The sequence below is a fragment of the Palaemon carinicauda genome, chromosome 13 (assembly GCF_036898095.1).
Source record: "Palaemon carinicauda isolate YSFRI2023 chromosome 13, ASM3689809v2, whole genome shotgun sequence".
Classification (NCBI taxonomy): Eukaryota; Metazoa; Arthropoda; class Malacostraca; order Decapoda; family Palaemonidae; genus Palaemon; species Palaemon carinicauda.
Window position 1 is genome coordinate 27,002,887 of NC_090737.1, and position 144,179 is coordinate 27,147,065.

General features: G+C 44.6%; 2 protein-coding genes across 5 annotated transcripts in view; both read right to left on the minus strand.

Annotated features, from left to right (window-relative positions):
* Positions 1 to 3,745: 3,745 nt before the first annotated feature.
* Positions 3,746 to 114,323, minus strand: LOC137652242 (eukaryotic translation initiation factor 4 gamma 3-like). Of its 3 annotated transcripts, none has more exons than XM_068385485.1 (7): positions 114,171 to 114,323; positions 69,772 to 69,884; positions 64,538 to 64,675; positions 45,520 to 45,672; positions 35,133 to 35,200; positions 23,794 to 23,947; positions 3,746 to 4,583 (listed from the first exon to the last, which is right to left on the minus strand). In XM_068385485.1, exons 2-7 carry the CDS (start codon positions 69,877 to 69,879, stop codon positions 4,404 to 4,406), a joined length of 801 nt encoding a protein of 266 aa, XP_068241586.1. In that variant the 5' UTR covers positions 69,880 to 69,884; positions 114,171 to 114,323; the 3' UTR covers positions 3,746 to 4,403. The 3 variants fall into 3 exon arrangements, with proteins under 3 accessions (XP_068241586.1, XP_068241585.1, XP_068241583.1); XM_068385484.1 differs by having other exon boundaries at positions 114,152 to 114,172; XM_068385482.1 differs by lacking the exon at positions 114,171 to 114,323 and adding an exon at positions 113,906 to 114,038.
* An 8,993-nt stretch (positions 114,324 to 123,316) lies between these two features.
* Positions 123,317 to 144,179, minus strand: part of LOC137652237 (lysosome membrane protein 2-like) — a 137,181-nt gene continuing 116,318 nt past the window's right edge. For both annotated transcript variants that reach the window (XM_068385479.1, XM_068385478.1), the window contains exon 2: positions 123,317 to 127,761. In XM_068385479.1, coding sequence (XP_068241580.1) covers positions 126,642 to 127,761 — 1,120 coding nt within the window. In that variant the 3' untranslated portion in view covers positions 123,317 to 126,641. The remainder of the gene's footprint in view (positions 127,762 to 144,179) is intronic.

Sequence of the window (144,179 nt, forward strand, 5' to 3'; positions counted from 1 at the left end):
GAAGGTGACTGCGCTCGATGGAGCGTAGGCGAGGGTTGATGAGAGGGCGAGTTCCGAGGACGCGCAGGTGAACGCTGGCGAGAAGGCGAAGGATGAGGCTTCCTTCCTACGCCCAGATCCGAAGATCGTGGGCGCGTGGGCGAGTGATGGCACGTAGTTACACGCTGGCACGTAGTTACGCGTTGCCACGCTGGGGAAGTTCGCTGGTGAGCTGGAGATCGTGGGCGCGCGTGGCACGTATCAGGATCAGGCCGCGCAGATGTGCGCTGGCGAGGAGGAGATCGCTGGCGTACCGCTGACGCGCAGGAGAGCGCTTGCGAGCAGGAGAGCGCTGGTGAGCAGGAGATCGATGGCGAGCAGGAGAGCGCTGACATGTTGACTCTGCCATAGGAGATCGCTGGCGCGTTATTTCCGGCACAGGATGACTCTCAGCAACAGCAGGAACAGGAGAGGGCTTGCGCGTAACTGCGCGCGAGCACGTAAGAGATCGTGGGCGAACAGGTAAAATCTGGCACTTAAGGGACTTGCTCACATTGTGAGACAAGCCCTTTTGCCCCGAAGGGACCGGTGCCCGTTGGAAAACGGGGTGCGAGGGCGCCCACTGCGCATCAACTGCCACGGACGGTGAAGGAGGATCAGCAGGTCTGACAGGCGTAGGAGATCGCGAACAATCTGTAGACAGGTGCAAGTGATGCGGCTGCAACGGTCGACTCACGACGAGGAGGATCCTCTACGGGGGACGGCGAGGGCGAGGAGCTGAAGAGGCGCCTCCTAACTCCCTTATGGGGAGAAGGAAGACCTCTACGGCGAAGAGGAGGGCGAGCCTTGCGACAAATACGTCCTCTGGGAGCAGGAACACCATCGTCGGTCCTCCGAAGAGTAGTCTCTGTCAGTAAACCCCCCCCGAGGGGGAGAATCACCTGCAGGAGAGACCATTGGACTCAGCTCCTCCCTCGAAGGATGTTCGGAGGGGGGAACCGAGCCTTCAGCAACATCAGCACCCAAGGCAGGGGTTTGACCCAACCCGTCGGAAGCCTCTGCCACAACAACGTCGATGATAGACAGAGGGTCAACCTCCGCTATCACCGGCGACTGTTTGACAGCTGCGCCCAACTGGATCAAGTCAAACAGGGCTTCCCTGGAGGGCGAACCCTTAAGCCCCAAGGAAGCCCAAAGCTGCAATAAATCATCATTATACACAGAAACAGATAAATCCTCCCCCGGAGAAGGAGGAGGAGCTGCCTTGCTATGGTAGGCAACTCCCTCTCCCGAACCCTGAGGTCGGTCAACAAAAGAACGGCCTACGCTACCACTCGACGGCCTCTCACGAGAGACCGATCGAGCGGGAGCTTCAGAGGAGGTTCGGGCAACGGAAGAAGAGTCCTTGGAATTTTCCTTCTTCAAGGAAACCCTTAAAGGAGAAAAATCCCGCTTAGACGACTTCTTCCGTCGCCGGAAAAACCTGTCCCACTGGGAAGTAGACCACTCCCTGCACTCACTGCACACTTTATATTTATCACACCGTTGACCTCTGCAGAACGGACACAAGGTGTGAGGGTCCTTTCTCGACCGCCGACATTTAAGTCCCACAATTGCAGTCGGGTATACCAGGGCATTTCCGCATGATAAAGAGAGGGGCCAACTTCCAAACACACAAACTGAAAGAGAAAGCAAAAATGATTAAGGCTGTCAATATGAGGGTGAGAGCAGACATATCTGATCATCACCCGAGCCAAAAGTGAAGTGAATCAGTTCACCGGTGCGTGAGGGGGGAGGGATAGCTAGCTACCCCTCCCCTACTCCCTCGCTAACTAGCGAGGTGGTAGTTAACCCTCATTAGAAATCTAATGGCTCGTCATTCAGCTACACCAAAAGTAATACCCTATTTAAATAGCGTGGTTTGTATTTCGGTTACGGAACAAATACCAATACATTTAGGTAACAAAATGTAGCTGACACTTGGAAAACATTACTGTATTCAAGTTGTTTGGTATCGGGGAAAGCTATCCAAAACCGGAGAAAAACAAAACAAGAATATTAGCTGATGGTGTATTCGGTTTATGAAAAGGTAAATCAAATTGCACAAAAACTACCTAGAGAATAGGAAGAAAAGCCAATAATTTTATAAGGTTGGTAACTAAGCACCGCAAATCTAAACACTATAAATTTATCATGCATCGGCAACAGGGATGAAACAAAACTTAAACTTCAATATGCCTGGATTCAGTAGTTTACCGCATTTGAAAGTATATCAGGTAGTCTCTATCATCTTACACACATAAACAATGGAAAAGATGTAGGTTTGCTATTTTGTTTCATAATACAATAGTATATGTGAATATTATTGTTATTGGATACAGATAAGTAAAACATCAGTTTTTCTAAATCCTGCTTCAGAGCCAGAGTATGGAGAGAGTACATCAATTTTTCTCCTTTCTTTAACTGCTTTAAGCAAATGTTTTCCATTTAACATTTGTCAAATGTCTTAAAAGAAAGGTATTAAAATTAGAAAATAAAGTGACATTCTTACAATAAGAACTTTTTTTTATCTAATAATTCAATTTTTTATATTTTTTCAAAATCATAAAATTATGTGGACATACAATAAGAACTTTTCTCATTTTTTGGTTTTGTTATTTTTCATCATTTCCTAATTCTGTAATTTTTTTTTCAACAACAGCTGATGCAATCCCAGATGTCAGATGATCAGCTGCTGTTTCGTTTGCAAACTCAAACAGTAATCGTATATTAGTTTGTTTCGAGGGACCTGCTTTCTCCTAAAGGAAATTATTCTACATAATATAAACTGTCATAAATTTGGAAACGTTATATTTACTACTGTATTTTGAACCAGGGACACAACTTGATAAAACGTAAATATTAACAGCGCACGCCAATGAATTTCAAACCAGCAATTGCTGACAAATTCTAAATAATATATCATAAATAAACATTGGCCATTGGGTGCTGGTTAATCAGGTTTGCAAATGTATTGGATGCCAGTTAAAAGGACTTTTACTGTAATTTTCTATCATGTCTAGATAAAATATTTGATAATTATTATAAAAATAAAACACAAGCATATCTACTCTACAAATTTCTATGATGCTCCTGGAGTAAGAAAAAAGCATGCCTTCCTTTACTCAGGGAATCTCTAAACTACAGTACATGAGTTTAAGACCATGTAACAAAAGTTTGCCTATGAATTTAAAAAACATGAATTATTCAATAAAATTAATATTTTGTACTAAAAAATAGTTTATCAAAATATCACAGAGTTGGTAACCTTTTGAAATAAATGTAACTGCTACTTAAAGAGAACTCATTTACAGTACTTGAGTGATTCTTCAACTACAGAAATTACTTTTATTTGTGAAAATTTACTAAGGACAGATGGCAACAATTGAATGCTTACCTTTAATCATATGAAAATGAATCTCTTTGCCATCTTTGCATCATAAAGACAAAGTTTATAACAGATCTTTTGTTTGATAAGAAGAATCCTGTAGGCATAATGATTATGAAACAGCAATTGATATCAAGGCTGCATTGGACGGGACATGCACTGGACATCTAGACTGAGGTGATGTAATAGCAACCAAGGTAGAAGGTTCTGCTGTGCACGGCAATGTGTCAAAAAGAGAGATGATTAAAATTAAGGATGTGCAGTAACAGTTTTCATAAAATGAAACACTAAACTTTGGACATCACACTTTACATTCTTTGGAGGGAAATGAAAGACTGATTACTTGGAAGGAAAAGGCAACTCAACATTTTTTTTAATATATTTTAAGTGCAAGATATCACATACATTAGCTTTTTTCTAATCTAAAATGAACCCGACAGCTAACACTACATACAGAAAGATCAAGTACTTTGGAAGAAGAGGTGGAAAAGGAATTCCAATGCCTTGAAATTGAAGATAGTTGAGGTTACCATGTAAATAAAGTACTTCTTTATATCTATATTTGACTGATTCCTAGAAATGTGATATGCTGACATGACCGAATAACTACACTGCACAATTACGATCATAACATAAATCTTCTGTCTCTTATAGTAACTTATGTTAAGTTTCTGAGATGATCAACAAGTTTCTGTAGGAATTTAAATGAGATAACTTTGAAAATACCCTAAACCAAAATAGCAGCATTCATACTGCACATGCACACTATTTTTGTTGAAAAAAACCTTTGCAATTAAAATAAGGAATTATTTAATAAGCAAGTTATTATACCTAATCAAAGAAACAGTCATTACACAGATTTGGCTATGTAAGAATCAACAATTTAAAGGCAAAACAGACTTCTGTACAAACCTATGTTGAGGTAATTATTGCAAGATAAAAATATGACAAAATATCTACAAAAACTGTATTCATGACCAAAAGAAACACTACACAGCTATCCGCGCACATCCCTTGTGACACGCGAAGAGTTCCGCTCCACTGCCAATGGTCGCAATGGTCTCCAGCCATTTGCATGTAAGGCAAGTGTGTCTTGGGTTAACCAACGCAGACGATGAGACAGGGAGCCACTCTCAAGGCAACTCTCCAAATGATTACAGCTTTGTTCAATCAAGTCCTGTGCAAAGAAAATGTAGCCCATTACTATTGATAGAATTCTAATAATAAATTTGCTATTTCTATATTCACTTGATATTCATATTGCTCTCAAGGCTTGACTTATATTGACATTTACCCCAAAACTAAAAATTTCCCGTTTTCTTTCCTTTCAATAAGTTTAAGTCTCTCAGCAAAGTTTTGGGAAAATCTAGCAGTTAATGGCAATAGCCTGGTCATGTATACACAGTACATGCTTAGTCTTTCATTCTCAAAGTCGTAACTAATTTCCTATCCTCTTGATATCACTAGACAGTGGAGGGTGGCCATATATATGAATATCATCAAAATTCTGTTTTTTTCTAAGAACTTTCCCAGGTGTTCATATTGGTGACTCCCACACTCTCATGAAGGAGGGGCGGTGAAGGAAAGAGATATGATTAGTTCTAAAATAAAAAAACTTATTTAACACCTTAGATTCACTTCCTAGTCTAGTACAGTACCTTGTTAAAAACCATCGTCAAATATGTTATTTTTATTACTAAAATAAATTTTTGAATATACTTACCCGATGATCATGTAGCTGTCAACTCCGTTGCCCGACAGAAATCTACGGTCGGGATACGCCAGCGATCGCTTATACAGGTGGGGGTGTACTCACCAGCGCCATCTGTGATCAGGTACTCCAGTACTTCTTGTCAACAAGACCTCAATTTTCTCCTCGGTCCACTGGTTCTCTATGGGGAGGAAGGGCGGGTCATTTAAATCATGATCATCGGGTAAGTATATTCAAAAATTTATTTTAGTAATAAAAATAACATTTTTCAATATTAATCTTACCCGATGATCATGTAGCTGATTCACACCCAGGGTGGTGGGTGGAGACCAGTATACATGTTAACAAAGAAGCTAAGTATCCCGTATTTCATTTTTATTAGTTATTCAAAATAACAATAAAAAATAAATAAGTACCTGGTAAGGAAGTCGACTTGAACCATTACTCTGCCTTTAATAAGTACGTCTTCCTTACTGAGCGTAGCGGTCCTCTTAGGATGCTGAACGACTCTTAGGTGGCTAAAGTATAAAGGGCTGCAACCCATACTAAAGGACCTCATCATAACCTCTAACCTAGGCGCTTCTCAAGAAAGAATTGACCACCCGCCAAATCAACCAGGATGCGGAAGGCTTCTTAGCCGACCGTACAACCCAAAAACAACAATAAAAGCAATCAAGAGAAAGGTTAAAAAAAAAAAAGGTTATGGGATTATGGGAATGTAGTGGCTGAGCCCTCACCTACTACTGCACTCGCTGCTACGAATGGTCCCAGGGTGTAGCAGTTCTCGTAAAGAGACTGGACATCTTTGAGATAGAATGATGCGAACACTGACTTGCTTCTCCAATAGGTTGCATCCATAACACTCTGCAGAAAACGGTTCTGTTTGAAGGCCACTGAAGTAGCCACAGCTCTCACTTCATGTGTCCTTACCTTCAGTAAAGCAAGGTCTTCTTCCTTCATATGAGAATGAGCTTCTCTAATCAGAAGCCTGATGTAGTAAGAAACTGCGTTCTTAGACATTGGTAGCGAAGGCTTCTTAACAGCACACCATAAGGCTTCTGATTGTCCTCGTAAAGGTTTTGACCTTTTCAGATAGTACCTAAGAGCTCTGACTGGGCAAAGTACTCTCTCCAGCTCGTTACCCACCAGGTTAGATAGGCTAGGGATCTCGAACGATTTAGGCCAAGGACGTGAAGGAAGCTCGTTTTTAGCCAAAAAACCGAGCTGCAAGGAACATGTAGCCGTTTCCGATGTGAAACCTATGTTCCTGCTGAAGGCGTGGATCTCACTTACTCTCTTAGCTGTTGCTAGGCATACTAGGAAAAGAGTTTTTAATGTGAGGTCCTTGAAAGAGGCTGATTGGAGCGGTTCAAATCTAGATGACATCAGGAACCTTAGGACCACGTCTAGATTCCAGCCTGGAGTGGACAACCGACGTTCCTTAGAGGTCTCAAAAGACCTAAGGATGTCCTGCAGATCTTTGTTGGAGGAAAGATCCAAGCCTCTGTGGCGGAAAACCGCTGCCAACATACTTCTATAACCCTTGATCGTAGGAGCTGATAGGGATCTAACGTTCCTTAGATGTAACAGGAAGTCAGCAATCTGGGTTACAGTGGTATTGGTTGAGGAAACTGCATTGGCCTTGCACCAGTTTCTGAAGACTTCCCATTTAGATTGATAGACTCTGAGAGTGGATGTCCTCCTAGCTCTAGCAATCGCTCTGGCTGCCTCCTTCGAAAAGCCTCTAGCTCTTGAGAGTCTTTCGATAGTCTGAAGGCAGTCAGACGAAGAGCGTGGAGGCTTGGGTGTACCTTCTTTACGTGAGGTTGACGTAGAAGGTCCACTCTTAGAGGAAGAGTCCTGGGAACGTCGACCAGCCATTGCAGTACCTCTGTGAACCATTCTCTCGCGGGCCAGAGGGGAGCAACCAACGTCAGCTGTGTCCCTTTGTGAGAGGCGAATTTCTGAAGTACCCTGTTGACAATCTTGAACGGCGGGAATGCATACAGGTCGAGATGGGACCAATCCAGCAGAAAAGCATCCACGTGAACTGCTGCTGGGTCTGGAATCGGCGAACAATACAATGGGAGCCTCTTGGTCATCGAGGTAGCGAACAGATCTATGGTTGGCTGACCCCACAGGGACCAAAGTCTGCTGCAAACATTCTTGTGAAGGGTCCACTCTGTGGGGATGACCTGACCCTTCCGGCTGAGGCGATCTGCCATGACATTCATATCGCCCTGAATGAACCTCGTTACCAGCGTGAGCCTTCGATCTTTTGACCAAATGAGGAGGTCCCTTGCGATCTCGAACAACTTCCTCGAATGAGTCCCCCCCTGCTTGGAGATGTAAGCCAAGGCTGTGGTGTTGTCGGAGTTCACCTCCACCACCTTGTTTAGCTGGAGGGACTTGAAGTTCATTAAGGCCAGATGAACCGCCAACAACTCCTTGCAATTGATGTGGAGTGTTCTTTGTTCCTGATTCCATGTTCCCGAGCATTCCTGTCCGTCCAATGTCGCACCCCAGCCCGAGTCTGATGCGTCCGAGAAGAGATGGTGGTCGAGGGTCTGAACAGCTAACGAAAGACCTTCCTTGAGAAGAATGCTGTTCTTCCACCACGTTAGAGTAGACCTCATCTCTTCGGAAACAGGAATTGAGACCGTCTCTAGCGTCATGTCCTTGATCCAGTGAGCAGCCAGATGATACTGAAGGGGGCGGAGGTGGAGTCTCCCTAACTCGATGAACAGGGCCAGCGATGAAAGTGTCCCTGTTAGACTCATCCACTGCCTTACTGAGCATCGGCTCCTTCTCAGCATGCTCAGGATGCACTCTAGGGCTTGGTTGATTCTTGGGGCCGACGGAAAAGCCCGAAAAGCTCGACTCTGAATCTCCATACCCAGGTAAACAATGGTCTGGGATGGGACGAGCTGGGACTTCTCTAAATTGACCAGGAGGCCCAGTTCCTTGGTCAGATCCATAGTCCATCTGAGATTCTCCAGACAGCGACGACTTGTGGGAGCTCTTAAAAGCCAGTCGTCTAAATAGAGGGAGGCTCTGATGTCTGCCAAGTGAAGGAATTTCGCAATATTCCTCATCAGTCGCGTAAACACAAGAGGTGCCGTGCTTAGGCCAAAACACAGGGCTTGGAACTGGTACACAACCTTTCCATAGACGAATCTCAGGAAAGGTTGGGAGTCTGGATGGATGGGGACGTGAAAGTATGTGTCTTTCAGGTCTAACGAGACCATCCAGTCCTCCTGCCTGACCGCTGCTAGGACCGACTTCGTCGTCTCCATAGTGAACGTCTGCTTGGTGACATAAGCATTGAGCGCACTGACGTCCAGCACCGGCCTCCAACCTCCTGTCTTCTTGGCTACCAGGAAGAGACGGTTGTAAAAGCCCGGGGATTGATGGTCCCGGACTATGACCACTGCCTCCTTGTGTAGCAAGAGCGACACCTCTTGTTGCAACGCTAGCCTCTTGTCCTTCTCCTTGTAGTTGGGAGAGAGGTTGATGGGAGATGTAGCTAGAGGGGGATTGCGGCAGAACGGAATTCTGTATCCCTCCCTCAGCCACTTCACAGACTGAGCGTCTGCACCTCTGCTCTCCCAAGCTTCCCAGAAGGTCTTGAGTCTGGCTCCTACAGCTGTCTGGAGAGGAGGAAAGTCAAAACTTGCCTCTTGTGGACTTGGAACCCTTCTTGGGCTTGCCACGGTTACTGTCTGCACGGGTACCTCCTCTGCTGGAGGTTCTGCCACGAAAGGGTGGGATGAACCTGGAAGCAGGAGTATCAACTGCTAGAGGGCGGTAAGGTTTAGACACGGAAGGTAAAGTCTTAGCCTTACGTGCGGAAGAAGCCATGAGGTCATGCGTATCCTTCTGGAGAAGAGAGGCAGTCATCCCCTTAATTAATTCCTCCGGAAATAGACACTTGGACAGAGGAGCAAAAAGTAACTCTGACCTCTGGCAAGGGGTGATACCAGCAGATAAGAAGGAGCACAGATGTTCCCTTTTCTTGAGGACCCCTGATACATAAGAAGCCGCAAGCTCGCCAGACCCATCCCGTATTGCCTTGTCCATGCTGGACATGATCAGCATGGCTGAGTCCTTGTCAGAAGGGGCAGTCTTCCTGCTTAAGGCTCCCAGGCACCAATCGAGGAAGTTGAATATCTCGAAGGCACGAAAGACTCCCCTTAACAAGTGATCAAGATCTGTAGGGGACCAGCAGATCTTCGAACGTCTCATAGCCAACCTGCGGGGAGTCAACCAGACTTGAGAAGTCGGCCTGGGCAGAGGCAGGAACCCCCAAGCCAGGTTCCTCTCCCGTGGCATACCAGACGCCCGACTTAGAAGCCAGCTTGGGAGGAGGAAACACAAAAGAGGTCCTTCCCAGTTGCTTCTTGGACTACAACCAATCCCCCATAACCCTCAAAGCTCTCCTTGAAGATCTGGCAAGAACAAGCTTGGTGAAGGCAGGCGCAGTAGGCTGCATGCCCAGAGCAAACTCGGAGGGAGGAGAACGAGGGGTTGCAGACACAAAGTGTTCAGGGTACAACTCTCTGAACAAAGCAAGGACTTTGCGGAAGTCTAAGGAGGGTGGCGAAGACTTGTGTCCTTCAACATCAGAATGAGGATCATCAAGATGAGCAGCTTCATCCTCAGAAGCCTCCTCACCCGACAGTTGAGTTGTAAGAGGCAAAGGCAGAGCAGCAAGCTGAACGGCTGAATCCTGCAGAACGGGTGCATGTGTACCTGCGGATCCATCATCATGCCTCTGCTGGACAGACTGTGAGCTGGCAACAACAAAAGCAGAGGGCCGGTGTGAGGGAGGGTCTGCGGTGGGCTGAGGAGCATGCGGTGTGGTATGCAGAGCATGCTGTGAGGCATGCGGCTCATGCTGTGAGGCATGCGGCTCATGCTGCATGGCATGCGGCTCATGCTGCATGGGATGCGGCTCATGCTGCATGGTATGCGGCTCATGCTGCATGGCATGCGGCTCATGCTGCATGGGATGAGGCTCATGCTGCATGGTATGAGGCTCATGCTGCATGGGATGAGGCTCATGCTGCATGGTATGAGGCTCATGCTGCATGGAATGCGGCTCATGTTGTAAGGTCTGCAGAGCATGCTGCATGGGCTGAGGACTGAGCCACTGTGGAGGAGCTCTCACAGGAGGAGGGATGTTAACCTTCTCTGCCTGATAATCCTGCATAAAAGCCGCAAGCTGAGACTGCATAGTCTGCAGCATGGACCACTTAGGGTCTACTGTGGTTGGAGCAGAGGCCTGTTGAGGAACCACTCTACCTCTCTTGGGAGGTGTGCAGTCATCCGATGACTGCGGCGAGTCCGAACTGACCCAGTGGCTACACCTGGGCCGTTGGACTAGCTCTGAAGGGACTTTACGCTTAAGCGGTCGTGAGACCTTAGTCCACCGTTTCCTCCTGGAAACCTCTTCCACAGACGAGGAATGTAAGGGCTCATTCGTCTGGGAGTGGAAGGGACGATCCTTAGCAGATACGTCCGCAACCACTGAGGATACATCTGTGCGCCGATCAAGGCCCGCCGAACCCTTTGGTCCTTCGACATTGCTTCTCCCCTGGGCTTGGGAGCTTGCAAGAGGTCCCGGACTGGGAGGACGACTGGCACGCACAGATGTATCCTCATGCACAACACTGACACTGACACTATGCACAGCACTAGCACTAACACTTCCCACTGCACTCTTCGCTTTCAGCTCTCTGACATCCGCCAAGAGCTGATTGCGGTCACTAACCAACGACTCCACCTTATCACCGAGAGCCTGAATGGCACGCAACATATCAGCCATTGCAGGCTGAGCACTCGTAGCAGGTTCGGGGGTCACCACCACAGGGGAAGGAAAAGGTTGAGGGGCATGGGGAGAGGAAATAACCAAAGAGCGAGAAGAACTCCTCCTATCTCTCTCCTTCTCTAACCTACGAGTATATCTGAGGAATTCATTAAAATCGAATTCCGAAAGCCCAGCACATTCCCCACATCGATCTTCCAATTGACAGGATTTTCCCCTACAATTGGAACATACGGTGTGAGGATCAACAGAGGCCTTCGGAAGACGCCTATTACAAGCACTAACACTACATCGCCTATATTTAGGAACTTGGGAAGTGTCAGACATCTTGAATTCTAGAAGTAGTCAAAGGGGGAATTCCAAAGTAAAGCAAAGATCGTTAACCAATGAATCAAATTAATACCAAAAGCTTGCTAAGCTAAGGCTAAAGCTTCCTGTACAGCGAAGGCTAAATTTCAGAGCAAATACTTCACCAAATCGTGAGCAAAAGACTCCAAAATCAACAGCGTATCCATGTAGGTCTTGCCGGTGGCACGACAGAGGAAAAATTGAGGTCTTGTTGACAAGAAGTACTGGAGTACCTGACCACAGATGGCGCTGGTGAGTACACCCCCACCTGTATAAGCGATCGCTGGCGTATCCCGACCGTAGATTTCTGTCGGGCAACGGAGTTGACAGCTACATGATCATCGGGTAAGATTAATATTGAAAAAAAAATTTTTATAACTTAGTTCTCCTGACTGTGTTCCAAAATACTGCTCCACTACTAAATCACTTATTTATATATATTACCCAACACCAAGTATTCTAAATGAAAAATAATCCTAAACTTTATTATATCTACACAATTAACAAAATGAAAAATATTACTACTGTATTAAGACCACATCACTAGTAGTTACTGCAGCCTAAGTCCAGAAAACTTGATAAGCAAACCAGGATTCCTTAAGGCCCTCCAAAGAAATATCCCTATAAAATTTAAAAGAAGTAGCTACACTTCTAATACCATGCACTCCAACCCTCAAGCCCTTTGTCTCATTTGGATCCAATTCCATGTGAACTTCTGTGAACAAACTTTCAACAAGAAAGAACTTAGCATTTTTGGCTAGAGGACGATTTGAAATCTTAACCTCACAAAACAAATTAGGAATATTACTTCTAATGTCTGCAGTCTTGTCAAAATATTTAATAGCTCTCAGAACACAAAGATGCCTATGCTCTGAATTAACACAAACTTCCTTTTCTAAAGAAGGAATATGAATGAATTAAGATAAATCTTTTGTCTTAAAATCGATCTTAGATCGGAACATAAGCAAGAGAAAAGGTTAATGTTATTTTTTCCAAAACTTATATTATATAAAAGAACTTGTAGTTCACTAATGCGTTTAGCTGACGCTAATGGCAATGTAAGTCTTACCTGTGAGATCCTTAACCAAAAGGTCTTACAAAAGTTCAAAACACAAACCTTAGTATTTATATGATATGTGGGAACAAAACAGTTTTCATACAGTTTACTAGAAGCTACTAGTATCATTAGTTATTACTTGTGTAAATGTATTTTTGGGTTCAAGCCATGTCGTGCTGATGGAAGCTTCCTATAGACAGCTTTCTAAGGGATATTTGGCTACAGTGATACTCCCAGAGAATTGACCATAGGTCTCCAGAATTCTAACTCCTGGCGTGAGTATCCTTAAAATTTTTCTTAAGGATATCGCATAGTATCAGGGGACGTATATCTTGATACGACACATGGCAATCTTCACCCCGAATAGCATTTTTGCTCTGAGGGGGAAGAGTGGCAAAATTGAAGGGGAGCCGTTATCAAGGTTAACCTTCCTCCCCTGCTATTACAGGGCCCAAATTGGCGGCTCATTCCTTGTTCAGTAGCGCTTTCGCACGGTGTATCTCCCTGCTTATCTAGTGTTCTAGAACACTATTTTTGAGGATTTAACATGCATTCTCCAGCATCTTCTGCCTCTTGAAAGTTGAGTATTAAATCTTTCCTGTGTATAATTTTTAGCTCCCGTCTCACAGTGAAATTAGCATAATTTTAAAGTGTTTATAGGAGCATAGCCAGTAACCAGAGGCGCCATTTTGGATGCTGTCGTTCATCATGCATGCTTTATTTAGTCAGCAGAACAACATTCCCAGTATTTAGCTTTAATGAATAATAGCTATTTAGGTAAAATTATACTAGTGAAGATAAGATCATGCATGTATTTTTCCTCTTCCTTAAATGTGTCGATCGTATACGTTAGTCTCTCGGTGATATGGCGTAGCCGAGATCTCGCCCTGCGCTAGGCTAACCTAGCCTACGCGCTTTAGTATACTTTAATACATTATCCCCGTTTACCCTCGCATATCATTTTATCAATTCAACAGGAGATAGTATATCTCCTAGAATTAATTATATAATTCGATACTCATCTCCATCAGAGATTTAAGGGTAAACCCTTCCTTCCCTCTTAGTCCCGCCATTAGGCGACAACCATATCTTGGTCTTGCCATAGAGTAGTACACTCCGGCTTGACTAGATTAGTGTTTTTCTGTCTTCCCCCTTGCCGGCGAGTATCCCGGCTTGGTTTTACGACAGTAACTCAGCGTATTCAGTCTTTATGCCGACAACTTAGCTGCCGGGTGAGTAGTCACTCCACTGCCGGCTTACAGTTGTAGACAAAGGAAGCTAGCTTCCCTAGCCCGCATCCGAAGTGGTAGTACGATGCCGCCACCTTCTCCCTTGCAGTCTAGAAGACAAGTCTTGTTTCGGCAGACCCTGGGCTGAAGAATCGACATTCTTCTCCCGCCTAGGACGGCGCCGATATTGAAACAAGGCTCCAAATGGTGTTTGGAAATGGCCGGCAATCCTGCCGCCTTCTTCTGACACAACATACAAGACCCTTTCCCTGCCCCTCTCTGTCCTTTAGCGATAGCCTGCCCATCGCATGTCTGTGGCCGGTGTCCCAGAATCTCCCCGCTTGCTGGGTAGAACGTGACGCCGGCCGGGCTCCTACACAGGCAGCTTGATAGCCGCTCTGACTTTCCCCTACGGACGCAAGGTTCAGGGAAAGGTTGTGCCGGCCATGACGGCTGCCAGTGGGAGACCCTTTGTCTTTGAGTGTTCTTCAGTCCTCCATTAGACTGCCATCCACATCCCTGAAACCGGCAGTAGCCGGCAGCAGATCTTGTGGCTGGATGGAAGCTAGAATGATTCATTCCCCCCTTCCATTTGAACCCTCATTCTGGAGGAAGGCAGTAAGAATAATAACACCTATACCCTTATTTATTATACTAAACTACATTAATAAGGTAGCCCTTTGCTCCATGCTTTCTCTCTCTCTATCGGCTAGTGCCTTCAGGTACTAACCTAGCCGGCATGCTGCTGGCTGGACCGGTGCCACCAGGTACTAGCCTAGCCGGCAACATGCCGGCTGAACTACAGTATATGCTTATACAGTGGTACCTCTACATACGAATTTAATCCGTTCCAGAACCAACTTCGGATGTAGAAAATGTTCGGATGTAGAAACGAATTTTCCCATAATACATTGAAATAGGATTAATCCGTGGTTGAGCCCAAAAAACTATGATAACTTCTTAATAAACTACTACACATAATTTCCCATGAGAATAATGCAAACTAAATTAGATAATAGACATGTAAATAAGAAGAATTAGCAAAAAATGATAAATAAGAAACGGGTTTTTAGCGTCACTTTACAAAAAAATGATAAATAAGAAATGGGTTTTTAGCGTCACTTTACCTTAGAAACTCCAGCGCAGGTGTTGTTGGTCTTGCTACGCAGAGAGGAGACAGACGGGCGGAGAGGAGGTAGAGAGGTTAACTACGATAAACATACACTACCGTAACTTATTCTAACTTACACTAAGTGAACTTTAACATAACTTAGCTTATTTTTTTTTTTTTATATTTTATATTTTTTTTTACATTTTCTTTTTTTCTTTTTGATGATTAATTTTAATCACTTTCACTCTCTACACTTAAAATTGACTGAATTTCTTTCGCTTCACTCTTTGCCATTTTCTTTGTTTCACTTTCTTCCGCTTCACTCTTTGCCGTTTTCTTCGAATCACTTACATCCTCTTCATCACGAGTTCGCTTCGTAGTTTTTTTAAAAGAAATTATCGATAGATAGTTGCTTGGTATGGCTTTTCAGAATGTTTCGAAAGTGAGTTAGGCAAACATCATCGAACTGCGAAACTACACGACAAACCTACAATTTTTTGGGGTGGTATTTGTCGATGAAGTCGACCACATCTTGATATTTTCCTAACACCTCTTTTATATGCGCCGAACCTAACACATGTTCTACCTTCTCACTCCCTTCCTCGTCATCACCCATGTGCTCAGACATAGCATGGAGTTCCTTGAGCTCATCTGTGCTAAGTTCGTCGTGATGTTCGGCGACGAGTTCCGTAACGTCATCTGCGTCGACCTCCAGACCCATGGACTTGCCAAGGGAGACGATTTCCTCTACGGCTTCCGCTGTACCCACCACGGGATCAGGTTCGGAGTTAAAACCTTCGAAATCTAGGGAAGAAACTGCATCAGGCCACAGCTTCTTCCAGGCAGAATTGAGGGTCCGTCGAGTTATTCCCACCCAAGCCTGATCTATGATCTTCAAGCAGTGCACGATGTTGAAGTAGCTCCTCCAAAATTCACGCAAAGTTAAGTTGGTGCTTTGCGTGACATTAAAGCACTGCTTAAATAAGTGCTTGGTGTACAGCTTCTTAAAATTAGAGATGACTTGCTGGTCCATGGGCTGGAGGATAGAGGTGGTATTCGGTGGAAGATACAGCACCTTTATGAACTTAAATTCATCGAAGATATCATCTTCAAGTCCGGGGGGGGGTGAGCGGGTGCATTGTCAAGGCATAGCAAGCACTTTAAAGGCAATTTCTGTTCATGAAAATACTTCTTCACAGAAGGGCCGAAAACTTGGTTAACCCATTGCACAAAGAACTGCCTAGTGACCCAGGCCTTTGAGTTGGATCGCCAGAAAACATGAAGCTGGTCCTTATCGACGTTGTGTGCCTTAAAGGCCCTAGGGTTCTCGGAATGGTAAACCAGTAAGGGCTTGACTTTAAAGTCCCCGCTAGTGTTGGCACATAGGGCAAGAGTCAACCGATCCTTCATTGGCTTATGTCTAGGCAATTTCTTCTCTTCGGCGGTGATGTAGGTTTGTCTGGGCATCTTCTTCCAAAACAGCCCGGTTTCATCGCAATTAAACACTTGCTGCTCTACGTAACCTTCTTCCAGCACGATCCTTTCGAACTTCTTGACAAAGTCAGCTGCAGCCTTTGTGTCCGTAATAGCAGCCTCTCCGTGGCGAACAACTGAATGAATCCCAGACCGTTTCTTAAATTTCTCAAACCAGCCACGAGATGCATTGAAAGCATCTGAGGAAGGCTCGGTTGAACTCTCCCCAGCATCACCCCCAGAGCTCTCCTCCTTCAAGTCCGTAAAGATGGCGTGCGCCTTCTCGCAGATGACGGTCTCGGTGATGGTGTCGCCAACGCTCTCTCTGTCCTTGATCCACACTAGCAGAAGTCGTTCCATCTCTTCTATGATAGGGCTACGGCGTTTTGAAATTATGGTGATCCCCTTAGAAGGTTTCACTGATTTAATAGCTTCCTTCTGTTTAAGGATTGTCGAGATCGTCGACATATTACGGCCATACTGTTTAGAAAGTTCACTCATGTGGACGCCACGCTCATGTTTTTCAATAATTTCCTGCTTTACGTCTAAAGAAAGCATTTCCTTCTTCCTTTTCTCACCACTACCATTTGCAAAACTAAGCCTTTTAGGACCCATACTTTACGCAAATTACCGTTAAAGGATGCACGTAAAAAGTCACGATTAAAACACAGTTAATAGCAGAACGCACAGGGCACAACCGCAAGAAGCCGACGAGAACAGAGGACTGACCCGAGCCGCGCTAATTGAGGGTCCCTCCGAAGTCGAAGTGCTGCCTTCTATCGGAGGAAATAAAAAACGCTTCAGGCGCTATGAGCACCGACTACGCGTACGAGTATTGTTTACTTCGGGTGTCGAAAAAAACATTCGGGTGTAGAGTAGGAAAGTGTTTGAATTGTACTTCGCGTGTCGAAAAATTCGGATACTACCAGTACAACGAAAATTGCTAACTTCGTGTGTCAAAATAAAATTCGGGTGTAGAGTCAAAAATTTGCTCAAAATTTGCTCGAATTTTACTTCGGATGTTGGAAAATTCGGATATAGATACATTCGTGTGTAGAGGTTCCACTGTACAGTAGCCAGTATTTCTGCAGTATAGTACATACTGCAGGCAGAAAACTATAGTATATATTATACAGTAGTTTATATTTTCCAACATACCCTGTGTATCCTTTCACAATCTATTGTTGAGACCAATCTTATATTGAAATGAAGTATTCCTTCAATACACTGATGAAAGTCATCAGATCATAACTTCCCCCACAATATTAATACTTTTATGAAAGGGTCAGTGCTAGTATACACTAATTCTAACACTAGAGGTTAGAACCCTTCTCCTTTGATTTTCCTTTAATAAGGAAATTCTAATATTAATATTGGGGGAGGTCATAGCAATTGGCTGGACAGGAGACACAAGTTTGTATCTTTCCTATTTCCTTTCTAGCTTACTATCCTATGTATCTTTCCTATTTCCTTTCTAGCTTACTATCCTAAGCTATAATGGTTAAGATACCAGAACATTTATAGCATGAAATTTATTTATCAAGTGTGATATATTACCGCATACTCATTTCAATTTCCTTTCTTTACAGGGGGAGCAGAAAGTGAAGTGTGAGGTGATGTACTGTAACCACAAAAGTAGGAACTTTTGTGGTCACAATATGTGCAGGTCTCATACCACCTGCGTTGTTACTACCGAAACCTTGTGGTATTGGGACCCTAAGAACTGCAACGTCTGCTCGGCCTTGGTGGCCGAGGGTTTAGGCGACCACAAGTCAGCGAGTCGAGGGACGCAGCACACGAGAAGCTTCGCAAATGGGTACGAGGGTTCCAGAAGAACTCTCCAGGACCGTACCTTCCAAATGACAGGATGCGTAGCTTGCTGTTCCCAAAAGCTACTACTGATGCCGTCGTGCCCCAGACACAACCCGGGCCTCTCTGCATCCAGATCGCAGTTGAGGCAGAAGTCAGTGAAGGGATGCAAGGCATGGACATCCACCAGGAGGAAAGGATGTCTGAAGTGTCCAGTGACACAGAGAAGGATCTCCTTCGGGACGATCCTGAGGAAGGGTCTACTCTACCTCCTGGAGGAGATGAAGACGACGATTCGTCAGAAGCGGAGGAGCCCCTTCCGCCTGTGCCGGCAACAGAGCTGACACCGTCTATGTCTTCGGCTCCTACCCCTCCATTGGATGCCATGGATCAGGCAGTTTTGGCCCATATTACTGCCCTAATGGAGAATCTACGCAAGGAGATCGCAGAAAGGGAAGCGAAGATCACAAGACAGCTCCATGAAGCGACTCGGACTGCCGCCTCCCGAGGGTCTTACAAGCGACCCAGAGTTCAGGACCTGCCATCCTGCTCCGAGACCAATCCCTGGAGGTATGCAGAGTTCATGCCTATTACCAACGGCAAGCTCTACATATCGGAGAAGATGGGAGCCGTCCCCCAGGATGACATTCAGTTCTGGCCGAACTTTAATACCTACCCGGAGTGCTTCATCCAACCAAAGCATGAACCAGCGTCAAAAGAGGAGACGGAACCGAAGGAGGTCATGGCAAAGCACAGGCTCTCTTGACGAGTAGCCTGAAGAAAGCAGGTTATACCAACTCGCGAGTTTCTGCACTGAGCAAGAAACACCCTACCTTTCTTGCTCCTGCTTCAGAGCCTTCCCCTTTACGTTGCAGGTGTTCCAGACAGTTGTCAAGGCAGTTGAGGCAAGCAAGCTATGCCCTACACTAGAGGAGAGTAGGCCTCTGTCTTTAGCCCTGCCCACAGATGAGAAGGGCCACCTAACCTTCTCAGTAGGAAAACTGGATGCAGATATTGCGGGACAGCAGTTCAGCGAGAGCCTCCCTAAGCTGTCGGACTTTCTCTTGCAAAGGGAGCAAGAGACAAAAAAGAGGCTAGCTGCCTTCCTGTCCCTCCAGAACTGCATAGAGATGTCTGCAGGCCACAACAGCACCCCAGATATGCTCACAGTCCTGGCCAAGATGCATATGGCCACCCTCGTAAAGGACCTGTACGCCTTCACGAAGGCTAGGAGAGCCTGTAAGGAGTTCGTGTTTGCTGCTGCGACGGTGAAACACGAACCCAGGAAGCTGATTTCTTCCAGTATCTGGGGTAAGGACCTCTTCCCAAAAGAAACAGTCCAAGAGGTAGTTGAGAACGCCGCCACGGAGAATAGGAACCTTCTCCAAAAGTGGAGCATCTCCTCAAAAAGGAAGTCTTCCCCAGATAGGGGTCCCCAAACAAAACGGAAGACAAAGAAGCCAAGACTACCTTCTCGGCCTCCTCAGCAACATCCCACGGTCACCATGACCGCGATGCCCCAAGTGGTCGCTCATCCACAGACCACCTTCCAAGTGGTGCCTCATCAGCTGGTTGCTCAGTCACCAGCTTTCAACCCAGGGTTTGAGAGGCAAACTACTACCTTTCGTCCGAAAGTAAGAGGTTCTCGACGGGGCTCCTCAAGACACCCCTCACGAGGCAGGGGAGGACGTGGTCAGGGTGGCAAGCCCTCCGGACCGCCTAAGCAATGAGATGCTACAGGTAGGAGGGAGACTCCAACACTTTCGGGATCGTTGGACCTTCGATCCCTGGGCCCATAGCCTAATAAAAAATGGACTAGGATGGAAATGGAACAGGTCTCCACCTTCATTTCCTCAATTCTTCCAACACTCCACCCCTTACTGGAAGAATATACCTTAGAACTCTTGAGAAAAAAGGTTATAAGGAAAGCAAAGTCCATCAAATTCCAGGGAAGGCTGTTTTGTGTTCCCAAGAAGGACTCGGACAAACTCAGAGTCATTCTGGACTTGTTGCCACTCAACAAATTCATCAAGAACAAGTTCAGGATGTTAACCCTTCAACACATAAGGACCCTGTTACCGAAAGGGGTGTACACAGTCTCAATAGACCTGGCAGATGCTTACTGGCACCTCCCAGTCAGCCGTCCCCCCTCCTCCTACCTAGGATTCAAGTTACAGAAGACAAAGTATGTCTTAAGAGCCATGCCCTTCGGACAAAACATAGCCCCAAGGATCTTCACGAAACTTGCAGACGCAGTCGTACAACAACTACGCCTAGAAGGCGTTCAGGTGGCAGCGTACCTAGACGACTGGCTGGTGTGGGCAGCATCCAAGACTGCTTGTCTGCAAGCATCCAAGAAAGTGATCCAGTTCCTGGAACATCTGGGATTCAAGATCAATTTCAAGAAGTCTTGCCTCTCTCCAGCTCAGGAGTTTCAATGGCTGGGAATCCATTGGAACTTGAAGGCACACTGCATCTCCATTCCACCAAAGAAGAGGAGAGAGATCACGGGTTCCGTCAAGAGACTACTGAAATCCGACAGGATCTCAAGACGCCAAGAGGAAAGAGTACTAGGCTCTCTCCAGTTTGCAGCAGTAACACCCAGTGCTAAGAACACAGCTGAAAGATGCGTCAGGAGTCTGGAGAAGATACGCATCAAACGCTCGAAGAGATCTACAAAGACCGGTACCGACCTTACTACGATCACTTCTCAAGCCATAGTCGAAAGTCAAGAGCCTAACGAGGACCGTTCCCTTACAACCACCTCCCCCATCGGTGACCATCCACACGGATGCCTCGACGGAAGGATGGGGAGGTCATTCCCATCAAAGGAAAGCCCAAGGGACCTGGTCATCCCTGTTCAAGACCTTTCACATCAATATTCTGGAGGCCATGGCAGTCCTCTTGAAGCTGAAGAAACTATCCCCTCACAGATCAGCCAACATCAGGCTGGTTTTGGACAGCGAAGTGATAGTGGGATGTCTGAACCGACAAGGCTCGAGATCGCCCCACATCAACCATGTGATGTTAGCCATCTTTCGTTTAGCAAAAAAGAAGAGATGGCACTTATTGGCAGTTCACCTACAAGGGTTCCGCAATGTGACAGCGGACGCTCTATCCAGGCCAAAGCCGATAGAATCAGAATGGTCCCTAGACGCAGACTCATGACGCCATGTCCATCGTTTGGAACAGATGGACCCAGATCTACCTGTTCCCTCCAACGAATCTCCTGCTGAAAGTCCTCAACAAGCTGCAATCCTTCAAGGGAACTGCAGTAGTAGTGGCCCCCAAGTGGCCCAAGAGCAATTGGTTCCCTCTGGTGATGGAACTGAAACTGAGGCTGGTCCCTCTACCGAACCCAGATCTATCCCAGAAGTCGACTGTTTTCGCTTCATCACAGAGAAACCAAAACCTTCATCTCATGATTTTCTCGCCTTAGCAGTAAAGAAAATATTTGGGATCTCGAAAGGCAGTATAGACTTCCTAGAAGAATACAAGTCAAAGTCAACCAGAAGACAATATGAATCGTCTTGGAAAAAGTGGTGGGTTGCATTTGTTAAAGCAAAAAGACTGAAAGAAATCTCAACAGACTTCTGCCTGTCCTTCTTCATCCAACTTCACAAGCAAGGCTTGGCTGCCACCACGATAACTACGTGTAAGTCAGCTTTGACTAGACCTCTTCTATACGCCTTCCAGGTGGACCTGGCGAACGAAATCTTCAACAAGATTCTGGAGGCATACGCTAGACTTAGACCAGCAGCCCCTCCAAAGCCCATTTCATGGTTTCTGGATGAAGTCTCACACTATGTTTCAACCTTCAACAATGAAGATTGTTCCCTCAGGACCTAACACAAAAAGTGATATTCCTGTTCGCTATAGCTTACAGGGCTAGAGTTAGTGAAATAGTAGCCCTATCAAGAGACGAGGGCCATATTCAGTTCACAGAAGTGGGAGAACTGAATCTCTTTCCTGATCCTACTTTTCTCGGCAAAAACGAGATACCCACCAAAAGGTGGGGTCCCTGGAGAATCTGCCCTCTGAAAGAAGATGTCTCTCTATGTCCAGTAGAGTGTCTAAAGGTCTATCTTCGTAGAACTTCAGACTTCAAGGAAGGACAGGTCTTCAAAGGTGAAACCTCAGGATCAAACTTATCCCTAAAACAACTGAGGGCGAAGTTCACCTGTTTCATTCGCAGAGCGGATCCTGATAGTACACCCGCAGGTCATGATCTGAGAAAAATTGCTTCCTCACAGAACTTTTTTCAGTATATGGACTTTGAGCGTTTTCGCTCATACACTGGATGGAAGTCCTCCAGAGTGTTTTACAAACATTATGCGAAGCAAGTGCACGAGTTGAAACATTATGTGGTGGCGGCAGGAAGTGTGGTGAAACCTGTCGTCTAGTGCTGCGATGAACAATGAATTGATTGGGACTTTTCAATTCGGGTGAAAAGGTGTTGACACCTTCCAGTGCAATACCATTTTATTGAGTGTCACCCCAGTGACACTAGGACTGTTCTTTTTCAGGTGTAGAATTATACCAATGACACTAGTGCCATGTGTATGCTTGTACACAATATTGATAGTTATCCAACAATTACTGTACAGTAAAATTATCTTAATTTTTCAACTGATTCCGAGTGGCCACTAATCTTTTCTTCCCTTTCAGGTAGAAAACATTTTTATCTGCATATGTTGAATGTATAATTCTATTGAATATATAATTCTATTATAATTCTATTGCACCTTCTTTGTCATTTGATTATCGATTTAATAAATGATGAATTTGTAATTGTGTCTTATTTCGCCCCTGAGTCCTTTTACTTATTTTCCTAAGTAAAATTCATACTTAAGGTACTTGATCATATAAACAAAATAATCTGAATAATAATTATATTTGTTCCTATATGAATACAAACCTTGTGCTTCTTTCGTCAAGTATGACATTTCCCTGCAGGGGACAGGAAGCCCTAACATTGTTCCATGCTTAGCGGTAATGACGTATAACGGTATCGTCATATATTTCAGAGGTCTGGATGACCACATAGAAGCTGACCCAAAGTTGAGGCACTTATACAAATCCACATATACAGTACTTTCAAGTAATTGTAATTGTCTGGTAAGCTTCCATCAGGACGACATGGCTTGAGCCCAAAAAACGGATTTTGAAGCAAAGCGAAAAATCTATTTTTGGGTGAGATGGCCATGTCGTCCTGATGGACCCACCCTCCTTTTCTAAGAAAAGGCTTAGGTAATAATCCCTCCCGATACTACTATATCTGTAGCACCATGCTCGATGCTACAAGGAATGAGCCGCCATTTTGGGCACTGTAATAGTAGGGGAGGAAGGGTAACCTTGATAAAAGCTCCCCTTCAATTTCGCCACTCTTCCCCCTCAGAGCGAAAACGCTATTCAGGGTGAAGATAGCCAAGTGTCGTATCAAGATATACGTCCCATGATATTATGCGACATCCTTAAGAAAAATTTTAAGGATACTCGTGCCAGGAGTTTGAATTCTGGAGACCTATGGTCAATTCTTTGGGAGTATCACTGTAGCCAAATATCCCTTATAAAGCTGTCTATAGGAAGCTTCCATCAAGACGACATGAACATCTCACCCAAAAATAGATTTTTCACTTTGCTTCAAAATCTGTTTTGTTTGTTTGTTGTGATTGGAGATAGAACATAAAAGAAAATGGTTTCCCAGAAGGAAATTTTTACTTTTGAGTAGTCGTCAAAATTTAAAGAGCTTCGAGACAGAAGCAATATGAACATCAGGGGTTTCAGAAAAATAATATTGATACAGTAATACTAAACCTTACCTCATGAGTTTGACTGAGTTCTTGGCCAGTAAAATGAAGGAGTCGACACAAACACTCTAAAGATGGCTCATCACTATGCTGCAATAACATTTCAACCATGGCTGCCACATGGTTACCACTCATCAGCCCGTTCTTGTGCAGCTCCCCTACAAACCTAAGCATATTATAAAATATTTAACTTTAAAACATATTCAAACTGCTCTTCAAGGCACCAATATACATTAGGAAAATCTGAATATAATGGAATACACTTGGAATACTCTTCCTACTAACACAGGATTATAATTAACAAGTTGCAAAGTTATCATGCATCAGTGTTCCCCATCTTTTATATTCACCAATTATTGAGGAACTTTAATTGTCGTTACCATTAATGATGAACTACTATTGGATTAGATAGATTAAATGATCAGCCATTCACCAATAAAAAAAATTTTAAAAATCAAATTATGTTTTTATAATTTCAAAATTACAAATATCAAAAGTAATCAGAATTTTTCCTAGCTATACAAAGTTGAGTCCTTTACAATAAAGATATGTCTTCAGAAACTCTGAATGGCCACTGAACTGTTAGAAAAGTAATTGGCAATAACAGGTAGCAGTAAGGGGAAACCATTGGCCACTTGCCTGTCACAGAATAGCCATTTTTGTCCTTAGGCCTAATACCATTTGTTTTCCTTAGGCCTAATACTGAGATGGTGGTTGACGTGAGAAATTTAATTAAAAGATCTCAGGTTTACATAGCATGGAAAAAATAAGAATCACTTTTGAATTTCTTATTTGTTTCTACACGCATGCAAACCTTTCATCCTTATTGGTGGGAGGATATGCCCAACAAAACTGGAAGGTTCTTTTCTTTCCTGGACATGTACTCTTCCCTAGTTGCATACAGTAGCGAGGCAGCCGACTCAAATAACCTCAAAACATCTAATCATAGAATGTAGCTGTTAAGGATTTGGGAAGTTTTGGCTTAAAATGAAACCATGGATATTGACGTCAGCAGTGTCTAACTATGTACATCAAAATAATTAGTAAGATATCGACCTACCCTCCCCTTTGCCGGCAGAATGGAGATATTTCTTGGCAGACATAGATAGCAAGAAAGATGCTAGAGTCTAATGATATAAAATAATGGTAGACTGCCTCTTAGAACCTATTAAGGACAATCTAGGGGGTTGCAAACACCCTAGGTTCTGATAATGTGAAGGATAATCTCTAAGAGGTTAGATGACCAGATTGGTTTGTACAGCAACCTTCTTGGGCACTCTGACAACAGAGGCCAAAGATCCACGGACTATTTCCCTTGTGACCAGAATAATTTGGTACAGATTGCCTTGCCTATAGCAAGACACGGGCTATTGCGTTGCAGCCCGTAAAACCAGAATGGGTCTATTAGTCATTTTGCCACTTTACGAGAGCTTGAGCTTATTTTATTTGATAAATCATGGTAAATCATGGGAATGCATAAAATTTGGTCCAGTACGTAACAAGGCCCAAGGCCTGTAGCATCCTGCTTTTCAAATTAAGGTTGTCCCTTAGCTATCAATATCAATATTAATATTATGGAACTAGATTAAAAAACCATTATCTTTCTCCAGTGATATTGCAAACGTTGCTACGTTCGGCCGACCCCACAATTTTCAATATTCTAGACACCAGTTGCCTGTTATTATTGAGCTCTTTGACTTGCTAGATACTACTACATTGGATCCCTCTCTGGTGACTTCTTATTTTTCCTTTGCCTACACAAACACCAAATAGTCTGACCTACTCTTTACACATTCTCCTCTTCCTCATACACTTAACAACACTATTATAAAAAAAAAAATTCTTCTTCACTCATGGGGTTAACTACTGCACTGTAGTTATTCAGTGGCTACTTTCCACTTGGTAAGGGTAGAAGCAACGCTTTAGCTATGGTAAGAGTTCTTCTAGATGGGCACTCCAAAATAATCAAACCATTGTTCCCTACTCTTGAGCAATACCATTACCTCTGCACCATGATCTTCCACTGTCTTTGGTTAAGAGTTCTCTTGCTTGAGGGTACACTTAGGCACACTATTCTATGTTTGCTTATTTCCTTTCCTCACTGGGGTATTTTCCCTGTTGGAGCCCTTGGGCTTATTGCATGCTGCTTTTCTAACTAGGGTTGAAGCTTAGTAAAAATAATAACAATACTGACCTCTTTCTGCTTAGTTGAATACTCTCAGTTTGATGAATGCATGCTAGCATGAATAGGTGAATACTCAATATCAGCAGCATGCATGCCAATTGTTGAATGAGTAAGCTCCAAAGAGGTGCGCATTTGGAAACAAGATATTATTCCAGGTCTGAAGAATGTGCGCAATCCACAGCACTTTCGTTCAGATGAGTGTGCTCTTGTAGGAGTGTGTGCACAAATATAATTGCTCATTAGTATGAACACGCACGCAAGGTCTCTCAAAGTTCTCGTCAAAATTCTCTGTGGAGAGAGAATTCGTCTTCTGAGGACAAGAAACTATGCCTGGAGTGAGTGAATCCTTGGAAGTGAATAACATTCTTATCATGTTTCCAAGAAGTCGGTAAATTGCGGGTATAGCAGCACACTATTGGGAGTACAAGCAAATAAATGAGAACAAGTGCAAACGGAAGATGTGGTACTCCTGTAGAAAGGGGCTCATGCGAACAGGTGATGTGGCGCTCCCGTAGATGGTGGTATGTACAAACGGACAACATGGTACTTCCACAGATGAAGACGCAAGCAAACAGGCAATGTGGCACTCCCACAGATAGAGATGCATGCAAAAAGGCAATGTGACACTCCCACAGATGGGGATACACATGAACAGGTAATGTGGCACTGTTGTAAGAGCATGCGTGCGCAAACAAGTGAGTTGACGCTTCTATCAGAGTGAGTGCATAGTAGAGTGCTAATGGGAACAGGTGAAGTGGCACACATAAAAAGGTGAGGTGGCACACATAAAAAGGTGAGGTGGCACGCATGAAAAGGCGAGATGGCACGTGTGCAAAAGTGAGCTGGCACGCGTGAAAAGGTGAGCTGGCATGCGTGAAAAAGTGAGCTGGCACGCGTGAAAAGGTGAGGGGACGTGCAGGATCAGGGAAGTGGTGTGCGTGAACAGGTGAGGTAGTGCCCTTTATAGGTGGAAGCATAAAGTAGCACATTTATAAGGGCATACACTAATCTCCACGCCTCTCGGAGTCATCTTATTCTTTGTCTTCAGTGAAGGAGTCACTGGGACTCTACGGCAACACTATCTCTCCCAAGGGGAGAAAAACAGTAAAAGTCATATATATGCAATTCCTATTGATCGATCTAGATTGCAAGATGGTTCCCAAATAGGAAAGGAATTCAGTAGGAGGAAGAACCAGAAATTTTTGCTTTGGGGTACACATTACCACAGCTTCAAGTAAAAGCAATATGAACATCAGTGGAGTTTCATAAAAATAATACTTAATTTTGTCTGTGTCATTCAAGAAAACTCAGTTAAGGACATGCTTGTGTAATGTTAAATGGATTGTAGTAATGTTAAATGGAAGACACTTGTATGAATATGACAAATTCGAAGATAATTTGTATTTTTCCTAACCATACAAACCTTAGCTATTTACAAAGGGTATTACTTTTAGCGTAGCTGAAATGGCGAGCCATTAGAATTTAACGAGGGTGTATTACCCCCGCGCTAGTTAGCGGGGGGGTAGGGGAGTGGTAGCTAGCTACCCCTCCTCCCCCTCACACACAGGTGAATACTCACTTTCACTTAGAGGTAGGACTTGTCTTGGGGGACAGGGCTGGCGGGCAAATATGTGTAAATAGCTAAGGGTTGTATGGTTAGGAAAAATACAAATTATCTTCGAATTTGTCATTTGTTCCGTAACCGAAATACAAACCACGCTATTTACAAAGGGTGACTTATCCCTTAGGAAGGGTGGAAAGTCCCCAGCCATACTGGCTTTGGCTTTACCCGGGGACTCAGAATCCGAGTGAGTCGCACTCGAGAAAAGGAGTCCCTGCACCTCACAAGTTCCTTGCTCCGCAAGGAACCATGTGGCCTACGTAAGCTTGTGTGTGAAGGAAGAAGTGTGACTCGTCCTAGGCAGTTGACCTGGAGTTCCAGAAGGAACTCTGGGTTAGGACGTTCCCAATACCACCTCGTCAGGGTATGGGGGACGCGACAGTATTGACTCAATACTCGGAACACAAGGAAGCATGGTTTACCTGCAGAGGTTCGAGGTCAGCTATGCAGAGACCAGGATGCTGCTTCCCCGTAGAGGGGATGATGAAGAAAGAAGTAAGGGCCAGACATACTTCTTTCGTTCATGCAGACTAAAACCTGATAACAATGCCCTCAACCTTCTGCTACCTGTCCAAAAGGGAGCCTGAGGTTAGACCAGCTGTTGTGTAGCCACCACAGAGCGATAGAAAAGGTATCGAGACTCCTGTGGGTCACGCCCTGCAGGAAGCGGGCTGCGAAGGTCATCAGACGCTTCCAGACTCCAGCTTGTAGCACCTGCGTCACAGAGTAGTATTACTCGAAGGCGAGGGACGTTGCGATGTATCCAACATCGTGCTGTAGGGCGACGTGACGGGGCAGGGTCTGAAGACAGGACGAGATGAATGTCCTTGAGTCCGGGCTGAAGAGGTATACTGGTGACTCTCCCCCCATGTCCTCCTTGTGTTCCCAAATCGGCTGCAACTGAGGACAAACTGCAGCTGTTCCCAGCGCTAACCTCTCGATTCCTTACTGGCAAGAAAGAGAAGGTCTTGGGACATCACACACAGAATGGAGACTCGAAATCTTGAATGAATCGGACCGAAGGGCCGGGACCCTCAGATTCTGAGTCTAGCCAACAACTCAGGAGCGAGCCTGAATGTTGCCTTCCCCTCTTCCTTAGAAAGGGGGGAGTAGTAAGAGACCAAGATGATTGCTTACACCCTGGCCGTGGCCAGAGTGAGCAGAAGACCCAAGGCGGAATACAATCCGAGGCCTGTCGTAAAAGGGTCTTGAGAAGATCTCTTAAAGGACTAAAAGTCCGAGCCATGCTCCAAGTTGGAGGTCTTCCTCTGACTAGGGCAGGGACGATCGTAGCTTCGCATGAGCGAGGATAGATCCAGCGGGCAGGAAAAAGTTATCCCTTTAAGCCTGAAGGTCAGGGAAAGGCTGAGCGACAGGCTTCATTGCCGAGAGCGGAAAGGAGTTTCCTCCCGCCGAAAGGCAATAAGACTGTTATTGCTGGGGAAGAGGCCTCAAGGGAAGAGGTATATCTCCCACGGCACCAACCACCTTAGACTCTTCACTTTGCCTGGGAGACCCCTGTGGATGACTATCGCAGATGACGCGACCTCCGTACCGCGACTGTAGCGGGTTGTCTCTTCTAGAGGAGGAAGCGTAGTGTCTCCAGGCATGAAGCCGAAGCGACGTCCCGGTTCGGGAGAGATGTCGCAGTGTGGTTGCTTGAGTAGTCTGCGCCATGGGAGAAGCTCTCCCGGGAGTTCCGTCAGGGGAAGCAGAGGGTCCAGAAACCGTTCTGCGCGTAGTCCCAGTGGAGCTCTCCCATTGAAAGGTTGACAGACAACCTGGTCTTGTTGAGGCCCATTGTCCGCAGACAAAAAGGAGGGAAGACGCAGGCGTCGAAGTTGTCCCACCATCACCGGAATGCATCTTGCCAGTGTCTCGGGGACTGAGACTGGGGGGAAGACTAGCGGAAGCTTGAGGTTCCAAGCTGTCGCGATCAGGTCCCCCAGACCAGCACTTGCTGGTTACCCAAGGTCAAAGACCCCTAGGTACACTCTCTCTATGAGGCTCTGCTCGGATAGTCTGAGAGAAACATTCCCCTGCCAGGAATGAGAGAGCCGATGGTGGTATTGAGAGAATCTCAATCATCCCGGCCGGTATCTCTACTGCAAGATGTGAAGGTGTGAAAATGCGTCCCCTGCTGGTTAGAATGAAGTCGACGCGCAACGGGGAGACTCGGCAGTAGCTGTAGGATCTGAAGAGGGGCCAGACTAAGGCCCCTAAGCCTGCCTGAATGATGGAGAGGTATCCTTCAGGTCTTGACCATAGGCCTGGACCGGAACATGCCCCCACCCTTTCCTTTGACGAGTCCGAGAACCGCATCAAGAATGTGGGGAAAGGACGAGAATATCCACTACCATCAAGAGGCTCCATAGGTCAACACTCATTGCAGGTCTAATAGTTCCGCTGGTCCCATAGGGCCAGGGAGTCCGGTTAAACATTGCCTGAAGCCACCGGAACTTGGATCGCCCCACATGGAACTTATCCTGAGGCGACCGTTCGGACTATAGACGGGTCAATGAGGAAAGAAGAACTAGGAAACGTTTCAAGGTAGGGCTGAAAGCTCTGCTTGACTGAGAACAGGTACTGCGACTCTCCTCAGTCTTGCCACAGTCAACCAAAAGGAAGGCTCGGAGGATGTGGTAACAGAATCTGGCGTCCCCAGGTGGTCACCCATCCAAGTACCGACGTTGCTTAACCTCGCTGGATGGACGAGAAGCGGGGTTTCCAATGTGGTAAGGCGGTTGACTCAATATCATGGCCAGATACTCCAGATGTTGAGGCAGAGGAAGAGAAGGCTCCAAGCAAAATACCATGAGCCCACACTCATGGTAAGCATCCGGAAGCTTGTCCCGGCGCTGAAGAAGGTCGAAACCCGAGCCTACAGGAGTTGACCAGCCCTCCAAACAGCAGAGGAGGCGGAAGCCTGCCCCTGAGCGGCCAAGAGGAAGGCAGGGAGAGTTCTCTAGGGAAACAAACCTGCTATGCCACGGCGGGATAGCCACACTGCATCATAAGCAGGAATACTTGCAGTCTAGGCTGAATTCGACGAGCACCCTGGAAGATGGATGGAATGGAAACTGAAAGTACCCGTCCTTCCGATCCAGGGTTTTTAAGGAGTCCTGTCGCCTCGTTACCAGTCTGATCGATTCTGCTGGCCGAAGTTTGTTCGACAAACTTGATCGGGCCTGAGAGGTCGACTATGAACATCCCCTCTCAGATCCTTCCTTACAAGAAAGGATCGACTGAGGGGGCCGGGGGTGAAGCCGTCGATGATCCTAAGGAAGACCTTCGCCTAAGGTATGGATCATTCTGCCCAACCGGGCGACTCTGCTGACGCTATGGCATAGAGGTTCAGAGACACTGAATTCGCTGACAGAGACGGCAGGCGCGATATCCTTGGCTACTCACAGAGAATATGCGGGAATGGGCATCGGGAAGCTGTCATTCGGATGAGTAACCTTAAGCATCCTCCCAGCGAGAAACCTGCAATCCTAGAGTTCGTGAACTCCTTTTAGGACTATGCCCCCCCGGGGGAGTCTCCCGTGTCATCTGTTCCTGACAGGAGAAAACTGCAATTGGACACCTTGTCCCAGTTGTCGTACCCGATAACTTAGGCCAACGTGGTTGAAAGAAAAGGCGCTGGAGCCCTGCAGAGTCTGGAAGAAAGCGCCTTGGAGGAGTGAAACCGGAAGTCGATTTACTCCGCACAGCAGCTGTCTAAGTCTCTATCCTTGGGCACAAACAAACTCTTCTCAAGGATGGAAGGGTGTCTGAGGTCGTCGACCTCCACAGATGAGACACCCGAAGGAAGCCCTCAGTCAGCGCGTCCAGATGGTACAACATCGAGCTTGTCCGCAAGTTAGATACTTAACGACGAAAGGCCAAGGTGCCTGAGCTCGAGAGGAGGAAAGTACCCTTGATCTTTCTGTAGCTTCCTTGAACCAAACCTCGGGCCGTAACCGAGGAGGGAAAGAACCTGGTAAGCTCCCAGAGGAAGAGGTAAGCAGTCACCCCTTGTCCGATGGAGAAATCTCGAACGGAAAGCTCCCCCCCCTGCCAAAAATCCTTCCAGGGAATGACGGGGAAGGGCTAACCCAGGTTCAGGAATAGAGGAGTGTTGCTCAGATCTCTCTTAAGTTTCTCCTATTCTGCAAGTACCATGCTCTGTGTTTACGGGGTGAGACAGTGTTCTGGAAATACGCTCCAGAAGAACTCGCCAGGCTGGTCATGCTGCGAAAACCCCTTTGGGAATCGTGGTCGCAATTGCCCTGGAGCTCGCGCGACGGGAATTCCTGGTGGTCGGCGGGCGATAACCCGCAGACGAGCAATGGATACTGCAAGAAATAAGCCAACATTTGTGCGAAGAAACACTGTAGGTTCGCGCGACGGAACACCATCCGTCTGCGCGATGGAAAAAAACCGTTGGTTCGCGCGTGGGCGAACATTGGAGAGCATGAGCGTAGACGTGCAGGCACGTGGGCGTGTGGGCGCGCGGGCGAGCGGTCGCGCGGTTGCACGGGCGAGCGGTCGGGCGGTTGCACGGGCGAGCGGTCGCGCGGGCGCGCGGGTGCGCAGGCGAGCGGTCGTGAGGGTGGGCAGGTGGATGAGAGCGAGTCCGAGGCGGCGAACGCAAGCGTTAGCGCGATGGCGAGGAGGACTGCTGGCGATATGGATCAACAAGCGATCGGTGGTGAGTTGGTGAGCGCTAACGCGCAGGTTGGCTATGGCGCGTTGTGATATGCCGACGCGATGGTCGAGCAGTATGCGCAGGTGAGCGATCGTGCGATGGCGAGCAGTATGCGAAGGTGAGCGATCGCGAGCAGTGATCAGCATGCGCAGGGTCGCGCGATGGTGATCAGCATGCCAGGGTCGCGCGATGGCGATCAGCATGCGCAGGTTGGCGGTCGCGCGATGGCGAACAGCATCTGCAGGTGGGCGATCGCGTGATGGCGAACAGCATACGCAGTTGAGGGTCGCGCGATGGTGATCAGCATGCGCAGGGTTGAGCGATGGTGATCAGCATCCGCAGGTGTGCGGTCGCGCGATGGCGATCAGCATCCGCAGTTGAGGGTCGTGCGATGGCGATCAGCATCCGCAGTTGAGGGTCGAGCGATGGCGATCAGCATCCGCCGTTGAGGGTCGCGCGATGGCGATCAGCATCCGCCGTTGAGGGTCGCGCGATGGCGATCAGCATCCGCAGTTGAGGGTCGCGCGATGGCGATCAGCATCCGCCGTTGAGGGTCGCGCGATGGCGATCAGCATCCGCCGTTGAGGGTCGCGCGATGGCGATCAGCATCCGCCGTTGAGGGTCGCGCGATGGCGATCAGCATCCGCCGTTGAGGGTCGCGCGATGGCGATCAGCATCCGCCGTTGAGGGTCGCGCGATGGCGATCAGCATCCGCAGTTGAGGGTCGCGCGATGGCGATCAGCATGCGCAGGTGAGCTAGTAGCTGGCGAACCATGTTCCTTCAGAAGTGTTGGAGAACGTTGGCGCGCCGGCTGTAACACACGTGGGCGATCCGGAGATCGCTGGCGGGCTGATGATCGCTGACGAGCTGATGATCGCTGGCGAGCTGATGATCGCTGACGAGCTGATGATCGCTGACAAGCAGAAGGCTACGCGTGGAAGCCTGCGCAAAGAAGAAGAGTCCTTGACCCCGACCTGAACCGAAGTTCTAGATCGCGAGGGCGAACGTGGGCGCACAGGGCGCGTAACAGGAACCAACAGGAACCGCAGGGAAGATCATCTTGAAAGCGCTGACGAACAGGAGAGCGCTGATGAGCAGAAGGGCGCGCAGGGAAACCCTGACACGCAAGGGAAGAACCCCCGTGGGGGCAACCCTTTGCCCCGAAGGGATCGTTGTCCGCCGGGAGACTGATGTCCGTCGGAAGACCGCTGTCCGTCGGGAAGACCGTTGCCCGTCGGAAGACGAGATCAGACTGCTGTCCATCTGCACCAAGGCGGAAGATCGAGAAAAAGGAGTTGTAGGCTGCAAACGGAGATCCAAAAAGGCGCCTCAAGCACCCTTATAGGGAGATGAGAGGCCCTTATGACGAGGCGGACGGTGGGCCTTACGGCGAGGGAGGCCAACAGCAACAGCAACAGAAGAAACCTCCGAAGAGGAGTCTCTATGAGTGTACTCTCTCGCGAACGAAAGAGAAACACTTCGTGGAAGAGACTGGTCAGCCAGTGACCTAAAAGGAGCAATCCTCCGAAGAGGAGCTCCTGCAGTTGCCCAGCCCCTTGAGCGAAACTGCAGGTGCGACCGCTCAGCACCAAGAGCATAGTCGCACGAAAAAAAGGCAAGAGAAGAACCCCCCAAAAGGGGAAAAACTCAAGCCTGGACAGGAAAAACTTCCCTCGGAAGGAAAGTTATCCGCCCAAGGAGGCAAGCATCCTGACTGTTCTAAAATGAACTGGAGAGCTGTCCGTCGACACGGGAGTACTATCCGTAGAAGGAGACACGCCCCTGACGAAAATACAAGGGGGGAGGCAGCAACAGCCGAATCCCCAGGACTCCACCAGACAGCTCACACCGTTGCTATATTACAGAAACGAACTAGATCGGTAACTGTAAAAAAAAATAAAACAAATAATATTAGTACACATTCATTCCCTGGGAAGGCTCCGAAGAGGAATCCCGAGGGAAAGGAACAAGAATTACACAACAGGCACGTGCCCTCACAACCACTTACACTCGCGGAAGGAGAGCTGTAACCAAAACAGAATTATAACAATTATAATTATGTAACTATGTAATTATGTAATTTAAAAATGAATGAACACTAAAGAAAGAACGAAAACCCCGAAAGGAATCGTTCTACAAGCTGAAAAACAAAAAACAACTACAATTAGATTCATAACTAATTGATACAAACGTACGGCGTAGCAACCCCCCACACGGAAAGGAAGCTAGGCTACAAGGGCGTAGTAACACGTAGTAAAAGGGTGAACGACCTCAAGAGAGAGAGCGAGAGAAAGACATAAGTCAAACTCGATCGCCACCCATAAAATACGCCGTGGTGGCCTAACTGCCGAGGCCTCCACGTAGATATTGTACACTACACACACACATCTGAAAAGGAAACTTACTTATTTCTATACTCAAATATATATACAAACATGAAAACATGTTTACATATATATTGAGTAAATGAAAAGTAAGCGATTAAGTAAAGACAAAACAGACAATGGCTGCCAAGCGAGGACCAAGACAGAGACGTCTGTCACAGTCCGAGCCAAAAGTTAAGGTGAGTATTCACCTGTGTGTGAGGGGGAGGAGGGGTAGCTAGCTACCACTCCCCTACCCCCCCGCTAACTAGCGCGGGGGTAATACACCCTCGTTAAATTCTAATGGCTCGCCATTTCAGCTAAAAGTAATACCCTTTGTAAATAGCGTGGTTTGTATTTCGGTTACGGAACAAATGCAGTTTCACTCATAGAATTACAAAATATTTGTTTTAACTATTTGGAACATTCTAAAATTAGCTAAAAATAAAAAAAAAACTCTTCTAAACATCAAATTCTTTGGCACTGCTTACCTTAAATGCCCAATGCATCTCTGTCTCACTAAAATCTCCTCGTACACAGTATGTGACGACAATGGTTCCTGATAAAAAGATAGTAACATAAGTACTGACAGTCACTTTATTCAAAATTTCAGTTCCCATAGTTATAAATAAATGTCTTGAAAAAATCGCATGCATTCATAAATAACATGTCCAAGTCCACAGAAATTTGCAATTATCTAACAATATGAAGTACTGTAAAATACAATGAACTCTATACAACATAAATTCCGACTTAACAACCAAACACTTTCCTACATATAGCCCATCGCTTTATCCTAGCAGTTTCTCAGCATGGCATCGTGAATATTACAGTAAATGCTAAATACTGTAGTGGCTTTTAATTTTATATAAAAATCATACAAACTTTACAGTTCTGTTCCGATACATATATTGCCAGTTTCATTTGTCATGAAATGTCTCCGAAAAATATTATTCTGGTAAAGAAATAGAACGAAAGTACATGCAAACTGCATGAGTGAATACTGATAAAAATTTATCGACTACTAAACTAGTTCATTTCTAATGTATGTAATGACCTTTTACAGCAAGAAGTAGAGGCTAGAAATTGAATAATTTTCATAAACATTTTATTCCATCTTTAAAAAATTACTTTTATTTTGCAAATGTTTCAAGCATTGATAACTACTGTACAGTGTTTTGTTTGTACTTTAAACGGGCACTCATCTCCTGAAAAAAACATGTTCATGCACTGAGTTGATTCAAATATGTTCTAAATTCTTTACTAAAGGCACTCAAGACCTTGAGTTGTACTTAACCCTACATACAGAAAATAGTATTTAGCCCACTAAGGCTGCGTCATAGACTATAGGACACTCTCAAAGCTGATGTTGTATTTTCCCCCTTAAATACTATGACTCAGAAATTAACACCATACAGTACTACAATTCTGTAGTAAGTATCTGCACCTCTATATATCAGTTACTAAAGGTCTGTTCCAAGCACCAGCTATATCAAACAGATACCCCTCTACTATTATTACTATTATTATTAGAAGCTAAGCTATAACCCTAGTTGGAAAAGCAAGATGCTATAAGCCCAAGGGCTCCAACAGGGAAAAATAGCCCAGTACGCAAAGGAAATAAGGAAATGAATACATTACAAGAAAAGTAAAACAATCAAAATAAAATATTTTAAGAACAGAAACAATATTATATTAGATCTTTCATATACAAACTATAAAAACTTAAAATAAAAACAAGAGGGAGAGAAATAAGATAGAACAGCATGCCCGAGTGTACCCTAGAGCAAGAGAACTCTAATCCAAGACAGCGGAAAAACATGGTACAGAGGCTATGGCAAACCCAAGACTAGAGAACAATGGTTGATTTTGGAGTGTCCTTCTCCTAGAAGAGCTGCTTACCATAGCTAAAGTCTCTCTTCAATTCTTACCATGAGGAAAGTAACCACTGAACAATTAAAGTGCAGTAGATAATCCCTTGAGTGCAGAATTGTTTGGTAATCTGTGTTGTCAGGTGTATGAGGACAGAGGAGAATGTGGAAAGAATATGCCTAACTATTCGGTGTACGTGTAGGCAAAGACAGAGTGACCCGTAACCAGAGAGAGGGATATCCAATCTAGTACTGTCTGGCCAGTCAAAGGACCTAATAACTCTCTAGCAGTATTATCTCCACAGGTGGTTGGTACCATGGCCAACCTACAGTAATACTTATGGCTTCATATTCCCCTTCTTTTCAAGTGTAACAAAATCTTGAGAAGATGCCACCAAGTTTTTAGATAAATTCACTATTTCATTCTTGGGTATTAGGTATTACCTCCTAAGTGAAGAGAAACTGCAATGACTTCCTGTAAAATATAATTCATGTTGATTTGGCTGACTCCTCTACTTCCATGTAAAATATGATGCCCTAGATAAAGAAGGGTTCCATAGCTCTGTAGTAGAGACCCGACTCAAATTCTCCAGCTACATGAGTCATGGTAGCATTTTAGTATTTACAGATGGTACTTCTTGTTCCAGGATTGTTCACTTGCCCAGAAAATAACAATTGCATGTTTTGGATAAAGATCATGCAGATCCTGAGAAAATTAAGTTCTAGGTTTCTTCAAAATGTCTATAATGGTTGGAAAGCTTTCCATGACCTTTTAAATAATGGCTTTTTATTAGTTAAGCCTATCGAATACTTGATTACTATCATCGTTAATTAGCTACCTGATTGTTATCATTGTTAATTAGCTACCTGATACCTGAAGCCTGGTTAGATGAAGAAAGAGAAAAATGTTATTTTTATTAATAAAATAAATTTTTGAATATACTTACCCGATAATCATGTAGCTGTCAACTCCGTTGCCCGACAGAATTCTATGGAGGGATACGCCAGCTATCACAATACTAGAAGGGGGTGTATTTACCAGCGCCACCTGTGGCCAGGTACTCAAGTACTTCTTGTTGACACCTCCTCAATTATTCCTCGGTCCACTGGTTCTCTATGGGGAGGAAGGGAGGGTCGATTAAATCATGATTATCGGGTAAGTATATTCAAAAATTTATTTTATTAATAAAAATAACATTTTTCAATATTAAACTTACCCGATAATCATGTAGCTGATTCACACCCAGGGGGGTGGGTAAAAAACCAGTGTACAAGACTAAAGGATAGCTAAGTATCCCGTATTTCATATAATCAGTTATCCACAATAACAATGAAATAATAAGTACCTGGTAAGGAAGTCGACTTGAACCGTTACTCTGCCTTTAATAAGATCGTCTTCCTTACTGAGCGCAGCGTTCCTCTTGGGAGGCTGAATCAACTCAAAGGTGCTAAAGTATACAGGGCTGTAACCCATACTAAAGGACCTCATCACAACCTTTAACCTCGGCGCTTCTCAAGAAAGAATTGACCACCCGCCAAATCAACAAGGATGTGGAAGGCTTCTTAGCCGACCGTACAACCCATAAAAAGTATTCAAGAGAAAGGTTAAAAAGTTATGGGATTATGGGAATGTAGTGGCTGAGCCCTCGCCTACTACTGCATTCGTTGCTACGAATGGTCCCAGGGTGTAGCAGTACTCGTAAAGAGACTGGACATCTTTGAGATAGAATGATGCGAACACTGACTTGCTTCTCCAATAGGTTGCATCCATAACACTCTGCAGAGAACGGTTCTGTTTGAAGGCCACTGAAGTAGCCACAGCTCTCACTTCATGTGTCCTTACCTTCAGCAAAGCAAGGTTTTCTTCCTTCAGATGAGAATTTGCTTCTCTAATCAGAAGCCTGATGTAGTAAGAAACTGCGTTCTTAGACATTGGTAGAGAAGGCTTCTTGATAGCACACCATAAGGCTTCTGATTGTCCTCGTAATGGTTTTGACCTTCTTAGATAGTACTTAAGAGCTCTAACTGGGCAAAGTACTCTCTCCAGTTCGTTCCCCACCATGTTGGACAGGCTTGGGATCTCGAACGACTTAGGCCAAGGACGGGAAGGAAGCTCGTTTTTAGCCAAAAAACCGAGCTGCAAGGAACATGTAGCCGTTTCAGATGTGAAACCTATGTTCCTGCTGAAGGCGTGGATCTCACTTACTCTTTTAGCTGTTGCTAAGCACACGAGGAAAAGAGTTTTTAATGTGAGGTCCTTAAAAGAGGCTGATTGGAGCGGTTCAAATCTTGATGACATTAGGAACCTTAGGACCACGTCTAGATTCCAGCCTGGAGTGGACAACCGACGTTCCTTTGAGGTCTCAAAAGACCTAAGGAGGTCCTGTAGATCTTTGTTGGAGGAAAGATCCAAGCCTCTGTGGCGGAAAACCGCTGCCAACATACTTCTGTAACCCTTGATCGTAGGAGCTGATAGGGATCTTACGTTCCTTAGATGTAACAGGAAGTCAGCAATCTGGGTTACAGTGGTACTGGTTGAGGAAACTGCATTGGCCTTGCACCAGCTTCGGAAGACTTCCCATTTAGACTGATAGACTCTGAGAGTGGATGTCGTCCTTGCTCTGGCAATCGCTCTGGCTGCCTCCTTCGAAAAGCCTCTAGCTCTTGAGAGTCTTTCGATAGTCTGAAGGCAGTCAGACGAAGAGCGTGGAGGTTTGGGTGTACCTTCTTTACGTGAGGTTGACGCAGAAGGTCCACTCTTAGAGGAAGAGTCCTGGGAACGTCGACCAGCCATTGCAGTACCTCGGTGAACCATTCTCTCGCGGGCCAGAGGGGAGCAACCAACGTCAGCCGTGTCCCTTTGTGAGAGGCGAACTTCTGAAGTACCCTGTTGACAATCTTGAACGGCGAGAATGCATACAGGTCGAGATGGGACCAATCCAGCAGAAAGGCATCCACGTGAACTGCTGCTGGGTCTGGAATCGGAGAACAATACAAGAGGAACCTCTTGGTCATCGAGGTAGCGAATAGATCTATGGTTGGCTGACCCCACAGGGCCCAAAGTCTGCTGCAAACATTCTTGTGAAGGGTCCACTCTGTGGGGATGACCTGACCCTTCCGGCTGAGGCGATCTGCCATGACATTCATATCGCCCTGAATGAGCCTCGTTACCAGCGTGAGCTTTCGATCTTTTGACCAAATGAGGAGGTCCCTTGCGATCTCGAACAACTTCCTCGAATGAGTCCCTCCCTGCTTGGAGATGTAAGCCAAGGCTGTGGTGTTGTCGGAGTTCACCTCCACCACCTTGTTTAGCTGGAGGGACTTGAAGTTTATCAAGGCCAGATGAACTGCCAACAACTCCTTGCAATTGATGTGAAGTGTTCTTTGCTCCTGATTCCATGTTCCCGAGCATTCCTGTCCGTCCAGTGTCGCACCCCAGCCCGTGTCCGATGCGTCCGAGAAGAGACGGTGGTCGGGGGTCTGAACAGCCAATGGTAGACCTTCCTTGAGAAGAATGCTGTTCTTCCACCACGTTAGAGTAGACCTCATCTCTTCGGAAACAGGAACTGAGACCGTCTCTAGCGTCATGTCCTTTATCCAGTGAGCAGCTAGATGATACTGAAGGGGGCGGAGGTGGAGTCTCCTTAACTCGATGAACAGGGCCAGTGATGAAAGTGTCCCTGTTAGACTCATCCACTGCCTGACTGAGCATCGGTTCCTTCTCAGCATGCTCTGGATGCATTCTAGGGCTTGGAAGATCCTTGGGGCCGACGGAAAAGTCCGAAAAGCTCGACTCTGAAGATCCATACCCAAGGAGACAATGGTCTGGGATGGAACGAGCTGAGACTCCTCAAAATTGACCAGGAGGCCTAGTTCCTTGGTCAGATCCATAGTCCCTTTGAAAAACTCCAGACAGCGACGACTTGTGGGAGCTCTTAAAAGCCAGTCGTCTGACGGAGCCGGACACAAGATCATGATACTGCTGCACAGTCTGTGAACTGTCAAACATGGGCAAGCGAGGAAGTACAGTGACAACCCGAATCTGTCTAGACTGTCTGGGTCGTACAGACAACTCCTTAACGGGTTGCTGAGGTTGCCGCACTGCGTCACAACAAGTCACTTCTGTTGGTTGTTGAACGTCTTCCCCGTGACACATTGACTCCGTAAACAAAAAATCCTCTAACAAGGACTAAGCTTGGACTGCATGTCATGCAACACAGCTCAAGGTCTATGGGAGAAGGTGTGGTAACAGACGGGATTAGCGACTGAAGTGGAACCATAACCTTCCCTGTAAGCATGTTATGCTTAAATAAAAGTCCATAAGAGGTTATGCAGCTAAAGGTTCCCTCCAAATGACAGAGTCCTCAAGGGAATATCAGAAGGAGGGAGAAAAGAACTTTCTCATCTACAGGGACCTTATCCTAGAAAAGCTAAGTTCTCTGAGTGAGGGTTCACTGGTGCAAAAGCAGCAGACTAGAAGGCAATGTTATGAAACTGCTTGACAGTCTAGTGAGTTGGCAACAACCCAAGATGTGTGACTGAGAAGCATGCGGTAAGGTATGCAGAGCATGATGTATGCAGAGTATGCTGTATGCAGAGCATGCTGTATGTAGAGCATGTTGTATGCAGAGCATGCTGAATGCAGAGCATGCTGTATGCAGAGCATGTTGTATGCAGAGCATGCTGAATGCAGAGCATGCTGTATGCTGAGCATGTAGTAAGCAGAGCCTGCTGTAAGCAGAGCCTGCTGTAAGGAAAGCAGAGTGTGTGCATGGCGTTTAACATTTCTCAGAAATTCCATGACCAGTGCTAGAGTGCTTTATGCATGTTTGCATGGGGATTAAAAATCAACATAATGTTTACCTTACATTCATAACTCATGATTCATATTTTTGCCATGGTTTGAAAATAGAGGTAAGGTATGCTGAACAGCAGAGTCATAACGAGCTGGAACAACAATAGTTGTGGTTTCCTCTTCAAGACTCTGTTGAGGGAACACCTGAGGCTCAGTCTGCAAAGGCTGAATAAAAGACAAGCAGAAGGAAGGCGCATGGGTGGAGGAGGCTGACTCCTAGCATGAGTGGTTGAACCCAAGGGTTGCGCTTGCTGAGCGGTTGGCGGAAGCGGAGTAGCAAGTTCCAGTTCCTGTGGTGTGAGCGGAGCGCGATGAGGAAGAGGCTGCGCAGAACAAGGTAAATGTCTCGCAAGCTGAGGCTCCTGAGGCGCAAGGCTAAGGTGTTGTGGTGCTTGCCTTGTGGAGGGTTGAGCTCGCTGCAGCGAGAGCTGAGGAGACTGACTCATGGACGGGAGAGGTTGTTGTACCTCAACCGAGTGTTGCATCACTGGTGGAACAGCAAGTGGAGGCGGAGGAAGAGAGGTATAATCCTCCTGATCCCATTGTAAAGGTTGCCTTAAGGAAGGCGGAGGCTGAACACCACTGGGAACAGCAAACTCAGCACGTGGCTCAACATCGTACGCCTGGCAGGTGATACTGCGATCAGGCGGAGCGAGCGTAGTCGGAGAGAGTGTAGGCGGAGGCGGAGGAGCAACACTCTCAGCCCGACACTCACGCATCAAGTCCGAAAGCTGTGCTTGCATGGACTGTAGTAGAGTCCACAACATCGTACGCCTGGCAGGTGGTACTGCGATCAGGCGGAGCGAGTGTAGGCGGAGGGAGTGTAGGCGGAGGCGGAGGAGCAACACTCTCAGCCCGACACTCACGCATCAAGTCCGAAAGCTGTGCTTGCATGGACTGTAGTAGAGTCCACCACATCGTACGCCTGGCAGGTGGTACTGCGATCAGGCGGAGCGAGTGTAGGCGGAGGGAGTGTAGGCAGAGGCGGAGGAGCAACACTCTCAGCCCGACACTCACGCATCAAGTCCGAAAGCTGTGCTTGCATGGACTGTGGTAGAGTCCACAACATCGTACGCCTGGCAGGTGGTACTGCGATCAGGCGGAGCGAGCATAGGCGGAGGGAGTGTAGGCGGAGGCGGATGCGCAACACTCTCAGCCCGACACTCACGCATCAAGTCCGAAAGCAGTGCTTGCATGGACTGTAGTAGAGTCCACTTGGGGTCGGCAGAAACTACAGTAGGCTGAGGTAAAGCCTTAACAGTCGAGCTCTGTTGTGGCAGAACCTTACTCCTCTTAGGCGGAGTGCATTCAACTGATGACTGAGGAGAGTCAGAGCTAACCCAATGACTGTGAACTCTAACTTCGTACGTCTGGCATAGGTCTGGACTTTACGTTTAAAAGGTCTTGAGACCTGAGACCAGCGTTTTCTCCCCTAAATTTCTTCTGCAGACGAGCAAAATAAGGGCTCAATCGTCTGCGGGTGGGAGTGACGGTCTCGGTAAGACACGCCCACAACCACCGAGGATACTTCTGTGCGCCGATCAAGGCCTGCTGAACCCTTCTGCCCTTCGACATTGCTTCTCCCCTGGGCTTGGGAGCTTGCAAGAGGTCCCGGACTGGGAGGACGACTGGCGCGCACAAAAGTACCCTCACGCACAACACTGACATACTTTGCGCTAATCACTTATCACTTTGATTTCTGTTTGCACTTATTTCACTGAACTCGAAACTTTAAGTGGTTTGTACCTGAAACACGCAATTCTATCCTTTTTCAAAAGTTAGTAATTGCGAAAACAGAATTACAATGTAACAGAAAAATCTAATGAAAGATAATTCAGTGGCTGGAAAGAGACTAAACACTAGATCACTCTAGAAACGTTTAGTTTCTTCCCCTAAAGAGACTAGGGAGAAGAGCAATAACGAAAACGACGTTACTCGTACGCCTGGCAGGCTTGAATGAAACGTTTATCCTCCTCTTTCTCCCTCCGTCTCTATCTCTCTCTCTCTCTTTCTCTCTTGACTTAGAACCTGAGAGAAGAGCCCAATCATATATATCGTTAAAACATATTATTGTTAAAGGAAAAAACTGAAAAGTTCCTTTATTAGGATCAAAACCATTAAGTTAAGAAAGAATGAACAAAACGCTAGACACGGTTACTCTTACTGCAACGTGAAACCGTGAACATTCTTCTCTATCGTAACGATAGAGTGCAAGTTGAACGTTCTGAACGTCAACAACTGCAGAGACAAAACAAAACGTTAGTTCAACTTTGAAAACAGTACGAGACTATCAAAGAAATTCTTTCAAACTCTGTGGCGGAAATAGCATAATATGTTAACAGGTAAAACCGAAATGACGGGCTCAATATTAATTAACTTCGGTACCAAGAAAAGACCGCCTACTATTAGGAAGGTCGAATATAAACAAAAGTTAATCTATAACTTTTGTTAAGCAAAATTAAGAGAGTCTATACTCTCTTAGACACCAACACTTCCGTCTAAGGGAAGGGTCGGCCATTGAAAGGTGAACGAGAGTTCATACTCTCTAAGCCACCATAATTAATCAAATTAATTCCAAAAGCTAACTAAGCTAATATAGAAGTTTCCAGTAAAGCGACAGCCGAAATCAAAGAGAAATACTTCACCAAAGTCGTGAAAATACTCCAAGAACATAAGCGTATCCCAGAACGTCTTGCCGGAAGCACGACAGAGGAATAATTGAGGAGGTGTCAACAAGAAGTACTTGAGTACCTGGCCACAGGTGGCGCTGGTAAATACACCCCCTTCTAGTATTGTGATAGCTGGCGTATCCCTCCATAGAATTCTGTCGGGCAACGGAGTTGACAGCTACATGATTATCGGGTAAGTTTAATATTGAAAAATGGAAATCTTTTGTAGGTCTTCTTTCAATTCCTTCAGTGTCTTATTTTGCCAATCAACTCCAATATTACTAAGAAAGAGATACTTTTAATAATATGTTTTCTTTTGTAGACTAACGGTTGATTTTTCTAAGACATGCCTAAAGGAAATGTTCATCCATTAAGGTTGTCAAACATCCAATCTCACTTTCATATTAATACTGAAGAATTCTTTCAAAATATTTTCTTCTTTAGTAAAGTACATAAGATAAGCTTGACCTAGTCCAACACCTAAGAAATCTTCTATGTCTCTTCATACATTTATATAAGTGATCTTGTTCAACTACATACCAAAAGTAATGTCTTGCAATCATGGGATGCAGAGGGAAGATAGGTTCAAATGCCTTTTCATTAATAATTTCTCCTCCACTTATTTTTCTGCATGTGTATTTCTAGGCATCATGAATTCTGCCTTTCCTAGCTCTCTGGTTACGTTACAAGTTCCATCTACCTTTTGAAGAGGATTAAGTTCCTTTGGTGATGTTGACCTTATTCACATACCTTGTCCAAGCCTGAAGAGAAGGTTGGTGGACATTTCTCGAATCCCTTGAGGAATTTATCATAATTATCACTACCTGTTGTTCTGAATATAAAAAGGAATAAAAAGTCTTCAATTTCATCAGGAAAGTTCAAGTGCTAGTACAAGCTTGTTCCTAAACTAGAATCACGTAGTTTTGCCTGCCAAGATAAAAATTATTCACTTGATTATGTCTGTCCTACCTTAGTAACCTTTATTTTGCCTTTCTAGGGACTGTTTTATATTTGTCATTATTCCTAGCATTAATGATATCAAGTGCATCTTAATTTCAACTACATATCTGTTCCAAATTATGCAGGGCAAAGCTGACCTGATCAAAACAAAAAGGTCTGAGAAAAATACAGAACGGATTCTTGCAGCGAGATACTTCCTCCACATCTGCTGATAAGCAACAACCTCTTAATAAAAAAATATCATGATGCAAAAGCAAAAACTGAAACAAGATAGCCATACACCAACTTTAATATATGAATAAGTTTAAAAGTATGAAATGCTGATGAAAAGTATTTCATACAACCTTTGAGTCTTATTAAACAAAGGTTGGAAATGAAATGGGGAATTCCATAAGAAAACAAGAGTAAGAATGGAATAAGAAGTGTTAAAGTAATCATACCTACCAGGTGTACAAGTTAGAAAGAAATAATGGGTTTGTTTTCTTGTATGGACAAAAAAAATTACCAGTTACTTATAACTAACCTCAAAAACTTTGTTGTATTCCATGAGAATCTGGTAACTTTCATTGAAATGATTTTCACAAGCTTTTACTAAATCATTCTGAATTTCAGTTCGAGCATCAATACTACAGCACAAACGGGCATATACACCCACAAACAATGGTTCATCCTGGGCCTGAAAATACACAAGAAAACATACTTTTCATTAGGTATGGATTAAATTCAATTCCCTCCAATATGAAGCAATAAAGCTCAATAACCAAGGGCAAAAGAAAAAAAATTACGCAACATGTAAAAGATTTTATGTGGCTCTAATAGATAAATTAATATACTTACATAAAAAAAAATTCTTTTATCATGAAACAAATTACAAAGATATTTGAGAACTTATCAGTAACATGACAAATTCGGACATAATTTGTATTTTCCCTAACCAATCCAAACCTGTAGTTATTTATGTGGTTTGACTTTCGGCAAAGCTGGAAGGTAGCCATTAGACTAAAACTGCGAGGTGGCAACCCTGCCTAACCACTTGAGTGGATAGGCAGGGGGTGGCTGGGGTACCCTGCCACCTCTATATATACTCTCACGGCCGTGAGCTGCATCACTATTTGATTGCAGGCAGGACTTCTGGGGACAGGTGATGACGGGCCAATTTATATAAATAACTACAGGTTTGTATTAGTTAAGGAAAAATGCAAATTATCTCTGAATTTACCATTTGTTCCCATACTAACAAACCCTACATTATTAATGTGGATGACTCACTCTTAGGAGGGTGGAAGTCCTAATTTTGGCATGGACATTGACCTGGGTTTACCTAGTACAGTATATGACTGGTCTAGTCTAGGGAAAACCTTGACACCCCGCTAAACATAAAAAGTGAGTATGATAGCGGCCTGAGCAATTCATTTGCCATGAGAGGTATGTATGTCTTGTATGACCACATTCCGAGTTATATATATGAAGTAAACAAAGACGTTTCCGATTGCTTACCTCACAGGAAGCAACGGGGATATGTACAGTATATTAATACATGACTATGCTAGGCTACACAAGGGAAGTGATTCTTACCTGCAGAGGTTGAAGTCAACTTGCAGAGGGACCCCATGGTGCTGTACACCAAGGGAGGGGAATTTGAAGAAAGGAAAATGCCAGACATACTCTCATTCATCCCAGTCTTAACCTGAGTAACCAATACCCTCAATTGGTTATATGACTTTTCGTCCGACGTCACTTCGTCCAACGTCTCTTTGTCCACTCCCTTTGGTCCAACGTCTCTTTGTCAGACGATTTTTTAGTCCAACGTCTTTTCGTCCATGTGTTTTTTGGTCCATTGTCTTTTAGTCCAATATCCATGATTTTTTCGTTAGTCCATTTATTCAATATCTGAATGTAAAACTCGGTAGTTTTGTCATTAGGTAATCCAATGATTCCTCGGTGGTTTGATTGCTGTTAAGAGCCATTTCCCAAAATAGAAGTGATTCTTCGGTAGTTAGGTTGTAGCTAAGAGAAATTTCTCAAAATAGAAGTAATGTTTTGTTTGGAAAATTTAGTAAAATTGTTTCTTGCCCCTGAGTTCGAAAGGAAACATCAACACAATGGCAAGATTTCTAACGTCTTCAAAAAGAAAAAAGAAAGTAGTTGACAAGAACAATTACATTTATGATTTTCACTCTCACAATCAAAAATTGGAGAGTTGTCAATAACTTGCCAAGAACATATAACGCTTTGGAAGGATACCAATCGTCACTGAAGTTTTCTTTAGGCGCAACCCATCCTAATATTTGGCGGTTAATAAAAAGTTTTGAGAATGAAACTAGCTTGATTCAAACCAAGATAGATCACATTCATCGAGGGGATACAGTACATAAACAAAAAAATATATAAAGGCAAATTAATCAGCGTATACATTCATTGCTTGCACATAATGATTATGAAAAAAAAAAAAATGAATTTTTAAAGGCTGTTGCTCACAACCTACACTCTTTCTAAGCATCTTATTGATTAAATATTTTTTTTTTTTTACATTTTTATTAGTGCCTTTAATATATATATTTTATTCTTGCATATCAATGTCTGCAATAAATATTAATTTTATTTTGCTTTTTCATATATAAATGAATATTTGTCGTCCATATTTTTCTTATTCTGGTTGTGCCTATAATTAATAAAATGTCTACAATTAATATACATTTTTTTCTTACATATTTTACTTTTTCTGGTCATATTTTTAATCAATGTATAAAAACGCATGGAAAAATTTCTACTTCCAAATATACTCGGGCATACATAATCTAATATATGCAGTATATATACCTTTATATTAATAAAACTGCTATAAAAATCTAACATTTCGTCCAGACAAAATTGGTCAAAATCACGCGGGAACAACTAAATCATCGGACAATAAGACGTTGGACCAAAAAATCATTGGACAAAAAGACGTTGGACCAAAAAATCATTGGACAAACAGACGTTGGACGTAAAGGATTGGACAAAAAGACTTTGGACGAAAAGGATTGGACAAACTAACTGTACACGCCTCAATTATCTCCTACTTGTCCAACAAGGAGACCAAGGTATTCTTAAACCCCTTGTTGTGCAGCCACCACAGGACTGATAGTGAACGTATCGAGTCTCCTGTGGGTCACGTCTTTTAGATAGTGGGCTTTAAACGTATTCTGACGTTTCCACACGCCCGCCTATAATACCTGCAACAAGGAAAAGTTGCGTTTGAATGCCAGGGATGTACTAATCGTGTACAGTCAGTTTGTCCAAACCTTTTTGTCCTAAGTCTTTTTGTCCAATCCTTTACGTCCAACGTCTGTTTGTCCAATGATTTTTTGGTCCAACGTCTTTTTGTCCAATGATTTTTTGGTCCAACGTCCTTTTGTCCGATGATTTAGTTGTTCCAGCGTGATTTTGACACTAGGGCGAACACTCTGGTAAAGACCTGAGGCGCTGTTGCGAGACCAAAGCAGAGAACCTTGAACTGGTATAATCTGTCCTCGTGTATGAATCTGAAATACTTCCTTGAAGACGGATGGATTGTCCAGCAATCTGCCCCGTGATGCTGCCACTTCTGCCACAGGTGGCTGCAGGTATCCTCCCACAGGTGGTAAATGGTGAGGATTGCCATTCTTAGCGGGAGTGACTACCTCAGCCATTCACTTTCCCTTCTTTCCTCTGAAGGACTTCTTCCCTTTCTGGTCTTTGGACTGAAAGGGACATTTGGCTGCCTTAGTAGGTCCTGAAGACCAAGAAATTGAGGGATTAGACATAGCCTGCTGACCACATGAAGACTGAGATGGTCTTCCATAGGGCCTCAATGTCATGGCCCTATGGAGGAGAGAATCGTTCGACTATTTCCTTAATCACTCAGCAGCCCTCTCGATTTCCTCAGGAACGAAGAGAGATGAACCCTCAAGGGTGGAATTTCTAAAAAAAAGTTTATTTTCATTATAAAATAAACTTTTGAGCATACTTACCTGGTAGTTGTGTATAATTAACATGAGACTTCCACCTTTGGCACCTGTTTGTGGAATTTCCCAATTACGGTGTCCTCTCTCTTGAGTATAGCATTCGCCCTAAAGTTGACAACGTGATGTGACAAAAACTCAAGGGTTCGGGTACCCAACAAAAGGAAAGACTCCAAAGACTTCCTAGTGGATTCCTTCAAAAGATCATTGAGCGCACAATGTAGCCCAAGGACCCCAACCATTGGTCGAGCCACGAAGCAGCCTGCATGGCGTACTTCGCACCTTTCTGTATGTTGAGGAGCTCAACTGCTGAGAGGGAGGTTCTCAAAGCGGAGAGGGTTTGCGTAAGAAGACCCTTCATCAGAGATTCCAACGAATGGTTAAGGAACAAGGTGGAATGCGGTTCCCCCATGATCTCATAATACTGTACGAAAGGAACCAGTGAAGATCGTGAGGAGGAACCTGCCCTCATGGAACTGAAAGTTCTAGCTATCTGGTCGATAGCCCTCCTTTTGGCGGCTGTTGGACCTTCAGACCAGGGCAAGGCTGCACTGGTCTTTGGAGGGTTCCGGGTCTCAAAGATCTAATCGAGAACCATATACTTCCCTTACTGGGTGGTGGTGCAAGGAGTTGACAGCCTATTGATGGCCCTCATGCAAGAGAGGACCTGCCAAAAGGTATGTTCTGACTCTCGTCTCTCTCATTCTGAGAGAAAGTTGGACTAGCTGTCCTCGGAAGATTTTCGTCATCCATGTCCAATGGTTCATCTACCTCCAAGCTCACATCCAGAGCACCAGGTAGGTCAGGGTCGTCAACTGGATCACTTGAGGGACCTGCCACAGGGGACCTCTTGTTTGCCTCTGCCAAATGCTCTTCCCTTGCCTTGACATTCTTGGGTTTGGTTTTGATGTCCTTGGATTCCCTTCATATAGGGAAATGTTCCTCTAAGATGTTGGAAGGAGGTACTTGTGAGGGTTTAGGGACACCTGTAGCCAATGCCTTAGGTGCGAGAGCCATAGGCTCTTCCTCTGGTGGAAGTAAGGAAATTGGATGCTCTTCCCGTGGCACTACGTTAATTTCTTGAGGGTTGAAGGGGCAGACAGAGATCTCCCTGGGAAAGATACTTCTAGAATCAGAACTCCTATGAGACGAACTCGAGTCAGACTCCAAGGGAATACGAGGAGTAGCCCTGACTCTAACAGTAGCGGGATGTGAAGGTGGAAGAGCCACACACAAAGATGTATGCAGAGCATTTAGGAAAGTGTTAACCCATGCAGGGAGCTCAGCACCCTTTGATACGTCCTGGGTTTCCCTAGAAGCACCAGGGGGAGGAGAACGTCTTCTAGGAGGAGCCCTAGAGGAAGCCTGCGTAGACATTGCAGAGAGTGTTTGTATCAACAGGAGGTGCTCTTTCATTGAGCAAAGAGGACGGTCCAAGCTGACAGGTACGTCGGCATACCTATTAGGAAGCACCCTGAACCCTTCTGGTAAGGGTATAGGCCTGCCACTAGAGGTGGTAGAAGCCGGGGGTGGAGGTGTTGGTACCGCACTTGCTCGATCTTCCAAAACCCCTACTCGTGAATCGCTCGTGGAAATCGCTGATTTGCGCGTGAAATCACAAGGTTCACGCGACATTGGGCGGGATTCACGAGTAGAAGTGCTCGTAAAACGAGCACTAGGAGCCATACTGGACTGAGGAAGCTTTGAGCATCCCTGTTGCTTCAGAGGACCGCCTATGCCAGATGTAGTCAGCAGTGAAGGCCTCTGAGTAGGGGCAACTATAAGTGTTGGTGAGTGCGTCACGGAAGAGTGAGTTGGAGAGCGTCGCATGAGCAAATCCTGTGCTAAAGCACCCCAGGCAGCAAAGGGTACTGTAGTAGCTTTGCTGACACCTGTTTGCTGACACCTGTCTGCAGAATGATCAGTCTCAGGATCAGGTTCAGTCCGGGGTAGTTTAGGAGAAAGACGGGTTGAGGAGCGATAAGCAGTACGCTTACCTCTCACTCTTGACAAGGAACGTCTAGGCATTGATCGTGAAAACAAGGATCAAGATCGTGAACATACTGTTCATGATCAGGAACGTCTAGCCCTCGATCGTGAACAGCGTCGCGTGCTGCTGGTGGAAGGAGTGCTGATCTGTTGAAGATCATCTCCGGCAGCTGAAGTATTCATGTGGTGAGAGATAGAAGGCTGAGGGTTAACAGACGATGATGTCCCAGGATGGCGATCAGGACTGACGTCAACAGGAGGCTGTTGGAAGGGCGACCGCGAGCGATAGCCTTGTGCACACGTGGAAGGTCTAGGAGAGGGTGACAGATGTACTGTACCTCACAAACCTCCAAAGCATAGGAGTAGGATCCTTCCTGGAACCATGCTATAGCAGTCGAAGAAGCTCTTCCTTTGTAGGTGGTGCAGAAACACCTACTGTAGGAATGGCTACGCCTGCAACACATCTGCAAGGGAAAATGGCTCCCCCGCGGCTGGAGATGAAGTTGCTCCTCCAGGGGAAGCAACTAAGCCCACCCCCCACCCCCCCAGTACCCCAGGGCTGCCAAGGAGTTATGCAGTCTGAGCTCCTGCTCAACTGCCCCTCGGCAGAGCATGAATGAGGAGTTTTGAAAGAGGTATGGGGGGGTGAGAGAAGAAAAACGCACTTTCCTCGCCCCTGAGGGAGAAAGATTGCACTTAGCTTTCTTTTATCTGCATCGTCCAAACCTCTCCCATTGGGAGACAGGCACTCCCTACACTGTACACGGTGAATACGGCTCGCAACGTTGCCCTCTACACGAAGACGACAGAGAATGCAGGTTGGTATCCACCGATGACATGAAGGTACAGCATGCAGTACCTTAGCGCCAAGGATATGTCGGCATGAGGGCATAAGAAGAAGCACAAGCACACCTGAAAAGAGAAAGCAAAAATTACAAAGTTAATGGCAGCCTTTGGAGGAGAGAGAAGAGACGTCCGCTCTCTACAAGCCAAAAGAAAAAAGTGATGCAGCTCACAGCCATGAAAGTATGCATAGTGGCGGCGACTGGGTATCCCCCAGTTTACCCACTCAAGTGGTTAGGCAGGGTTGCCACCTCGCACTTTTAGTCTAATGGCTACCTTCCAACTTCGCCAAAAGATAATCCACATAAATAACGTAGGGTTTATTAGTATGGGAACAAAAATATTTTTATACACCACTCCATATCAAATGTAAGTCAGAATACATGCATGCTCATACTTGCTATAGTATTCAAGTATGAAAATACATATTCAAAATAATTTTTCTTTCATAAATACAAACACCCAATTTTACTTATCTACAATACAAGGTAACCCTTGTTAGCCACAAGTTTGATCATTCAACAAATGAAATAAATCTAACCCCGAGAACTCTCTCAGTTGAGTATCTCAACATTAGATCCTTTTCTCCTTACTGTACGTCAAAACGTAATGATCCCAATTCCTTGCCGAGATTAGCCGGATGTAGATGGAAGCTTGGAAAAGACCTTTTTGGTAAATTAGGAAGCTTGTATTTGTGAAAAAGTAAAAATTACTTGAGAATTTTTATTCAGACAAAGTAAATAACCTAACCTGCAATTTTAACTTGTGCTGAATTGCTCACATGTTGGAAGTGATGTCGCAGCTCTCCAGCACTCTTATCTGATTGGATAGCAATAAAATCCGGAAAAAACTGATCCAAACTTATGACCAACTCAACTTATTCCCTTTTCATTTATGACCAAAATTTCTGATGGAATAGTGAGTGATGATGATACAACAAAGAAGAAAAACCATGAAAGAAATCATATAAGGAGAATGAAATACATACGGTACTCATGACAGACATCAGTCAAGATATTATAATACAGTACTACATATTATCATTATTAATATTTTTTTCATTATTATTATTATTATTATCATTATTATTATTATTATTATTATTATTATTATTATTATTATTATTATTATCAGTATTGTTATTATTATTATTATCATTATCATTATTACTTGCTTAGCTACAACCCTAGTTGGAAAAGAAGACTGCTATAAGCCCACAGGCTCCAACAGGGAAAATAGCCCAGTGAGGAAAGGAAATAAGGAAATTACAAGAGAAGTAATTAACAATTAAAATAAAATACTTTTAGAACAGCAGCACCATCACAACCAATCTTTCACATGTAAACTATAAAAACTTTAAACAAGAGGAAGAGAAATAAGATAGAATAGTATGCCCGAGTGTACCCTCAAGCAAGAGAACTCTACCTCAAGACAGTGAAAGACCATGGTACATTGGCTATGGCACTATCCAAGACTAGAGAACAATGATTTGATTTTGGAGTGTCCTTCTCCAAGAAGAGCTGCTTACTATAGCTAAAGAGTCTCTTCTACCCTTACCAAGAAAAAAGTAGCCACTGAATAATTATATTGCAGTAGTTAACCCCTTAAGCGAGGAAGAATTGTTTGGTAATATGATATTTTAATTATAAAATAAATTTTTGAATATACTTACCCGGTGAATATATAATAGCTGCTGCTCCAGCGGCTCGACAGAAAAACACACACAAAAACTCGCGAGCGATCGCTATGAAGGTTGCGGGTGTGCCCACCAGCGCCAACTATCGGCCAGATACCACACATGCATGTAAACAAGCCTTCAATTCTTCTCGTCCCGCTGTGTCTCTATTGGGGAGGAAGGGAGGGCCTTTAATTTATATATTCACCGGGTAAGTATATTCAAAAATTTATTTCATAATTAAAATATCATTTTTAAAAATTTAACTTAGCCGGTGAATATATAATAGCTGATTCACACCCAAGGCGGTGGGTAGAGACCAGAGTTAATTAAGTTTACAGCGTATATGCTTAGAGTTTTTGACAGTTATCAATATAACAAAACCCAAATATATAGGAACCTGGTAAGGAAGTTGACTTAGACGATTACTCTGCCTTTTAAGTCTGTCTTCCTCACGAAGCCCAGCGATCCTCTTAGGATGCTGAAAGACTCCCAGGAGCTGAAGTATCAAGGGTTGCAACCCATACAAACAGGACCTCATCAAACCCCTAATCTGGGCGCTCTCAAGAAATGACTTTGACCACCCGCCAAATCAACCAGGATGCGAAAGGCTTCTTAGCCTTCCGTACAACCCAAAAAACAATATTAAAAACATTTCAAGAGACAGATTAAAAAGGATATTGGAATTAGGGAAGTGTAGTGGTAGAACCCTCACCCACTACTGCACTCGCTGCAACGAATGGACCCAGTGTGTAGCAGTCCTCGTAAAGAGTCTGGACATCTTTTAAGTAAAATGACGCGAACACTGACTTGCTTCTCCAAAAAGTCGCGTCCATGATACTTTGCAGAGATCTATTTTGCTTGAAGGCCACGGAGGTTGCTATAGCTCTAACTTCGTGCGTCTTAACCTTAAGCAAACATTGGTCTTTCTCATTCAAGTGAGAATGAGCTTCTCGTATTAAAAATCTGATAAAATATGACAAAGCATTCTTTGACATAGGTAATGATGGTTTCTTAACTGAGCACCATAATGCCTCAGATTTACCTCGTAATGACTTAGTACGAGCTAAATAGAACTTAAGAGCTCTAACAGGACATAATACTCTTTCCAGTTCGTTGCCTACGATCTCTGATAAGCAAGGAATATCAAAAGATTTAGGCCAAGGACGAGAAGGCAGTTCATTTTTGGCCAGGAAACCAAGTTGAAGAGAACAAGTGGCTTTTTCTGTAGAAAAGCCGATGTTCTTACTGAAGGCATGAAGTTCACTGACTCTTTTAGCCGAGGCCAAGCACACTAAGAAAAGTGTCTTGAGAGTGAGATCCTTCAGGGAGGCTGAATGTAATGGCTCAAACCTGTCTGACATGAGGAACCTTAGGACCACGTCTAAGTTCCATCCAGGAGTTGCCAAACGACGTTCCTTACAGGTCTCAAAAGACTTAAGGAGATCTTGGAGATCTTTATTGTTGGAAAGATCTAAGCCTCTATGCCGAAAGACCGGAGCCAACATGCTCCTGTAGCCCTTGATCATGGGAGCTGAAAGGGAGCGAACCTTTCTCAGATGTAAGAGAAAATCAGCGATTTGGGCTACAGAGGTACTGGACGAGGACACAGATGCTGACTTGCACCAGTCTCGAAAGACTTCCCACTTCGACTGGTATACTCTAATGGTAGAAGCTCTCCTCGCTCTTGCAATCGCACTGGCTGCCTCCTTCGAAAAGCCTCGAGCTCTTGAGAGTCTTTCGATAGTCTGAAGGCAGTCAGACGAAGAGCGGGGAGGTTTAGGTGTACATTCTTTACGTGGTGCTGACGTAACAGATCTACCCTTAGAGGAAGACTTCTTGGAAAGTCTACCAGCCTTCGAAGTACCTCGCTGAACCACTCTCTCGCGGGCCAGAGGGGAGCAACTAACGTCAACCTTGTCCCTTCGTGAGAGGCGAACTTCTGCAGTACCTTGTTGACAATCTTGAATGGTGGGAATGCATATAAGTCCAGATGAGACCAATCTAGGAGAAATGCGTCTATGTGTATTGCTGCTGGGTCTGGGACTGGAGAGCAATAGATTGGAAGTCTCTTGGTCATCGAGGTTGCAAAGAGGTCTATGGTGGGTTGACCCCAAGTCGCCCAAAGACTCTTGCACACGTCCTTGTGGAGGGTCCATTCCGTAGGAATTACCTGACCCCTCCGACTGAGGCAGTCTGCTAAGACGTTCAAGTCGCCCTGGATAAACCTCATTAACAGGGAGATGCCTCGATCTCTTGACCAAATGAGCAGGTCCCTTGCGATCTCGTACAGCGTGAGGGAGTGGGTGCCTCCTTGCTTGGAGATGTACGCCAAGGCTGTGGTATTGTCGGAGTTGATCTCTACCACTTTGTTTCGAAGGAGACTCTCGAATTTCATCAAGGCCAAGTGGACTGCCAAAAGCTCCTTGCCGTTGATGTGCATGCTCCTCTGACTTGAGGTCCACAGACCTGAGCATTCCCGACCGTCCAGGGTCGCACCCCAACCCAAATCCGACGCGTCTGAGAATAGTACGTGGTTTGGGTTCTGAACTGCTAGGGAAAGTCGCTCTCTTAGACTGATATTGTCGTTCCACCAATTCAGGCATGCCTTTACTGGTTCGGAGACCGGGATTGAGACCGTCTCTAACGTCTTGTCCTTCTTCCAGTGAAAGGCTAGATGGAACTGGAGAGGTCGAAGGTGTAGCCTTCCTAGCGAGACAAACTGCTCCAGGGATGATAGAGTTCCTACTAGACTCATCCAATTCCTGACTGAGCACCGTTCTCTCTTCAACATCAGTTGGACTTTGAGCAGGGCTTGCTCTATTCGGGTGGCAGACGGAAAAGCCCGAAAAACTGGACTGTGAATCTCCATCCCTAAATACAGTATAGTTTGGGATGGAGTCAGCTGGGACTTTTCTAGGTTGACCAAAAGTCCCAATTCCTTGGTCAGATCCAATGTCCAATGAAGATCCTGCAGACAGCGATGACTGGACGAGGCTCTGAGAAGCCAGTCGTCCAAGTACAGGGAGGCTCGGATTCCCGATAAATGGAGGAATTTTGCTACATTCCTCATAAGCCTCGTAAACACGAGAGGAGCAGGACTTAGGCCAAAGCACAGGGCCCGAAACTGGTATACCACATTTTTTAAAACAAACCTCAGAAACGGTTGGGAATCTGGGTGTATAGGGATGTGGAAGTACGCGTCTCTTAGGTCGAGAGAGACCATCCAGTCTCCCTTTCTGACCGTTGCTAAGACTGATTTCGTGGTCTCCATGGTGAGCTTTGTTTTCGTAACAAAGACGTTGAGCGCACTGACGTCTAGCACCGGTCTCCAACCTCCTGTCTTCTTCGGGACTAGGAAGAGACGGTTGTAAAACCCCGGTGATTGAAGGTCTGAGACTTTCACCACCGCTCCCTTCTCTAGCAAAAGAGACACTTCTAGGTTTAGGGCTTGTCTCTTTGACTCCTCTCGGTACCTGGGAGAGAGGTCGATGGGGGAAGTCGCTAGAGGAGGTTTGCGTACAAATGGAATTTTGTACCCCTCTCTGAGCAACCGAACAGACTGTTGGTCTGCGCCTCTCTTCTCCCAGGCCTGCCAGAAGCTCTTCAATCTGGCTCCTACTGCTGTCTGAGGCTGTGGGCAGTCAGACTCTGCCACGTGAGGACTTGGCTCCTCTCTTCTTACCTCTCTTTCCCTCGGCACGAGTACTTCCCCTGCTGGGAGCTCTGCCACGAAAGGGCGGAATAAATCTGGACGCCGGAGTGTCAATCCTGGGTCTAGCAGAAAAGGATGTAGAAGGAGTCCCTTTGCGAGCAGAGGACGCCACCAAGTCATGGGTGTCCTTCTGCACGAGTGAAGAAGCTATGTCCTTAACCAATTGTTGCGGGAACAAAAACTTTGATAAGGGAGCAAAGAGCAGTTCTGATCTCTGACAGGGAGTAACTCCTGCCGAAAGAAAAGAGCAATGGGACTCTCGCTTCTTTAAGACTCCCGACGTAAAAGAGGAGGCGAGCTCATTGGAACCATCGCGGATGGCTTTATCCATACAGGACATAATCAGTAAGGAGACATCTCTATCAGCCGATGAGATTTTCCTACTTAAGGCTCCCAAAGACCAGTCAAGGAAGTTGAAAACTTCAAAGGCTCTGTATACGCCTTTCAGCAGATGGTCAAGGTCCGAGGAGGACCAACTAATCTTCGAGCGTCTCATGGCTAGGCGGCGGGGAGAGTCTACGAGGCTTGAGAAGTCACCCTGGGCAGAGGCAGGGACTCCCAAGCCGAGAACTTCTCCCGTGGCATACCAGATGCTCGATCTAGACGAGAGCTTTGACGGAGGGAAGGCAAAGGCCGTCTTCCCCAAACTCCTCCTGGTTTCCAACCAGTCGCCTAAAAGTCGTAAAGCTCTCTTGGAAGAACGAGAGAGCACTAGCTTTGTAAAGGCTGGCATGTTAGCAGGTAAGCCTAGAGCAAACTCAGACGGTGGCGAACGAGGAGCAACAGTGACGAAGTGATCGGGAAAAAGCTCCTTGAAAATTAACATGACTTTCTTAAAGTCCATTGATGGAGGAACCGTTCTAGGTTCGTCTACATCCGAAGGATGATCATCATGATGAGGGTCAGCAACGTCCTCATCTGAAGGATCCTCATCCGACAACTGCTGAGTAACAAGCAAAGGGGTTGGCAATGCTTGACACGCAGAGTCCACATGCACTGGTGCATTAGTAGCAGTCCAGGACGCTACGTCATGTAACTGTTTAACAGCTTGTGAATTGTCAACAACAACAGGTGCGGGAGGACGCTCGACGTCAACTCGAGACTGTTTTGACTGCCTAGTCTGAGCAGTCAAAACAACTCTAGACTGCGGTGGTTGACGCTCAGCGTCAAAACAAGTCAACTCCGCTGGTTGGAGAACGTCCTGAACGTCAACAAGAGCATTAGGAAGTGGCTGAACGTCCATATGCGGCTGAAAGTCAACACGTGACTGCATCGAGTGAGGCTCTACAAAGCGAGACTGACGTGACTTAGCTACGCTAACGTCAACAGGACGAGCAAAGGCTCGTTTTGGCGGCTGAAGGCCACGATCTCGATGAGTTAAGCGGCGAGGATCATCGTGAACCTTATCGGCAGAATAGTCTTCCATAAGGGAGGCGAGCTTAATCTGCATGTCTTGCAGCACAACCCATTTAGGATCAACGGGAATGGGTGCGGTAAAAGACGGGGTTAACGTCAGAGACGGCACAACCTTGCCTACACCAAGACTCTCTGAGCCTGTGTAACGTTGCTGCTTAGGCGGCGAGCAGTCTTCCGATGACTGCAAAGGGTCAGAGCTGTCCCAGTGGCTACAGCCAGGACGCTGGACCTGTCCTGAAGGGACCGACTTTCGCTTAAGGGGCCTAGAAACCTTGCTCCACGGTTTCTTATGCGAAAAGCCTTCGGATGACGAGGAGAAAATGGTCTCTCTCGTCTTATGGTAGGGGCGATCTTGGTGAGACACGCCTGATACCATAGAGGGAACGTCTGTTCGCTGATCAAGGCCTCTCGAGCCCATAAGTCGTACGACATTACTTCTCCCCTGGACTTGGGAGCTTGCAAGAGGTCTCGGACTAGGTGAACGACAGGCACGAACAGACGAACCCTCGGTCGCAACACTGTTCACAACACTTTGCGCACTAATCACTTTCCCACGATTTTCCGCTGTGGCACTCTGACACTTAAGCTCTTTAACGTCAGCCATGAGTTGATTACGATCTGTTGCTAACGATTCAACTCTTTCACCCAAGGCATGAATGGCACGTAACATGTCTCGCATCGATGGTTCTTGAGTGCCAGTAGAGGGTTCAGGCACAACCACTACAGGGGAAGGATTAGGTTCAGGGGCATGTGGAGAGGAAAAATCTACTGACCTAGAGGAACTCCTCCTTACCCTATCTCTCTATAGCTTACGAGAATACTTGTCGTATTCGAGCCAATCGAATTCCGAAAGGCCCACGCATTCCTCACACCGATCTCCTAATTGACAGGTTTTACCCCGACAATTAGAACACACAGTATGTGGGTCGAGAGAGGCCTTTGGAAGACGCCTATTGCAATCCCTAGCATTACACTTACGAAATCTAGGGGCTTGTGAAGCGTCAGCCATTTTGAATTAGTCAAAGAAAGTCCAAAAAACAATCCAAGTCATCAACAATTAAATCTTTCCAATAAAGAGTTCAAGAGTTTAAGTTGAGGAAAAACACCTGCACTGCGAAAGCTCAAACCAAAATGAAGTACTTCACCAAATATGTTGAGAAAACTCCAGGTTATACAGTGAGTATTGATACGTCTTGTCGTCAAGGTCGACAGAGAAGAATTGAAGGCTTGTTTACATGCATGTGTGGTATCTGGCCGATAGTTGGCGCTGGTGGGCACACCCGCAACCTTCATAGCGATCGCTCGCGAGTTTTTGTGTGTGTTTTCTGTCGAGCCGCTGGAGCAGCAGCTATTATATATTCACCGGCTAAGTTAAATATTTAAAACTCAGTGTTGACAGGTGTATGAGGACAGAGGAGAATATGTAAAGAATAGGCCAGAGTATTCAGTGTATGTGTAGACAAAAGGAAAATGAGACATAACGAGAGAGGATCCAATGTAGTACTGTCTGGCCAGTCAAAGGACCCAATAACTCTCTAGCGGCAAGATCTTAACGAGTGGCTGGTGCCCTGGCCAACCTACCTTATATATATACTGTACTCTGGATATATACATATACAGTAGGTGGAATTTCAATTTCATGATCTAGTTTTGACCTGCATTACAGTTTACTCTTAAAAATAAACAGAAGACCTCCTCCCTGCTCAAAACAGGTTGAGTTGAAGGATTTGCTATACCTAATTGTACGAATTTTGAATATTTTTACATAAAGTGATCTTATTTTCATCGTTCCTACCTACCTGGCAAGGGACTCAGCCAAGTATGGCTGGTACTACTAGGGTGCCACAGCCCACATCCCCTCGTTTTCCACCACAAATGAAGCTTCATATGCTGACTCCCCTACTGCCGCTACATTACAGTCACCAAGGTGGCCCTAGGTAGCAGCAGGGCCTATCAGAAATGCGTCACAATCGCTCGCCATTCATTCCTATTTCTAGCATGCTATTTTACCTCCCACATCTATCCTCCTGTCACTGAGGGCTTTTTCACACCATCCATCCACCCAAACTTTGGCCTCCCTCTTGTACTTCTTCCATCACCTCTTGCATTCATCACCTTCTTAAGCAGAAGGCCATTTCCCATTCTTTGTACATGCCCACACCACCTCAACACATTCATATCCACTCTACCTATTAATTCACTTCTTCCACCCCTTCTCACCCCCACTACTTCGTTCATATCCCTATCCAATCGAGACACACTAGCTATATTCCTCAGACACTTCATCTCGAATGCATTCAATTTCTGTCTCTCCGTTACTTTCATTCCCCACAACTCAAATCCATATATCACAGTTGGTACAATCACTTTCTCATACAGAACTCTCTTTACATTAGGCTAATCCCTAATCCTCTATTCTTCACCACTAACTTCACTGGCCCCCCCACACTCTACATCCTTCAATCACTCTCTGACGTACATCTGCTTCCACTTCACCATTTGCAACAACAACAGAACCCAAGTACTTAAAATGATCTACTTCAAGTAACTCTCAATTCAACATGCCATTCAATCTAGCACCACCCTTCTTTCTTGTACATCTCTTAACCTTACTGTTACCTACATTAACTTACTAATTCCTCCTCTAACACATCCTTCCAAACGTTGCCACTAAATGACACAGCTTCTTCACTGAGTCTACAACCAGTACAGTATCATCCGCAGAACAACTGATTCACTTCCCACTCATGATCACTCATCTATCAGTTTAAATCCTCGACCAAACACTCGAACGTTCATCTTTCTTACAGTTCCACAGCTCCATCAACAAAGCAATTGAACAACCATGGCGAAATCATACATCCCAGTCTCAGCCACACTTTCACTGGAACCACTCACTCACTTCATTTCCTATCCTATCACATGCTTTACTGCCTATGTATAAACTCTTCACTGCTTGCAACAACCTTCCACCAATTCCATATAACCTTATCACATTTGACATTGCTTCTCTATCATCTCTTTCATAAGCTTTCTCCAGATCCAAAAATGTAATTCATACAGTACCTCTTTACCTTTTACTAAATAATTCTTGCATATCTGCCTAATTATAAATATCTGATCCATACATCCCCTACCTCTTCTAAAACCACCATGCACTTCTAAGATTACATCTACTTATTTATCCTTCATCCTATTAATTAACAGTTTACCATACACTTTTTCAAAATTTGAAAATTTTAGCTTCAATAATCTCTTTACCAATTGCTTTTAGTTATCAGTTTCGTGAAGTAGGTTTATTCCAGATGATTCATTTTTAAATATTGGATATCCCTTGATAATGCAAAGTAAGTCCACAAACCAGTGGGGGTATGACAGACCTCAACATTGTCTTCAGACGTGGTCTAAAGCAATTTCTCACACTGTTACCCAAAATGAAGGCAGTCTGTGGCTACAGAGTTGTTGTCTAGTCTACAGATGCAGTGTGATATAAGAATTGCTTAAGAGTGATATTGTACCACATTCTCTGTGTATTTTCATTTATTAGTTGTAATGACGGGCTCAAAAGATGGCATTATAGTTCACAGAAAGGTTAGATTATTATCAGTCTTAGACAAGTCAAAACATCTTGAGACTTAGAAACTAAATTAAACTAGAATTTTCAATCCAACAGATTTAATGACACTTTAAATCAAGTAGCTATTCTTAATAAAAGTGCTAAACCAACAACTCACATTCACAATGAAATGAAAGAATTGAGATGTACATTCTGTATAGGTCAGACATAGCCGTGTCTGAATTCTTAGATGAAAAAGCCGCATCAGAACTTACCTTAATAATGTAATAAGTTAGTTTTATTGTAAGTTTTCCAGCACTCTAAGTCCTAATACTGATCTCATTTACAACATGCACATTAGTGATGTACAGTACTGCAGTGCATTTGGTGAGGTTCATGGTCGAAAGGCATAATGTATGTAACCGCACCGCCTGAGGGATGACATGTAACAGCACCTCCCGAGGGATATAAATACTGTACAGGTATATAAATTATGAGAATTACATTTCTATTATTGTGAACTATTAGTTCTTAAACTAAATAAAACATAACTAAATATAAATAACCCACTGAAATATTCAAGACTTTTTACAGTCAAGACTAGTAAGGGTAATAAAAACAGGAGTGTTTAAAAGTAACCCACTAAAGTACATAAATCTGTGATAACCCTGTGCCCAAAGTTGCTAGCAAACACACACAATGTCCTTGGAGTGATCACATGATACAAACAACCAGCTTAGCTATACATCAACAATAACCATACAAATTATGAACACCTACAATACAAAACACCCTCTCCAAAATAAAAGCGATATTGCTTAAGATCGCTTACTTTACCAACAGGAGGGATATAAAGATCCAGCTACCGACTCGGTCTTCTGCCTTGCAATCTAGAAATCTTATAAAGAAATGCCAGGGTTAAGCTGTAGGAGGACTAATGTAGTTGAAGAATTTGATACTCATACCAAAGGAATTCTACTCTGTAAGATGCAGTGTACATTCAGAGCCCTTACTGAAGGAACATTATATAATTATGACCACTAGACCTGACTATGGAAGTTAGGTTAGTGTAAGCAGGCAAGTCAGACTTACTACCCACATGAGAGCAAGCTGAGGAAGCGCTCACAAAAGTGATACCACGCAGATCCTTGGATGGGCTAGGATTTACTGAGGAGGATAAACTTCCTGGGGGCACAAGACTGAGCAGAAGGAACTCCCTCCTGTCAGCTCTAGAAGGAGAAGTGCCAAAGCTAACACTGCCAGGAGCATAAACACTCTCCTGTTGTGCCCCAAGACCCAAAATCTCCAAGAGCTAGTCCCAAGGACAGCCAAAGAGATGCAGACTCCATAAGAAAAGTAGGTTTTGCCCTCTCTCTAGGGGAAGAAACATGAACAATTTCCTGACCCAAAGGTTGTCCAAGGATTGAACGGACACCACTCTTCCACAAACATCTTCCAGAGAAGGCAGAGCAAGAAGAGACCAAGGGGAGGGTATCAGGAGAGAGAGAACTTGGGACTTCTTTGACTTCGAGGATGACCCTGAAAGTGAAGAATCCCTTTTAATCTTATTCTTCCCACTAGGATCAGTCTCCATTTTGGACATGAGCTGCCCGTCACACCCGTTCAACCCGCATGTTGTGCACTCTCAAAGGACCCACACAGAACACATCTGTAAAGGACAAAGGAAAAAAAGATTGATTTTTTGCCAGTTCCAAGAGTATGGAAGAGAACATCTGCTCTCAATCATGGTCAAATTCAAGGTGGAGTTGTAGTGAGCAAATGGCTGTACGATGCTTCTCAGTTACCCACTGGTAGTAACCAGTACAGTTTGACACCCCATTAAAAGGTTTTATAACCAAATTCCACCTTGCGCTGTTGCCTAAAAGCCAGTACGGTTGTTGACACCTCATTAAAAGGTTCTATAGTTATGCTTTAGTTCGAGCTGGTATCTTCTCACAAGTAAAAAATGAGGGTTTGTATTAGTGTAGGAACAATTATACTGTTGATAAAAATTCATTACCAAGAGAAAGTGTGCAGAGTAATTATATATACCATAGAGGTTTTCTGTTATTACAAATTCTGAGATACAGTAAACTACAGTACTGTGCACGGGGGGTTCATGAAACAGTCCCTATATAAATCAATGATTTACTGTATAAGATAAATAACAAAACTAGCATTAATGACTTTAGCAGATAAAGAGGAATATTCCCAAAGAATGAATAGTAAAGGATTCAGCAGAACACATTTGCAACTAGAAATTCAAATGCTGGTTTGTCTATCTGACTTGACATCAAGAATTAGATGAAAGAAACAGGTTTGTCATTTGAAAATCCCCATAAAACTTGCTGGCTGAAAACTAACCTTAAATATCAGCAGCTCTAGGAAATGAACCAAATGCTCAGGTTCTGATAAAATCAGCTCACATGCTTGTTCAAGGAAAACTGCCAAGGATGTATGTGTGACTCGGTTCAGTATGCCAATCCATCGACGATATAACTGCTGTGATAGAAAATAAATAAGTCATTATCATATCAAACAAATGCATTTCAACTAACTTAGCACAGATTTTGTCTTTTGTAATCATAAAGACAATTATAATATTAATTTTTTTATTTCTATTCTCAGCTGATGTTCATATATCTTTGTTCTCTAAGCTGACTTATATTGACACTACACCAAAATAACTAAAAATTTCCCATTTTTTTCCCTTCATGAGGAACAGCCTTACTTTGTCTCAAAATCAAAACTAATACCCTTTACACTTGACATCATCATTAGTCAGTGCGAGAGTGGGCATGCATATGAACATCAGGGGAGTATAGAAATAACAAACTTGATTATTAAAATTCCCTTTATTTCTATGAATCTCACCTGATGTTCATATTGCTGATTCACACACTAATGATGTGTCATGAAGGAGAGAGATACAAAATTTAAATTCTTGAAATAATACTAATTCTTTACACTACACTCACTTCTTAGCCTAGTGCCTCGGTACCAAATTGCTAAAATTAATTCTAGAACTTTATTATCCTGATTGTATTCATAAATAATTTTCATTACCTACTACTTATCTGTATACTATACCCAACACTGTGTATTACAAATAGGAGAAATTAGACTCAAGAATAATTAAATTCAGCTATTAATAAAACTAAAAGAAAGCCAGCTTTCATTAAACTACATCCGCTGCAGCTACTTCAGGACCTACATCCCAGCAATCATGACAAGAGAACCAAAATTCTTTATGATAATGTTTGACAAATACAGATTTGGTGTGGCACTGAGTTGCTGGTGAAACTCTGTCCAAAGAAAGATTCCTACAAAAATTTCGGAACAATTTAGGAATATTACCCCGAATGTCTGTGGTTCAGTTTTAACCAAATATTGCTTAACAACTCTCACCAGATAAAGAAATCTATGCTCTGTTGTAATCCTCACTTCCTTTTACAAAGAGGGAATTTAAAAGAACTGTGGTAAACCTTATGTATGTCCACTAAGCCTGGTAGACAGCTGTATAGGACCTTCAAAGGTATCTAACCACCTGTACAATGTCTCGCGAAAAGCCTTTTACTTGGAAGAGGTGCCAGAAAGCCTCTACCTTTAAAGAGCCAAGGACTCCATGGACTGGTTGTACCTCTGCAGGTATGACTGACAGAGATGCATGAGACAATAGTGTAGTTCTCTTGGGACCTCAACCAGAGGAGCAAACTGATCAGGATACCACACGGCATGAGGCCATCTGCGAGCCACCAGGGTCATCCCGAGTCCTGACATAATCAACGCCACCCATGGGTCTGGGATGGAGGAGCAGGACATGGCGAACTTCCTGTTTTGCTGGATGGCAAATGGGTCGATCCTTGGAGAGCCCCAGAAATCAAGAAGCATTTCCTCTACAAGAGAGTAAGGAACACGCTAACCCTACAACCTACCCAGCAACTGAGTTTGTTTGCAAGTACTGTGCATTCCTCTTACCCATAATGTACATAGCTGACAACTCTATGGCATGAAACACCCCCCAAAGAGGCTACAAGACTGTGCCCCATTGCTAATGGTGTTGTCGCCATCAACATTACTACATGTCTCCTCAAATGTTCTTAGAATGCTTGCAACACTATGAGGGCTACTTGCATCTAGAAAACATTGATGTGCAGATGCCTCTCTTCTTCTGTCCAAAACCCCGACACGACCAGTTCATCCAAGTGTGCTCGGCACCCCTCCTTCGAAGCATCCTAGAACGATTGCATGTCTGGAGGCAGAAATTTTAAGGGGAACTCGACCTGGTGTGGTTCTCCTGGTCAAGCCACCTGGGCAGTTCAGCCAGAACCTCCTGGTTTTATAGGTAGTAGGTTGGCCAGGGCACCAGCCAGCCGTTGAGATACTACCACTAGAGAGTTATGGGGTTTTTTGACTGGCCAGTCAGCACTACATTGGATCCTTCTCTCTGGTTACGGTTCATTTTCCCTTTGCTTACACACACACCAAATAGTCTGGGCTATTTTTCACATATTCTCCTCAGTCCTCATACACCTGACAACACTAAGAACAACATACAATTCTTCTTCACCCAAGGGTTTACAGCACAGTAATTATTCAGTGGCCACTATTCTTCTTGACAACAGTAGAAGAGACTCTTTAGCTATGATAAGCAGCTCTTCTAGGAGGCCACTCAAAAATCAAACTATAATATATTTATTTTAATGTTGTTACTCTTCTTAAAATATTTTATTTTTCCTTGTTTCCTTTCCTCACTGGGCTATTTTCCCTGTTGGAGCCCCTGGGCTTATAGCATTCTGTTTTTCCAGCTAAGGTTGTAGCTTAGGAAGTAATAATAATAATACCACTGGAACAGGATGGAACGGGGCATCCCTATTGGCTGTCCAGGGATACTTCAGACACCATTGAAGGGATCTCGGGTAGAAGCGCCTGTGGGAAACAAGCTTCTCCAATGAGGAGAGGGTGACTGAGAAAACATTAATAGTGTTGAGCTTGGACATAAACAATCACACAATCTCCCTTGGACAGCTGATGCAATCATCTGATGAAAAGACTCTTGCTGCTGTCACATCTATCAGCATACCCAAGTACTTCAAACTGGGCTTGTGTAGAGGATTCAACCTAGCCAAGTTCATTACAATCTCCAGACCATGCAAAATGTGAGAATCCGATCTTGATCTTATAGCAATTTCCGCTCTGAGGAAGCCAAAATCCGCCAACCGTTGAGATAAATTAACTGACGTATCCCTCATGAATAGGCTCAAGGGGCTACCAAGGCGAACACCCAAATGAACCTATGGAGAGCTGTATAAATTCAGAAGCAGAGATTCATGAATTGGTACAATGTACATACCATAAAGGGAGAAGCAAGGGTACTTTTGAGATGGATGAAGAATATGCATTTCAAAGTATGTATCCTTCAGGTCTACCAAAAGCATGAAGTCTCCCTCTATGATGGAAGACAGCACAGACCATACTGTTGCCATCCTGTTTTACATTTGGCAAACGAACTTGTTCAGAGGAGAGAGGACGATAACCGGCCTCTCGCTCCCAGTCACCTTCTCCACCAGGAAGAGCCAACCTGTAAAAGCCTGGGGCCTCGTCTCAAACGATTTCAAGGGAGTTGTTCTACAATATTACATCTACCTCTGCTCGGATGGCCAGGGCTTTCCATGATGTTGAATGATCCACGGGGAACTCAATCAGGACTTGAGATGTGGGGGTCCGGTGGTCCTGTAAGGGTAATAAGTAACTGTCCCGAAGGAAATTCACTACTCAAGACTCAACCCTGTATCTCTGCCATGTCACCCGGTGGCAAGACAGGCATTCCCCTACTCTTGGAAGGGGAAGAGGAGGAACAACGGCATCAGCGTTTCCTTCTCCCTCCTCTTCAGGCATTGCTGACTGGGGCCCTTCCTTGATCTTGATCCCGCACACTTGTCAGGACCCAAAGGTTTGGTCACCACCATCTTTGAAGAACCGGGACCCCTAATGGAGACAGTACGACGTACTGAGAAACAGCCCTCCAAGATTTTACCGTCATCTACACACAACTTCCAGGAAGAAAGACGAGGCAGCCCGCACATACGAGTTCTGTAAAGACAACGCCAGGTTTGGGGTAACCTGTTTTGAGAAGCGAGAAACAAGATCATCTCTTCTCTTCAAAACCCAGTAAGCCCAGTAGTTTGCTGCTTGGTGAATAAGGTTGGTGACTGCTTTCCCAACCAACAGGACAAGAATCTTGTACCTATTCAAAGCTTCCGGGACTGATAACCTCGTCAACTTTGTGAAGTACTGTATGTTTTACTGTACTCATGACCACTGGTCAAGCAAGGAAACCACTTGGAGAGAAGTCAAGGCCGAAGCCTCCATGGCCACCAACTCAAGAAGTCAAGGTGTGTTCCGCCTTAAGTCTCTCCAACAAGATCCCACTGACGGGTCATCCTATAGAGGTACAGTCAGTGTTCTTTGGCATGTAGAACCTCCGCTGCCTAGAGACTGGGGGGGAAGGATTTTTGCTTGACCTACTGGACTCATGTGAGTTATCAGCTCCACAGATCTAATCATCCATTCAGTCCAGGACCAGACCACCAGATCTGACCATGACAAATCAAACAAGGGGCTCAATCCTTAAGGAGCATCAAAGGGCTGATCAATGACCAATGTTCTCCCCAATGGAGGTGCCACAGTTGCTTCCCCCATAATCAGGGATTGATGGCATACCAGACATTTTCATGGGTGTTGCCAAGAAAGGCACTAGAGAAGACTTGGCCTTCCTGCCCATCAAAGAATACGCTTACCATACCAGGAGGCCATGATCTACACTCGATAATTGGGAATAATTACAAACAATTATATACCTTTGGTGAGGGTGAGTAGATTTATCTTCGGTTTAAACATAAAACAATCCAGTGTCCAACCTACACTTGCACCCTGCTTCGTTTCAATATCAACATAAAGACAATATTAATCATTCAAAATAAAAAGTGGAGAGGAAACAACAGTACAACTTACTCATTACAGCAAAAGTCAAAAGTGAAGAGTTTTTGACAGGAAGGTGGATGAGGCTACCTCAACCATAATCACCACCTGTCATTAACTACCTCATTAATGATATCCACAGCTGTTCCAGCTTTGCTGAAGACATTCCCTAATTTAAAGGATGAAAGGCTTGTATACGAACAGAAATAAACATTCAAACGTAAGCAGAAGGAACCACTATAGTATACTGCATAGATTAAAAGAAAGAACATGGCAACTTACAGAAAATGGCACTTTCTTTGATATACACACACAAAAGTTTTAATACTGGTGAAGACAAAGGTTGGCTACCTATCTTGAAAGAATATCAGGAATATTTTACTTATTGTCCTGCTAAAGTTAAAAAAGCAAATACTGTAGGATGAAAATATGCAAAAGCATAAGTTGGCAGGGTTCCCCTTCTCACTCACCACACATACCTTACACATCTTGTTAACAAGCTTCTAAAGACCAAAACAGCTGATGCGGATTCACTCACAAAAAATATGAAGGTTTGTATTTTTGTAGAAAAATATGCCATTATCCAAAGACTCTACCATTACCAATATAATAATTACCTTTGACTGTTCATGCTGCGCATTTGGTTTCCAGGGATTATCAGAACGATGCAGAACAGGCGGGGAGTTTCTGCGTTCCCCATTGGTCACTGGTGGGCCTTCTGGCATTGTAACTGAGGAGTGCGTGCAAAAAAATGGAATTTGAATAATAAAATCTATCATAACTTCTTTCTATGTTGTCATTCAATTATTATCAGAATGGTTGTATTTTCAAATATGGTACTAATACATAATGCTTTGTTTCATTAACATGATTTAGTCCTCAAATAAAAATATACACTCTTTCTGAGTGAAAATTATAAAAAATTTTATTTTTATTAATAAAATAAATTTTTGAATATACTTACCCGATAATCATGTAGCTGTCAACTCCGTTGCCCGACAGAATTCTATGGAGGGATACGCCAGCTATCACAATACTAGAAGGGGGTGTATTTACCAGCGCCACCTGTGGCCAGGTACTCAAGTACTTCTTGTTGACACCTCCTCAATTATTCCTCGGTCCACTGGTTCTCTATGGGGAGGAAGGGAGGGTCGATTAAATCATGATTATCGGGTAAGTATATTCAAAAATTTATTTTATTAATAAAAATAACATTTTTCAATATTAAACTTACCCGATAATCATGTAGCTGATTCACACCCAGGGGGGTGGGTAAAAAACCAGTGTACAAGACTAAAGGATAGCTAAGTATCCCGTATTTCATATAATCAGTTATCCACAATAACAATGAAATAATAAGTACCTGGTAAGGAAGTCGACTTGAACCGTTACTCTGCCTTTAATAAGATCGTCTTCCTTACTGAGCGCAGCATTCCTCTTGGGAGGCTGAATCAACTCAAAGGTGCTAAAGTATACAGGGCTGTAACCCATACTAAAGGACCTCATCACAACCTTTAACCTCGGCGCTTCTCAAGAAAGAATTGACCACCCGCCAAATCAACAAGGATGTGGAAGGCTTCTTAGCCGACCGTACAACCCATAAAAAGTATTCAAGAGAAAGGTTAAAAAGTTATGGGATTATGGGAATGTAGTGGCTGAGCCCTCGCCTACTACTGCATTCGTTGCTACGAATGGTCCCAGGGTGTAGCAGTACTCGTAAAGAGACTGGACATCTTTGAGATAGAATGATGCGAACACTGACTTGCTTCTCCAATAGGTTGCATCCATAACACTCTGCAGAGAACGGTTCTGTTTGAAGGCCACTGAAGTAGCCACAGCTCTCACTTCATGTGTCCTTACCTTCAGCAAAGCAAGGTTTTCTTCCTTCAGATGAGAATTTGCTTCTCTAATCAGAAGCCTGATGTAGTAAGAAACTGCGTTCTTAGACATTGGTAGAGAAGGCTTCTTGATAGCACACCATAAGGCTTCTGATTGTCCTCGTAATGGTTTTGACCTTCTTAGATAGTACTTAAGAGCTCTAACTGGGCAAAGTACTCTCTCCAGTTCGTTCCCCACCATGTTGGACAGGCTTGGGATCTCGAACGACTTAGGCCAAGGACGGGAAGGAAGCTCGTTTTTAGCCAAAAAACCGAGCTGCAAGGAACATGTAGCCGTTTCAGATGTGAAACCTATGTTCCTGCTGAAGGCGTGGATCTCACTTACTCTTTTAGCTGTTGCTAAGCACACGAGGAAAAGAGTTTTTAATGTGAGGTCCTTAAAAGAGGCTGATTGGAGCGGTTCAAATCTTGATGACATTAGGAACCTTAGGACCACGTCTAGATTCCAGCCTGGAGTGGACAACCGACGTTCCTTTGAGGTCTCAAAAGACCTAAGGAGGTCCTGTAGATCTTTGTTGGAGGAAAGATCCAAGCCTCTGTGGCGGAAAACCGCTGCCAACATACTTCTGTAACCCTTGATCGTAGGAGCTGATAGGGATCTTACGTTCCTTAGATGTAACAGGAAGTCAGCAATCTGGGTTACAGTGGTACTGGTTGAGGAAACTGCATTGGCCTTGCACCAGCTTCGGAAGACTTCCCATTTAGACTGATAGACTCTGAGAGTGGATGTCGTCCTTGCTCTGGCAATCGCTCTGGCTGCCTCCTTCGAAAAGCCTCTAGCTCTTGAGAGTCTTTCGATAGTCTGAAGGCAGTCAGACGAAGAGCGTGGAGGTTTGGGTGTACCTTCTTTACGTGAGGTTGACGCAGAAGGTCCACTCTTAGAGGAAGAGTCCTGGGAACGTCGACCAGCCATTGCAGTACCTCGGTGAACCATTCTCTCGCGGGCCAGAGGGGAGCAACCAACGTCAGCCGTGTCCCTTTGTGAGAGGCGAACTTCTGAAGTACCCTGTTGACAATCTTGAACGGCGAGAATGCATACAGGTCGAGATGGGACCAATCCAGCAGAAAGGCATCCACGTGAACTGCTGCTGGGTCTGGAATCGGAGAACAATACAAGAGGAACCTCTTGGTCATCGAGGTAGCGAATAGATCTATGGTTGGCTGACCCCACAGGGCCCAAAGTCTGCTGCAAACATTCTTGTGAAGGGTCCACTCTGTGGGGATGACCTGACCCTTCCGGCTGAGGCGATCTGCCATGACATTCATATCGCCCTGAATGAGCCTCGTTACCAGCGTGAGCTTTCGATCTTTTGACCAAATGAGGAGGTCCCTTGCGATCTCGAACAACTTCCTCGAATGAGTCCCTCCCTGCTTGGAGATGTAAGCCAAGGCTGTGGTGTTGTCGGAGTTCACCTCCACCACCTTGTTTAGCTGGAGGGACTTGAAGTTTATCAAGGCCAGATGAACTGCCAACAACTCCTTGCAATTGATGTGAAGTGTTCTTTGCTCCTGATTCCATGTTCCCGAGCATTCCTGTCCGTCCAGTGTCGCACCCCAGCCCGTGTCCGATGCGTCCGAGAAGAGACGGTGGTCGGGGGTCTGAACAGCCAATGGTAGACCTTCCTTGAGAAGAATGCTGTTCTTCCACCACGTTAGAGTAGACCTCATCTCTTCGGAAACAGGAACTGAGACCGTCTCTAGCGTCATGTCCTTTATCCAGTGAGCAGCTAGATGATACTGAAGGGGGCGGAGGTGGAGTCTCCTTAACTCGATGAACAGGGCCAGTGATGAAAGTGTCCCTGTTAGACTCATCCACTGCCTGACTGAGCATCGGTTCCTTCTCAGCATGCTCTGGATGCATTCTAGGGCTTGGAAGATCCTTGGGGCCGACGGAAAAGTCCGAAAAGCTCGACTCTGAAGATCCATACCCAAGGAGACAATGGTCTGGGATGGAACGAGCTGAGACTCCTCAAAATTGACCAGGAGGCCTAGTTCCTTGGTCAGATCCATAGTCCCTTTGAAAAACTCCAGACAGCGACGACTTGTGGGAGCTCTTAAAAGCCAGTCGTCTGACGGAGCCGGACACAAGATCATGATACTGCTGCACAGTCTGTGAACTGTCAAACATGGGCAAGCGAGGAAGTACAGTGACAACCCGAATCTGTCTAGACTGTCTGGGTCGTACAGACAACTCCTTAACGGGTTGCTGAGGTTGCCGCACTGCGTCACAACAAGTCACTTCTGTTGGTTGTTGAACGTCTTCCCCGTGACACATTGACTCCGTAAACAAAAAATCCTCTAACAAGGACTAAGCTTGGACTGCATGTCATGCAACACAGCTCAAGGTCTATGGGAGAAGGTGTGGTAACAGACGGGATTAGCGACTGAAGTGGAACCATAACCTTCCCTGTAAGCATGTTATGCTTAAATAAAAGTCCATAAGAGGTTATGCAGCTAAAGGTTCCCTCCAAATGACAGAGTCCTCAAGGGAATATCAGAAGGAGGGAGAAAAGAACTTTCTCATCTACAGGGACCTTATCCTAGAAAAGCTAAGTTCTCTGAGTGAGGGTTCACTGGTGCAAAAGCAGCAGACTAGAAGGCAATGTTATGAAACTGCTTGACAGTCTAGTGAGTTGGCAACAACCCAAGATGTGTGACTGAGAAGCATGCGGTAAGGTATGCAGAGCATGATGTATGCAGAGTATGCTGTATGCAGAGCATGCTGTATGTAGAGCATGTTGTATGCAGAGCATGCTGAATGCAGAGCATGCTGTATGCAGAGCATGTTGTATGCAGAGCATGCTGAATGCAGAGCATGCTGTATGCTGAGCATGTAGTAAGCAGAGCCTGCTGTAAGCAGAGCCTGCTGTAAGGAAAGCAGAGTGTGTGCATGGCGTTTAACATTTCTCAGAAATTCCATGACCAGTGCTAGAGTGCTTTATGCATGTTTGCATGGGGATTAAAAATCAACATAATGTTTACCTTACATTCATAACTCATGATTCATATTTTTGCCATGGTTTGAAAATAGAGGTAAGGTATGCTGAACAGCAGAGTCATAACGAGCTGGAACAACAATAGTTGTGGTTTCCTCTTCAAGACTCTGTTGAGGGAACACCTGAGGCTCAGTCTGCAAAGGCTGAATAAAAGACAAGCAGAAGGAAGGCGCATGGGTGGAGGAGGCTGACTCCTAGCATGAGTGGTTGAACCCAAGGGTTGCGCTTGCTGAGCGGTTGGCGGAAGCGGAGTAGCAAGTTCCAGTTCCTGTGGTGTGAGCGGAGCGCGATGAGGAAGAGGCTGCGCAGAACAAGGTAAATGTCTCGCAAGCTGAGGCTCCTGAGGCGCAAGGCTAAGGTGTTGTGGTGCTTGCCTTGTGGAGGGTTGAGCTCGCTGCAGCGAGAGCTGAGGAGACTGACTCATGGACGGGAGAGGTTGTTGTACCTCAACCGAGTGTTGCATCACTGGTGGAACAGCAAGTGGAGGCGGAGGAAGAGAGGTATAATCCTCCTGATCCCATTGTAAAGGTTGCCTTAAGGAAGGCGGAGGCTGAACACCACTGGGAACAGCAAACTCAGCACGTGGCTCAACATCGTACGCCTGGCAGGTGATACTGCGATCAGGCGGAGCGAGCGTAGTCGGAGAGAGTGTAGGCGGAGGCGGAGGAGCAACACTCTCAGCCCGACACTCACGCATCAAGTCCGAAAGCTGTGCTTGCATGGACTGTAGTAGAGTCCACAACATCGTACGCCTGGCAGGTGGTACTGCGATCAGGCGGAGCGAGTGTAGGCGGAGGGAGTGTAGGCGGAGGCGGAGGAGCAACACTCTCAGCCCGACACTCACGCATCAAGTCCGAAAGCTGTGCTTGCATGGACTGTAGTAGAGTCCACCACATCGTACGCCTGGCAGGTGGTACTGCGATCAGGCGGAGCGAGTGTAGGCGGAGGGAGTGTAGGCAGAGGCGGAGGAGCAACACTCTCAGCCCGACACTCACGCATCAAGTCCGAAAGCTGTGCTTGCATGGACTGTGGTAGAGTCCACAACATCGTACGCCTGGCAGGTGGTACTGCGATCAGGCGGAGCGAGCATAGGCGGAGGGAGTGTAGGCGGAGGCTGATGCGCAACACTCTCAGCCCGACACTCACGCATCAAGTCCGAAAGCAGTGCTTGCATGGACTGTAGTAGAGTCCACTTGGGGTCGGCAGAAACTACAGTAGGCTGAGGTAAAGCCTTAACAGTCGAGCTCTGTTGTGGCAGAACCTTACTCCTCTTAGGCGGAGTGCATTCAACTGATGACTGAGGAGAGTCAGAGCTAACCCAATGACTGTGAACTCTAACTTCGTACGTCTGGCATAGGTCTGGACTTTACGTTTAAAAGGTCTTGAGACCTGAGACCAGCGTTTTCTCCCCTAAATTTCTTCTGCAGACGAGCAAAATAAGGGCTCAATCGTCTGCGGGTGGGAGTGACGGTCTCGGTAAGACACGCCCACAACCACCGAGGATACTTCTGTGCGCCGATCAAGGCCTGCTGAACCCTTCTGCCCTTCGACATTGCTTCTCCCCTGGGCTTGGGAGCTTGCAAGAGGTCCCGGACTGGGAGGACGACTGGCGCGCACAAAAGTACCCTCACGCACAACACTGACATACTTTGCGCTAATCACTTATCACTTTGATTTCTGTTTGCACTTATTTCACTGAACTCGAAACTTTAAGTGGTTTGTACCTGAAACACGCAATTCTATCCTTTTTCAAAAGTTAGTAATTGCGAAAACAGAATTACAATGTAACAGAAAAATCTAATGAAAGATAATTCAGTGGCTGGAAAGAGACTAAACACTAGATCACTCTAGAAACGTTTAGTTTCTTCCCCTAAAGAGACTAGGGAGAAGAGCAATAACGAAAATGACGTTACTCGTACGCCTGGCAGGCTTGAATGAAACGTTTATCCTCCTCTTTCTCCCTCCGTCTCTATCTCTCTCTCTCTCTTTCTCTCTTGACTTAGAACCTGAGAGAAGAGCCCAATCATATATATCGTTAAAACATATTATTGTTAAAGGAAAAAACTGAAAAGTTCCTTTATTAGGATCAAAACCATTAAGTTAAGAAAGAATGAACAAAACGCTAGACACGGTTACTCTTACTGCAACGTGAAACCGTGAACATTCTTCTCTATCGTAACGATAGAGTGCAAGTTGAACGTTCTGAACGTCAACAACTGCAGAGACAAAACAAAACGTTAGTTCAACTTTGAAAACAGTACGAGACTATCAAAGAAATTCTTTCAAACTCTGTGGCGGAAATAGCATAATATGTTAACAGGTAAAACCGAAATGACGGGCTCAATATTAATTAACTTCGGTACCAAGAAAAGACCGCCTACTATTAGGAAGGTCGAATATAAACAAAAGTTAATCTATAACTTTTGTTAAGCAAAATTAAGAAAGAGAGTCTATACTCTCTTAGACACCAACACTTCCGTCTAAGGGAAGGGTCGGCCATTGAAAGGTGAACGAGAGTTCATACTCTCTAAGCCACCATAATTAATCAAATTAATTCCAAAAGCTAACTAAGCTAATATAGAAGTTTCCAGTAAAGCGACAGCCGAAATCAAAGAGAAATACTTCACCAAAGTCGTGAAAATACTCCAAGAACATAAGCGTATCCCAGAACGTCTTGCCGGAAGCACGACAGAGGAATAATTGAGGAGGTGTCAACAAGAAGTACTTGAGTACCTGGCCACAGGTGGCGCTGGTAAATACACCCCCTTCTAGTATTGTGATAGCTGGCGTATCCCTCCATAGAATTCTGTCGGGCAACGGAGTTGACAGCTACATGATTATCGGGTAAGTTTAATATTGAAAATTCATAAATGAAGATACTTAAAAATGATGCTTCTCTAATAAGGTAAACAAATTAGCAAGGTCTGAGTTTGTATTGGATTTTTCATGGGATTCCTTTACATATAATAATAGGTGACAACATTTTGCACTCTCAGAGTAGGGTTACTATTTGACTTGTGTTTACTTGAGGATTGCTGAATTTCAAGAACTGTGTATAGTAGTTTCATCCCTGTTCTGCTTTATAATCACAACACTAGAGCTCAAGGTCCAATCATGTCTCAAGCTTGGATGCATTACAGTGCTTATTTTTATGCAGTACAAAAATGCAGTTTTGGTTGGATGCAATATACTGTAGTTGCCCCATAACATTCACGGGGATTACATAAGCGATACCTATAAATGTATAATATCCATGAATATGTAATACTCATCTCAATTTAGCATCACCAAACTCCTACTTCATTTATAACTATAACCCTTTGTGTATCTTTATAAATATTAGAAGGCAAAAAGGGTATAAAATGGTTGAAAAGAGCAGATTAAACTATTATTCTATCATTATACAGTAATTGGAACAATAACTATAAAAAGAGACCAGACTAACATTAGTTTACTTTATTTTCCTCCACATGAATTATCAAATACACAAACTCACAAATATTAAGGAATGAGTATGATTAAATATAACAAATTCCGAGATTATATGACAAATTCGAAGATAATTTGTATTTTTCCTAACCATACAAACCTTAGCTATTTACAAAGGGTATTACTTTTCGCGTAGCTGAAATGGCGAGCCATTAGAATTTAACGAGGGTGTATTACCCCCGCGCTAGTTAGCGGGGGGGGTAGGGGAGTGGTAGCTAGCTACCCCTCCTCCCCCTCACACACACGTGAATACTCACTTTCACTTAGAGGTAGGACTTGTCTTGGGGGACAGGGCTGGTGGGCAAATATGTGTAAATAGCTAAGGTTTGTATGGTTAGGAAAAATACAAATTATCTTCGAATTTGTCATTTGTTCCGTAACCGAAATACAAACCACGCTATTTACAAAGGGTGACTTATCCCTTAGGAAGGGTGGAAAGTCCCCAGCCATACTGGCTTTGGCTTTACCCGGGGACTCAGAATCCGAGTGAGTCGCACTCGAGAAAAGGAGTCCCTGCACCTCACAAGTTCCTTGCTCCGCAAGGAACCATGTGGCCTACGTAAGCTTGTGTGTGAAGGAAGAAGTGTGACTCGTCCTAGGCAGTTGACCTGGAGTTCCAGAAGGAACTCTGGGTTAGGACGTTCCCAATACCACCTCGTCAGGGTATGGGGGACGCGACAGTATTGACTCAATACTCGGAACACAAGGAAGCATGGTTTACCTGCAGAGGTTCGAGGTCAGCTATGCAGAGACCAGGATGCTGCTTCCCCGTAGAGGGGATGATGAAGAAAGAAGTAAGGGCCAGACATACTTCTTTCGTTCATGCAGACTAAAACCTGATAACAATGCCCTCAACCTTCTGCTACCTGTCCAAAAGGGAGCCTGAGGTTAGACCAGCTGTTGTGTAGCCACCACAGAGCGATAGAAAAGGTATCGAGACTCCTGTGGGTCACGCCCTGCAGGAAGCGGGCTGCGAAGGTCATCAGACGCTTCCAGACTCCAGCTTGTAGCACCTGCGTCACAGAGTAGTATTACTCGAAGGCGAGGGACGTTGCGATGTATCCAACATCGTGCTGTAGGGCGACGTGACGGGGCAGGGTCTGAAGACAGGACGAGATGAATGTCCTTGAGTCCGGGCTGAAGAGGTATACTGGTGACTCTCCCCCCATGTCCTCCTTGTGTTCCCAAATCGGCTGCAACTGAGGACAAACTGCAGCTGTTCCCAGCGCTAACCTCTCGATTCCTTACTGGCAAGAAAGAGAAGGTCTTGGGACATCAGACACAGAATGGAGACTCGAAATCTTGAATGAATCGGACCGAAGGGCCGGGACCCTCAGATTCTGAGTCTAGCCAACAACTCAGGAGCGAGCCTGAATGTTGCCTTCCCCTCTTCCTTAGAAAGGGGGGAGTAGTAAGAGACCAAGATGATTGCTTACACCCTGGCCGTGGCCAGAGTGAGCAGAAGACCCAAGGCGGAATACAATCCGAGGCCTGTCGTAAAAGGGTCTTGAGAAGATCTCTTAAAGGACTAAAAGTCCGAGCCATGCTCCAAGTTGGAGGTCTTCCTCTGACTAGGGCAGGGACGATCGTAGCTTCGCATGAGCGAGGATAGATCCAGCGGGCAGGAAAAAGTTATCCCTTTAAGCCTGAAGGTCAGGGAAAGGCTGAGCGACAGGCTTCATTGCCGAGAGCGGAAAGGAGTTTCCTCCCGCCGAAAGGCAATAAGACTGTTATTGCTGGGGAAGAGGCCTCAAGGGAAGAGGTATATCTCCCACGGCACCAACCACCTTAGACTCTTCACTTTGCCTGGGAGACCCCTGTGGATGACTATCGCAGATGACGCGACCTCCGTACCGCGACTGTAGCGGGTTGTCTCTTCTAGAGGAGGAAGCGTAGTGTCTCCAGGCATGAAGCCGAAGCGACGTCCCGGTTCGGGAGAGATGTCGCAGTGTGGTTGCTTGAGTAGTCTGCGCCGTGGGAGAAGCTCTCCCGGGAGTTCCGTCAGGGGAAGCAGAGGGTCCAGAAACCGTTCTGCGCGTAGTCCCAGTGGAGCTCTCCCATTGAAAGGTTGACAGACAACCTGGTCTTGTTGAGACCCATTGTCCGCAGACAAAAAGGAGGGAAGACGCAGGCGTCGAAGTTGTCCCACCATCACCGGAATGCATCTTGCCAGTGTCTCGGGGACTGAGACTGGGGGGAAGACTAGCGGAAGCTTGAGGTTCCAAGCTGTCGCGATCAGGTCCCCCAGACCAGCACTTGCTGGTTACCCAAGGTCAAAGACCCCTAGGTACACTCTCTCTATGAGGCTCTGCTCGGATAGTCTGAGAGAAACATTCCCCTGCCAGGAATGAGAGAGCCGATGGTGGTATTGAGAGAATCTCAATCATCCCGGCCGGTATCTCTACTGCAAGATGTGAAGGTGTGAAAATGCGTCCCCTGCTGGTTAGAATGAAGTCGACGCGCAACGGGGAGACTCGGCAGTAGCTGTAGGATCTGAAGAGGGGCCAGACTAAGGCCCCTAAGCCTGCCTGAATGATGGAGAGGTATCCTTCAGGTCTTGACCATAGGCCTGGACCGGAACATGCCCCCACCCTTTCCTTTGACGAGTCCGAGAACCGCATCAAGAATGTGGGGAAAGGACGAGAATATCCACTACCATCAAGAGGCTCCATAGGTCAACACTCATTGCAGGTCTAATAGTTCCGCTGGTCCCATAGGGCCAGGGAGTCCGGTTAAACATTGCCTGAAGCCACCGGAACTTGGATCGCCCCACATGGAACTTATCCTGAGGCGACCGTTCGGACTATAGACGGGTCAATGAGGAAAGAAGAACTAGGAAACGTTTCAAGGTAGGGCTGAAAGCTCTGCTTGACTGAGAACAGGTACTGCGACTCTCCTCAGTCTTGCCACAGTCAACCAAAAGGAAGGCTCGGAGGATGTGGTAACAGAATCTGGCGTCCCCAGGTGGTCACCCATCCAAGTACCGACGTTGCTTAACCTCGCTGGATGGACGAGAAGCGGGGTTTCCAATGTGGTAAGGCGGTTGACTCAATATCATGGCCAGATACTCCAGATGTTGAGGCAGAGGAAGAGAAGGCTCCAAGCAAAATACCATGAGCCCACACTCATGGTAAGCATCCGGAAGCTTGTCCCGGCGCTGAAGAAGGTCGAAACCCGAGCCTACAGGAGTTGACCAGCCCTCCAAACAGCAGAGGAGGCGGAAGCCTGCCCCTGAGCGGCCAAGAGGAAGGCAGGGAGAGTTCTCTAGGGAAACAAACCTGCTATGCCACGGCGGGATAGCCACACTGCATCATAAGCAGGAATACTTGCAGTCTAGGCTGAATTCGACGAGCACCCTGGAAGATGGATGGAATGGAAACTGAAAGTACCCGTCCTTCCGATCCAGGGTTTTTAAGGAGTCCTGTCGCCTCGTTACCAGTCTGATCGATTCTGCTGGCCGAAGTTTGTTCGACAAACTTGATCGGGCCTGAGAGGTCGACTATGAACATCCCCTCTCAGATCCTTCCTTACAAGAAAGGATCGACTGAGGGGGCCGGGGGTGAAGCCGTCGATGATCCTAAGGAAGACCTTCGCCTAAGGTATGGATCATTCTGCCCAACCGGGCGACTCTACTGACGCTATGGCATAGAGGTTCAGAGACACTGAATTCGCTGACAGAGACGGCAGGCGCGATATCCTTGGCTACTCACAGAGAATATGCAGGAATGGGCATCGGGAAGCTGTCATTCGGATGAGTAACCTTAAGCATCCTCCCAGCGAGAAACCTGCAATCCTAGAGTTCGTGAACTCCTTTTAGGACTATGCCCCCCCGGGGGAGTCTCCCGTGTCATCTGTTCCTGACAGGAGAAAACTGCAATTGGACACCTTGTCCCAGTTGTCGTACCCGATAACTTAGGCCAACGTGGTTGAAAGAAAAGGCGCTGGAGCCCTGCAGAGTCTGGAAGAAAGCGCCTTGGAGGAGTGAAACCGGAAGTCGATTTACTCCGCACAGCAGCTGTCTAAGTCTCTGTCCTTGGGCACAAACAAACTCTTCTCAAGGATGGAAGGGTGTCTGAGGTCGTCGACCTCCACAGATGAGACACCCGAAGGAAGCCCTCAGTCAGCGCGTCCAGATGGTACAACATCGAGCTTGTCCGCAAGTTAGATACTTAACGACGAAAGGCCAAGGTGCCTGAGCTCGAGAGGAGGAAAGTACCCTTGATCTTCCTGTAGCTTCCTTGAACCAAACCTCGGGCCGTAACCGAGGAGGGAAGAACCTGGTAAGCTCCCAGAGGAAGAGGTAAGCAGTCACCCCTTGTCCGATGGAGAAATCTCGAACGGAAAGCCCCCCCCCCGCCAAAAAACCTTCCAGGAAATGACGGGGAAGGGCTAACCCAGGTTCAGGAATAGAGGAGTGTTGCTCAGATCTCCCTTAAGTTTCTCCTATTCTGCAAGTACCATGCTCTGTGTTTACGGGGTGAGACAGTGTTCTGGAAATACGCTCCAGAAGAACTCGCCAGGCTGGTCATGCTGCGAAAACCCCATTGGGAATCGGGGTCGCAATTGCCCTGGAGCTCGCACGACGGGAATTCCTGGTGGTCGGCGGGCGATAACCCATAGACGAGCAATGGATACTGCAAGAAATAAGCCGACATTTGTGCGAAGAAACACTGTAGGTTCGCGCGACGGAACACCATCCGTTTGCACGATGGAAAAAACCGTTGGTTCGCGCGTGGGCGAACATTGGAGAGCATGAGCGTAGACGTGCAGGCACGTGGGCGAGCGGGCGAGCGGTCGCGCGGGCGAGCGGTCGCGCGGTTGCGCGGGAGAGCGGTCGCGCGGTTGCGCGGGCGTGCTGGCGTGCTGGCGCGCTGGCGAGCGGTCGCGCGGGCGAGCGGGCGAGCGGTCGCGCGGGCGAGCGGTCGCGCGGGCGAGCGGGCGAGCGGTCGCGCGGGCGAGCGGTCGCGCGGGCGAGCGGGCGCGCGGGCGAGCGGTCGCGCGGGCGAGCGGTCGCGCAGGCGAGCGGTCGCGCAGGCGAGCGGTCGCGCAGGCGAGCGGTCGCGCGGGCGAGCGGTCGTCAGGGTGGGCAGGTGGATGAGAGCGAGTCCGAGGCAGCGAACGCATGCGTTAGCGCGATGGCGAGAAAACGCACTGCTGCGTGGGCGAGGAGGACTGCTGGCGATATGGATCAACAAGCGATCGGTGGTGAGCTGGTGAGCGCTAACGGCAGGTTGGCGATGGCGCGTTGTGATATGCCGACGCGATGGTCGAGCAGTATGCGCAGGTGAGCGATCGTGCGATGGCGAGCAGTACGCGAAGGTGAGCGATCGCGAGCAGTGATCAGCATGCGCAGGGTCGCGCGATGGTGATCAGTATGCGCAGGGTCGCGTGATGGTGATCAGCATGCCAGGGTCGCGCGATGGCGATCAGCATGCGCAGGTTGGCGGTCGCGCGATGGCGAACAGCATCTGCAGGTGGGCGATCGCGTGATGGCGAACAGCATACGCAGTTGAGGGTAGCGCGACGGTGATCAGCATGCGCAGGGTTGAGCGATGGTGATCAGCATCCGCAGGTGTGCGGTCGCGCGATGGCGATCAGCATCCGCAGTTGAGGGTCGTGCGATGGCGATCAGCATCCGCAGTTGAGGGTTTGCGCGATGGCGATCAGCATCTGCAGGTGAGGGTCGCGCGATGGCGATCAGCATCCGCTGTTGAGGGTCGCGCGATGGCGATCAGCATCCGCAGTTGAGGGTAGCGCGATGGTGATCAGCATCCGCAGTTGAGGGTCGCGCGATGGCGATCAGCATCCGCAGTTGAGGGTCGCGCGATGGCGATCAGCATCCGCAGTTGAAGGTCACGCGATGGCGATCAGCATGCGCAGGTGAGCTAGTAGCTGGCGAACCATGTTCCTTCAGAAGTGTGGGAGAACGTTGGCGTGCCGGCTGTAACACACGTGGGGGATCCGGAGATCGCTGGCGAGCTGATGATGGCTGGCGGGCTGATGATCGCTGACGAGCTGATGATCACTGGCGAGCTGATGATCGCTGACGAGCAGAAGGCTACGCGTGGAAGCCTGCGCAAGAAGAAGAGTCCTTGACCCCGACCTGAACCGAAGTTCTAGATCGCGAGGGTGAACGTGGGCGCACAGGGCGCGTAACAGGAACCAACAGGAACCGCAGGGAAGATCATCTTGAAAGCGCTGACGAACAGGAGAGCGCTGATGAGCAGAAGGGTGCGCAGGGAAACCCTGACACGCAAGGGAAGAACCCCCGTGGGGGCAACCCTTTGCCCCGAAGGGATCGTTGTCCGCCGGGAGACTGATGTCCGTCGGAAGACCGCTGTCCGTCGGGCAGACCGTTGTCCGTCGGGAAGACCGTTGCCCGTCGGAAGACGAGATCAGACTGCTGTCCATCTGCACCAAGGCGGAAGATCGAGAAAAAGGAGTTGTAGGCTGCAAACGGAGATCCAAAAGGCACCTCAAGCACCCTTATAGGGAGATGGGAGGCCCTTATGACGAGGCGGACGGTGGGCCTTACGGCGAGGGAGGCCAACAGCAACAGCAACAGAAGAAACCTCCGAAGAGGAGTCTCTATGAGTGTACTCTCTCGCGAACGAAAGAGAAACACTTCGTGGAAGAGACTGGTCAGCCAGTGACCTAAAAGGAGCAATCCTCCGAAGAGGGGCTCCTGCAGTTGCCCAGCCCCTTGAGCGAAACTGCAGGTGCGACCGCTCAGCACCAAGAGCATAGTCGCAGGAAAAAAGGGCAAGAGAAGAACCCCCCAAAAGGGGAAAAACTCAAGCCTGGACAGGAAAAAACTTCCCTCGGAAGGAAAGTTATCCGCCCAAGGAGGCAAGCCTCCTGACTGTTCTAAAATGAACTGGAGAGCTGTCCGTCGACACGGGAGTACTACCAGTAGAAGGAGACACGCCCCTGACGAAAATACAAGGGGGGAGGCAGCAACAGCCGAATCCCCAGGACTCCACCAGACAGCTCACACCGTTGCTATATTACAGAAACGAACTAGATCGGTAACTGTAAAAAAAAAAAAAATAAAACAAATAATATTAGTACACATTCATTCCCCCGGGAAGGCTCCGAAGAGGAATCCCGAGGGAAAGGAACAAGAATTACACAACAGGCACGTGCCCTCACAACCACTTACACTCGTGGAAGGAGAGCTGTAACCAAAACAGAATTATACCAATTATAATTATGTAACTATGTAATTATGTAATCTAAAAATGAATGAACACTAAAGAAAGAACGAAAACCCCGAAAGGAATCGTTCTACAAGCTGAAAAACAAAAAACAACTACAATTAGATTCATAACTAATTGATACAAACGTACGGCGTAGCAACCCCCCACACGGAAAGGAAGCTAGGCTACAAGGGCGTAGTAACACGTAGTAAAAGGGTGAACGACCTCAAGAGAGAGAGAGAGAGAAAGACATAAGTCAAACTCGATCGCCACCCATAAAAAACGCCGTGGTGGCCTAACTGCCGAGGCCTCCACGTAGATATCGTACACTACACACACACATCTGAAAAGGAAACTTACTTATTTCTATACTCAAATACATATACAAACATGAAAACATGTTTACATATATATTGAGTAAATGAAAAGTAAGCGATTAAGTAAAGACAAAACAGACAATGGCTGCCAAGCGAGGACCAAGACAGAGACGTCTGTCACAGTCCGAGCCAAAAGTTAAAGTTAAAGTGAGTATTCACCTGTGTGTGAGGGGGAGGAGGGGTAGCTAGCTACCACTCCCCTAACCCCCCGCTAACTAGCGCGGGGGTAATACACCCTCGTTAAATTCTAATGGCTCGCCATTTCAGCTACGCGAAAAGTAATACCCTTTGTAAATAGCGTGGTTTGTATTTCGGTTACGGAACAATTGCATTTTTCCTAACAGTACAAAACTTTAGCTATTCATCAGGGGTATTACTTTCGGGGAAGCTGAAAGGACGAGCCATCAAAATTTAGCGACGGTTAACTATCCATCCCGCTAGTTAGCAGGGGGTGGGAGAGTAGCTCACTACTCTTCCCACTCACACACCTGTGATTGAGCTCACTTTGTTTGGAGGTAGGACTTCAAGGGAGATAGGGTTGGCGGATAAGTTTGTAGAAATAGCTAAGCGTTTGTAACTTTAGGAAAAATACAAAATATCCCCGAATTCGTCATTGGTTCCGTAACTGGAATACAAACCTATGCTATTTATTATGGGTGACTCACCCATTAGGGGGATGGACGTCCCTGCTAATCTGGCGTTTTGGCTTTACCTAGGGCTCCCTATCATAAATACGTTGGTACCAAATATAAGTTGTCCCTACACCTAGCTAAACCATACTACGTAAGGTCTGAGGCCTACGCAAGCTATGTGTTGAGATAAGCAGTGTCAGTCATTTGGAACTAAATGGAAAGGAGAGGTTAGGTGACCTAGCAGAGGTAAGCATTGATGACCCGATAGATCTTCCCGTTTGAGGAAGGGTGATGCCACTTCTCTTAGCCTGTGAACTCTTTCGTCTTATGAGGAGACTTTCAGTTGGACGATGGCTATGATCATACCAATGTATACCAGTCTCTGAGAAGGAAGCAGTGATGACTTCTCGAGATTTATAAAGATCCCCAGATCTTGACAAAACTCTTGAGGCATGTCTTGGTGATGAAGAAAGGTTATCTCCAAGTCTGCTAGAAATAGCCAATCGTCGAGATATCTGAGGAGACGAATGCAGTTCTTATGAGCCAAAGATGAGACTAGGGCGAACACCCTGGTAAAGACCTAAGGTGCTGTTACGAGATCGAAGCAGAGAACCTTGAACTCGTATAACCTGTCTTCATGTATGAATCTGAGATACTTCCTGGACGACGGATGGATTTGGATCTGGAAGTACTGTATGAGTTCTTGAGGCCCAGTGGGCACATGAAGTCCCTTGGTCAAACTGCCTGGGTGACCGTGTCTGCCGTCTCCATACTGAACGGAGTCTGTTGGAAAAACTTGTTCAGGGGAGAGAGATCGATGACTGGTCTCCAGCCTCCGGATGCCTTTTTCACAAGAAAGAATATACTGTAAAAGCCTGAAAACCTGTCCACGACCTCTTGGAGAACGTCCTTCTGCAGCATGGTCTGGACTTCAGCCCGGAAGGCCAGCTCTTTTATGGATACCTTTTCATAAAAGCTTAACAGGACTGGATCCCGAGTTAGAGCAGGGAGAGATTCAATGAATGGGACCCGATACCCTATAGTAATCACCTCAATCATCCAGGGATCTGCCCCGTGATGCTGCAAGCATCGCCCCACAGGTGGTCGGTGATGAGGATTGACATTCCTACCGGGAGCAACCATCTTGGCTACTCCCTCTAGCTCCCCTCTTTCCCCTGAAGGACTTGCTCCCTTTCTGGTCTTTGGTCTGACACGGGTGCTTAGACACTTTCGGAGGTCCAAAGAACCTAGAAGTCGAGGGGTTGGAGGTAGCCTGCTGATTATGAGAAGACTGGGACGGTCTTCCGTAGGACCTGGATGTCATGGCCCTATGGAGGAGAGAATCATTCGATGATTTCATCCATCGTTCAGCAACCCTCTCAATCTTCTTGGGAACAAAGAGAAGGAACCCTCGAGCCTGAAATTCTTCAATCATGACATTTCCACATTCAGTACCTGCCTCTGAAACTTCCCTATGATGGCGTCCCTCCTCTTGAGTATGACATTCGCCCACAAGTTGACGACGTGGTGCGACAATAACTCAAGAGTTTGGTTACCTGACAATAGGAAGAATTCCAAGGACTTTCTTGTGGACTCCTTTGAAAGATCGTGGGAGCGCACAATGTAGTCCAGGTACCCCAACCATAGGTGAAGCCATGAAGTAGCCTATATGGCGTACTTCCCCCCTCACTCTATGTTGAGGAGTTCAACTGCTGGAAGGGAGGTTCCCAAAGTGGAGAGGGTTTGGCTACGAAGACCCTTCATCAGAGACTCCAATGAAGGGTCGAGGGACATGGTGGAATGTGGTTCCTTCTTGATCTTATAGTACAGTGAACCCTCGCTACTTCGCGGTTCGACCATCGCGGATTCACCACTTCGCGGATTTTTTTCATAACCCATATATATATACATATTGGTAATAACAAAATCAACGTACTGTACTGAATAATCAATATAATTGATGCAAAAACTAACCTATACACAGATGTGTACACTAAATGCGTTTGTTTCTTCATTATGATCAGAGAAACGTAAACAAAACATTGGTTGCCATTTTTTATCGTGCTTTTTGCCGTGTTTAGGAAACGCATGATATAAAATCGCCTTTAATATTTGTGCCTGTTTTAGTTTAGGGTACTGTAGTACATGCATTAAGTGTTCTGTACATTAAAGGGTAGTTTGTTAACAGTACTACGTACAAGGGAAGGTTTTAAAAGTCTGAATATACATGTTAAATAAATAGGTAAATATGGTGTCACTACTTCGCGGATTTTCACCTATCGCGGCCGGGTCTGGAACCTATCTACCGCGATAAACGAGGGTTCACTGTACTTCCTTTGTAACACATAAGGAAGTGGTACAGATCACGGGGAGGAACCTGCCCTCAAGGAACTAGAGGTTCAAGCTATCTGAGACATAGCTTTCCTTCTGGCAGCCGTCAGGCCCTTAGACCAGGGTAAAGCAGCACTGGTCTTAGGGGGCCTCGGAGTTCCAAAAATCTCATCTAGAACCAATCTCTTTCCCCTCCTGGGTGGTGGTACCAGGAGTAGACAGCTTGTTGATGGCCCTCATGCAAGAGAGGATCTGACAAAAAGTTAGCTCCGACTCTCTTCTCTCTTGTTCCGTGTGAAAGTTTGGACTGGCTACCCTCGGAAGATATTTATGATCAGTGTCGATGGAATCATCTACCTCACGGCTCACATCCAGAGCTTGGGATAGGTCTGGGTCATTGACTGGGTTGTGGGAGGGACCTGCCATGGGGGGCAATCCTGTCCGCCTCGGCCAAACGTGCCTCCTTTACCTTGGCGTTCTTGGGTTTGGTCTTGGTGCCCTTGGACTCCCTTCACACAGGAAAGAGTTCCTCCGAGATGTTGGCTGTAGGAACTTCCAAAGATTTTGAAACGCCAGTTGTAGAAGCCTTAGCTACAGAAGCCAAAGGCTCTTCCTCTGTGGGAGGTAAGGATACTGGGCGTTGGTCCGAAGACACCACCTCAATTTCTTGTGGGTTGAAAGGATGGACAGTGATCTCCCCAGGAGAGCCAATGTCCCTGCTTGTCCTAGGGTGGATGAGATCGGCATGAGGTGGAGTTACGCCTCTCATCTTCCTCTTTTGACGTTTTGTCAAGATCTCCTTCCTCTTAACTGGAGTAAAGGGAAGGTTCTCGAAAGAAGGATCTATAGCTGGAGGCACCTCGGCACTAGATCGAGATGGGGAGGATCATAGTGCCTTGTCTGATGAAGATCTTCTAGGATCAGAACTCTTATGTGACAAACTCGAATCGGACTCTAAGGGAATTCGTGGAGTAGCCCTGACTGGGACAATCGGGGGCTGTAGCGGTGGAGGAGCTACACCCAAGGACTTCTGAAGGGTTGACAAAAAGGTACTAACCCAAGGAGGAAGCTCATTGCCCTTTAAGAAGTCCTGGGTTTCCTTAGAGAATCCAGGAGGTGAAGAACGTCATCTAATATGGATCTTAGAAGGAAACTGAGACAACATAGGAGATAGTCTCTAGGGCAGCAAGAGATGCTCTTTCGTCACGCAAAGAGGGCGATCGGACTAATAGGTACATTGGCATACTTATTCTGCAGCTCCTTGAACCCTTCCAGGAAGGGTATCGGCCTACCGCTAGAGGTAGAAGTAGCTGTAGGCAGAGGCAGATGTGTTGGGACCGCACTTGCTCACAATTCCGGTACCTTTACCCATGAATGTCTCATGGAAATCACCGATTTGTGCATGAAATCGAGAGATTCACGAGCAAAATTCCATGTTTCATGCGACAATGGACGCGATTCACGAGCATCAGAAGCTGAACTGGAAGGTGGAAGCCCTGAGGACTCCTGTTGCACCAGAGCCACCTACGTCTGATGTAAAGGGCAGTGAGGGCCTCTGAACAGGGGCAATGCAAAGCGTTGGAGAGTGCGTTACTGAGGAACGCGCTGTAAAGCGTTGCACAGGGGAACACTTTGCTAAAGCATCCCAAGCCGAAAAAGGCACTGGGGGTAGCTTAGCTGGACACCTGTCTATGGGGTGTTCCGTATCCAGATCAGGTTCGGTCCGGGGTAGTTAAGGTGAAGGACAAGTTGAGGAGAGACGCGCAGATGGACTGCGTGTGTGCTTACCTCTTCCTATTGGGGAGGAAGTCTAGATTGTGATCGTGAATGCGCAGTCGGTGATCATGAATGTTCTGTTCGTGATCGTGAGCGTGTAGCCAGTGATCGTGAACAACGTAAACATCTCAAGTGCCTAGCTAGCGAACATAAGCGTTGGCCTCGTGATTGTGAACGTTGTCCTCGTGAATGGCATCCTCGTGAACGGCGTCCTCGTGAACGGCGCCCTCGCGAGCGTGAACATCGCCCTCGTGAACGGGAGCTTCACCCTCACGAACGTGAGCGTCATCCTCGTGATCTAGATTGGCGCGATCAAGAACGCGAGCATCCAGACCTAGATCTAGACTGTCTTGATTGTGATGAACACGATCGTGAGACTTTACCTCATGAAGAGGAACGCCTCTTACAAGAGCGTTGAGACCATTGGTCTTGTGAGCGTGAAGCTCTAGAGCAGGAACGCCTTCTAGAAGAGCGTTGAAATCACAGTGACTTGCGATCTCTAAGAAGAACTACCGATTGTCGTGATCGACGATCGGACGACAAGTGTCCACAAGGACGAGGAGATGGAGAGTCTCGTCCTTGCGTGCCACTAGTAGAAGGAGCGCTGGTCTCGTGGAGATGATCATCAACAGCCAGAGGATTCCTGTGAGGAGAAACAGCAGAATGAAGATTAGGAGACAACGAGGTCCCAGGATGGCAAGCGGAGGTGGCCGTTGAAGGTCCAGGAGAGGGCGACAGATGGACTTCAGACACCTCCAGAGCATACGACGTTGAAGGCTCTGGTATTGGATCCTTCCTAGCACCACGTTGAAGGAGAAGGAGTAAAGCTTCCTTCAGAGGGGGAGCAGAAACCCCTAAGGTTTGTTATTGCGGGAATAATTTTTTGTTCATTTCTATAGTATATTTCCTGTCTACACTGGGCTGTTTTACCTGTTGGAGCCCTTAGGCTTGTAGCAATCTGCTTTACCAAATAGGGTTGATGTTTGGTATATAATATGTTATTTTGATAATAAAATAAATTTTTGAATATACTTACCCGGTGATTATATAAGCTGCAGCTCTGCTGCTCGACAGAAAACTCTACGTAAAAATCTGTCGTGCAGGTACTCAGTACTCATTGTAAACAAAGAACTCAATTTTCTCCTCGGTCCACTGCGTCTCTATTGGGGAGGAAGGGAGGGTCCTTTAATATATAATCACCGGGTAAGTATATTCAAAAATTTATTTTATTATCAAAATAACATTTTTCAATATTTAACTTAGCCGGTGATTATATAAGCTGATTCACACCCAGGGGGGTGGGTAGAGACCAGCAATAAATGTTTACATTATTATGAGCTAAGGATTTTTTATTTCATTTTAGAAGTTATCAAAATAACAAAAATAAAATAAATAAGTACCTGGTAAGGAAGTCGACTTGAACAATTACTCTGCCTTTTTAAGTATGTCTTCCTTACGGAGCCTCGCGATCCTCTTAGGATGCTGAGCGACCCCTAGGATCTGAAGTATCAAGGGTTGCAACCCATACCACAGGACCTCATCAAAACCTCTAATCTAGGCGCTTCTCAAGAAAAGAATTTGACCACCCGCCAAATCAACCAGGATGCGAAGGGCTTCTTAGCCTTCCGGACAACCCAAAAACAACAATAAAAACATTTCAAGAGAAAGATTAAAAAGGTTATGGAATTAAGGGAATGTAGTGGTTGAGCCCTCACCCACTACTGCACTCGCTGCTACGAATGGTCCCAGGGTGTAGCAGTTCTCGTAAAGAGACTGGACATCTTTAAGATAAAAAGACGCGAACACTGACTTGCTTCTCCAATAGGTTGCGTCCATTATACTTCGCAGAGATATATTTTGTTTAAAGGCCACTGAAGTTGCGACAGCTCTAACTTCATGTGTCCTTACCTTCAGCAAAGCTTGGTCTTCCTCACTCAGATGGGAATGAGCTTCTCGTATTAACAGTCTGATAAAAGAGGATAAAGCATTCTTTGACATAGGCAAAGATGGTTTCTTAACTGAACACCATAAAGCTTCTGACTGTCCTCGTAAAGGTTTAGTTCGTCTTAAATAGAACTTAAGAGCTCTCACAGGGCATAAGACTCTTTCTAGTTCATTTCCAACCATATTTGATAGGCTTGGAATATCGAACGATTTTGGCCAAGGACGAGAGGGTAGCTCGTTTTTGGCTAGAAAACCAAGTTGTAAAGAACATGTAGCCGTTTCAGATGAAAATCCGATGTTCCTGCTGAAGGCGTGAATCTCACTGACTCTTTTAGCTGTGGCTAAGCAAACCAGGAAAAGAGTCTTTAAAGTGAGATCTTTAAAAAAGGCTGATTGTAGCGGCTCGAACCTTTCTGACATGAGGAATCTTAGTACCACGTCTAAATTCCAACCAGGTGTAGCCAAACGACGCTCCTTCGTGGTCTCAAAAGACTTAAGGAGGTCCTGTAGATCTTTGTTGTTGGAAAGATCTAAGCCTCTGTGACGGAAGACTGATGCCAACATGCTTCTGTAACCCTTGATAGTGGGAGCTGAAAGAGATCGTTCTTTCCTCAGGTATAAAAGGAAGTCAGCTATTTGAGTTACAGAGGTACTGGTCGAGGATACAGATACTGACTTGCACCAGTTTCGGAAGACTTCCCACTTCGATTGGTAGACTCTAAGGGTGGATGTCCTCCTTGCTCTAGCAATCGCCCTGGCTGCCTCCTTCGAAAAGCCTCTAGCTCTCGAGAGTCTTTCGATAGTCTGAAGGCAGTCAGACGAAGAGCGTGGAGGCCTTGGTGTACCTTCTTTACGTGTGGCTGACGTAGAAGGTCCACCCTTAGAGGAAGAGTTCTGGGAACATCCACTAGCCATCGAAGTACCTCGGTGAACCATTCTCTCGCGGGCCAGAGGGGAGCAACTAACGTCAACCTTGTCCCTTCGTGAGAGGCGAACTTCTGCAGTACCTTGTTGACAATCTTGAACGGGGGGAATGCATATAGGTCTAGATGTGACCAATCTAGGAGAAAGGCATCTATATGAACTGCTGCTGGGTCCGGGATTGGTGAGCAATATATTGGGAGCCTCTTGGTCATCGAGGTTGCGAAGAGATCTATGGTAGGCTGGCCCCATGTGGCCCAAAGTCTCTTGCACACATCCTTGTGAAGGGTCCATTCTGTTGGAATGATTTGTCCCTTCCGACTGAGGCAATCTGCCATGACATTCAAGTTGCCTTGGATGAACCTCGTTACTAGGGAAATGTTTAGATCTTTTGACCAGGTGAGGAGGTCCCTTGCGATCTCGTACAACGTCATAGAGTGGGTCCCTCCTTGCTTGGAGATGTACGCCAAAGCCGTGGTGTTGTCCGAGTTCACCTCCACCACTTTGCCTTGAAGGAGAGACTTGAAGCTTTTCAAGACCAGATGAACTGCCAGTAGCTCCTTGCAGTTGATATGCATTGTCCTTTGACTCGAGCATTCCCGACCGTCTAATGTCGCGCCCCAGCCCGTGTCTGATGCATCCGAGAAGAGAACGTGGTTGGGAGTCTGAACAGCCAGGGGCAGACCCTCTCTGAGGCTGATACTGTCCTTCCACCAAGTCAGGGAAGACTTCATCTTCTCGGAAATGGGGATCGAGACCGCTTCTAGCGTCTTGTCCTTTTTCCAGTAAACAGCTAGGTGATATTGAAGAGGACGGAGGTGTAGTCTTCCTAACGATACGAACTGTTCCAGGGATGAAAGTGTCCCTATCAGACTCATCCACTGCCTGACTGAACATCGTTCCTTCTTCAGCATGTTCTGGATGCATAACTGGGCTTGACTTGTTCTGGGGGCCGACGGAAAAGCCCGAAAAGCTAGACTGTGAATCTCCATCCCTAAATACACAATAGTTTGGGATGGGACCACTTGAGACTTTTCCATATTGACCAGGAGACCCAATTCCTTGGTCAGATCTAGAGTCCACTTTAGATCCTTCAGACAGCGACGACTGGAAGAAGCTCTTAGAAGCCAGTCGTCCAAATAGAGGGAGGCTCTGATGTCCGCTAAATGAAGGAATTTGGCTACATTCCTCATCAGCCTCGTAAACACAAGAGGAGCTGTGCTTAGGCCAAAGCACAGGGCTTGAAACTGGTAGACAACCTTTTCGTAAACGAATCTCAGAAAAGGTTGGGAGTCTGGGTGGATGGGGACGTGAAAGTATGCGTCCCTTAGGTCTAAAGAGACCATCCAGTCTTCCCTTCTGACCGCTGCTAGAACAGACTTTGTGGTCTCCATGGCGAACGTCTGCTTTGTGACAAAGACATTCAGCGCACTGACGTCTAGCACCGGCCTCCACCCTCCTGTCTTCTTTGCCACTAAGAAGAGACGGTTGTAGAAGCCCGGGGTTTGATGGTCCAGGACTTTGACTACCGCTCCCTTTTCTAGTAAGAGAGACACCTCCTGTTTCAATGCTCGTCTCTTGTCTTCCTCTCTGTTCCTGGGAGAGAGATCGATGGGAGACGTTGCTAGAGGGGGTTTTCGTACAAACGGGATCTTGTACCCCTCTCTGAGCAACTTCACAGATTGTGCATCTGCGCCTCTCTTCTCCCAGGTCTGCCAGAAGTTCTTGAGTCTGGCTCCCACTGCTGTCTGAAGAAGCTGGCAGTCAGACTCTGCCTTTAAAGGACTTGGTTCCTTTCTTCTTCCCACGTCTCCCTTCGGCACGAGCACCTCCTCTGCTGGAGGCTCTGCCACGAAAGGGCGGAATAAATCGGGACGCTGGAGTGTCCATCCTTGGTCTAGCTGTGAAGGTAGGCAAAGGGGTGGCTTTGCGGGCAGAGGAGGCAACCAGGTCATGGGTGTCCTTCTGTATCAAAGAAGCAGCAATCTCCTTAATCAAGTCCTCTGGAAAAAGGCACTTAGAGAGAGGAGCAAACAGAAGTTCGGATCTTTGACAAGGTGTCACTCCAGCTGACAGTAAAGAGCAAAGGTTCTCACGCTTCTTGAGGACTCCGGATACGAACGATACAGCAAGCTCACTAGACCCGTCACGTATGGCCTTGTCCATGCAGGACATGATGAGCAAGGAAGATTCCTTCTCAGTCGGGGAGATCTTCCTGCTCAAAGCTCCCAGACACCAGTCTAGAAAGTTGAAGACCTCGAAGGCTCTAAATATGACAAATTCGAAGATAATTTGTATTTTTCCTAACCATACAAACCTTAGCTATTTACAAAGGGTTATTACTTTTAGCGTAGCTGAAATGGCGAGCCATTAGAATTTAACGAGGGTGTATTACCCCCGCGCTAGTTAGCGGGGGGTAGGGGAGTGGTAGCTAGCTACCCCTCCTCCCCCTCACACACAGGTGAATACTCACTTTCACTTAGAGGTAGGACTTGTCTTGGGGGACAGGGCTGGCGGGCAAATATGTGTAAATAGCTAAGGTTTGTATGGTTAGGAAAAATACAAATTATCTTCGAATTTGTCATTTGTTCCGTAACCGAAATACAAACCACGCTATTTACAAAGGGTGACTTATCCCTTAGGAAGGGTGGAAAGTCCCCAGCCATACTGGCTTTGGCTTTACCCGGGGACTCAGAATCCGAGTGAGTCGCACTCGAGAAAAGGAGTCCCTGCACCTCACAAGTTCCTTGCTCCGCAAGGGACCATGTGGCCTACGTAAGCTTGTGTGTGAAGGAAGAAGTGTGACCCGTCTTAGGCAGTTGACCTGGAGTTCCAGAAGGAACTCTGGGTTAGGACGTTCCCAATACCACCTCGTCAGGGTATGGGGGACGCGACAGTATTGACTCAATACTCGGAACACAAGGAAGCATGGTTTACCTGCAGAGGTTCGAGGTCAGCTATGCAGAGACCAGGATGCTGCTTCCCCGTAGAGGGGATGATGAAGAAAGAAGTAAGGGCCAGACATACTTCTTTCGTTCATGCAGACTAAAACCTGATAACAATGCCCTCAACCTTCTGCTACCTGTCCAAAAAGGAGCCTGAGGTTAGACCAGCTGTTGTGTAGCCACCACAGAGCGATAGAAAAGGTATCGAGACTCCTGTGGGTCACGCCCTGCAGGAAGCGGGCTGCGAAGGTCATCAGACGCTTCCAGACTCCAGCTTGTAGCACCTGCGTCACAGAGTAGTATTACTCGAAGGCGAGGGACGTTGCGATGTATCCAACATCGTGCTGTAGGGCGACGTGACGGGGGAGGGTCTGAAGACAGGTCGAGATGAATGTCCTTGAGTCCGGGCTGAAGAGGTATACTGGTGACTCTCCCCCCATGTCCTCCTTGTGTTCCCAAATCGGCTGCAACTGAGGCCAAACTGTAGCTGTTCCCAGCGCTAACCTCTCGATTCCTGTACTGGCAAGAAAGAGAAGGTCTTGGGACGTCAGACACAGAATGGAGACTCGAAATCTTGAATGAATCGGACCGAAGGGTCGGGACCCTCAGATTCTGAGTCTAGCCAACAACTCAGGAGCGAGCCTGAATGTTGCCTTCCCCTCTTCCTTAGAAAGGGGGGAGTAGTAAGAGACCAACAAGATTGCTTACACACTGGCCGTGGCCAGAGTGAGCAGAAGACCCAAGGCGGAATACAATCCGAGGCCTGTCGTAAAAGGGTCTTGAGAAGATCTCTTAAAGGACTAAAAGTCCAAGCCATGCTCCAAGTTGGAGGTCTTCCTCCGACTAGGGCAGGGACGATCGTAGCTTCGCATGAGCGAGGATAGATCCAGCGGGCAGGAAAAAGTTATTCCTTTAAGCCTGAAGGTCAGGGAAAGGCTGAGCGACAGGCTTCATTGCCAAGATCGGAAAGGAGTTTCCTCCCGCCGAAAGGCAATAAGACCGTTATTGCTGGAGAAGAGGCCTCACGGGAAGAGGTATATCTCCCACGGCACCAACCACCTTAGACTCTTCACTTTGCCTGGGAGACCCCTGTGGATGACTATCGCAGATGACGCGACCTCCGTACCGCGACTGTAGCGGGTTGTCTCTTCTAGAGAAGGAAGCGTAGTGTCTCCAGGCATGAAGCCGAAACGACGCCCCGGTTCGGGAGAGATGTCGCAGTGTGGTTGCTTGAGTAGTCTGCGCCGTGGGAGAAGCTCTCCCGGGAGTTCCGTCAGGGGAAGCAGAGGGTCCAGAAACCGTTCTGCGCATAGTCCCAGTGGAGCTCTCCCATTGAAAGGTTGACAGACAACCTGGTTTTGTTGAGACCCATTGTCCGCAGACAAAAAGGAGGGAAGACGCAGGCGTCGAAGTTGTCCCACCATCACCGGAATGCATCTTGCCAGAGTCTCGGGGTCTGAGACTGGGGGGAAAACTAGCGGAAGCTTGAGGTTCCAAGCTGTCGCGATCAGGTCCCCCAGACCAGCACTTGCTGGTTACCCAAGGTCAAAGACCCCTAGGTACACTCTCTCTATGAGGCTCTGCTCGGATAGTCTGAGAGAAACATTCCCCTGCCTGGAATGAGAGAGCCGATGGTGGAATTGAGAGAATCTCAATCATCCCGGTATCTCTACTGCAAGATGTGAAGGTGTGAAAATGCGTCCCCTGCTGGTTAGCATGAAGTCGACACGCAACGGGGCGACTTGGCAGGAGCGGTAGGATCTGAAGAGGGGCCAGACTAAGGCCCTTAAGCCTGCCTGAATGATGGAGAGGTATCCTTCAGGTCTTGACCATAGGCCTGGACCGGAACATGCCCCCCCCCTTTCCTTTGACGAGTCCGAGAACCGCATCAAGAATGTGGGGAAAGGACGAGAATATCCACTACCATCAAGAGGCTCCATAGGTCAACACCCATTGCAGGTTTAATAGTTCCGCTGGTCCCATAGGGCCAGGGAGTCCGGTTAAACATTGCCTGAAGCCACCGGAACTTGGATCGCCCCACATGGAACTTATCCTGAGGCGACCGTTCGGACTATAAACGGGTCAATGAGGAAAGAAGAACTAGGAAACGTTCCAAGGTAGGGCTGAAAACTCTGCTTGACTGAGAACAGGTACTGCGACTCTCCTCAGTCTTGCCACAGTCAACCGAAAGGAAGGCTCGGAGGATGTGGTAACAGAATCTGGCGTCCCCAGGTGGTCACCCATCCAAGTACCGACGTTGCTTAACCTCGCTGGAAGGACGAGAAGCGGGGTTTCCAACGTGGTAAGGCGGTTGACTCAATATCATGGCCAGATACTCCAGATGTTGAGGCAGAGGAAGAGAAGGCTCCAAGCAAAATACCATGAGCCCACACTCATGGTCAGCATTCGGAAGCTTTTCCCGGCGCTGAAGAAGGTCGAAACCCGAGCCTACCGGAGTTGACCAGCCCTCCAAACAGCAGAGGAGGCGGAAGTCTGCACCTGAGCGGCCAAGAGGAAGGAAGGGAGAGTTCTCTGGGGAAACAAACTTGCTATGCCACGGCGGGATAGCCACACTGCATCATAAGCAGGAATACTTGCAGTTTAGGCTGAATTCGACGAGCACCCTGGAAGATGGATGGAATGGAAACTGAAAGTACCCGTCCTTCCGATCCAGGGTTAAAGGAGTCCTGTCGCCTCGTTACCAGTCTGATCGATTCTGCTGGTCTACGCTGGCCGAAGTTTGTTCGACAAACTTGATCAGGGCTGAGAGGTCGACTATGGACATCCCCTCTCAGATCCTTCCTTACAAGAAAGGATCGACTGAGGGGGCCGAGGGTGAAGCCGTCGATGATCCTAAGGAAGACCTTCGCCTAAGGTATGGATCATTCTGCCCAACCGGGCAACTCTGCTGATGCTATGGCATAGAGGTTCAGAGACACTGAATTCGCTGACAGAGACGGCAGGCGCGATATCCTTGGCTACTCACAGAGATTGTGCGGGAATGGGCATCGGGAAGCTGTCATTCGGATGAGTAACCTTAAGCATCCTCCCAGCGAAAAAACCTGCAATCCTAGAGTTCGTGAACTCCTTTTAGGACTATGCCCCCCCGGGGGAGTCTCCCGTGCCATCTGTTCCTGACAGGAGGAAACTGCAATTGGACACCTTGTCCCAGTTGTCGTAGCCGATAACTTAGGCCGACGTGGTTGAAAGAAAAGGGAGCTGGAGCCCTGCAGAGTCTGGAAGAAAGCGCCTTGGAGGAGTGAAACCGGAAGTCGATTTACTCCGCACAGCAGATGTCTAAGTCTCTGTCCTTGGGCAAAGACAAAACTCTTCTCAAGGATGGAAGGGTGTCTGAGGTCGTTGACCTCCACAGATGAGACACCCGAAGGAAGCCTTCAGTCAGCGCGTCCAGATGGTACAACATTGAGCTTGTCCGCAAGTAGATACTTAACGACGAAAGGCCAAGGTGCCTGAGCTCGAGAGGAGGAAAGTACCCTTGATCTTCCTGTAGCTTCCTTGAACCAAACCTCGGGCCGTAACCGAGGAGGGAAAGAACCTGGTAAGCTCCCAGAGGAAGAGGTAAGCAGTCACCCCTTGTCCGATGGAGAAATCTTGAACGGAAAGCCCCCCCGCCAAAAATCCTTCCAGGGCGGGAGAAGGAGAGAGTACTCGTGCAGGAGAGGGGACCCTCGAGACCGACCTCTTGGGAACCAACTTCGCCCTGGGGGAAGTCACCACGAAGTCCACTCCTCTCTTTCTCTTCAGCGTAGGAGAGACAGCCGCTGGTTTGTTACCCTGGCCGGCGAGTGCTGGTTTCATAACCCTCATTAACGCCCGTGCCAGCGGATCAAACCATGTCTGCTGCTCCAAGGACACAGAGTCCGAAATCCTCGCTAAGGTGAAAGGGATCGGGCGATCCTTTGGAGTGGACACGACGGTTCCTGCCTGAAAAGAAGGTGGGGAAGAATGCTGTACTGACCTGTCTTCGTCCTGCACTACCAACCTGTGCTTGGATGGAGGTGATCCCGAGTGCCGCCTAGGAGCACGCGTCCCTGCTGCTACCACCGGCTGTGGGATTCGCCGCGAACTATGGTCGCGCGAGGGCGAACGGTCGCGCGGGCGCGCAGGCGAGCGGTCGCGCGGGCGCGCGCAGGCGAGCGGTCGCGCGGGCGCGCAGGCGAGCGGTCGCGCGGGCCCGCAGGCGAGCGGTCGCGCGGGCGCGCAGGCGAGCGGTCGCGCGGGCGCGCAGGCGAGCGATCGCGCGGGCGCGCAGGCGAGCGATCGCGCGGGCGCGCAGGCGAATGGGCGTGAGGGTGGGCAGGTAAATGAACAAGTGTTCGAGGCGACGAACGCAAGCGATGGCGTGACGGCGAGGGATCGTGCTGCCGCGTAGGTGAAGAAGATCGCTGGCGGTAAGCGATGGCGAGCAGCATGTGTAGGTGAATGATCGCGTGATAGGGTGCGATGGTGATCAGCATCCGCAAGAGGGCGAGCGTTCAGGGTTGTGCGATGAGGAGCAGCATGCGTAAGCGGGCAATCGTGCAGGGTTGTGCGATGGCGAGCAGCATGCGCAGGTGAATGATCGCGTGAAAGGGTGCGATGGTGATCAGCATCCGCAGGAGGGCGATCGTTCAGGGTTGTGCGATGAGGAGCAGCATGCGTAAGCGGGCAATCGTTCAGGGTTGTGCGATGGCGAGCAGCATGCGCAGGTGAATGATCGCGTGAAAGGGTGCGATGGTGATCAGCATCCGCAGGAGAGCGATCGTTCAGGGTTGTGCGATGAGGAGCAGCATGCGTAAGCGGGCAATCGTTCAGGGTTGTGCGATGGCGAGCAGCATGCACAGGTGAATGATCGCGTGAAAGGGTGCGATGGTGATCAGCATCTGCAGGAGGGCGATCGTTCAGGGTGGTGCGATGAGGAGCAGCATGCGTAAGCGGGCAATCGTTCAGGGTTGTGCGATGGCGAGCAGCATGCGCAGGTGAATGATCGCGTGAAAGGGTGCGATGGTGATCAGCATCCGCATGAGGGCGATCGTTCAGGGTTGTGATGGCGATCAGCATCCGCAGTTGAGGGTCGCGCGATGGCGATCAGCATCCGCAGTTGAGGGTCGCGCGATGGCGATCAGCATCTGCAGTTGAGGGTCGCGCGATGGCGATCAGCATCCGCAGTTGAGGGTCGCGCGATGGCGATCAGCATCCGCAGTTGAGGGTCGCGCGATGGCGATCAGCATCCGCAGTTGAGGGTCACGCGATGGCGATCAGCATCCGCAGGTGAGCTAGTAGCTGGCGAACCATGTTCCTTCAGAAGTGTTGGAGAACGTTGGCGTGCCAGCTGTAACACACGTGGGCGATCCGGAGATCGCTGGCGAGCTGATGATCGCTGACGATCGCTGGCGAGCTGACGATCGCTGGCGAGCTGATGATCGCTGACGAGCTGATGATCGCTGACGAGCAGAAGGCTACGCGTGGAAGCCTGCGCAAAGAAGAAGAGTCCTTGACCCCGACCTGAACCGAAGTTCTAGATCGCGAGGGCGAACGTGGGCGCACAGGGCACGTAACAGGAACCGCAGGGAAGATCATCTTGAAAGCGCTGACGAACAGGAGAGCGCTGATGAGCAGAAGGGCGCGCAGGGAAACCCTGACACGCAAGGGAAGAACCCCCGTGGGGGCAACCCTTTGCCCCGAAGGGATCGTTGTCCGCCGGGAGACTGATGTCCGTCGGAAGACCGCTGTCCGTCGGGAAGACCGTTATCCGTCGGGAAGACCGTTGCCCGTCGGAAGACGAGATTAGACTGCTGTCCATCTGCACCAAGACGGAAGATCGAGAAAAAGAAGTTGTAGGCTGCAAACGGAGATTCAAAAAGGCGCCTCAAGCACCCTTATAGGGAGATGAGAGGCCCTTACGACGAGGCGGACGGAGAGCCTTACGGCGAGGGAGGCCAACAGCAACAGCAACAGAAGAAACCTCCGAAGAGGAGTCTCTATGAGTGTACTCTCTCGCGAACGAAAGAGAAACACTTCGTGGAAGAGACTGGTCAGCCAGTGACCTAAAAGGAGCAATCCTCCGAAGAGGAGCTCCTGCAGTTGCCCAGCCCCTTGAGCGAAACTGCAGGTGCGACCGCTCAGCACCAAGAGCATAGTCGCACGAAAAAAAGGCAAGAGAAGAACCTCCCAAAAGAGGAAAAGCTCAAGCCTGGACAGGAAAAAAAAACTTCCCTCGGAAGGAAAGTTATCCGCCCAAGGAGGCAAGCCTCCTGACTGTTCTAAAATGAACTGGAGAGCTGTCCGTCGACACGGGAGTACTACCAGTAGAAGGAGACACGCCCCTGACGACAATACAAGGGGGGAGGCAGCAACAGCCGAATCCCCAGGACTCAACCAGACAGCTCACACCGTTGCTATATTACAGAAACGAACTAGATCGGTAACTGTAAAAAAATAAAACAAATAATATTAGTACACATTAATTCCCCCGGGAAGGCTCCGAAGAGGAATCCCGAGGAAAAGGAACAAGAATTACACAACAGGCACGTGCCCTCACAACCACTTACACTCGCGGAAGGAGAGCTGTAACCAAAACAGAATTATAACAATTATAATTATGTAACTATGTAATTATGTAATTTAAAAATGAATGAACACTAAAGAAAAAACGAAAACCCCGAAAGGAATCGTTCTACAAGCTGAAAAATTAACAACTACAATTAGATTCATAAACTAATTGAGACAAAATGTACGGCGTAGCAACCCCACCCACACGGGAAGGAAGCTACAAGGGCGTAGTAAAACATAGTAAAAGGGTGAACGACCTCAAGAGAGAGAGAGAGAGAAAGACCGAAGTCAAACTCGATCGCAACCCATAAAATTAGGCCGTGGTGGCCTAACTGCCTCCACGTAGATATCGTACACTACACACACACATCTGAAAAGGAAACTTACTTATTTCTATACTCAAATATATATACAAACATGAAAACATGTTTACATATATATTGAGTAAAAGAAAAGTAAGCGATTAAGTAAAGACAAAACAGACAATGGCTGCCAAGCGAGGACCAAGACAGAGACGTCTGTCACAGTCCGAGCCAAAAGTGAAAGTGAGTATTCACCTGTGTGTGAGGGGGAGGAGGGGTAGCTAGCTACCACTCCCCTACCCCCCGCTAACTAGCGCGGGGGTAATACACCCTCGTTAAATTCTAATGGCTCGCCATTTCAGCTACGCTAAAAGTAATAACCCTTTGTAAATAGCGTGGTTTGTATTTCGGTTACGGAACAAATCCCTTTCAACAGATGGTCTAGGTCTGAAGGTGACCAGCATATCTTAGAGCGTCTCATGGCTAGCCTGCGGGGAGAGTCTACAAGACTTGAGAAGTCGCCCTTGGCAGAGGCAGGAACTCCCAAGCCGAGAACTTCTCCCGTGGCATACCAGACGCTCGATCTGGAAGCGAGTTTAGCAGGGGGAAACGTAAAGGCTGTCTTCCCTAGACTCTTTGGACTGCATCCACTCTCCTATAACTCGTAAAGCTCTCTTGGACGAGCGTGCGAGGACGAGTCTAGTAAAGGCAGGCGAGGATGACTGCGTACCTAAAGCAAACTCTGACGGAGGAGAGCGCGGAGCCACAGACACAAACTGGTCCGGAAACATCTCTTTAAACAGAGCAAGAACTTTTCTAAAGTCCAAAGAAGGTTGCGTGGACTTGGGTTCGTCAAGGTCCGAATGTGGTTCATCAACGTGTGCCGCATCGTCATCATCAGAGAGTCCATCATCCGAGTATTGAGGAGGAAGCGGCAATGGAGTAGGTATCGGCTGGTCAGCTGAGTCCGGTCGCACGGGTGCACGCGTGACTGAACCGGACGCAACGTCATGGAACTGTTGCCAAGTCTGTGAGCTGGCAACAACCATCGCAGCGCGGGGACGCACAGCGTCTACTCCAGACTGTCTAGTCTGATGTGGGCGAGCAGAGGTAACCACACTGGGTTGCGGAGGTTGACGCTCCGCGTCAAAACAAAACAACTCTGACGGTTGTTGTACCTCGCGAACGTCAACGGAAGGTTCCGTGCGTCGCTGAACGTCAACATGCGGCTGGCAGGGTACACTGGAACGCATGGGTGGCGGGACTCTCTCAGCTGGAGTGCGCAAGAAGGTCGCCTCAGCGTCCACAGGACGCACAACCGAGTGTGTGGTTGGTTGTAGGCAAGAGGTTGGTGCAGCAGCAACCTTCTCCGCACGAAAGTCCTGCATTAGAGACGTTAATTGGTACTGCATGGTCTGCAGCAAAGACCACTTAGGGTCTGCAGTAGCAGGTGCGGCGACAGACGGTGTAACTGCCTGAGGCGGTACCGCTTTGCCTCTCTTAGGAGGTGAGCAGTCATCGGAAGACTGCAGCGAGTCCGAACTGACCCAGTGGCTACAACTGGGCGATTGGACTTGCGCGGAAGGGACCGACTTGCGCTTAAGAGGCCGTGAGACCTTGGTCCATGGTTTCTTACGAGAAACCTCTTCCGCAGACGAGGAATAAATGGGCTCTCTCGTCTTTGTGTGGGTGGGACGATCTTGGGTAGATACGCCCGAAACCACGGAGGGAACGTCTGTTCGCTGATTAAAGCCTCTCGAACCCATTGGTCGTACGACATTGCTTCTCCCCTGGACTTGGGAGCTTGCAAGAGGTCCCGGACTAGGAGGACGACAGGCACGAACAGACGAACCCTCAAGCGCAACACTATCCACAACACTATCACTCACTTTACCACTTCCCACTGCACTTTTACACTTCAGCTCCTTGACGTCCGCCATGAGCTGGTTACGGTCACTAGCCAAGGACTCAACTCTCTCACCCAGAGCTTGGATGGCACGCATCATGTCAGCCATCGAAGGTTCCTGAGTGCCAGAAGGGGGATCGGGAGCAACCACTACAGGGGAAGGAATAGGTTGTGGGGCATGAGGAGAGGAAAAATCAACAGAACGAGATGAACTTCTCCTGACTCTATCTCTCTCTAGCCTACGTGTATATTTTTGGAATTCGATAAAATCGAATTCTGAAAGCCCAACGCATTCCTCACATCGATCTTCCAATTGACAGGTTTTATCCCGACAATTGGAACAAACGGTGTGAGGATCGATAGAGGCCTTCGGAAGACGCCTTGAACAGTCCCTAGCATTACACTTCCTGAAATTTGGGACTTGAGAAAGGTCAGCCATTTTGAATTGGTCAAAGGGGAATTCAAAAACTATCCAAAGTCATCAACAAATAATCCGATATCAAAAAAAGAATGCAAGGATTTATTGAAGAGAAAGCCTGCACAGCGAAAGCTCAAAACTAGAATAGTGTACTTCACCAAATAGTTGTGAAAACAAATCCAGTTAGCAACAGCGAATTAGTAGGTCTTGCCGGTAGCACGACAGAGAGAAAATTGAGTTCTTTGTTTACAATGAGTACTGAGTACCTGCACGACAGATGGCGCTGTTGAAGTACACCCCCTACCTGCATAGCGATCGCTGGCGGATTTTTACGTAGAGTTTTCTGTCGAGCAGCAGAGCTGCAGCTTATATAATCACCGGCTAAGTTAAATATTGAAAAAATGATAATAATAGGCAAATACAGTATAGGCCTTCATCCCCTACATGATTAAGTTGAATTATCTTTAGTCTAACTGCCATAAAAATATGCCCTAATCAATATAGTAGCAATAAATAAGTGCAATCAAAGCCTCCCCTATCCTAATGATTGGCTTTGCTTACATATTTGGAATTAGGGACTATAAAGACGCAAGGGCTGATGTCAAAATATCAAATAACGTATTCTATTCTGAGCAGTCATAGATCTTATTGACACTTAAATCTTCTCTCTGGGCTATGAATTCCACTACAGTCCTGTCACTGATGAAATACCTCTTTATTATTAAGCTGAAAAAAAAAAAAATACTAAAATCATAATGTTTATTCTCTTGAATATATTTGTGGGGCAAAAGAATAAACACGATTAAGCTAAAATCTATTAGTGTATTTCCAAATTCACCTTTAAAAAGTAAAAATACTATTAGTTCAGACATGCCATAATCACCACCTTAACGATTTTAATATGACAAATTCGGAGATAATTTGTATTTTTCCTAACCATACAAACCTTAGCTATTTACAAAGGGTATTACTTTCGGCGTAGCTGAAATGACGAGCCATTAGATTTTTAACGAGGGTTTACTACCCCACCACTAGTTCACGAGGGGGTAGGGGAGGGGTAGCTAGCTACCCCTCCCCCCTCACACACCGGTGATCTGATTCACTTCGCTTAGAGGTAGGACTTCACGGGGGACAGGGCTGGCGGGCAAGTATGTGTAAATAGCTAAGGTTTGTATGATTAGGAAAAATACAAATTATCTCCGAATTTGTCATTTGTTCCGTAACCGAAATACAAACCACGCTATTTACATGGGGTGACTCAACCCTTAGGTAGGGTGGTAAGTCCCAGCCTTATTGGCTTTGGCTTTGCCCGGGGACTCAGGATCCGAGTGTGTAGCACTCGAGATAAGGAGTCCCTGCACCTCGCAAGTTCCTTGCTCCGCAAGGAATGTGCGGCCTACATAAGCTAGTGTGTGAAGGAAGAAGTGTGACTCGTCCTAGGAAGTTGACCTGAAGTCCTTTAGATGGAAATCTAGGCTAGGACGTTCCCAATACCACCTCGTCAGGGTATGGGGGATGCGACAGTATTATATTAATACTCGAAACACAAGGAAGCAAGGTTTACCTGCAGTGGTTTGAGGTCAGCTGTGCAGAGAACCCAGGATGCTGCTTTCCCCAAGAGAGGGGAGGATGAAGAAAAGAGTAAGGGCCAGACATACTTTTTCATTCAGGCAGACTAAAACCGGGTAACAAAGCCCTCAACCTTCTGCTACTTGTTCATTAAGGAGCCTGAGGTTAGACCAGCTGTTGTGCAGCCACCACAGGGCCGATAGAGAACGTATCAAGCCACCTGTGGGTCACGTCCTGCAGGTAGTGGGCTGTGAAGGTCGTTTGACGCTTCCAGACCCCAGCTTGTAGAACCTGCGTCACTGAGAAATTTCTCTTGAATGCCAGGGACGTAGCGATGCCTCTGACATCGTGTGCTCTCGGGCGACGTGACGGAGGAAAGTCTGGATTCAGGGAATGGTGGATGACCCTGCGAATCCAAGCTGAGATGGTGTTCTTAGTGACCCTCCTCTTCGTCCTCCCTGTGCTCACAAACAGGGCTTGCACTCGAGGACAAACTGCAGCTGTTCTCTTCAGATAGAGCCTCAGACTCTTTACTGGGCACAGGAGGAGATGGTCTGGGTCATCTGTTACAGAACAGAGACTCGAAATCCTGAAGGCGTCAAACCGTGGGTCCGGAACTCCAGGATTCTGAGTCTTAGCAACAAACTCAGGGACAAACCCGAACGTTACCTCCCCCCATCCCCTTGAATGGGCGACGTCGTACGAGAGACCATGAAGTTCACTGACTCGCTTGGCCGAGGCCAAAGCAAGCAGGAACACCGTCTTCCAAGTCAGGTGACGATCAGAAGCCTGGCGCAATGGTTCGAACGGAGGTCTTTTAAGAGACCTGAGGACACAAACCACGTTCCATGGAGGGGGTCTCACTTCCGACTGAGGGCAGGTAAGCTCGTAGCTTCGTATGAGTAGGGAAAGTTCCAGCGAGGAGGAAATGTCCATTCCTTTCAGCCTGAAGGCCAGGCTTAAGGCTGAGCGATAGCCTTTCACTGCCGAGACCGAAAGGCGCATTTCTTCCCGAAAATACACAAGAAACTCCGCTATTGCTGGAATACTGGCATCGAGGGGAGAGATACCCCTTCCACGACACCAACCACAGAAGACTCTCCACTTCGCCTGGTAGACCCCTGCAGATGACTTTCGCAGGTGTCGAGACATCCTCTCCGCAACTTGTTGCGAAAAGCCTCTCTCTGTGAGGAGATACTGGATAGTCTCCAGGCGTGAAGCCGAAGAGATGCTACGGCTTTGTGGAAGATGTTGCAGTGTGGTTGCTTGAGTAGCTCGTGTCGTAGAGGAAGCTCTCTCGGAAGTTCCATCAGGAACTGCAGAAGGTCCGGGAACCACTCTGCATGATGCCATAGCGAAGCTATTAGGGTCATCGACAGGTTGACCGATAGTCTGGTCTTGTTGAGCACCCTTCTCATCAGACAGAATGGTGGGAAGGAATAGATGTTGATGTTGTCCCACCGTTATTGGAAGGCATCTTGCCAGAGTACCTTGGGGTCCGGGACTGGGGAACAGTACAGCGGAAGCTTGAAGTTCAAGGCTGTCGCGAACAGGTCCACCCTCGGGGAACCCCACAAAGTCAGGACTTTGTTGGCTACTAGAGGATCCAAAGACCACTCGGTACTCACTATCTGCGATGCTCTGCTCAGACTGTCGGCGAGCACATTCCTCTTGCCCGGAATGAAGCGAGCCGATAGTGGAATCGAGTGGACTTCGGTCCATCTCAGTACCTCTACCGCAAGATGGGATAGCTGTTGTGAAAAGGTACCTCCCTGCTTGTTGATGTAAGCCACCACCGTGGTGTCGCTCATCACCACCACGGAGTGACCCGCCAGGATCCGTTGGAACTGTTGAAGTGCCAGATATACGGCCTTCATTTCTAGCACATTTATGTGGAGGCACTTTTCTGATTCTGACCATAGGCCTGAGATCCTGTGGTTCAGAACGTGAGCCCCCCACCCTTCCTTTGAAGCGTTCGAGAACAGCATCAAATCCGGGGGGAGGACGAGAAGATCCACTCCCTTTCGAAGGTTTTCGTCCGTCACCCACCACTGAAGGTCCGTCCGTTCCGTAGGGCCCATAGGGACCAGGATGTCCGGGGAATCGTGGCCTTGATTGCACCGGGACTTGAGCCGCCATTGCAGGGATCTCATCCTGAGGCGGCCGTTTGGAACCAGACGGGCTAGGGAGGAAAGGTGACCTAAAAGACGTAACCACGATTGGGCTGGGAGCTCTTCTCGTCTGAGGAAAGGATCTGCGACCCTCCTCAGCCTTGCTATCCTGTCGTCTGATGGAAAGGCTTTGTGGAGATTGGTGTCCAATATCATGCCTAGATATACCAGTCGTTGAGATGGAAGCAGAGATGACTTCTCGAGATTTACCATGATCCCTAGATCTTGGCAAAGTCCCAGAAGCTTGTCTCGGTGTCGAAGAAGGGTCGACTCCGAGTCTGCCAGGATCAGCCAGTCGTCCAGATAATGGAGGAGACGGATGCCGATCCTGTGTGCCCACGAAGATATCAGGGTGAACACTCTGGTGAAAACCTGCGGTGCTGTGGAGAGACCGAAACACAACACCTTGAACTGGTAGATCTTGTTGTCTAGGCTGAATCTCAAGTACTTCCTGGAAGACGGATGGATTGGGATCTGGAAGTACGTGTCCTTCAGATCCAGTGTACACATGAAGTCCTGCGGTCTCACTGCAAGTCTGACCATGTCTGCTGTCTCCATGCTGAACGGAGTTTGTTTGACAAACTTGTTCAGGGCTGAGAGGTCGATGACGGGTCTCCAGCCTCCAGACGCCTTCTTTACAAGAAGAGTCGATTGAAGAAGCCTGGGGAGCCGTCGACGACCTCCTGGACTTGAGCATGGTCTCGACTTCTGCCCGAAGGGCTACCCCCTTTACCGATCCCATGGCATAGGAGCTCAACGACACTGGATTCGCTGTCAGGGGAGGAAGAGATGTCGTGAACGGGAAGCGATATCGCTGACTGATCACGGAGATACTGTAGTCCAGGAATCGGCCCCGAGTTGCTGCCACCTGAACGCGCAACTTTGTTGGCATCCCCCCACTGGTGGACATGCAGGGGGATTGCCAATCCTAGCGTTTGCGGCCTCGGCCGCTCCCTCTAGGATTCTTGCCTCCCCTGGAGGACTTTCCGCCCTTCTTGTCTTTGACAGGAAAGGGCTGCTGTTTGGACACCTTTGTCTTTGCTGCCGGCGCCAGTTTCGTCAACTTGGACTGGCAAGGTTGTTAAGGTGCTGGAGGTTTGTAGGGCTTATATGTAAGAGCCCTTTGGAGGAGAGAATCGTGGTTCGATTTCCTCCACCTCTCAACTGCCTGTTCCACATCCTTGAGCTCAAACAGACTCTTTCCCAGGATGGAAGAGTGTCTGAGCTTGCAGACATCCACGGCTGGGACCTTCGCGTGGAACCTCTCGGTCACCGCATCACGTTGTTTCAAGATCGAGTTTGCCCACAAGTTCGAAACTTGGTGGGCCAGAAACTCGATGGTACGTGTGCCCGAGAGGAGGAAGGTCTCCAGGGCCTTCCTGGTGCTTTCCTTGGAAAGATCCTCGGAACGCAACAGGATGCCCAGAGACCCTAGCCAGACATCCAGCCACGAAGTGGCCTGCATGGCACACTTTGCGACTTTCTCCTGACTCAGGATCTCCGTTGCCGAGAATGTCACCTGCCGGTTGGAGAGTCTCTCAAGAGAGACTCCCCTGGTAAGCTCTTCCACGGAGTGGTGAAGAGGAAGAGCTAAACAAGGCTCCTCCATGATCTCGAAGTACCTCCTCTGTTGGAAACGAGACGGTGGGAGGAGCTTGTTACCAGCAGAGGAACGGCTGGAGGAGGCGAGTTCCGCGAGCTGGCCCTCAACCTTATCTCTGGCACTCTTCACCCCTTGGGACCAAGACAGAGCCGTGCTGGCCTTAGAGGGTTTTTGAGTGCCGTAGACTTGGTCCAGGACCGTATCCTTGCCTTCACGAGGGGCGGTCTCGGGGTCCTTGAACTTGTTGAGATGCCTCATCAAAGTCAGGACCTGCCAGAAGGCGTGCTCTGAATCATGCTGCTCTCCTCCTGGTGAGTTGGCAGCAAAGTCTCCTGTCCCCAGCTGCTCTACTTGGGGGGACATGTGGACGTTCTCCTGGGGTCTCGCTGGCTCTGGTCGAATCCTTGAAGAAGACTTCGGGACGGTCTTCGAGTCCTTCGGTTCCCTTCTAGGAGGGATGCAGGACTCCAGCAAAGAAGCCTGAGGACTCTTCTCCGCCCCAGTACGCAACGATTCTCCTACTCGAGGTGGGGTTTCTCCCATTGGTATGGTGAGAGAAGGCCTCACCTTGGTAGATTTTCCTGAGGACGAAAAAGCTTCGTCCACAGGAGGAGAGAATGTCTGAGGGGGGAAGGAGCCTTCCTTACGGGCTTCTTGGGGGCAGTTTGACCCTAGAAGAAGTCACCACGAACTCTACTCCTCTCTTCCTCTTCAGTGGGGACGCTGGTTTGAGGCCCAAATCAGCGAAGGCGGGCTTAACAGCCTGGACGACAGCTCTGATAAGGGACCCAAACCAAGGCTGACGTCTGACGGAAGCAGTGTCAGAGACTCCCACTGGAGGGAAGGGGATCGGGCGATCCTTTGGAGTAGACACCACAGGACTTGCCTGAAAGGAAGAAGAAGAAGAATGGTGCCAAGACCTCTCTGAAGACTTCCCCTCCTCCTGCGAGCGCGCTGTCCTGCGCTTGCGGGGGGGGTCGTGAAAATGATGACCTGGTTGTGGGCGCTCCTGGAGACTCGCTCGGCTGCTCGCGCTGCGAAACCCGTCGAGAATCGCGTTTGGGGTCGCGCTGGCGGTCGCGCAGGAGAGACCGTTGAACTCAGCTCCTCCCTCGAAGGATGTTCGGAGGGGGGAACTGAGCCTTCAGCTACATCAGCACCCAAGGCAGGGGTTTGACCCGACCCGTCGGAAGCCTCTGCCACAACAACGTCGACGATAGACAGAGGATCTACCTCCGCTATCACCGGCGACTGTTTGACAGCTGCTCCCAACTGGATCAAGTCAAACAGGGCTTCCCTGGAGGGCAAACCCTTAAGCCCCAAGGAAGCCCAAAGCTGCAATAAATCATCATTAGTACAGTAACAGAGTTATCAATATCCTCCCCCGGAGGAGGAGGAGGAGGAGGAGGAGCTGCCTCGCTATGGGAGGCAACTCCCTCTCCCGATCCCTGAGGTTGGTCAACAAAAGAATGGCCTACGCTACCACTCGCCGGCCTCTCACGAGAGACCGATCGAGTGGGAGCTTCGGAGGAGGTTCGGGCAGCGGAAGAAGAGTCCTTGGAACTTTCCTTCTTCAAGGCAACCTTTGAAGGAGAAAGATCCCGCTTAGACTTCTTTTTCCGTCGCCGGGAAAACCTCTCCCACTGGGAGGTAGACCACTCCCTGCACTCACTACAAACATTTTCGCTATCACACCGTTGACCTCTGCAGTACAGACACAAGGTGTGAGGGTCCGTCTCGACCGCCGACATGAACGTCCCACAAGGGCGGTCGGGTAAGCCAGGGCATTTCCACATGATAGAGGTAGAGGCCAACTTCCGAACACACTCTGAAAGAAAAAGCAAAAAGGATTAAGGCTGTCAAAATGCGAGGGTGAGAACAGACACGTCTGACCGTCACCCGAGCCAAAAGTGAAGTGAATCAGTTCACCGTTGTGTGAGGGGGGGAGGGGTAGCTAGCTACCCCTCCCCTACCCCCTCGCTAACTAGCGAGGGGGTAGTAAACCCTCGTTAAAAATCTAATGGCTCGTCATTTCAGCTACGCCCAAAGTAATACCCCATGCAAATAGCGTGGTTTGTATTTCGGTTACGGAACAAAATACATTTCACAGGATCCGCTGTGAAAACAACAATGAAATCCAATATTCCTGCTAATTTCCCCACTGTCCTCATTAAACTACGTCATACTGGAAGGGTGAACGGCTCTGATGTAAAACCAGAAATCTTGAAACTGTGGAGTATCTTTTGGTAAGGAGATACACATAATTATAATAATTGTTTTCAAATTGCCTTCACTTCCTTTAAGCCATTGCAAGGCCCATAACTATGTTATAATGCTTAGAGGCTGTGGGTGGTAGCCTATTGGAAAAGATTCAGAATTGCAATTCATGGGTAGGATTCCAAGCCCTACTCAAAGCCCAATAAAGAGTTTTCACTAGTGCACGTAATCTTACAGTCTTTATCACCTGGAGATGGGGAAGTTCGAGGGTATCTAGTGATTCATAAGCAGCCACTGCCTGGCTTTTCCTGGTCTTAGGTAGGTAGGAGAGGGTGTTGCACATATATACGGTCAGTCTCAAAAACACTGTGCAACAAATGCAGTGACCTATCTCATGGCTCTTTAGCTTATGAGCAACCTTTAAAAATATAATTATGAACCCAAAGAGAAAATAAACTACACTGACACATATTTAGACATAACGAATTATGAAAAAGTCAAGTTGTTTATTTTGTAGTGTAATTCTCAGCCTGACACCCCTCAAAATTTCAAGGTAAATCTTTACCCATGCACCATCAATGTAAAAGATTTAACCACCATTTCTCCCATAACTTAACCCATGACATATTGTCCTTAATCTTCAGGAGTATCACCCTGAAACACCCCACTGACCTAGGATGCCGTATTCTTACACATCAAACATTTAAGCAGTTTTGAAATGCTGACGAGTAAAGTCACACCCTCTCACATCTAACTAGACTAACCCTATCACAAAATTAAGTTAACGTATATGGAGGGTAGAATTCAACCTAATAAACTAGCAAGATAATTGAGCACGTTGTACGAAAGAAACTATTTGTCTACATGACAATGAAGCATGAAGTGATCATACTTGTTGGGGGTTAGGACATAGCTCCCTAGGCTAAATAAGGTTAGGTCAGAGAGGGCAAAGAACTAATGTGTATGTGCTTTATGTCTTGCCTCAAATGTCACAGCGTTTTGGAAGTGAATATCATTCGTTACGACAGATTTTGCTAAGAATATGATAATCTAAGGGCGGTCGCAGAGGGGCATTAAGCCCTGATTGCTAAATAGGTAAGGATACGGCTCCTAGGTTAGGTTAGGTTAGCTGGGGAAACCTTAGATTAAGTAGTGTTCTTGTCTGTTTTCCTAGTAAACTGTGGTTTTTTCGTCTGTCCCAACGAACTACAAAGGCTCCGTGTTTTGCAGTCATACTGTTGACACTAGCTTAGGGACACAGCTTGAAATAGATGCACTGCTTCAAATATCACAGACTAAGGTAGGGTAGGGCACTGACACAAAACATTAATCAATACCTTACCAATAATGTCCAATGATGTAAATTCTTGCCATCTTTTCCATAAAAACTTGAAAATAAATGTCACATAAAACACACAAACGACAATTCCACTATGAGGGGCATGCAACGTTAACCGTAAGGGCTAGGCTGGGGCCTACAGATGAAATGAATACATTGAACTTACTGTATACTTGGCCCATGGTTATCTCATACTATATTATAAAACTCAAATAGCCTTGGTACTATCAAGGCAAACGACAACGATAATCTATGCATTATTAACCCTACATCAATATATATATACACCCCCAACTACCTTACGTTCTTAATATTGGTCAGTATGGCGTAAGAAATTGGCTAACCTGGTTTCACAGTATTTCGTAAGGATCTCTATTAGCTACAAATAATTCTATGTAACAAGAACATTTACCCATATATTGTTTATTTACCTAAAAGCTATTAAAACGCAATGGAAATGTCTGTCAAATTTAGGCCAGCACCAACTCTCGGGTGAATCTCCTCTTCTTGTTTACAAAATATTGAGTAACTCTCTTTCCTATGGCAACAAAATATCGTATTATTGTTTTATGTACTTTAACAAATAAAAAAAAATACGCATGTTCTTGCTAATACCCTCTGGTAAATTAAAGAATATGAATAATTGATTCTAGCTGAGAAATTATTTTAAACAAAGAGTTTTCTACAAAAATAAAGGTTTACGTGACACTATCAGCTGTTCCAAACATTTGTTTGTTGCTGTACTTGTTTCCCTTTGATTTTCATCTAAATCTCTTTTATACTCCAATAATACGTAGGGAATACATTTTCCTTATTACCGTTTGGAATACACTTTTCTTATTACCGTATTATCCCTGCATACCAACAGATTCATAATCTATAGTAAAATATCTATTTTGAAATTTCCATTGGTGACGCAACTGGGGGTCTTCATATAAACACACCCCTTTAATCTCACCAAAATTAAGAGTTCGTTAACGAATTATTAATTTCCCTATTAAAACACTCTCTCTCTCTCTCTCTCTCTCTCTCTCTCTCTCTCTCTCTCTCTCTCTCTCTCTCTCTCTCTCTCTCTCTCTCTCTCAGTATTGATGAATACAGCTAATAACCTTAGCAGTGTCCACGTCAGAATTCTTTTAACAGAGTACTGAATACACTACTGTATATGGCCAACACGCACACACACTGCATGTAAATATATAATATATATATATATATATATATATATATATATATATATATATATATATATATATATATATATATATATATATGTGTGTGTGTGTGTGTGTGTGTGTGTGTGTGTATACTGCATGTATATATATATATATATATATATATATATATATATATATATATATATATATATATATATATATATATATATATATATATATACACGTGTGTGTGACAACCCCATAGTCCATCTTTGGAAAGTGACTCCAGCTAATGTGGCTGGTACAGCACTTCGTTCATAGTTAGTGGGACCATTTTAGTTCTTGAACAATCATCGCCATTCACCTTGCCTGAAAAAGAGAACCAGTGTCAGCTGGAATACATACATACATACATATACCAAAGGCACTTCCCCCAATTTTGGGGGGTAGCCGACATCAACAAGAAACAAACAAAAAAGGGGACCTCTACTCTCTACGTTCCTCCAGCCTAACCAGGGACTCAGCCGAGTTCAGCTGGTACTGCTAGGGTGCAACAGCCCAACCTCCCACATTTCCACCACAGATGAAGCTTCATACTGCTGAGTCCCCTACTGCTGCTACCTCCGCGGTCATCTAAGGCACCGGAGGAAGCAGCAGGGCCTACCGGAACTGCGTCACAATCGCTCACCATTCATTCCTATTTCTAGCACGCTCTCTTGCCTCTCTCACATCTATCCTCCTATCACCCAGAGCTTTCTTCACACCATCCATCCACCCAAACCTTGGCCTTCCTCTTGTACTTCTCCCATCAACTCTTGCATTCATCACCTTCTTTAGCAGACAGCCATTTTCCATTCTCTCAACATGGCCAAACCACCTCAACACATTCATATCCACTCTAGCCGCTAACTCATTTCTTACACCCGTTCTCACCCTCACCACTTCGTTCCTAACCCTATCTACTCGAGATACACCAGCCATACTCCTCAGACACTTCATCTCAAACACATTCAATTTCTGTCTCTCCGTCACTTTCATTCCCCACAACTCCGATCCATACATCACAGTTGGTACAATCACTTTCTCATATAGAACTCTCTTTACATTCATGCCCAACCCTCTATTTTTTACTACTCCCTTAACTGCCCCCAACACTTTGCAACCTTCATTCACTCTCTGACGTACATCTGCTTCCACTCCACCATTTGCTGCAACAACAGACCCCAAGTACTTAAACTGATCCACCTCCTCAAGTAACTCTCCATTCAACATGACATTCAACCTTGCACCACCTTCCCTTCTCGTACATCTCATAACCTTACTCTTACCCACATTAACTCTCAACTTCCTTCTCTCACACACCCTTCCAAATTCTGTCACTAGTCGGTCAAGCTTCTCTTCTGTGTCTGCTACCAGTACAGTATCATCCACAAACAACAACTGATTTACCTCCCATTCATGATCATTCTCGCCTACCAGTTTTAATCCTCGTCCAAGCACTCGAGCATTCACCTCTCTCACCACTCCATCAACATACAAGTTAAACAACCAAGGCGACATCACACATCCCTGTCTCAGCCCCACTCTCACCGGAAACCAATCGCTCACTTCATTTCCTATTCTAACACATGCTTTACTACCTTTGTAGAAACTTTTCACTGCTAGCAACAACCTTCCACCAACTCCATATAACCTCATCACATTCCACATTGCTTCCCTATCAACTCTATCATATGCTTTCTCCAGATCCATAAACGCAACATACACCTCCTTACCTTTTGCTAAATATTTCTCGCATATCTGCCTAACTGTAAAAATCTGATTCATACAACCCCTACCTCTTCTAAAACCACCCTGTAATTCCAAGATTGCATTCTCTGTTTTATCCTTAATCCTATTAATCAGTACTCTACCATACACTTTTCCAACTACACTCAACAAACTAATACCTCTTGAATTACAACACTCATGCACTACTCCCTTACCCTTATATCGTGGTACAATACATGCACAGACCCAATCTACTGGTACCATTGACCACACAAAACACACATTAAACAATCTCACCAACCATTCAAGTACAGTCACAACCCCTTCCTTCAACATCTCAGCTTTCACACCATCCATACCAGATGCTTTTCCTACTCTCGTTTCATCTAGTGCTCTCCTCACTTCCTCTATTGTAATCTCTCTCTCATTCTCATCTCCCATCACTGGCACCTCAACACCTGGAACAGCAATTATATCTGCCTCCCTATCATCCTCAACATTCAGCAAACTTTCAAAATATTCCACCCACCTTTTCCTTGCCTCCTCTCCTTTTAACAACCTTCCATTTCCATCTTTCACTGTCTCTTCAATTCTTGCGCCGACCTTCCTTACTCTCTTCATTTCTTTCCAAAACTTCTTCTTATTCTCTTCATATGACTGACCCAGTCTCTGACCCCACCTCAGGTCAGCTGCCCTCTTTGCCTCACATACCTTGCGCTTTACTTCCACCTTTTCTCTCTATATTTTTCATACTTCTCTATACTATTACTCTGCAGCCATTCTTCAAAAGCCCTCTTTTTCTCTTCCACTTTTACCTTCACTCCTTCATTCCACCATTCACTGCCCTTCCTCATGGTGCCTCCAACAACCTTCTTGCCACATACATCACTTGCAATCCCAACAAAATTTTCTTTTGCTAACTTCCACTCCTCTAAATTACCAGTTTTCTCTTACTCTCACCTCGTCATATGCCATTTTCAACCTTTCCTGATATTCACTTTTTACCCCCGGTTTTATTAGCTCTTCAACCCTCACTAGCTCCCTTTTACATCCACCTACTCTATTCCCCCACTCTTTTGCTACAACTAATTTTCCTTCTACCAAAAATGATCAGACATATCGTTAGCCATACCCCTAAACACGTGCACGTCTTTCAATCTTCCAAACATTCTTTTAGTTATCAACACATAATCCATTAATGCCCTTTCTACTACTCTTCTATTTGCCACTCTTACCCATGTATACTTATTTTTATCTTTCTTTCTAAAAAAGCAAGCACTTACTACCATCTCTTGTTCAACACACATATCTACCAGTCTCTCACCACTCTCATTTTCACCTGGTACGCCATACTTCCCAATGACACCTTCTACCTCTCCAGCGCCCACTCTAGCATTTAAGTCACCCATAACAAGTACATAATTCCTTCTATCCAGTCCTTCTACACACCTATTTAATTCATTCCAGAACTCATTCCACTCTTCTTCACTTTTCTCACTACCTGGCTCATACGCACTGACAAACGCCCAACATTCCCTACCCAACCTAACCCTTACCCACATTAACCTAGATGATATCTCCTTCCATTCCACTACTTTACCTGTCATCCATTCACTCAGCAATAAAGCCACACCCTCTCTCGCTCTTCCCCTTTCAATCCCAGACACTCTACCAGACATTTCACCAAACATCACTTCACCCTTTCCTTTCATCTTTGTCTCACACAAGGCCAATACATCCACCCTTCTACTTCTAAACGTACTTCCAATCTCACATCTTTTACTCTCTATCGTACTACATCCACGCACATTCAAACACCCCAAAACTAGAGTGCGGGGAGCAGTCACTCTCCCCCCAGCTCCATCAGCTGGAATAAGATAAAAAAAGGAAAAAGGAGAGAGTGGGCCTAGTAACTATACTGTAAGCTCTGCTTTTCTGGTTCCATACAGCAGGGGAACTATCTCTACCTGCTCTAGACAGGACCTACTCAGTCATTCTTTCATGTCCATTATAAGGCATTTGGCATTTCACACTGCACATAGCTCATTTATTACCAAATCTACACTATCGAAGCACTTAGAAAACAAGAAATTCTTTAGTTTTCTCTTGAAAATCTTAATATCTTCAGTCTTTCGGATGTCTAGTGAGTTCTTATTGTATACATAGTCTTGGCGCTGCACATTTAAAGGCTCTAGAGTCTAGACCAACAGAAGACATTTGAGTATATCTAGGTTCCAATGATTTGAAACCACCTGTAACTTTTCTCGTTTCAACACAATTTTCTGGTTGCTCATGTAGCAATTATCTAAGATATTTTGGAAGTCCGGTTCTGATACCTTGATGGGTTGGTTATTGTACATATTTTAAACTCAATTCTTGCTTTAATAATCGGCCAAAATTAATTAGTGTATTGGTGATCCTTTCTTGGGGTGGGACACCTTTTATCAGTCTTGCTCCTCTATTTATTATGTTTTCTAGTGTTTTCCAGGTACTTCTTTATAAAAGCAATGTTTCTAGGATGATAGCCAACAGTTTTAACTACATTATTTATTTGGACATTGAGACAAGTTACAGTCAAGAGATACTTCTAGATATCGAACTTTACCAGATATCAGGGTAGAGTTATTTGTCTAGTTGAAGACCACCCAAATTTCTTAAGCTCTTTTCCTTTCCAACCGCCATAAACTTAGTTTTATTTTATTTAATTTTAGTTCTTTGATTGTCATCCATTCCCTAACACTGGCAAGATTCGGTTTAGAGTTTCGGCAGTGCCGTGTATATCAATTATGGATAAGTAGAATTGTGTATCTTCTGCAAATAGTTTGAACTTCATTCCATGCCGCCTTTGTACTACTTTCGATAGACCAATACTATAGATACAGAGTAGAATTAGGCATAGTACACTACACTGAGGGCTGAGGTACCCCTTTGTCTTAATACCTTAATTGGTTTTACTTTATATTAGTAATGCAGTGGACCCCAACCTGGAGTCTACGGTTGCACCTCTATGCTCCACTAGCCTTGTATCCGAGGCTCTTTTCAAGATGGTCACCGTTCCATTGATGGTAGCAATCTACACCTCATTCATCCTTGGACAACTTGGTATCGTCTGAAGGTGTCTCAGATTTTTCTTCACTAAGTCCTGTTGTCCCCACCATCACAGGTATTAATCGTATTTCTTTCAGTTCCCATGTATTTTTCAGGTCGTTCTTCAGTTCTTGACATTTTGTTATTTTCTGCCTCTCAGCTCTGAGGCCAAAGTCACTGGGTACTGCCACATCTATAATCTTTTCTTTTTTTCTTCTTTATTCCAGATAACAATATCAGGTCTTGTAGCACCTCCTATATATCTTCCTGTAGGGATTATCTTATCATAAAAGATGCTGTTTAATGGTTCGTATGATGAATGAGAGTTTCTAATTTGCACACAGTAGTTTCTGTCAACCAATTAGTCTTTTAGGTATTCAAAAGCTCAGTCTTCAATACCGATGGAGCTTAGATAATTTAGTAACAGTTAATGCACAGCTGTATCAAAAGCAATCTGTACTCTTCTTTTGCCATCTCATGTGTATCGATAGACGTGAAGTGAAAACTCTGTGTGTGTGTGCGCACTGATACGCGCGACTTTAATATAAGTAAAGGTTAACCAAAAAAATGGTTTTTACTATCGTATTTTAACCATGGGGTTATAAATCCACCTTAAATTCATTATGATAAATGCTTCTGGCTGGGCAAGGACCCGAACCCATATGCATCTGAGTCGAAACAAATGTAAGACTTTACCACTGAGCCACCAAGAGCGAAGTATTTCCACTGCAAGTCCACTGTATCTATTCTTGTCGAATTCAGGAATCTGTGCTTTGATTAAAAATAAAACAACTCATTGATGAGTTTGCAACACATCAGGTGAAATAATCATCATAAATAGCCATGTGTTGCAAACTTAATAATGAGCTGATTTAAAGTTTACGCTAAAACTTACGTTGTCCATTTATGTTAGGTCATATGACAGCGTCTGCACTTCACTTCTTTGTCCAAAGTTTACTTTCCATGAAACACATCGTCTTCAGTTTGGGGAAGGGCTAACGTAACTCCGACGGTTGTGGTTTGAAAGCAAGGGTTAGGGTTACACAAAGTCTAGGAGTGCCCGCGTGCTTGTGGGCACGCATGGTTGGACCGCTCGTATTTACACATTTTTGTGGGAGTTCAGGCTTTTCAGTGCGAGAAGAAACAGAATACATATTTTGTTAATGAGATTTACCCGGAAAACGGTTTAATCTTCCATCCTTCCAGGAATTGGGATTAACTTGATAAGGTCTTCTCTGTGTGAACTAAGGTTATTACTTATTGTTGACTTGTAGGCGTTACTTACTTTCAGATTAATGGCAGTTTTTCTGATCTTATCACACAGGGGCACCCATACACACGGCAGGACCTGCAAGATTTGTTTGTCATATTCCTGGGTATTTAGAGCAATGAAAGCAATTATTTGAATTTATCTTTGAAAATGAATCCTGGTGTCTCGAAAGTTCAGGTTAAGGATTTAGAATTTGCCTTTACAAGGGAGCCTCAGATGACTATATGATATATTTTTATAATTTTAGATATTTTTTTTTATCTTTAGTGTCTTTTATCACACATGGTTTAAGATTTCTCTTTTCTTTTCAATACAATCTAAGTGGAAACTTCACCAACTGTTACAATTCTGCCATTAGCATTATCATTGGTTTTAGCTAAGCTACAACCCTAGTTGGAAAAACAGGATACTTAAAAGCCCGAGGACTCAAAAAGGAAAAATAGCCCAGTGAGGAAAGGAAATGGATAAATAAACTCTTGTCAAAGCTCTATTACTTATTGGAGTCACCCCAACTATAAAATTTTCGGTTAAAGTTGAGATGTCCAGCATATCTACGTAGTCTGATATGTAAAATGGAAATCGAAAATCACCTGTTGTGGAAAATAAATGTCTGCAGACACACTATCATCATATAGTCTTTCGATTGGCACATTTTCGTGGAAAATGTTTATATATAATTGAGGTTACTACTTGATTAGATAGTCATAGTGAATACATAAATAAATCATTATTTCATGTTTGTTGATATTCACAGTAGAAAAATCTATAAATGATCAATATATCATCCAAGATTGCAATTTCAGTATAATTCAATGGAATTTTGAATAGGATTGTTTGCTAATATATCCTTTGAGGAGAATTATCCTCAAATTTGGCACCGCGAAAAGGACAATTTCTCTTCTGATTGAAAGAATTTCAAGTTGGTGGCGTTATCAATTGATTAAAAGGCTTGGCTACTTTTTTTTAATTAGTATATTTGTGAAGAGCTTCCTTTCTTAGGAACCGCCCTCTGTCAGTGTTTTGTTAAAAGGTCACTCATGAATGGCAGAGGAAAGGGACAGTGACAATACACTAGAGACTGATCATATATAATTTGATCAGCGTCCAAGCTAGGATTATGGAGGTCAAGGCAATGGCTGCTGATACCTCAACAGGTAGGCCTACTCTTCTTCTTCTTCTTTAGATTGCCCGGAGCTTCTCTCCGGACAGGGGCTTTTTGACAGTAGGTCTAGACTCTAGCCCCTAGGTGGTTGGTAGGCCTATAGGTTTCCTCGAACCCTTCATCTTTAGCTCACAAGAGTGGCGAGTTTGCACTTGCAACCACTATTATTATTGTAATTATTATCAACTGCTAAGCTACAACCCTAGTTGGAAAAGCAGATTGCTTTAAGCCCAGGGGGCCCAAAAGGGAAAGGAAACAAGGAAAAATAAAATATTTTAAGGACAGTAACATTAAAATAAATCATTCCTATAGAAACTATAAACAATTTAACAAAACAGGAGGATGAGAAATTAGATAGAATAGTGTGCCCGAGTGTACCCTCAAGCAAGAGAAACTATCCAACTTGTGCAGGTCTCGACCCCAGCCAGCATATATATATCGCCAGGCAGGGAAGTTTCAAAAAGGTGACATAAAATGTATTTCAATAAGCTTTCATGCATATATATATATATATATATATATATATATATATATATATATATATATATATATATATATATATATATATATGAGAGAGAGAGAGAGAGAGAGAGAGAGAGAGAGAGAGTTGATGCGGTGGCAGTGGGTCCTATATCTATATATACGATAAATTTATCAAAGCCATTTGTGATTTACTTTGTTTTTAAATAAGTTATTAATACTCTTTAATATCAAATTTACTATATCATGGGATCTCATATCAATAAGGAATTTCCTTTAATGATAAATATATGCAATTAGGCTTCGCCTAGATTTTAAAATAATTTGTTTTAATTTCAGCTGATCAATGGTCTATGGCTGTGGTCAGGGAGTATTATGAGCAATTCAGTACCAAGTGTCATATAATTCTACATTTACAGCAAAAATAATCTCCCGTGATCAGAATGACTAGAGTTTAGGCTATACACAATTTCTAATAAAGATTGCGTAAAGAACAAGGTTGATCTGACATTCTTAATTAGCCACAGATTTGATGATCAACTATCTTAAGAGAATTCGAATTTATATTTCATATCATAAACTGTACAGCAGATGAATTTAGACAAAAAGAAAAATGCAAAATATAAACCACAGGTGAAGTAAAACACGTCCAACAAAATTCACTTTTATTTACACATGGGCGAACTCTCACGTGTCTCCGTGATCAACTAGAAAGTTTCTATCAAAAATATATCTCAGGAGAAAATGTCATCCAGGGTGACAATTCGAAGACACAAAAGACATCTTTATACGATGTATAAACATCATCCTCATTGTTATTCCAGATCACCAACACTGTATACAATATATAAAAAAAGAGATAAGACTTAGAAAACGCATGGACAACAGTATTAGTCGCCGCAAAGATTCCGGATGAAATAAGTCCCACCCCCTGATGACGTCATAGCCAATCACGTTGTCTTCCACGTTTACAGCGGTCACAATACATCTCCTTATGGCTATGACGTTATCAGGGGGGTGGGGCTTACTTCGCCCGGAATCTCCGAGGCGACTATAGAAAACGTACAAAATAAGGGGATTATCATGAATACTGCATATAATTATCATGTTTACAATTCAATTACTCCATGATTGATATGTGTTCCCTTGGTTGGCTAGTCCCCTTTGACTAACAACCCCTCTCCAAAGCGTATTATAAAATATATGGGCATGGGGTTATTACGTAATGTACATAGTGTAACCAGCATCAAAGCTACCTATACAAAAATACAAAACACAGTAATGGCAATATGGCGTACGATTTACAAGGCACAAGGGTACAAATGTCATGAAAAAAACATTACCATTAAGAGGGCAATGCTGTTTATAGCAGTTAATTTTTCTGTTTACATTGACAGATTAGAGGGCAATGCTGTATATAGCTATTCATTTGTTTTCAGTTGACACTTAAGTTTAACTGAAGACACTGCTTATAAAATATATTGGAAGACCGAATGCTGTACTACAGATTACTGTTCATGGGAAATATGAACACAGAATATTTTCTAAAGACAAATGTGCAAGATAACAACATAAACATACTAGTATGATACATAAATCAAGAAACTGGTTTAGAAATCATGGCAACACGAACGGACGCGGTAACATTCAACATTAAATGCCCCATTCCGAATAATGTTCAAAATATGAACTCATCCGAGTTTTACAATCAATCACACTACAGATTAAAAAAAAACAATTTATAAAAAACCTATGTATACCATTGGAATGTTTCAGTTCACTCAAAGATGTATTAATCAATCTGATGGACACATGCAGTATATTGGAAGCATCAATTTCAAAATATATACGAGGCTTTGATCTATATACATTTTACATTCTTTTTTTTTCAAGCAAGATTAAAAATCTCTGAGTCACTAGTTCTTACACTTGGCTCGGGTAAAATTTGATGGTTACTATTTACTCCTTGTCTTTCCAGTTCGACCTTCCTTGTGGCATAAAAAAACATTCTTTATCACAAACACTGAAGAAATGACTTAACATGAAATCCAAAAAAATAGGATTTTCTTTTTAAAAAGGATTACAACTACGAAAATTTGGGCAAAAAGCCTGTCATAAACATTCTTTATATTAGCTTTTCATGATTTATCTCATTACACATAATTCTGTAATACCTTCTATACATACCACATTCCGTTGCACATACAAAATGACAGCACTATCAGTGCGCTAGAAAAAGATTGCAAAAAAATGAACATACAATGAAATGGAAAATTAAAAATCTACTAATTGGATACCTAATATATACAACTATAAGTTGCAACTCCTAAATGAACAGAAAGCTAATAAGTTTCAGTTATCACTCTCGCTAAATCAGCGACGGCATATGAAATAAAAACAACACTGGCCTTAAAATGAATGAACAACTCCCATCCCCTCCCCCTAAAAAAAAAAAAAAAAAAAACACAAGACAATAGCTTGCAAGTAATGACTATTTGCTTTAGAAAAGGGGGGAATATAATGCCTCACTGGCAACTGATCTAACTAACAATCCTAGTTGACACTGTTTTTGGTGTCTAGGGCACTAATGGCAACATGATATGCAAACTACACTATAACTGAAAGACAATACTGGCTGATATACTACAGGAAACATTTGACAGTGGTATGAGCAACAATTGTATTATATAAGAAAATAAAACAAATGATGAATAAATTGTTGACTAACCTCAAGTTCCTAATAAAAATAAAAATAAAAAAATAAGAAAAAATTAAAACATACTTAAATACATTCAGACTTAAATGTAAATATTGCAGTGTCCACAAATATGGAAGACGAAATAAAGCAATAGAAAATAGAATAAAAAGTATAAAAAGGTAATCTCTCTGCAAGACTAATTTAGGAACCAGACTTTGATTCCGCGAACTTAAACTTTTATTGTGACAACTTAAGGAATGAAACTTCTAACAGAATGAAATTGAGCTTTCTTTCCAACAAGGTTTTTTTATAAGAACTAAACAAATGAGGAAGAAATTCTCCTTCAAAAAATAGAATTTTAAAAATTAAAACTAAAATTAAAACTTGGGCTTTTTAGTAGTTTTGAAAAAAATCTTAGCCATAAATAAGTTACTGAACAATAAATGAAGTGGGATATGTATTTTAAGGAATATTCATTTAGATGAATACAAAAAAAAAAAAAAAAAAAAAATGAAAGAAAATTAATGTAAATACCCAAGAAGTTATTGTTGACAAGTTGACTGAAAATTAAGTTTCTAAAAAACATTGGAGGAAATTAAATATTTGTCTTAAAGAGATCATAAAAGCTTTAACTCTATTGTGAAATATTAATAATATAACTTCTGCAATTACTTATAAAATCCTTTCATTACTCTAAAGTACACTGAATCTCACAAAACGAACTAATTCTACAGAAATAGGCCATCTATTTGAAAACATCGAAATTCATTACAAATATATAAAAAGAAAATGAGCAAATGTATTACTTGGAATTTTGTCCTCCGATATTTGCTAAATAATGTTTACTATATTTACTCAACTACCAATAAAATTTATCATACTCGATGAGCATTCACCAATTAAAATGAACGATGGTTTGGAGATCAATTTTAATAGAACACTTACACAAAAATAAAAATTTTACATCAAACCGATTCCTACCATAGCGTAAAAATATAAAAATCAATACTACGAATTAATTCAAGTTGGAATGGTAATCGTCATATTTTTTTTTCAAAATCTAGATGGAACAAAATATATAAATGATCATTCATTGAAGAAAATACATTCTGAACAGGTCGCATATTTGGACACAAACAGCATACCAGGAATGCACATACAATATTGTTCATAATGTCTAATGGGTACTCTCTCTCTCTCTCTCTCTCTCTCTCTCTCTCTCTCTCTCTCTCTCAGCCTACATCTACAAGAAGCAAAGGCCTTTGAACAATAAATAAATTATAGATCAGATTCTAAAGGAGGCGGCAAATTGCCACGGCTATCCTCGTTACTAATGGAGGAGCCGTGGGGACTCGAAGTAGCTAAAGGCTCAGTAGCAGTTCTGGGGGAGGATAATGGACTAGGGACCCCGCCGCTACTCGCGTCAATGTCTTTCGTGTCTTCGATTCCCGCCAGAGGAGCAACAACCTCCTCCCCGGGGAGAGGAGGAGGCGTCGACGGGGTTACTCTTTCGGGTTCTAGAGGATACTGTTCGTTACTGCTGTCTTCATCTTCTTCGTCTTTCTCCTCGACGGTCTCGGGGGGCGGCTGTATCAACGCCGGGTAATCCGGCGAGGACCGCTGGAGGGGAGCCACCTTGGTGACCGGAGGGTCGTAGGGCAGGTCGGGCAGGTCGTCATCTGACGCCGTCGTGTGGATTTCAACGGACACCGTCGATGGGGTCCGCTGAGGGGGACCGGGGCTGTAAGGCGGAGGGATCTGGTCCACAGCCACAGGTTCGTCTGGTTCCTGCGGAGGGGCGTCGGGGAGGTCCAGATTGTTGCGCCTCCGATAGGGCGGCAGCAGAGTGTGGTCGTCGATGATAGGGATGTCTAATCCTGGGGGAGGGAGGGTCGAGGCCAAGGACGACGATGTGGTCGAGCCTCCGCGCCTCGGCTTGTGCAGTCCCTCGTAATCCCAGGGGGGAGGGGTCAAGTACGGATGATGCGGGTGATGGTCGACGAAGGGGGGTTCGGGAGTGCGACGCCTTTCCTCATCTTCGTCGTCCAGCTCTTCGTCCTCAGGCGTCGCCCTCACTCCACACCAAGCAGCCACCGTCTGCGCCAGCAAGAGTATCAGGAAGATGATGGTCAGGGCGGTGCAGAGGGTGACGCTGGTCGTCTTGACCACCGGGGGAAGGTTCTGGGCCAGCTTCAAGAGTCCCACCACCTCCCCGGGCAGAGAGTCGATGCCAACCTCGAACCAGAAGATGGGCAGGACGAGGTCGTAGTGACGGGCGCGTTCCAAAGCTTGGTTGCGGTCCAACATCACGTTCATCTGCATACGGAGCTTCACTCGCAGAGGGACGCCCAGGTCAGGGTAGATGTCGAACTCGGTTCTGTGCTTCGTCGGGTCCGGCCTGCGGAGAAAAGAGGGAGTGAGTACAGTTGATGGTGGACGATAGAAATTCATATTCATTGTAATTTACAAGAACATATATCACAAAATTATTTGAAATTCCTAAATGATATAGTACGGAACAGTCAACACAAATTATTACTATTATAACTACATAAGCTACAACCCTAGTTGGAAAAGCACAATGCTGTAAGCCCAAGGGCTCCAACATGAAACAGCGCAGCGAGAAAAGGAAATAAATAAATAAATAAAGACTACAAGAGAAGTAATGAACAAGAGAGAGAGAGAGAGAGAGAGAGAGAGAGAGAGAGAGAGAGATGCAGATGGGCCAAGTGGATTAAAATTGGCTCCTATGCCCAGCTTTTTTAACGTAAATTGACCAAAAGCGTCAGTGATTTGTCAACTGCTTGCTGGCACTTAAGAACATCAAGCAGTTCTTAGAAGATCTTGAATTCTCCTTTTAACTCGAAACCCCCACAACAGTCTATCTTCTTTCTAACTCCAACTACCTAATAAAATGTTCACAGTGAGTAACGGATTGTATTCAACTCTACTCAAAGATCTTGACTAAGCGGACAATACAATATTAGGTGTTGAAAAATTGCAGTATTTTTTGGTACAATTCTTCCTCTAAGCTGATTAATTTATATAGTAAAGAAACACAGACGCAGAAAAGGATTCTTCGTTTTAAAATTATTTCGGATTTCAAATAAGTTTTTTTTTTTTTTCACTTAATGTTTTTTATAAGATAATGATAGGAAACATGACGAGGATTCTCAGTCGTGTTACCTTCATGGTCAATGAAAAATAAGTGGGTACTGCTAAAATGACAAGTTAGAAGCTCATGGTAAACCCCACTCTATCTGTCTGTCTGTCTGACTGTCAGTTAGAAGTTCATGCTAGGGCCGCTCTCTCTCTCTCTCTCTCTCTCTCTCTCTCTCTCTCTCTCTCTCTCTCTCTCTCTCTCTCTCTCTACAAGTATTATCTTTATAGACTTTCTTGGACTGTTGTAATACCATCAAGATATTCAACTGGAATTAAAACTGCCATATAAAACTAAATTAATTATCTATTATCACAATAAAGGCAAGAACATCGTTTATCCAAGTTTAGATGTCCCAAACAATTTGAAAAATCCTAACCTCCTTAAGTCTTAACATTAATTCCATTTATCAAGACGAATTGAAAAAGATAACACATTTAATTTTACACCATAGAATAACAACACCACGGACACCCACATAAAAATTAATATGATGATTAACTCGTATTTTGCAAGTTTACGAAGTCTAAAAAAGAAAAAAAAAATGAAAAAAAATCACCCGCATATATAAATGGATGGTCTTACAAACCCGTGTCAAAGTGAAGAAAATATGTCTGAGGATTCATTTTCAAATTGCCACGTAACTGAAGAAGAAAGAACAGTTACTGATCAGACTATTCTGCGTCTCTCCATTATTCTTTCCTTATTTTTTCTATTAACTTTCCCATTCATATATCCTACCTGTTATATTCTATGTTAGAACCATATCTTTATACCCATCTATCAGTGCTTGGCAAGTGCTAAAAGGAAGGGTCCATTAACCTAATCATTTACTACAACATACCTCGACTGGGCAAAGAGTTGATTTCTCTCTCTCTCTCTCTCTCTCTCTCTCTCTCTCTCTCTCTCTCTCTCTTGTTAAACCAATAATTCGTTGTCATCCCTAAACATAAACCCTTTCTCCCCCCGACCCCTAAAACCCCCCAACTCCCAGCATCACCTGCAACATGGACCAGATCAAATTCGCCCCTATCTTGAGCATACCTAAGGGCTATGAGAGAGAGAGAGAGAGAGAGAGAGAGAGAGAATGACTCTGGCAATTGGGTCAATTGAGCAAAAAGGACCCCAGGAAGGATTTACGTGTTCTAACTTCTTCTACTTTTGGTTGGTGAGGTTTCTAACTTGCATCTCAACAACAACTTGACCGTTGGGAGAGAAACGTAGATACCTAGCGCTCACTTTTCCCCTTTGTATACCTTTTTTTTTTTTTTTTTACTAATGAGTAAACTATATTAATTATATATTCCACTGGCTTTGATTTTATTTTTTTTTTATTATTTTTTTTTTATGGCTTTGATAACAGGGATCAACGAAAATTGCCAAAGACTTGCCCTAACTCCAAGTAGAAAGATGTTGATTGAAAAAAAGGATTTGACCTATTCCGTTCTCTATACATATCAAGCCAGTCACAAAACTCGGGTAACAGAAAAATTAGTTTTGTACCAACTAAATTTCACCTAATTTATTGTTACAAATTACAAATTTCGTAATTAATCACAAACACGGTTTTCCAGCTTAATCATCTGTCATTAAACTAACAGGATAGTAAACCTAATTTTGGGTTAACACCAGTTGATATCTACAAGTGAGATACAGTGGTGGTGGCTGAGACTACGCTATAAAGAGTATCTCTGAATATGCAAAAGTTTACAAAAGAATGATTGAGAGGAATCACCCTTTCTTTGTATAGAGGAGACTTGTTAGACTTACAAAGGCTTTAAAGCAAGGAAGTGTTTGGATGATAAAAGGGTTATTTCAAGCATGGAAGAAAGTCCACACTAGCTTTAGTTATGAAACCCTTTTATGAAATCCTTGAAGTAAAGGTTAAAAGCTATGTGACATACATGACACTCCATAAAACTTTTGATATAATCAATAGGCAATTCGTAGTATGTTAGAGATATATGGTATAAAAGATAAATCGATGAGATTAAAATATTTTACTTTAGAAGCAAAGCGTGAGATAGAATATAGAGGTGGAAGAGCGACGGGTTTAATTGAAGAGGTTCTGATTATATATATATATATATATATATATATACATATATACACGCACACACATACGGTATATGTGTGTGAGTTAAAATCCAGACAGCAGACACGTGATAAAACTAGAAAGTCCAATCAAACTTTGATCGGAGTTACTATTTTCATATATAATGAGTCTAATAAGGTCAACGTAAACGAAAGTATGATCTCCAATTACACATACATGATATACATATACATACAGTATATGTATGCATATTCAATAGATAAATTACGGTCGAAACCAACTATTTCCAAGCTGATCAAGACCACTTGACTATCCTTTGATGTCATCCGCTTGAGAAACTCTCAGACTGGGGGGTTCTAATATACTTTCATTGGTTATATCCTGGTTCTCAATGGACCTTGGGACCTCGATTAAAAAATGCTAAGAATGAAACTGTCTTCTTATACAATTGGAATCCGCTAGAAGGACATTTCATGTTATTGTCTTCAAGAACAGGGAGTCAAATATATGAATGAATATGAGCGAAGTTGACTGCTCTCTCTCTCTCTCTCTCTCTCTCTCTCTCTCTCTCTCTTTATATATATATGTATATATATATATATATATATATACACACATTATCAGCAGCAGCAGCAGCCGTCGCTAGTCCACTGAAGGAAAAAGGCCTCAGACACGTCCATCCATTCCCGTCTATTTATGGTCTTCTTAACAGTCTATAACCGCAAATTACTTAGCTCGTCAATCCATATATTATCTGCCATTCGCATTATATGCACACACACACACACACACACATATATATATATATATATAATACTGTACATATATATATATATATATATATCACAAATTTTTAGTAATTTGTATATTTCCTAACAATACTATATATATATATATATATATAAAATATATATATATATATATATATATATTTATATATATATATATATATATATTACATTGTGAGTACACAATGACGAACAAGAAAATGTGATTACATTATCCCTACACAGGAATATTTTTCCTTTTATAAATCGTTACACTAAGAAAAATTAAGCGAATGCGTCGAAAAAAAAACCACACTACAGTTTCAATAACATGATTTACCAATTAAAAAAGAAATAGGGTTTCACTCCTCAGAGATGTTACTCTATATAGGCTTTGGGTTACATCAAGAAAAAAAGAAGGAAAAGAGAAAGGAAAATTTAAAAAAAAAGGGGACGGTGGTCAATGATTAATGATACGAACCCAGTGGGTGTCATATTTTGGAAAAAAAAAGGAAAAATTGAAAAAAGAGGGGGAGGGAAGGAGGTAACTGATGAATGATACCACCCCGTTGGTTTGAAGATTACCTTGACCGAATTGCTCTCTCTCTCTCTCTCTCTCTCTCTCTCTCTCTCTCTCTCCCAAGAGAATACACTTCTGCTAAACATAAATCCTTATCCATTACACCGTTAAATGGACTGAATATACTCCCGCAACCCGTCCCATCCACGAATGGAAAGACAAGAGAAAGGATATAGAAGGATGAGACGGATAATCCTTCCTTTAACTCGTCTTGTATACCAAAAGACGAGGCGGCAACGAAGACAGACACGCAGACAGGAGGCGGCCAGCAACATCAAGAGACACGCAGACCGTGACTTCTTAACAGGTAATGGAGATTAAGGTGGAATATGGCACACCAAACTACTAGTTTTTTTTAAAATTTTTCTTGGCCTCTTGCTGTGGGCTTGTGGGCGTGATGGAGCACTTGTGGGCGTGTTTCAACACTTGCATATTTCCATGGAACTTATTACTTTTGAAGTTACAGAATCTTAAATATCTTGCATGAGAGAGAGAGAGAGAGAGAGAGAGAGAGAGAGAGAATTGAAACTCATTAACGTAGAAGTGATTAAGTGTAGAGAGAGAGAGAGAGAGAGAGAGAGAGAGAAACTGAAACTCATTAATGTAGAAATGATAAAATATTCAATAAGTGTAGAGAGAGAGAGAGAGAGAGAGAGAGAGAGAGAGAGATTATCTATTTCAGTACTATTATAAAATCTAGAGTAACAAAAATTATAGGGGCAATATGGACAAATATAAACGACCTTTTTTTTAACATACGAAAGACATCATCCCTTGTATTTGAGCCATTCTGCCTCAGAGGAAATATATATATATATATATATATATATATATACTTTCTAATCCACTGCAAGACATATGCTTAAGATATGTGGTTATTCATGTCTGAGATTTGGTTAGCTTTCATCACCACGCTGGTCAGTGCGGATTGACGATGGTGGGAGATTTCCGTCTGATAGCTCACAGCAAACCAACCTACTACGGGTGGCCCTGACTAGCAGAGCTTTGCTGATCATGGCGATACACAAAACCCTTTCACCAAGTTAAGCTGTCACTCCAAAGCGAGATAAAATTACATATAAATATCAAAGTGTGTCTGCACTCCAGAGTTAAGCCTTTATCAATGGTAATAGTGAAGAGATATTTAAGCATATACTACTACTACTACTACTACTACTACCACCTAAGCAAGAAGCTATAAGTCCAATGGCTTCATAAGGGAAAAATAGCCTCGTGAGGAAAGGTAATAAGGAAATAAATAAACGATATGAGAAGTAATGAACAATTAAAATAAAATATTTTAAAAACAGTAGAGTAAAAAAACTATCATAACATGTGAACAACTTCAGGGTGTCAATTCAAGACTTGAATTTCCAGCCACTGCGTGAGAACAAGGGTGGCCTTTATAAGAATTGCATAATACAGATATGATTTCAACCTGTTCTAAACTCCAGGAGTACAATAAAAACACGTAATTAAGTCTTTTATGCGCATTTAGTGTTTATTCATTTCTACTTTTAGTATCAAGAGACATTCATGCCTGATATAATTACAACAAATTCTATGAATGTTCCGTGACGCTAATTCCTAAAATGATTACCAGAATTGAAAATGTCATTTTACTTTTACTTAAGAAAATTAATGCCATTATTTTGGTCAATAACAAAAGGTCTCGAGTCATTCAAGTGAACAGAATCTATTTATAAAATCATTATTACTCTCTCTCTCTCTCTCTCTCTCTCTCTCTCTCTCTCTCTCTCGTCTTTTACATTGGTCTAAGTATTTTCCTTTCAAATTCGCATCATCATTTCATTACAACGACCAAATCACAAAATATCTACCAGGTCCAAAAAATATTCACGTATTGCTCACCAAACATTTGAACGCTTATTTGGGTCACATATACCTATATATAAACACACACTTTCAACAATAACACACAAAAAAAAGGCACCATCAAAATTAAAGAAATATCTCACCAAGTTACATGAATGCTGCTTATGCAAACCCTTCTCTGTACCCATGTTTATCGCACCCTGTTTTATTCTTTAAAGTTCTGTAATCTCTGTCAAAGAGATTGGCGAGTCGGTCAACGCCACATAAGCCATATTATAAGCAACCCACTTACATGTATAATGCTTATGTAAATAAAAAATATCACGCCCGTAAACAACTAGGAACTTTTCCCTGTAGTTGGTTGCATATTCTATTATTATTATTATTATTATCAATTATTATTATTATTATAAGTTACAGTCCTAGTTGGAAAAGCAGGATGCTATAAGCCCAGGGGCTCCAACAGGGAAAATAGCCCAGTGAGGAAAGGTAATAGATGGAATGGTGTGCCTTACTGTACTCTCAAACTAGAGAATTATAACCCAAGACAGCGGAAGACTATAATACAGAGGCTAGGCTAAGGCACTGGCCAAGACTCGAGAACAATGGTTTGATTTTGGAGTGCCCTTCTCTTTGAAGAGCTGCTTACCATAGCTGTAGTCTCTTATACCATAAAGGGAAAGTAGCCACATAACAACTACAGAGATAAAAGTATCACAAAAATGGATTTTGAAAGCGCTACGATACAAACACTAACTAGGTGACAATCTAAACTTTGCAAATATAGGGATTTTATCTTAGTTCGAGTTTGCAATAAATCAATAGTAAGCGACATCATCGTGGTGGAATTTTTTAATCCAATCCCAATAAGCATTTGGTTTTTTTTTTGCATTGAAATTAAATTAAAATCTATCAAAAACGTTTTACTCTAAGGCAGAAAGTTATAATATAAATGTTAACAACAAAATTCTTCCTTTTAAAGGTTTAAATTCCACTCATGAATGACAGAGGCAAGGGACAGTGACATTGACCTAGCAAGCAGGACAATGCCCTAAAGACTGATCATATATCATATGATCAGCTCCCAAGTCCCCTCTCCACCCAAGCAAGAACCAGGAGGGCCAGGCTATGGCTGCTGATGACTCAGCAGATAGATCTTTATGCTCCCTAAACCCCCTCCTTAGCTCCAAAGGATGGTAAGGTTGCAGACATTAAAGGAACTAACGAGTCTGAACGGGACTCGAATACCCGTCTGGCAATCACCAGACAGAGACGTTACCAATCAGGCCACAACTACCCTATTCCAGCTCTACGGATCCCTTTGGTAATAAAAAGATCGCCAGTTTTAGATTGAAGGTTAGTTAACTTTAAAGCATTTGTAATAAGTACAATAAAACACATAACTGTATGCCTATTGTGGCATATAACAGTAACATCTTTGAAATAAAATTTAAATTTTCTACCAATAAAGGAGAGACATAATACTGTACTCCGCAAAAGACTTTAATCATCTAAGAGGCCTACTATAAAAAGGGGTTTGCTTACATCCTGTCTAGTAGTGATTACAGTATACCGTCTGATGAAATACTGAAAAACATCATGGGATGTTTATATATAGATATAAGAAAAACTGGACATACTTTAAGTATTCATTACTAAAGAAATAAAAATTTTTGGAGAACATTTCAATTGATTTTTCTTTATATCAAACATTCCAATTGTAAACAATTAAAAAAAATCACAAAATAATATATTGCAGTTAAAATATAGTAGTAATAATCAAAGGCTGTATTTATGTAAACCAAAATGTAAAAAGATAATTATTTACACATGTATACTTCCATAGATTTATTGCACACACACACACACACACACACATATATATATATATATATAAATATACACACACACACACACACACACACATATATATATATATATATATAACATTTTTCAACGCACCAAACATGATCACATAAAAGATATAAAAATACGTTCTCGGCATTCAAGTCTTTCCCGGACAAATTAAAAACCAGCGTCTCAAAAAAAAAAAAAAAAAAAAAAAGTGGACAATCGCTCCCTTTGAGAAGGCAGCAGAAACTTGCTTAAATCTGATCCGGATCTGCAGGAAAAACCAGCTTTCTTCCACAACGACGTTACACAGTCCAAGAGCCTATCATTCTCCTTGAAGGATGTGAACTGCAGAGCGATAATTGCAGCGGAAATAATCGATAAACGAGTAATCTCAAGCCGGACAGGAGTTGAGAGACGAGCCGTCAGATTATGGTCTTCCACTGTCTTGGGTTAGAGTTCTATTGCTTGAGGTTACACAAAGACACACTATTCCATCTATTACCTTTCCTCACTGGGCTATTTTCCCTGTTGGAGCCCTTGGGCTGTAACTAATAATAATAATAATAATAATAATAATAATAATAGAGTATGCAACCAACTACAGCGAAAGAGGGAAGATAGGCCTATGGTTACTATTATCTGTAAACAGATTATTTCAATGTATTGTAATTGTATTCGCAAGGCGAATTGTACAATAAGATAGGTTCTGTCGGTGTTCACAATAATGGTAGTGATAATGATCATGGTGACCATTAAAGAGAAATTACCGCGATGTCTTTTGTTCTATGTATACGTATAGTCAGATGGGAAATTATTTGAGTCAGATGAGAAATTATTTGAGCCAGCAAAATCTCAATTAAAGATTTTTTCAAAGAAAAAAAAAACAACGAAAATGATAGTGAAGGTGTCTATTCATTCAACAATTGAATACACAAATTTACTATATATATATTATATATATATATATAATATAATATATATATATATATACACACACACACATATATATATATATATATACATATATATATATAGTATATATATAGTATATATATATATATATATACATATATATATAGTATATATATAGTATATATATATATATATATACTATATATATATATATATATACTATATATATATATATATATATATTGTAAATATCAACCACAATGACATTTAATACCGAATCCTACCTTGGTAATATATATCCACTGGAATTCATTTATAATAAATGCTTCTGACAACTCTCTTAATAGCTCCATTGGTAAGATCGTCCCTGTGGCATTGTTTCGGCTCAGGGCATAGATTCGAATCCTTGCCCAGCCAGAAGCATTTATCATAAATGAATTTCCAGTGAATATACATTCCCAAATGTAGAATTCGGTATTAAATGCCATTGTGGTTGACATTTACATTGATTAAAATCACGATATTGCAATTTTAAATTCATTATCGCGCCAGTTTCCCTATTAGCATTATTTACCATAGTTCCAATCGCAGCATCTAGGCTCATGTTTTACTTATATATACAAAAGGACTCAAAATTAGTATATACGACTACAATCACAGTTCAAAAGTTGAGGTTTAATATTTACACGTTACAAAAACAACAACAACAATCATAATAATAATAATAATAATAATAATAATAATAATAATAATAATAATAATAATAATAATAATAATAATAATAACCATCATCTCCCACGCCTATTGACGCAAAGAGCCTCAGTTAGATTTCGCCAGTCGCCTCTATTTTGAGCTTTTAAATCTATACTTCACCATTCGTCATTTCCTACTTCACGCTTCATAGAAGAAGAAGAAGAAGAAGAAGAAGAAAATTCACAAAGCGTAGAAAAAAATGTTCCAGACAAAACAATTGTGAGCGAATAAGGAAAGCTTTAACACATGTAAGCAAATCGCACCAAGGCTTTTCAAATAACACGGACGAGGTCTAGTCTAAATAAATATGGGGGCATAACTATTCAATTTGCCCCGTAAACACACCATTTTTTCTATCTTGCTCAATTCATTTTTAAGAGACAGAAGCTACGTAAACACAGGGCAACGGCCCCGATAATCTCAAAAAGTAATTTTCTGCGGTGCCCACTTCTGAGGCAAGAAAAAAATTAAGAGGCTTTGCGTGCAACCTACAATTTTAAAGTATAGATAATATTCATTCTCTCTCTCTCTCTCTCTCATCTCTCTCTCTCTCTCTCTCTCTCTCTCTTCTTTGCTGTACCCTAGGATAGAAAAAATACAGACATGGATCAACTAAGAAAAAATAACTGTAATCATTATTATTATTATTACTATCTAATCTCCAACCTTGATTGGAAAAGCAGGATGTTATAAGCCAAGGGCTCCAACAGGGAAGAAACAGCCCAGTGAGGAAAGGAAATAAAGAAATAAATAAAACCTTCAAGGGAAGTAATGAACAATCAATACGAAAAAAAATTTAAGAACAGTAACAATAAAAAAACTATGTCAAGTAACCTTCCAATGGATAATCCAAAATAGATAATACAAATATAATTATAATATAAATATAATACAAATAATATAAACAATAGAAAGCAAAAAGCGGAGGAACATCTCACCACATATCCAAGTCCCGTTCGAAACATGACACGAATAAAATCTGTTATTTTCCAACTTGCAGGAAAATTACAGAAAAATGCCAGAACTGGACTTTGTCTGGTCTAGACTGTCTCGTGTTGAAGCATCATCCCACGTGTCACTGAGATCGTAGTCATGAAGTGACCGTTAAACGTATTTAATTTTAGAATTTTGCATGACTGTGTCCCATTATTACCCTGTTCAACTGGGTAGTTTTTAAGGCTAAGTTTCGTGGATTTTTTCTTATTAAACGGTAGCAATTTATTTTCTTCAGGTTTGTCCAGACATTTTTGTTTATAGGAATGGGGTCTTAACACTTTCTCTTTCTCTCTCTCTCTCCTCTCTCTCTCTCTCTCTCTCTCTCTGTGTACACACACACACACACACACACACATATATATATATATATATATATGTCTAAAAATCCCAAATTCTGTATACTCCTCATATCTAAAATCTGACTTATCTGAAATTATCAAGAAACTGACAGCTGAGGGACCCCATTCCCCTGTATAAATAAAAACGACCTCTCTATGTGCATTCTCGTTGCGAATCCATCTGCTTCACTAATAAGAAGAAACGATTACCTCCAATCAAATCTTTCATTTTTCCTTACGTGGATATAACAAATTTTACAAATACATTTTGTACTTCATTGATGATGAATTAGAAAATCAATTAAATAATAATTTAATTATATTGAGAGAAACTACCTAAAACAAAACTCGAATGAAGATAATAGAAAATAAATAAGCAAAAACTAACATTTTGGTAGACTATCTCTGCCTACTTTCTTTCGCCGAAGCCGTCTCGCGCCACTGGTACAAGTGACATCCTTGACGCCACGAGACAATTTTACCAATTGGGTGTTATAAAATATATTGCGTTAGGACAATTCTAGACAGATCCCTCAACCTACAATCCTCTCTCTCTCTCTCTCTCTCTCTCTCTCTCTCTCTCTCAGAGGTAACGGATACAACCTGGAATTGAAAAGATACAACCCACTCAATGAGGTAATTTATTTACATACACAAGAGCAAATACATTAAACAGATTTCCATCGGATGTAGTAAACATTATCGCAGTAAACGATTTCAAGAATAAGTTAGACAGGATCATAAAAACTAAATGTTTAAAATAATTCGCTCTATCCAAGAGCATATAGTCTCCGCGGATGGACTAAAAAGTCCTTAAGACCTATAAAATCATAGTAACACTCTCTCTCTCTCTCTCTCTCTCTCTCTCTCTCTCTCTCTCAAGTAGTCGATCTTACGTTTATTTCATTTCCAAGAACGGAGAAAATAATATCAGGACCATCTGTGTAACAATTATGAAATGCCAGGTTTTTTTTCTTCTTTCTCGTAAATATTAAATATCGATAAGACAATGATAAGTTGCCTTATTATTAAGCATAATGAAGAAAGTCTTTCGAATGCTCATGTAAATATTTGTTTTGATAAGATTTGATGCTTTACTCGATTTCATTAAATATTGTTTACTCCTCACAGGTAAACACTATACTACCTTTTGAGATATCAAACTCTTCCACTTGTTTCCCTTCTAGATGAGAATTGAAGACTTAATCGAAGGCAATTCCTTCCCCTTATTGGTAAGATTTAATATTCAATTTAAAGCAAATATTTCTGCTTATCAGGATTTTACTATGAACAGATTCTCGACAGGATTCAAGGACCTCATCAAATCCAAGTGGTCTTTTTCTTCTTTCAAACAGGTCATGATTAAGCAGTAAAAAATGATTGCAATATATTGCAATAATGGATTTTAGCAAGCAAAGTCGAAGTGGCCTCCACCTCACCACTGAAATTCCTCTCCTCCAGCAGTGTCTCTCTTCTGCAGGTATTATTTTGGCCACAGTTTTCATTCTTTATTCTTCTGAATAGAGTTTGAGACACGCAAGGACGTTCAGTTTCCTAACCAATCGGTCTTCACATAAAGTTTTAAAGGCCTCTCATGAATGGCACAGGCAAGGGACAGTGACATTGCCCTAGCTAGCAGGACACTGACCATATATACATATGATCAACGCCCAAGCCTTCTCTTCACCAAAGCTAGGGCCAGGGATGGCAAGCCAATGGCTGCTGGTGCTTCAGCAGGTAGACCTATAGCTCCCCAAACCTCCATCCTTAGTTTAGAAGGATGGTGAGGTTGCAGACACTAATATGAAACTATCAAGTTTGAGGGGAACTCGAACCCCAGTTCGGCGAATACCAGACAGGGACGTTTGCAATAGGAAATCACAACCCCTAAAATATAATTGGATTATATCGAATCAATGCATACATATTCCTATTACAAAGATGAAAGGAAAGTTCCAATACACATCAGAATATAAAAGAAAAAAAAATATAAACGTTTCCTGAGCTACAGCATCCATCTTGATTACGTCATCGATGAAGCAAGCAACGGATGCAAGCAACAACGAGCACCATTACCTCGCCGGAGCCCCTTTGCCATAATATTGACACACGACTCGTGAACAACTGCAGCATCCAGATAGGGATTCTTATCCGGCGAGATTTGAATGAACGCGTTGGATGACTTCGCCCATTTGAGGTCATCTCCACTCTTGCTAAATACGAGGAATGCAGATCGATATCTCGAAGGGCCAAATAAGGGCCTTCGAGAGATGAATTAGCACACGTTGGCACGTACGCGTACCCACAGATACAATGCCCATCCACGTGAATCAATATTATTTCTCGGCGGGAAGAGGAGGAAGATAGATAGCGCGAACACACTAATTCTGACATTTAAGTACGATAATTGGCTTCCGTTGTTTTACGCGGTAAAACACGCGGAGGAATGCCAGACGAAAGATAACAAATGACAGGGTATGGGACACTTTCTATCAGTGATAAATGACAACAGTATGGTACGGTACATCAACATACGCTAGCGGGGTCTAAGCGATGTCAGGCAGGGCAGCCCATCGGGACTACGGTCTACCCCAAAGCCAAAGCAAAGTCCTTCAAAAAGAAGGTACCCGTGCTTACCCCATACAAAAATGGGAAACAAGCATGTTAATAGAAGAAGAAGAAGAAGAAGAAGAAGTATGGTACAGACAAGGCAATACAGACTTGGCAACCATACGTCTTTCGCTAGAGATGAAGTTATCAATCCGTCAAAGGAAGGTTGAAACAAGTTATGGGGCATAACCAATCAATCAATAAGTCTCTCTCTCTCTCTCTCTCTCTCTCTCTCTCTCTCTCTCTCTCTCTCATGGGTGAATACAGTCATAATACAATGTACTCTACGAATGCTTGAAGTTATGTACAGTAGATACAATAGAGGATAAATTATATATCTGAAATGTTATACACACAAATACTTAGTAATAAAATCCTTAATTTTTACCTCAAAATCATCCCGCAAAGACTTTATAATCATTAAAAAGGTTATTCAATAAATGAATTTCTAATTATTTTCAAAAGTTTTAAATATATCCAAAGGAAATCTACAAAAGCTGTTTCTAATAATTTCGAAAAGTTGAGCCGAAAAATCACGATTTAATTACAATTGTTGGGAAATGTATCGCGGAAATTAAGAAAAAAAATTAATTTCTTTTCGTTCAGCTTTCAAATTACAAGAAACAAGAAACTAAATTAAACTATTCACAAACACAAGACTTTAGGTCTACAGGCACACGACAAATGAAATGGAGTTTTCAATCTCACACACACAATATATATATATATATATATAATATATATATATATATATATTATATATATATATATATATATATATTATATATATATATATAATATATATATAATATATATATATATATATTATATATATATATATATATATATAAATACAGGATGCGGCATCAGTAATGCCTTTTGTTTAAACCCGTATTAATTATCCTTTATTCTATTGAACATGATTGTATTCTACAGGTTATTGGATTAACATATCATCAAAATTAAAAAAATGCTTAACCGGTTGTAATAAAGAAAATATACATTATAAAGCTATAAAAATAAAAAGGGCGTTACTAAGGGTTATTAGATACATTGGTCAGTGGTAAGAAAATTGTATTTTTCCAAAATACAATTTCCTTAGAAATTGTCATATACATACAATAGCAAGTAGGAGAGAGAGAGAGAGAGAGAGAGAGAGAGAGAGAGAGAGATTTAAAGGATGGTAACAGCTGGAATAGTGTAAAAACTTCGTGTTTTTGCGTTCAAGATCCAACTGCAAAAACATGATTCAACTAATGGCGAGTAGCGGAGACTTGCTTTTTTTTTTTTTTTTTTTTTTTTTGGGCGAACCAGGAACCATCAATTGACTCTTTAATCGCAAAATGTCAGACTTACGAGTATAATCCCCTTCCAAATCTCTCTCTCTCTCTCTCTCACTCTCTCTCTCTCTCTCTCTATCCGTACAAGCATCTCTTTTCCTGTTTCGTAAGCCACTCTTTCATGAGAAGTTGTGACATATTTCTTTGAGTTATTTTCTAGAATTCAGTTAACGATTTACTTCCTTTGCAATTCACACAAAACCCCATCATCTCTCTCTCTTTTATATATATATATATATATATATATATAATTTATATATATACATATATATAGATATATATATATATACACACACACACACACACACACACACACATATATATATATATATATATATGTATGTATGAATGTATGTATTATAGCCACGGAAGGAAAAATGATATGACTTGATTGGAGTTAGTACTTTCGTCCATTAGGGACATCAACAAACTCAACAATGAAAATACATATACAAAGACATCGTATTTTATACAGGGGAAAGGGTATGACTATTTCCTCTATCCACTTACTGTAGGACGGGAAGAGCTCCTTGTGACAGGCAATAAATATATCAATATATATATATATATATATATATATAGCCAGACAATAATTCTTTATTATATAGGGAAGGTGTATGTTACCATTATCTATTCCATGTTTTATGACAATTTTAACCTATTATTTGTATATCAAACAACTATGCCTGTATACAACAAAGGGTAAATACCGGTAATCATATGTCTTTTTCCAAGTCACCTTTTAAAACGTTTATGCCTTAAAAAAAAAAGTGTAAGTTTTCAGTACCACTACGATAAATCTAACAATGAAGCTATTATCTCATTATATTTTTCTTTTTACTTTCAGTTATTGTTCTTGTCTTTTGACAAGCGAGTGTAGGAGTCTTGAGCATTGCTGGAAACAAGAAACAAACATAAAATAACGATGCAAGAAATGACAATGTTTAGCGAAATAAAAATAAAAACACAAGCACATTCCAATCAATTATTATTGTATGTACCCAAATGTGAGAGAGAGAGAGAGAGAGAGAGAGAGAGAGAGAGAGAGAGAATCTTGTACGTTTTTGGTTTTATTGTTGCATTATCCCGAGCGTGTTGGAAGATAATATACACAGTAATCAACTGGTATTACATAAACAGAAAAATCACCAAGTCATAACACTGTCAATGCTATACTGCTACTGTTCGCTTCACGATTTGACTGCAAGGCAAGGTGCCTTGAGCTTTAGTATACTTTAGTTATACTCATGGCATTAGCTTCTCTTTTCTTCTATGAGACAGTATTTAAGTGAATTCTAGTTTCTTTAGGCTCTTGAATCTTATGAGAATTGTTGACAATTATCATCATGATTAGTACACGTCAGATGGCAACCTTAGTCGCAAAACCAGGGAACACAGTCTAGTTCAGTACATGAGAGAGAGAGAGAGAGAGAGAGAGAGAGAGAGGGTAAAACATCCAATTGAAAGATCACACTGACTTAGGAACTTTACGGGTTTCAATCTCAGGACCTGGAATATGAAAGTAAACATTAAAGTAAATCGTACGTACACCTTAGTATGGCACTGGCTTATTGTATGTGGTGACCTACTAGTAACGTCCTTGCCTGGTGATAG

What these genes read in the sequence shown, in the direction of transcription:
- LOC137652242 (XM_068385482.1), bottom strand. An exon ending in CGCAGCATGAACAGTCAAAG is followed by an intron (nt 64,676 to 69,771) that starts GTAATTATTATA and finishes TTTCTATCACAG; the next exon opens with CAGTTATATCGTCGATGGAT. An exon ending in AATACAACAAAGTTTTTGAG is followed by an intron (nt 35,201 to 45,519) that starts GTTAGTTATAAG and finishes TCTTTTTATCAG; the next exon opens with GAACCATTGTCGTCACATAC.